This window comes from Balaenoptera musculus, chromosome 10 (genome assembly GCF_009873245.2).
Source record: "Balaenoptera musculus isolate JJ_BM4_2016_0621 chromosome 10, mBalMus1.pri.v3, whole genome shotgun sequence".
NCBI classification, from domain to species: Eukaryota; Metazoa; Chordata; class Mammalia; order Artiodactyla; family Balaenopteridae; genus Balaenoptera; species Balaenoptera musculus.
Window position 1 is genome coordinate 42,288,678 of NC_045794.1, and position 141,770 is coordinate 42,430,447.

Below are 141,770 nucleotides of genomic sequence, written 5' to 3' on the forward strand. Positions count from 1 at the left end.
ATTTGTTAAATAAACTAGGTTAACTGTCCTGTAGAGTTTTCCATTCTTTGGCTTTTGTGATTGCATCCTCTGATGTCATTCCACATGTTACTCTCTCCTCTATATTCCTGTAATCTGGAATCTTAAATCTGGAAGAATAATAAGTTTATTTTGTGTATTTAAACTTTTCCAGAAGTAGATGTAGTTGAAAGTGTATAAGATTGAGTATTACATATATATACATCCATAAATATATACATTTGCAGAGTGGTTGCATCATTTTGAGTTTCCAACAGCAGTGTATGAGTGTTCTGTTTGCTCCATACTGTTGCCTTGGTATCCTCAATTATTTTGATGTTAGCCATTCTAATAGTATGTGGTTTTATCTCTGTGGGCTTTTAAAATTTAATTTATTTAAACTTTAAAAAACCCTCACGTAAACAGTTCACCCATTTCTCCCACTCCCACCCCTTCCCCCGCCTCTGGCAACCATCAATCTGATCTCTGTATCTATGAGCTTAGTTTTTAAATTTTTGAAAATTTGCTTTTTAGATTCCACATATAAGAGAGATTTTGCAGTACTTGTCTTTCTCTGTCTGACTTATGTCACTTAACATAATGCCCTAGAGATCCATCCATGTTGTCACAAGTGGCAAGATTTCATTCTTTATACCCATATACAATATTTACATATTTTAAAAATGCCTAAATTGTGCACATTTGTCTATCAAAATAAATTTCAGGGCAAATCCCCAGCTACCTAATTGAAGATGTTTCTGTGCTTTGGGGGGAACAATTTGTGTGTATGAGTTTGCGTATGTGTGTGTATACTCTTTTCCTTCAGGTGTTTCAATTATTCTTGTGTTGAATCTACTTTGTCTTCTTTATCTATATATCCTCTTGATCCTCCTTTAACCCCTTGTTAACTCCCTCTATGACCCCCATTCTCTTTTCTCGATATTCTCCCATACGCCCTTTGTTGTGCATTCAGCACGTCTATTGTCCTTTGTACTGACATCAACTTGGCCTTCATTTCCCTGCTGGCTTTGTTTTTCTCTCTGCCTCATATCTGACTTCTGTAAGTAATGTTTTATCTTATTGTCTCATTATATGCTTTTTCTTCTCTAATTTTATAGAGGGTTTGTTTTATTTTGGCAATATTTTTAGTGACTTTGTTCTGATGAGTGATCATTATCTGCCTTTTGTTTTTCCTGTTCATTTCATTTTTGAATGTGTATCCTCTTTAGTGAGTCCTGGAACAGTTCCTTTCTGACTAGTGCTCATCTTTGAATGAGGTGAACTCCTTCTAGACCAGTCGTTTACAGAAAGTATTCTGGGGAGTGAGCTGGGGCCATATTCAGCTTAACAGGCTGTGCGAAAAATTCTCTTATTCCTTAAAAACCTTGCCCAACAAATCACTGCAGAGTGACTTAAGTTCACAGTCTCTCTGCTTTTTTTCCCTCTTATTAACAAAATGCTGCCAATAGGCCTTGTTTCTGATTTGTTATTCAATTCTACTTCCCAGTTTCTAGAAAGTTCATGACAAATGTGGTCCTGCCTCAGGTCCTACTCCCAGTTCTGACTGTTGCAAACAAGGGGTTCTTGGATTTGCACCTGAGGACCTGTCCTTCACATTGACCTAGTTGTGTTAAATGAGTCAACAGTGCCTGGCATGCAGTAAAACCTCAACATCAGGCTGCTCCTATAGCTTGTGTTCAGCTACTGTCTTGATGAAGATTTTCTTGTATACCAGGAGCTGAAAAAAAACAACAACCAAAAGCCAAAATAACAAACTGAGAACAACCAACTCTCCCTGTGACTGGATACTCCTTCACCACCTAGCGGGGCTTGCTCTGAACCTAGAGATCAGCCCAAGGTTAAGGCTTAAGACCTTCTCAAGACTTTTCTGGGCATGTGTCTTGTCTGGACCTAGGCACAGTTTTCTAAATTCTCTCATACACACAGCTGCTCCTGAATGTCCTCATTTCCCAGAGTCCCACTCCAGCTTAGCCTCTAGACCTTAGATGGTCAGAGGGTCTACTGCGTATCTTCTCCCGTAGTCTTTTGCCCCAGGCCTCTGTGGGTTTGTAGTCTGCCCTGCAGTTTTTACTAACTGTACCTGCTGCTTCTCTTGCCTGCATTTGGATTTATGTGGAACAAAGGTGAGAATCTTGTATCACTTCTTCAGGAATGCCCCAGATGTGTTTGAAGAGACTTGCACAGTAATTTGCAAATAATCTGCATCTGCTCTCTGGTTCAAGATGCATGTGCTGGGTGTGGAGAATGACCAAGAGGAGCAATTGGGTTTGAGAGGGGACTGGAGGATGGGAGAGGGGTGGGGGGAAAGTTCTAGAACAAGGCTGCTGCTTGCTCAAGACCACAACTACAGCAGGTATAGGGCAGGGCAAGTGCTAGGAAAATTGTCACAAAGCTTTTGCTATTGTTTTGAAGATGGATTTCCTTGACTGGGCATTTGCTTGTTTGTTGTAAAGTTTTGAGTGTTTTCCAGAGCTCCTACAAAGTTTGTTCAGACAGCTTCTGGTTGTTTTTTCAATGTTTCTTTCACAAAAGGAGAGCTTGGTGGTTTACAGTCTGCCATTTTGCTATCAGCACATGCACCATAAGATTTTAATAAGATAAATCCATGTGTACATATTATTTTGCAAACTGTTTATTATTCATTGCTATATTCTATATATTTTTCCTGGTCAGTATTTTCTTTCCACTATTCCTCACGGGTACATAATAATATAAATACTAAGTGGGCTTAGATTTTGGAACCCAATTGTCACATACCTGCTGTTGGGGAAGTTCTGGGCAAAGTGAGGAGGTACCAATGTGAGAGGCTGCCCACTTTGCTGGGGGAATGGTTATAGGTGAATACAGCAGGATACTGATACAAAAGGATCCAGATTCACCCTCTTTATATTATTGAATCCAAGAAACTTTTGCTTGTGTTGTAAGCGCCTGGGGGCAAGGGAGATAATGGTCACTCATGAGGAAATAGGGAATGGTGTGGACAAAAGTCAGCCCAAGTGAATGATGAGCCTTGCACCATATCCTGAGTTTTCGTTACCCATTCAGAGAAGTCACTGTAGCCAGGGCACACCAGAGAGATGAAGGACTCAGCTTCATCCATCTCCGCAAGAGTCTTAAGGTGTGAGAAGGTAGATATTTCCATTCTTGTTTTGCCTTCACACTTTAAGAAACCAGAATCTGAGTTTTGTGGTGGTTTGACCAGCTCTCCTGCCTTTAATTTACCCTGCTGGGAAGATGGGATTCACATCCATGTACATACTTCTTCCTGCATTTGTAGTATTTCTTCAAGATACATTTCTAGAAATAGAATTTCAGTTCAGCAGTATATACACTCTAATTACCCTTGATACACCTTGTCAGGCAAGTTTGTTGGTCATGAAGTTAACTCTAAGTAAAAATCAAACATCTTACGCCTTGTTAAATGTCATTTTGCTATGGTAGGCCAGAAATATCTTTCCCCTACTGGACATTGAGAGTTGATCCCTTGGGCATGGGTGGAATGATCTTAGAGAAGAAGGAAGAGAAACTCAACAATTACTTCTTGGTATGGGCAATTAAAAGAAGAGTATACAATATGGTGGACCATATTCTTCCCATCACATTTGCCAAACATTTAGATGAAATCTTATCCATGAAGGAAATCTGAGCATCCCGAAGCTAAGTAGCTGTTTGTCGAAGTTCTCTAAAGGAGGGGGGTGAAGCACATGGGGATTGGGAGTACGCTTCATTCCTGAAAAGGCCTTTGCCCGGTGAAAACCGCAAGAACCATTGGGAACAAAGCAAGGCAATATGAAACCACGCATTATAGTATAAATCTGCTTTATTTAGCAATCCAAGTGAGCAAAGAGCAGAGGAAGCATCACAGGGATAGAGACCCCCGTACATCATAGAACTAGTCACTTGTGCTTTCATGATCACTGCAAGGGAGGAACACAACACCTGTGAGATGGGACATACTGGGCCAGTGGAAAGCTAGGGGCATTGCCCTGTTCTGGAGTAGGACCCAGACAGTGACCTTCCGATGGTGAGCAATGGAAGCTCAGATGCGGCAGGTGTTGGCGGAGAGGACATGAGGGCACTCAGCAACTTCAGTTTGAGCTCAAGGAGTAAGAGAAGAAAGAAGCAGGAGAGAGGAAGCAACTGGAGGAAAGGGCAGTGAAGCTGGAGAGGGAGCCTGAGACACTGTGGGACCCCGAGCCCATGGCAGGTGTTCAATGCCTGTAGCCCTTCCTGCTGGAGGAGGAGGTGGTGGTGTATTTGATGGCGGAACTGCTGCCCCCGGAGGAGCTGAGGCCACCCCCTATGGCTCTGCCACTGCCGGAACTGAAGCCACCTCCGGAACTGAAGCCACCTCCAATGCCGTGACCACTGCTGTAGGAGTAGCCACTGCCTCCGCCCAGGCCTAAGCCGCCGCTGACACCGCCGGCACCGCCATAGCCACTGGAGACGGTGGACTGTACCACGGCTGGAGAGGCAAGGGGACAAGGCCATGACAAGACATGGTGAGCTCACTCTGCCACACAGAGTCCAGTCAGAAGAGCACAAGGGCAAGGGAGGGAGGCAAGTGAAGGTACTTACAGATGTTGACTTGTCCAACGCCTTCCCCATTCAGCCTAGGAGAGAGGAGACACAGCCATCATGAGACCTCAGAGCCAGAGCTGGACCAGCGTCGGAAGCTTGGGCGTGAGGAGAGCCCATGGGGAACGTGCCTTCTAAGTGCTTTTCTGGGAGTGGCATTATGGCCACGACTAGAGCGCCTTCCACTGGTGCTCACTGGCTGGACACCTTGGACATGGACCCAGATGTTTGAGGAGGTTGTGTGAGTTACTCACCTGCACTCCTCGCCTTCCAGCAGCTTCCTGTAGGTGGCGATCTCCACGTCCAGAGACAGCTTGACATTCATGAGCTCCTGGTAGTCCTTCACTAGCTGCGCCATATCCTGCTTGGCCTTCTGCAGGGCGTTCTCCAGCTCGGCCAGCTTGTTCTTGGCGTCCCTGAGGGCCAGCTCCCCACGCTGCTCAGCATCGGCGATGGCGGATTGCAGGTTGGCGCACTAGAGGGGAAGATGGGCAGATGAACCTGCAATCTGGACTCCTGAGGAGACGAAGCATGGTTCTTCTTTCCCAGTGAGGAAGAGCTCTAGAGCCCAGATTCCATGGAAAAGGACGTTTGATTCTTTTTGTCCAGTCTTTTTCCATTCTGCAAACCTGAACTAGTCTAGGAGCTCCCTATGCACTTCTGTGTTAACCACCCTAATGAGGATGGAGGTGGTGACTGCTGGAAGATACTACAGCAGACCCAAGACCAGGGGACATTGGAAGAAATGGACCCACTGGCTTCTTCTGAATGTGGACAGTTTGGGTAAGTTCATGTGGATGCACACGAACTCACACAGAACCACAGACACCCACAGTGAGGAGATGATTTCACTTGAAACTCTTGCGACCTTGCCTTCCTTCCACTTCACATGTTTGGAAAACCCTCATTTGTCCTGTGTCTTTTCTCAGCTTCTTTTTCACATCGAATCTGAGCATATTTGCAGCAATCTTCCTCACACTTTCTGGCCTGACTTTTTCTTTGCCAACTTGTGTCTTGCATTCCCAAGTCAATCATTCCTCTTATGGAATCTCATTTCAGTGCCTCAAGACTGTATCTTTGTACCGCTGACCAGTTGGGATTGGTCCTGTCAGGCAATTGTTTCCTGCTCTTGGGTTGGGATCCATCTCTCTAACTTGTGGGAACTCACTAAGGGAGGAAGTACATGTCCTCCCCTCCCTGCTGTTCCCTCAGTGCCCAGGAATTCCCTACATGGTGGTAGATGATCCCTGGTGGCCTAGGAAGGAAAGGATGCTTTTCTCCTCCATGGTCCCCACCATACCTGCTTCTTGACGTGGTCGATCTCAGATCTCAGCCTCTGGGTCATCCGGCTGATCTCAGTGATCTCCTGCTTGGTGTTGCGCAGGTCTTCCCCGTGTCTGCCCGCCGTCAACTGCAGCTCCTCGTACTGTAAACCAGAGGGAGAGAGGGTGGTGTCCATGGGCTTCACAGGACACTAATCAAGGTTTTCACAAATCGAAACGAATGGTTTGTCCACAAGGTGTTTTAAGAAAATTGGTGTTACAAGGTCATGGACACTGTACACCCATCACACACCATCCTTGGTAGGACCACTGACTGCCTGGTTCTCTTCAGGACCAGAACATCCTCTGTACTGTTTCTGAGAACCAGCATTGGGGTGAAGCTAAAGCAAAGATCCCTTGGACTTTATCTACGGTAGCTTTTGTCCTACATTTAGGTTCTTTGACTTACTAGACGTGGACATAAATACTGTAAAGATCTACTCTGTTGGTTCAGGGTACACGTCCATTGAGAGGACCCCCGCTGCCTAGATGGAGATTTCCCGAGTGAAGTCTCAGGAAGCCTTGCTGGTCTCCAGCGGGGAGGCACAGGGATTCTTCTTCAGCTCCCCCTCACTGCTCACCTTGCACTTGTACCAGCACTCAGCCTCTTCCCGGCTCCTGCAAGCGATCACCTCATATTGCGCTTTGACTTCAGCGATGATGCTGTCCAGGTCCAGGGTGCGGTTGTTGTCCATGGAGAGGACCACAGACGTGTCTGAGATGTGGGTTTGCATCTGAGCCAGTTCCTGCACAACAAGAGATCGTCAGATCCCCTTTTCCCATGACATTTACAGAGGCACCCAAGCCTAAGATTTTCCATCTTTTGCAAATCTCTTTAGAGTCAATAAAACAGAGTGTGGAAAGATGCTTACTGCTTCATAGAGGGCTCTGAGGAAGTTGATCTCATCTATGAGAGCGTCTGCCTTGGTTTCTAGTTCAACCTTATTCATGTAAGCAGTGTCCACATCCTGGGGAAGAAGCCAACAACTTGGGATCAGATGAGCCGAGCCCTCCTTCCCAGTCTGCTCCTCCTTTAATCTCCCCGATTATTCTTTTCTCAGAGTCCTCTCCTTCGGCAAAGAAACATGAACCCCTGATCTTACTCATCTCACCTTCTTCAGATTCACAAATTCATGCTCTGCTGACATGCGCCTGTTGATTTCATCTTCATATCTGGAATTAGAAAGGGTAAAGCCTAATTGAGTCAGTGGTGAAGGTTATACAGAAAAGACAGCCTGGGATCCCAACTTCCCGCAATGGATATATCCAAATGGAGCTTTCCTGCCAGTAAGCCTAAAAGATGAATTCTCTGGTCCCTCAGTTGTTTACATCTTTACTCTCCCCATCCACCTGTCTGGCCCTTTTGTTCTTCGGGGTTTGTGTTTAGGCAAGAATTGTGGTTTCATTTCCGTGGACATGTTTTACTAAGAACCATGCCCTCATTTGGACCTGGTCATCTAATAGACTTGAAGCGTGGGCTTCAGGAAACCGAGCCCTTTTCTCTCCTGTAACTCACTTCTTCTTGAAGTCCTCTACCGTGTCCTGCATCCCCCTGAACTCGGAGTCCAGGCGGCTTCTCTCCGTGACAAGGCTGTCCAGCTGTCTCCTGAGATTGTAGATGTACTGCTCGAACAAAGGCTCCAGGTCCTGCCTCACGGTGTTGGTGCCCTGCTCCTGCAGCAGGGTCCACTTGGTTTCCAGGACCTTGTTTTGCTGCTCCAGGAATCGGACCTGGAGGAAGACAAGATGGTTATTTGTGCAACAAAGGAAAGAAAGAAGGAAGGGAGGAAGGAAGGCAGGAAGAGAGGTGGGTTGACTGTGCCCAAGCAGATCTGGTGGTCCCCGTGGTGCTGGGCTACTCCAGAGCATGCACAGCGGCTCAGGCTGACAGTGCTGCGCCCCTGACTGTTTGCCGTCACACCACACAGATCTCACTGGCCAAGTTTCCCCAGGGAGCTATCAGACAGTCCCTCTTCTCCATTACGGAGCCTGTCAGTCAGTGACTTTCAACATTTCTTTTCTTCCTCTTGATAAGCACAATCACAAATGTACTTTAAAATAGTATTTCTCTCGTATATTGCACAGAGTTATTTTATAGAGTGTATCTCAGCTAAAGGGATGTCAAATGTTTAGAATCTAATGGTTAAATTCCAACCCTATTGATGATTGGATTTAATCTTCTTTCCCATCTAGTGCATGAGTCCCTCTAAAACAAGCTCCCTTAATGCTCATGATCTGGTTCTACAAGTTAAGTATTTCTATGCACATATACCTGTTTCTGAGTCTTTTTTTCCTGACATTTCCTTTGGGTTTTTACCTTTTTTCCTTCCCCGCCACCACCCCAACTAAGGCTCAAGTGCAGTTTCCACTGTAATTCCCTTTTTAATTTCTTAGACCCTTCAGAAGATTAAGCGAACTCATTCCATTCTCTCAGTTCCTTTCCTTTGCTTGAGGGTTATCAAGAGTGGAGAATGCTTCCCAGGCAGGAATGAAGACAGTTAAGGGATCAGCAGCTGTAAATGATTTTTATCACCTTCTGCCTGTGGTCCACATGGAGCCTATCCTGCATCCCAGTGGAGAGCTAGCCCGAGTCCCCTCCTCCCTCTCTGCCGAGGCTCCCCCTGGTAGGACATTGGTTGCGTCACTCCACTGGGGACTCTGAAATCCCAGTGGAGGGCAGGTGCTCCCGGCTCACCTTGTCGATGAAGGAGGCGAACCTGTTGTTGAGGGTCTTGATCTGTTCCCGCTCCTCAGTCTTGATTCGCTGGATGGTGGGGTCAATTTGCAGGTTGAGGGGAGTCAGGAGACTCTGGTTGATGGTGACCTCTTGGATGCCTCCAGGGGGACAGATGGGAAGCCAGGGCCCAAAATGCCAATACCAAAGCCAGGTCCACCACCGAGCCCAAAACCACCACTAGCTCCACTGCCAAAACCAAATCCACTCCCGCCTCCACCTCCAACGCTATAGCCGCCTCCAGCGCTGCCGCCATATCCACCACGGTAGACACAGCCAACCTCTCCGAGGGAGATCCTCTTGGAGCCCCCCACGCCATAGAGGCTGCGGCTGCCAAAGCCAGCTCCTCCACCCACTCCAGCGAGCCCACCACTGCCCCTGGTGTGGGACACGGGCACGCTGCTGAAGCCAGAGCGGCTGACCCCAGGGACTCTGGCTGAGCCAGCACTGAAGACACGGCGGCTGCTGCTTTGGCTCTTCACGGTGGATTTGGAAGTCATGGTTCCTGAAGTCGAAGAGGCTGAGGAGGGCGTGAGAGGTGGAGGGTAGAGCTGAGAGGAGCAGACTGGTGAGACGAGGTTGCCAGCAGTGGCTTATATATGGAGAAAATGGGCTGGGCTCAGTGCCGGAAGGTGAGCCTGCAGGTTGGGAAGGCTGGGCTTTACCAACAGTGAGATCACATGGGCTTTATTAGAAAAGTTATGAAATCTGAAGATCGCATTTGAGGTTTCCTTTAGTCAGGGAAAAGTTCTCCTGCCTTCCAGCTTTGAGTGCTCTCAGTACAATAAGACTAGTCTGAATTCACTTAGCTGGGAGTCAGTCACTGACTCACACAAAGGTTCTCCATGGTACGCTCGTGTATGAAATGCACTGAGGCTCCTCTCGCCTGGTGTTTCACCCACAAGGCAGAAATACTGGAGGTCAAAATAACCTATTGCTTATCCCTTACCTATGATTAGTAGCGTTTTCACTGATTGCAGAAGTTAAACATGACTTATTTTTGCTTTCATTACAAATTTCCCACAGCTAGATACGTAGATTTACAATATAATGGGCCTCTGTATATCTGTCACTGGATTTTATACAAATTATTAACTCATGGTCAGCCTTATTTCTTCTATACTCCCACCCAATTCCCTATCAATCTTAAAATATTCAAAAGCAAATCCCAGAGATCATATCATTTCTTTACTATATAATTCAACATTTATTTTGTAAATGAGGTACTCTTTTAACTACATAACCAAATACCATTTATATATCCTTAATATTTATGCATTCATTAACATTAAGGAGTGTCTCTTCAATCTTGAACTAAATCCGTTTGTGTTATTTATATTTTAAGTTTTGGTTGTCCAAATCAGGATCCTAATAAGTTCCATACATTTTGTATTTCGGTGATATGTCTTTAAAGTAATATGTCTGTAAAATCATTGACGTCATTAAATCCCCCTCCGCTTTTCCACTTGCAGTTTATTTGTGATAAAAAATAAAAAACAGGTTATTTGTCCTGTGCATTTGCATAGTCATGTTATCTTACTTAGCGTGATCTCGAGTCCTTTGTGTATCCTGTAAACTGACAGTTCAAACTAGAAGCTTAATAAGCTAGCTATTTAAACATTACAGATACAGATGTCATAGAATGCCTATTTATATACTGAATATTGATATTTACACACCTACTTATTAACTGAAAAATTAAACAAGTAATACATGGTTAAGGAAACAATTACATGCTCAAGATCATTCCCCACTCCTGTCTAGGAAGACAAAGCAGTGTTGCCACTTCCCTGTGTATCCTTCTAGTCACGTCACTTCGATATGTTTCTGTGTTTTTCCTGGGGCATGTGTGATGCATGCGAGCATATACATTGAATGTATACATACAGATATATATGAAACACACATATATATTCCCTTTTGCAGTTGCACTCACGCTGTATGTACTTTGCCTCCCATATCTATGTTTTCACGCGATTCTCATGCTATTTCCTACAGGCTGTTTTCTCCACCTTTACCTGTGGTCCATTGCTGTGCATCAGCAACGTCTTATGCTGCTTTCAGCTTGGCCTTCCTTTCTATTGTGGCTTTATCTTTCTTCTCTGCTCCTTTTCTGAGCTCTATCAACTAATATTATCATCTTTTATTTCTCACTCTACTGCCCCTTTGTTCTCTTATTTCACCGTGGTGTTTATTTCATTGCCTTTTCGGTAATAATCTTTGTCACTTTTTTCTGTTGAGTGTTTTCTAAGTGCCTCTTGTTTTTCTCTTTCAATGTAAAGTGTCCTTCGTGGGGCCTGGAATGGTTCCTTTCTAACGAGGGCTCATCTTTGAAAGAGGCGAGCTCCTTCTGGACCTGTCTTTTGCAGACAGTATTCTGGGAGGAGGGGCCAGGCTGCAACCAGGCTAACAGGAATTCTCATTATGGCACAGGCTGTGTGAATAATTCTTTTAATTTTAATTAGACGAAGCCAAGGAAGATGGCTGCGGCGTGGCTCGCAGTTCAGTCTCCGTCTTCTTTGCTTCCCCGACAACCTGTTGCCAATAGGCCTTGCCTCTGATCCCTTACTCAACCCTACCTTCACTGGGTCTTGAAACTTCATGGCAAATGGGTCCTCCCTGGAACACACACACCCACTTCTGACTGTTGCAAACCTGCGATTCTTGGATTTGCACCTGAGGATGTGTTCTTCACATTCACACAGTAGGAGTTACATGAGTCAGCAGTGCCTGGCAGTAGGAAAACCTCAGGGTTAACTTTGTGTGCTGTCCCTCTGTGGTCACCACATTGTTTAGTTTTGATTTGTTTGTTCTCAGGAGTGTTCTTCACTGGATTTTCTGAGATCTGCCCTGAGGGCATCTTCTCTCTCAGTTTCCCAACGACTGTGTTTGATTTCTTTCTTTCTGTGAGAAGAGTTTTCTATTTTCTTTTTTTTTTTTTTTTTGATTGAAGGACTTTACGATGTTTTCCTTTTGGGGGTTGAGGGTGGAGATTACTTTTACATTTCTTGTTCTCCTTGTTTCTTTTAAGATAATATCTGAGAAGGGGAAATGCCTCCCTTTCCTCCATTAGGCTACATTCAGAAGTCTCCCATTCATATATTTATATTTAAAATACATATAGCCTTTAAACTAGTAAGCAATAATTGAAATTCAAAATATTAATTTTCCTTTCTCGCGCTGCATGGAAACTATTGGCTTCAATGAAGACATCATTGTGCTCAGGGCCTCTCCCTTCCCTGAGCCATGATAAGAGTCACCTGAAAGTTTTCTACAAGCCATCGTATTTACCATCATCAGAAATTTAATCCCAAAATGTATTTGTGCTCTCCTCAGTGGAAGAACCTCCTTTATTGCTTAATCACAGTTTGCAGCATTGAAAGCCCAACAGATACAATGAAAGAGAATAGTATGTAAACCACCATGTACCAATCCCCCAGGTTAAACACTTATCCATATTTCTCAGCTTGTCTCATCGAATTCCACTACTTCTTATATTGAAATCTTCTACTTTAGTTGATGTATCTTCAAGGAGATTAAGACATGAAGTCATTTCACTTGTCAATATTTGCATGCATGTCTAAGTTCTTAAGAAGGACTTTTAAATCTAACTGTACAACAGTTTTATATCGATCATGAGCAACAGTCACTTCTTAATGAAACCTAATACTCATTTATGTTCATACTTCTCTGATTATCTCAAAGATGTCTTTTTATGCTGGTTTGCTTGAAGCAACATCCTAACTAGATTCACATATTGCATTGGACTGGTGGTTCTCTTAAGCTTCTTTCATTCTGTAATAGATTCCATTGTTTTCTTTTATATACCACTGATTTGTGGAGAAATTCTTTTTTTCTCTAGAACGGCTACATTCTGGATTTGGCTCATTGTTTCTGTTGGTGCCACGTAACTTCTAACGCCGGTTTTTCCTCGGTACTAGTTATATTAGAGTTGATTAGATTTAGTTCCCTTGTTTCAGGCAAGATTATGTCCCAGCTGGTGCTGTGTGCCCCGTATTGCATCAGATCATGAGGCATATAATACAAGTTGTTCAATTTAGTGATGTTAAGACTGATCCAGGTATATCCATAGTTCCAGCCTTAACCCTCCTTTAAAAAGTGTCCAATAAATTTGTCATCTAATATTTTAATATTCATTGATCAATTCTCCGATTGACTATTTCATGAGGGGATGCAAACTGGTTACTTATTAATTTAACATCCTGCCTCTGCATTTATCACCTGGCAGTCATCTGTAAGGAAGGCATTGTCATGGTTTCCTTTGTAGGTAACCTAATATGTATTTAATTGATACAGGAAAGGCAGAAGAAGTGCTTCTTTCTCTTTATTTTGCAATTTTAGGATAGTGGGTTGGGAGCCCAGCAATTTCCAAGTGTAATAAAGAAAGTTATTTTTTGTTTGTTTGTTTTTTGGGTTTTGTATAATTATAAATTCACAGTTCAAAAAATATATTTGATATGTTTGAGTCCATGGCAGGCATTAATCCTTTTGGTGCTGAAACTGTCCATTTTAGGCCAATGGGAGCTCCTCAGATTGGCTTCTGTGTCCTTTTGACAGAAACGCATTGGACTTTGCAAGCTTCCTTGTTGACGGGGACGAGATGTCTCAAGGCTACCTTGTACTTATCTTGCAACAGACATGGAATCAGCCATTTCTGGGAGTCGCTCTGGTACCTTTTATTGAGAAATGATATTCACAAGCTAAAATTTGCATGCTACGGGTGCTCATTGTTACTGGGTTACTCTTGCTTTGAAGACTTTTCAATGGATAGAGCTAAGAAAAATGTAAAAATATAATTGAAAAGTACTCAAATCAGAAGTTGATACTGATATTTCCAATTCAAATAGAATACAGGATGATTTTCTACCTGTATTTCTTTTACTCACTCTGAAAAGCTGAGCTCTGAATGACACATTACTTATTTGCTTTATCCTACAACAAACCTATGATAGTGTCAAACTAACAGTACCAATATTATTACGAAAAAGAGGGCTATTAAATGCCGTTTCTGATTTCTTTGTGGCTACACCCTGCAAGGGCTATGAAGAAACTCAGATTAGGCAAGAGGAATGGAGAGATAGAAACGCGGGATGAAGGAAAACCTTCCTAAGAATCCAGATAAATTCTAGCCTTGCAGTTTCAAACAGAAGCAGGACGGAAAGGTCTTCCATTACTACATTTGATGGAGAGGAGTTTCTTAAGGGAGGGAGGACAGATACAGATGGCAGTGGGGTTAAAGAAGGGGGTTCTATAGGTGCACGAGGAGGTTGGGGACAGTAAGAGTGTTGGGGAAAGTGGCACATCTGAGTGGACCGGCCTCCGAGACCTCAAGAGGATGGTTTTCCTCTGCCACTCACTTTCTAGTGCTAAAGGGACACCCCTGGAGTCCAGGAAGTAAGAGCATTGAGGAGAAGGCACTGCCCAGCAAAACTCATGGTTAAAGGAATCCAGCTGCTGTTCGAGAAGAACTCCTCAAGCCCTTTCTCCTCCCATCCTGGGATCTACTGTCAGCTTTTCTCAAGGCCAAGTACAATGAAGAGTTAGCTAGCAAGGGATTCTGTAGGGATGACTCTGGGAGCACGGAGCAGCGCAGAGAAGAGCAGCCTGCTCTCAGCACCTGTAGAAACGTTCCCTCCTCTGGCTCTTCTGCACCCCATGCCCCCACCGTGAGCTGGGATCCCATGCACTGGGCTGTACTGGCCATTCTAGCCCATGCAGCTAGAATCCACGTGCTATGGCTCACAAGTGATCATTCTGAATCACAGAGGATTCAGGTAAGGTGAACTTTGGATACAGCCTCTAACTGGAAAATGTTTTTCTATTGGAGGTTGTTATTTTTAAAATGTATTTCCTATATTTTCCAGGTACATGGACTCCATACAGGAGGAGGCAATTGGCTAGCCTCCTTAGGAGTCAAATCCAGTATCTAAGGACCGTCAGTACTGCCGAGTCCTTCCTTGACTCAAAAACACGTCTTTGCTCTTGCGAAAGAAATACGTTTCCTCTTATTCAGTCCTCAGTGGGCAAAGGAAATCAATCGGAATGGTTTAATCTCAGGGAGCTTAACCTAGAGACTGAATCTTTCCTTCCTTAGTACCAAAAAGGGTAACCGCGTTTAATCTCAGATGTCATACAATGAGGACATCGTGGGGAGCACACTTTCTCTTTTGAAATGACACATGTTCAACACCAAAAAATTTAGAAAGTACACAACGTAAAAGAAAGACAGTTTACTAGAGTTAACGCCAGCTTGAGATGATGAACTTTACTGTTGTAGCATTAGTTCTTCAGTGATTTCTCTGTATCTCTGGCCCTGCAACCATCTTTGTGTTCCTTTGTGATTCTGTCTCTTTCTCTCCCTTACTTGTTTCATAATTTTGTGTACAAAATTAGTTTAGTGAAAAATACAGATGTTACTTTGAGCCCCACGCTTTAAGTGTTTTTCGTAATAAACTTTTAATTTCAGAATAGTTGTAGATTTACAAAAAATTGTGAAGATAGTCCAAAGAGGTCGGTATACAATACACATTCATTCCCCCTATTATTAATACCTCACTTTAGTTATATTTCTCACAATGAAGGAAACAATATAAATATATTACTATTAACTAGTCTATACTTCATTTGGATTTCCTTACTTTTTGCCCAATATTCTTTTTTCTGTTCTAGGGTATCATCCATGGTACCACTTTCCATTTAGTCATTGTGTCTCCTTCTTGGCTAACACGGTTTGTCAGGTTTTCCTTGTCTTAATGACCTTGAAAGTTTTGGGGAACTCTGCCCAGGTGTTCTGCAGATGTCCACAACTGGGCTTTGGCTGATGTTGCCTCATGAATAGACTGGAGTTATGGTGTTTGGGAGGAAGACCACAGAGATGACGTGTGCCCTTCTCATCACATCGTATCCAGGGTACTTGCTATGAACCAGACTTACTACTGTCGGTGTTACCCTTGATCACCTGGCTGAGGAAGTGTTTGATTGATTTCTTGACGGTAAAGTTACTCTTTTCCCCCATTTTTAGACTGTGCTCTTTGCAAGGAAGTCATTGTGCACAGCCCACACTTAGGGGGGGGCAGTTCTTCACTCCTTCCTTGATTGGGGAGCACCTATGTAACTAAATGAAATTCTTCTGCCTAAGAGTTGTCAGTCATCCCTTATTAATCAATTTAGTCAATCCCTTATTCACGTCAGTGGGGACCATGAATAATTATTTCATAATTTGGGTTATAATCCAGTACATTATTTATTTGTCTATCTATTTATTTATGGCTCAAGTTGTTCCAATTTGTCTATCAGGAGCTCTTACAGGGTCTTTTTGATTATTTCTTTACTTCTTGGCACTGAAAGATGCTGCAGGATCATCTTATGTATATATTCCACCCCATTCCTAGACTCAGTCATTTCTCCTGGGTTCCTAACAAGGGAACTTTCATTCCTAATGGTATAAGGCAGAATTCTCCAGAGAAAAAACCTGGGATTAGGAACATGGACAGAACAGAGACTGGCAAAAGTGACTGGCCCTCAGGAAGATGTTGACAGACCAACCTTGCACTGTATCCTGAGTTTTCCATTACCCATTTGTAGAAGTCAAAGGAAGCCAGGGCACAGCTGAGAGAGGATGCAGGGCTATCCCTTTGGAGCAGCAAGGGCTCTACTTCTTTGAGGCTCTGTGAGAGGATTATGTGGTAAGGAAGAAGGCATTTCCATTCTTACTTTGCCTCCACACTTCAAAAAATCACCACCTGTGCTTTGTGTCTGAGTCCTTGGATCCTGAATTTGCCCAGTGTTTCCAATTTTTCCCTGTCGAAAGGATTACTGGGATTGACAACCATGAAGTACAACTTCCTGCATTTGTCCTATTTCCTCAGCACACATTGCTCGAAGCATAATTTCAGTTCAGAAGTATGTACATTTAAATTACTCCTGATACACGTTGCCAGGCAAGTTTCTTGCTCATGAGGCCTGTCTAAGGATAAATCAAATATCTTACTCTCTAGTCAATGTCCTTCTGATCTACTTGGACTGTAATATGATTCTCTGGGGAGTATGGGTGTCAACTGGGGCAGGAAGAGGTAGAGTGTTAGAGACCAAGTCGGAGAAACTAATCTGCTGGCACCTGGTCAGGGCAGTGAAAACAGACTTTACTATGATGATGAACCTGCTCCCTCCCGCTTCACTTGCCAAACTGTTCTCCGAGGACTCCTGAGCATCCGGATGCTAAGTGGCTGTTTGTTGAAGTTCTCTAAAGGAGGGGGGTGAAGCACATGGGGATTGGGAGTACGCTTCATTCCTGAAAAGGCCTTTGCCCAGTGAAAACCGCAAGAACCATTGGGAACAAAGCAAGGCAATATGAAACCACGCATTATAGTATAAATCTGCTTTATTTAGCAATCCAAGTGAGCAAAGAGCAGAGGAAGCATCACAGGGATAGAGACCCCCGTACATCATAGAACTAGTCACTTGTGCTTTCATGATCACTGCAAGGGAGGAACACAACACCTGTGAGATGGGACATACTGGGCCAGTGGAAAGCTAGGGGCATTGCCCTGTTCTGGAGTAGGACCCAGACAGTGACCTTCCGATGGTGAGCAATGGAAGCTCAGATGCGGCAGGTGTTGGCGGAGAGGACATGAGGGCACTCAGCAACTTCAGTTTGAGCTCAAGGAGTAAGAGAAGAAAGAAGCAGGAGAGAGGAAGCAACTGGAGGAAAGGGCAGTGAAGCTGGAGAGGGAGCCTGAGACACTGTGGGACCCCGAGCCCATGGCAGGTGTTCAATGCCTGTAGCCCTTCCTGCTGGAGGAGGAGGTGGTGGTGTATTTGATGGCGGAACTGCTGCCCCCGGAGGAGCTGAGGCCACCCCCTATGGCTCTGCCACTGCCGGAACTGAAGCCACCTCCGGAACTGAAGCCACCTCCAATGCCGTGACCACTGCTGTAGGAGTAGCCACTGCCTCCGCCCAGGCCTAAGCCGCCGCTGACACCGCCGGCACCGCCATAGCCACTGGAGACGGTGGACTGTACCACGGCTGGAGAGGCAAGGGGACAAGGCCATGACAAGACATGGTGAGCTCACTCTGCCACACAGAGTCCAGTCAGAAGAGCACAAGGGCAAGGGAGGGAGGCAAGTGAAGGTACTTACAGATGTTGACTTGTCCAACGCCTTCCCCATTCAGCCTAGGAGAGAGGAGACACAGCCATCATGAGACCTCAGAGCCAGAGCTGGACCAGCGTCGGAAGCTTGGGCGTGAGGAGAGCCCATGGGGAACGTGCCTTCTAAGTGCTTTTCTGGGAGTGGCATTATGGCCACGACTAGAGTGCCTTCCACTGGTGCTCACTGGCTGGACACCTTGGACATGGACCCAGATGTTTGAGGAGGTTGTGTGAGTTACTCACCTGCACTCCTCGCCTTCCAGCAGCTTCCTGTAGGTGGCGATCTCCACGTCCAGAGACAGCTTGACATTCATGAGCTCCTGGTAGTCCTTCACTAGCTGCGCCATATCCTGCTTGGCCTTCTGCAGGGCGTTCTCCAGCTCGGCCAGCTTGTTCTTGGCGTCCCTGAGGGCCAGCTCCCCACGCTGCTCAGCATCGGCGATGGCGGATTGCAGGTTGGCGCACTAGAGGGGAAGATGGGCAGATGAACCTGCAATCTGGACTCCTGAGGAGACGAAGCATGGTTCTTCTTTCCCAGTGAGGAAGAGCTCTAGAGCCCAGATTCCATGGAAAAGGACGTTTGATTCTTTTTGTCCAGTCTTTTTCCATTCTGCAAACCTGAACTAGTCTAGGAGCTCCCTATGCACTTCTGTGTTAACCACCCTAATGAGGATGGAGGTGGTGACTGCTGGAAGATACTACAGCAGACCCAAGACCAGGGGACATTGGAAGAAATGGACCCACTGGCTTCTTCTGAATGTGGACAGTTTGGGTAAGTTCATGTGGATGCACACGAACTCACACAGAACCACAGACACCCACAGTGAGGAGATGATTTCACTTGAAACTCTTGCGACCTTGCCTTCCTTCCACTTCACATGTTTGGAAAACCCTCATTTGTCCTGTGTCTTTTCTCAGCTTCTTTTTCACATCGAATCTGAGCATATTTGCAGCAATCTTCCTCACACTTTCTGGCCTGACTTTTTCTTTGCCAACTTGTGTCTTGCATTCCCAAGTCAATCATTCCTCTTATGGAATCTCATTTCAGTGCCTCAAGACTGTATCTTTGTACCGCTGACCAGTTGGGATTGGTCCTGTCAGGCAATTGTTTCCTGCTCTTGGGTTGGGATCCATCTCTCTAACTTGTGGGAACTCACTAAGGGAGGAAGTACATGTCCTCCCCTCCCTGCTGTTCCCTCAGTGCCCAGGAATTCCCTACATGGTGGTAGATGATCCCTGGTGGCCTAGGAAGGAAAGGATGCTTTTCTCCTCCATGGTCCCCACCATACCTGCTTCTTGACGTGGTCGATCTCAGATCTCAGCCTCTGGGTCATCCGGCTGATCTCAGTGATCTCCTGCTTGGTGTTGCGCAGGTCTTCCCCGTGTCTGCCCGCCGTCAACTGCAGCTCCTCGTACTGTAAACCAGAGGGAGAGAGGGTGGTGTCCATGGGCTTCACAGGACACTAATCAAGGTTTTCACAAATCGAAACGAATGGTTTGTCCACAAGGTGTTTTAAGAAAATTGGTGTTACAAGGTCATGGACACTGTACACCCATCACACACCATCCTTGGTAGGACCACTGACTGCCTGGTTCTCTTCAGGACCAGAACATCCTCTGTACTGTTTCTGAGAACCAGCATTGGGGTGAAGCTAAAGCAAAGATCCCTTGGACTTTATCTACGGTAGCTTTTGTCCTACATTTAGGTTCTTTGACTTACTAGACGTGGACATAAATACTGTAAAGATCTACTCTGTTGGTTCAGGGTACACGTCCATTGAGAGGACCCCCGCTGCCTAGATGGAGATTTCCCGAGTGAAGTCTCAGGAAGCCTTGCTGGTCTCCAGCGGGGAGGCACAGGGATTCTTCTTCAGCTCCCCCTCACTGCTCACCTTGCACTTGTACCAGCACTCAGCCTCTTCCCGGCTCCTGCAAGCGATCACCTCATATTGCGCTTTGACTTCAGCGATGATGCTGTCCAGGTCCAGGGTGCGGTTGTTGTCCATGGAGAGGACCACAGACGTGTCTGAGATGTGGGTTTGCATCTGAGCCAGTTCCTGCACAACAAGAGATCGTCAGATCCCCTTTTCCCATGACATTTACAGAGGCACCCAAGCCTAAGATTTTCCATCTTTTGCAAATCTCTTTAGAGTCAATAAAACAGAGTGTGGAAAGATGCTTACTGCTTCATAGAGGGCTCTGAGGAAGTTGATCTCATCTATGAGAGCGTCTGCCTTGGTTTCTAGTTCAACCTTATTCATGTAAGCAGTGTCCACATCCTGGGGAAGAAGCCAACAACTTGGGATCAGATGAGCCGAGCCCTCCTTCCCAGTCTGCTCCTCCTTTAATCTCCCCGATTATTCTTTTCTCAGAGTCCTCTCCTTCGGCAAAGAAACATGAACCCCTGATCTTACTCATCTCACCTTCTTCAGATTCACAAATTCATGCTCTGCTGACATGCGCCTGTTGATTTCATCTTCATATCTGGAATTAGAAAGGGTAAAGCCTAATTGAGTCAGTGGTGAAGGTTATACAGAAAAGACAGCCTGGGATCCCAACTTCCCGCAATGGATATATCCAAATGGAGCTTTCCTGCCAGTAAGCCTAAAAGATGAATTCTCTGGTCCCTCAGTTGTTTACATCTTTACTCTCCCCATCCACCTGTCTGGCCCTTTTGTTCTTCGGGGTTTGTGTTTAGGCAAGAATTGTGGTTTCATTTCCGTGGACATGTTTTACTAAGAACCATGCCCTCATTTGGACCTGGTCATCTAATAGACTTGAAGCGTGGGCTTCAGGAAACCGAGCCCTTTTCTCTCCTGTAACTCACTTCTTCTTGAAGTCCTCTACCGTGTCCTGCATCCCCCTGAACTCGGAGTCCAGGCGGCTTCTCTCCGTGACAAGGCTGTCCAGCTGTCTCCTGAGATTGTAGATGTACTGCTCGAACAAAGGCTCCAGGTCCTGCCTCACGGTGTTGGTGCCCTGCTCCTGCAGCAGGGTCCACTTGGTTTCCAGGACCTTGTTTTGCTGCTCCAGGAATCGGACCTGGAGGAAGACAAGATGGTTATTTGTGCAACAAAGGAAAGAAAGAAGGAAGGGAGGAAGGAAGGCAGGAAGAGAGGTGGGTTGACTGTGCCCAAGCAGATCTGGTGGTCCCCGTGGTGCTGGGCTACTCCAGAGCATGCACAGCGGCTCAGGCTGACAGTGCTGCGCCCCTGACTGTTTGCCGTCACACCACACAGATCTCACTGGCCAAGTTTCCCCAGGGAGCTATCAGACAGTCCCTCTTCTCCATTACGGAGCCTGTCAGTCAGTGACTTTCAACATTTCTTTTCTTCCTCTTGATAAGCACAATCACAAATGTACTTTAAAATAGTATTTCTCTCGTATATTGCACAGAGTTATTTTATAGAGTGTATCTCAGCTAAAGGGATGTCAAATGTTTAGAATCTAATGGTTAAATTCCAACCCTATTGATGATTGGATTTAATCTTCTTTCCCATCTAGTGCATGAGTCCCTCTAAAACAAGCTCCCTTAATGCTCATGATCTGGTTCTACAAGTTAAGTATTTCTATGCACATATACCTGTTTCTGAGTCTTTTTTTCCTGACATTTCCTTTGGGTTTTTACCTTTTTTCCTTCCCCGCCACCACCCCAACTAAGGCTCAAGTGCAGTTTCCACTGTAATTCCCTTTTTAATTTCTTAGACCCTTCAGAAGATTAAGCGAACTCATTCCATTCTCTCAGTTCCTTTCCTTTGCTTGAGGGTTATCAAGAGTGGAGAATGCTTCCCAGGCAGGAATGAAGACAGTTAAGGGATCAGCAGCTGTAAATGATTTTTATCACCTTCTGCCTGTGGTCCACATGGAGCCTATCCTGCATCCCAGTGGAGAGCTAGCCCGAGTCCCCTCCTCCCTCTCTGCCGAGGCTCCCCCTGGTAGGACATTGGTTGCGTCACTCCACTGGGGACTCTGAAATCCCAGTGGAGGGCAGGTGCTCCCGGCTCACCTTGTCGATGAAGGAGGCGAACCTGTTGTTGAGGGTCTTGATCTGTTCCCGCTCCTCAGTCTTGATTCGCTGGATGGTGGGGTCAATTTGCAGGTTGAGGGGAGTCAGGAGACTCTGGTTGATGGTGACCTCTTGGATGCCTCCAGGGGGACAGATGGGAAAGCCAGGGCCCAAAATGCCAATACCAAAGCCAGGTCCACCACCGAGCCCAAAACCACCACTAGCTCCACTGCCAAAACCAAATCCACTCCCGCCTCCACCTCCAACGCTATAGCCGCCTCCAGCGCTGCCGCCATATCCACCACGGTAGACACAGCCAACCTCTCCGAGGGAGATCCTCTTGGAGCCCCCCACGCCATAGAGGCTGCGGCTGCCAAAGCCAGCTCCTCCACCCACTCCAGCGAGCCCACCACTGCCCCTGGTGTGGGACACGGGCACGCTGCTGAAGCCAGAGCGGCTGACCCCAGGGACTCTGGCTGAGCCAGCACTGAAGACACGGCGGCTGCTGCTTTGGCTCTTCACGGTGGATTTGGAAGTCATGGTTCCTGAAGTCGAAGAGGCTGAGGAGGGCGTGAGAGGTGGAGGGTAGAGCTGAGAGGAGCAGACTGGTGAGACGAGGTTGCCAGCAGTGGCTTATATATGGAGAAAATGGGCTGGGCTCAGTGCCGGAAGGTGAGCCTGCAGGTTGGGAAGGCTGGGCTTTACCAACAGTGAGATCACATGGGCTTTATTAGAAAAGTTATGAAATCTGAAGATCGCATTTGAGGTTTCCTTTAGTCAGGGAAAAGTTCTCCTGCCTTCCAGCTTTGAGTGCTCTCAGTACAATAAGACTAGTCTGAATTCACTTAGCTGGGAGTCAGTCACTGACTCACACAAAGGTTCTCCATGGTACGCTCGTGTATGAAATGCACTGAGGCTCCTCTCGCCTGGTGTTTCACCCACAAGGCAGAAATACTGGAGGTCAAAATAACCTATTGCTTATCCCTTACCTATGATTAGTAGCGTTTTCACTGATTGCAGAAGTTAAACATGACTTATTTTTGCTTTCATTACAAATTTCCCACAGCTAGATACGTAGATTTACAATATAATGGGCCTCTGTATATCTGTCACTGGATTTTATACAAATTATTAACTCATGGTCAGCCTTATTTCTTCTATACTCCCACCCAATTCCCTATCAATCTTAAAATATTCAAAAGCAAATCCCAGAGATCATATCATTTCTTTACTATATAATTCAACATTTATTTTGTAAATGAGGTACTCTTTTAACTACATAACCAAATACCATTTATATATCCTTAATATTTATGCATTCATTAACATTAAGGAGTGTCTCTTCAATCTTGAACTAAATCCGTTTGTGTTATTTATATTTTAAGTTTTGGTTGTCCAAATCAGGATCCTAATAAGTTCCATACATTTTGTATTTCGGTGATATGTCTTTAAAGTAATATGTCTGTAAAATCATTGACGTCATTAAATCCCCCTCCGCTTTTCCACTTGCAGTTTATTTGTGATAAAAAATAAAAAACAGGTTATTTGTCCTGTGCATTTGCATAGTCATGTTATCTTACTTAGCGTGATCTCGAGTCCTTTGTGTATCCTGTAAACTGACAGTTCAAACTAGAAGCTTAATAAGCTAGCTATTTAAACATTACAGATACAGATGTCATAGAATGCCTATTTATATACTGAATATTGATATTTACACACCTACTTATTAACTGAAAAATTAAACAAGTAATACATGGTTAAGGAAACAATTACATGCTCAAGATCATTCCCCACTCCTGTCTAGGAAGACAAAGCAGTGTTGCCACTTCCCTGTGTATCCTTCTAGTCACGTCACTTCGATATGTTTCTGTGTTTTTCCTGGGGCATGTGTGATGCATGCGAGCATATACATTGAATGTATACATACAGATATATATGAAACACACATATATATTCCCTTTTGCAGTTGCACTCACGCTGTATGTACTTTGCCTCCCATATCTATGTTTTCACGCGATTCTCATGCTATTTCCTACAGGCTGTTTTCTCCACCTTTACCTGTGGTCCATTGCTGTGCATCAGCAACGTCTTATGCTGCTTTCAGCTTGGCCTTCCTTTCTATTGTGGCTTTATCTTTCTTCTCTGCTCCTTTTCTGAGCTCTATCAACTAATATTATCATCTTTTATTTCTCACTCTACTGCCCCTTTGTTCTCTTATTTCACCGTGGTGTTTATTTCATTGCCTTTTCGGTAATAATCTTTGTCACTTTTTTCTGTTGAGTGTTTTCTAAGTGCCTCTTGTTTTTCTCTTTCAATGTAAAGTGTCCTTCGTGGGGCCTGGAATGGTTCCTTTCTAACGAGGGCTCATCTTTGAAAGAGGCGAGCTCCTTCTGGACCTGTCTTTTGCAGACAGTATTCTGGGAGGAGGGGCCAGGCTGCAACCAGGCTAACAGGAATTCTCATTATGGCACAGGCTGTGTGAATAATTCTTTTAATTTTAATTAGACGAAGCCAAGGAAGATGGCTGCGGCGTGGCTCGCAGTTCAGTCTCCGTCTTCTTTGCTTCCCCGACAACCTGTTGCCAATAGGCCTTGCCTCTGATCCCTTACTCAACCCTACCTTCACTGGGTCTTGAAACTTCATGGCAAATGGGTCCTCCCTGGAACACACACACCCACTTCTGACTGTTGCAAACCTGCGATTCTTGGATTTGCACCTGAGGATGTGTTCTTCACATTCACACAGTAGGAGTTACATGAGTCAGCAGTGCCTGGCAGTAGGAAAACCTCAGGGTTAACTTTGTGTGCTGTCCCTCTGTGGTCACCACATTGTTTAGTTTTGATTTGTTTGTTCTCAGGAGTGTTCTTCACTGGATTTTCTGAGATCTGCCCTGAGGGCATCTTCTCTCTCAGTTTCCCAACGACTGTGTTTGATTTCTTTCTTTCTGTGAGAAGAGTTTTCTATTTTCTTTTTTTTTTTTTTTTTTGATTGAAGGACTTTACGATGTTTTCCTTTTGGGGGTTGAGGGTGGAGATTACTTTTACATTTCTTGTTCTCCTTGTTTCTTTTAAGATAATATCTGAGAAGGGGAAATGCCTCCCTTTCCTCCATTAGGCTACATTCAGAAGTCTCCCATTCATATATTTATATTTAAAATACATATAGCCTTTAAACTAGTAAGCAATAATTGAAATTCAAAATATTAATTTTCCTTTCTCGCGCTGCATGGAAACTATTGGCTTCAATGAAGACATCATTGTGCTCAGGGCCTCTCCCTTCCCTGAGCCATGATAAGAGTCACCTGAAAGTTTTCTACAAGCCATCGTATTTACCATCATCAGAAATTTAATCCCAAAATGTATTTGTGCTCTCCTCAGTGGAAGAACCTCCTTTATTGCTTAATCACAGTTTGCAGCATTGAAAGCCCAACAGATACAATGAAAGAGAATAGTATGTAAACCACCATGTACCAATCCCCCAGGTTAAACACTTATCCATATTTCTCAGCTTGTCTCATCGAATTCCACTACTTCTTATATTGAAATCTTCTACTTTAGTTGATGTATCTTCAAGGAGATTAAGACATGAAGTCATTTCACTTGTCAATATTTGCATGCATGTCTAAGTTCTTAAGAAGGACTTTTAAATCTAACTGTACAACAGTTTTATATCGATCATGAGCAACAGTCACTTCTTAATGAAACCTAATACTCATTTATGTTCATACTTCTCTGATTATCTCAAAGATGTCTTTTTATGCTGGTTTGCTTGAAGCAACATCCTAACTAGATTCACATATTGCATTGGACTGGTGGTTCTCTTAAGCTTCTTTCATTCTGTAATAGATTCCATTGTTTTCTTTTATATACCACTGATTTGTGGAGAAATTCTTTTTTTCTCTAGAACGGCTACATTCTGGATTTGGCTCATTGTTTCTGTTGGTGCCACGTAACTTCTAACGCCGGTTTTTCCTCGGTACTAGTTATATTAGAGTTGATTAGATTTAGTTCCCTTGTTTCAGGCAAGATTATGTCCCAGCTGGTGCTGTGTGCCCCGTATTGCATCAGATCATGAGGCATATAATACAAGTTGTTCAATTTAGTGATGTTAAGACTGATCCAGGTATATCCATAGTTCCAGCCTTAACCCTCCTTTAAAAAGTGTCCAATAAATTTGTCATCTAATATTTTAATATTCATTGATCAATTCTCCGATTGACTATTTCATGAGGGGATGCAAACTGGTTACTTATTAATTTAACATCCTGCCTCTGCATTTATCACCTGGCAGTCATCTGTAAGGAAGGCATTGTCATGGTTTCCTTTGTAGGTAACCTAATATGTATTTAATTGATACAGGAAAGGCAGAAGAAGTGCTTCTTTCTCTTTATTTTGCAATTTTAGGATAGTGGGTTGGGAGCCCAGCAATTTCCAAGTGTAATAAAGAAAGTTATTTTTTGTTTGTTTGTTTTTTGGGTTTTGTATAATTATAAATTCACAGTTCAAAAAATATATTTGATATGTTTGAGTCCATGGCAGGCATTAATCCTTTTGGTGCTGAAACTGTCCATTTTAGGCCAATGGGAGCTCCTCAGATTGGCTTCTGTGTCCTTTTGACAGAAACGCATTGGACTTTGCAAGCTTCCTTGTTGACGGGGACGAGATGTCTCAAGGCTACCTTGTACTTATCTTGCAACAGACATGGAATCAGCCATTTCTGGGAGTCGCTCTGGTACCTTTTATTGAGAAATGATATTCACAAGCTAAAATTTGCATGCTACGGGTGCTCATTGTTACTGGGTTACTCTTGCTTTGAAGACTTTTCAATGGATAGAGCTAAGAAAAATGTAAAAATATAATTGAAAAGTACTCAAATCAGAAGTTGATACTGATATTTCCAATTCAAATAGAATACAGGATGATTTTCTACCTGTATTTCTTTTACTCACTCTGAAAAGCTGAGCTCTGAATGACACATTACTTATTTGCTTTATCCTACAACAAACCTATGATAGTGTCAAACTAACAGTACCAATATTATTACGAAAAAGAGGGCTATTAAATGCCGTTTCTGATTTCTTTGTGGCTACACCCTGCAAGGGCTATGAAGAAACTCAGATTAGGCAAGAGGAATGGAGAGATAGAAACGCGGGATGAAGGAAAACCTTCCTAAGAATCCAGATAAATTCTAGCCTTGCAGTTTCAAACAGAAGCAGGACGGAAAGGTCTTCCATTACTACATTTGATGGAGAGGAGTTTCTTAAGGGAGGGAGGACAGATACAGATGGCAGTGGGGTTAAAGAAGGGGGTTCTATAGGTGCACGAGGAGGTTGGGGACAGTAAGAGTGTTGGGGAAAGTGGCACATCTGAGTGGACCGGCCTCCGAGACCTCAAGAGGATGGTTTTCCTCTGCCACTCACTTTCTAGTGCTAAAGGGACACCCCTGGAGTCCAGGAAGTAAGAGCATTGAGGAGAAGGCACTGCCCAGCAAAACTCATGGTTAAAGGAATCCAGCTGCTGTTCGAGAAGAACTCCTCAAGCCCTTTCTCCTCCCATCCTGGGATCTACTGTCAGCTTTTCTCAAGGCCAAGTACAATGAAGAGTTAGCTAGCAAGGGATTCTGTAGGGATGACTCTGGGAGCACGGAGCAGCGCAGAGAAGAGCAGCCTGCTCTCAGCACCTGTAGAAACGTTCCCTCCTCTGGCTCTTCTGCACCCCATGCCCCCACCGTGAGCTGGGATCCCATGCACTGGGCTGTACTGGCCATTCTAGCCCATGCAGCTAGAATCCACGTGCTATGGCTCACAAGTGATCATTCTGAATCACAGAGGATTCAGGTAAGGTGAACTTTGGATACAGCCTCTAACTGGAAAATGTTTTTCTATTGGAGGTTGTTATTTTTAAAATGTATTTCCTATATTTTCCAGGTACATGGACTCCATACAGGAGGAGGCAATTGGCTAGCCTCCTTAGGAGTCAAATCCAGTATCTAAGGACCGTCAGTACTGCCGAGTCCTTCCTTGACTCAAAAACACGTCTTTGCTCTTGCGAAAGAAATACGTTTCCTCTTATTCAGTCCTCAGTGGGCAAAGGAAATCAATCGGAATGGTTTAATCTCAGGGAGCTTAACCTAGAGACTGAATCTTTCCTTCCTTAGTACCAAAAAGGGTAACCGCGTTTAATCTCAGATGTCATACAATGAGGACATCGTGGGGAGCACACTTTCTCTTTTGAAATGACACATGTTCAACACCAAAAAATTTAGAAAGTACACAACGTAAAAGAAAGACAGTTTACTAGAGTTAACGCCAGCTTGAGATGATGAACTTTACTGTTGTAGCATTAGTTCTTCAGTGATTTCTCTGTATCTCTGGCCCTGCAACCATCTTTGTGTTCCTTTGTGATTCTGTCTCTTTCTCTCCCTTACTTGTTTCATAATTTTGTGTACAAAATTAGTTTAGTGAAAAATACAGATGTTACTTTGAGCCCCACGCTTTAAGTGTTTTTCGTAATAAACTTTTAATTTCAGAATAGTTGTAGATTTACAAAAAATTGTGAAGATAGTCCAAAGAGGTCGGTATACAATACACATTCATTCCCCCTATTATTAATACCTCACTTTAGTTATATTTCTCACAATGAAGGAAACAATATAAATATATTACTATTAACTAGTCTATACTTCATTTGGATTTCCTTACTTTTTGCCCAATATTCTTTTTTCTGTTCTAGGGTATCATCCATGGTACCACTTTCCATTTAGTCATTGTGTCTCCTTCTTGGCTAACACGGTTTGTCAGGTTTTCCTTGTCTTAATGACCTTGAAAGTTTTGGGGAACTCTGCCCAGGTGTTCTGCAGATGTCCACAACTGGGCTTTGGCTGATGTTGTCTCATGAATAGACTGGAGTTATGGTGTTTGGGAGGAAGACCACAGAGATGACGTGTGCCCTTCTCATCACATCGTATCCAGGGTACTTGCTATGAACCAGACTTACTACTGTCGGTGTTACCCTTGATCACCTGGCTGAGGAAGTGTTTGATTGATTTCTTGACGGTAAAGTTACTCTTTTCCCCCATTTTTAGACTGTGCTCTTTGCAAGGAAGTCATTGTGCACAGCCCACACTTAGGGGGGGGCAGTTCTTCACTCCTTCCTTGATTGGGGAGCACCTATGTAACTAAATGAAATTCTTCTGCCTAAGAGTTGTCAGTCATCCCTTATTAATCAATTTAGTCAATCCCTTATTCACGTCAGTGGGGACCATGAATAATTATTTCATAATTTGGGTTATAATCCAGTACATTATTTATTTGTCTATCTATTTATTTATGGCTCAAGTTGTTCCAATTTGTCTATCAGGAGCTCTTACAGGGTCTTTTTGATTATTTCTTTACTTCTTGGCACTGAAAGATGCTGCAGGATCATCTTATGTATATATTCCACCCCATTCCTAGACTCAGTCATTTCTCCTGGGTTCCTAACAAGGGAACTTTCATTCCTAATGGTATAAGGCAGAATTCTCCAGAGAAAAAACCTGGGATTAGGAACATGGACAGAACAGAGACTGGCAAAAGTGACTGGCCCTCAGGAAGATGTTGACAGACCAACCTTGCACTGTATCCTGAGTTTTCCATTACCCATTTGTAGAAGTCAAAGGAAGCCAGGGCACAGCTGAGAGAGGATGCAGGGCTATCCCTTTGGAGCAGCAAGGGCTCTACTTCTTTGAGGCTCTGTGAGAGGATTATGTGGTAAGGAAGAAGGCATTTCCATTCTTACTTTGCCTCCACACTTCAAAAAATCACCACCTGTGCTTTGTGTCTGAGTCCTTGGATCCTGAATTTGCCCAGTGTTTCCAATTTTTCCCTGTCGAAAGGATTACTGGGATTGACAACCATGAAGTACAACTTCCTGCATTTGTCCTATTTCCTCAGCACACATTGCTCGAAGCATAATTTCAGTTCAGAAGTATGTACATTTAAATTACTCCTGATACACGTTGCCAGGCAAGTTTCTTGCTCATGAGGCCTGTCTAAGGATAAATCAAATATCTTACTCTCTAGTCAATGTCCTTCTGATCTACTTGGACTGTAATATGATTCTCTGGGGAGTATGGGTGTCAACTGGGGCAGGAAGAGGTAGAGTGTTAGAGACCAAGTCGGAGAAACTAATCTGCTGGCACCTGGTCAGGGCAGTGAAAACAGACTTTACTATGATGATGAACCTGCTCCCTCCCGCTTCACTTGCCAAACTGTTCTCCGAGGACTCCTGAGCATCCGGATGCTAAGTGGCTGTTTGTCGAAGTTCTCTAAAGGAGGGGGGTGAAGCACATGGGGATTGGGAGTACGCTTCATTCCTGAAAAGGCCTTTGCCCGGTGAAAACCGCAAGAACCATTGGGAACAAAGCAAGGCAATATGAAACCACGCATTATAGTATAAATCTGCTTTATTTAGCAATCCAAGTGAGCAAAGAGCAGAGGAAGCATCACAGGGATAGAGACCCCCGTACATCATAGAACTAGTCACTTGTGCTTTCATGATCACTGCAAGGGAGGAACACAACACCTGTGAGATGGGACATACTGGGCCAGTGGAAAGCTAGGGGCATTGCCCTGTTCTGGAGTAGGACCCAGACAGTGACCTTCCGATGGTGAGCAATGGAAGCTCAGATGCGGCAGGTGTTGGCGGAGAGGACATGAGGGCACTCAGCAACTTCAGTTTGAGCTCAAGGAGTAAGAGAAGAAAGAAGCAGGAGAGAGGAAGCAACTGGAGGAAAGGGCAGTGAAGCTGGAGAGGGAGCCTGAGACACTGTGGGACCCCGAGCCCATGGCAGGTGTTCAATGCCTGTAGCCCTTCCTGCTGGAGGAGGAGGTGGTGGTGTATTTGATGGCGGAACTGCTGCCCCCGGAGGAGCTGAGGCCACCCCCTATGGCTCTGCCACTGCCGGAACTGAAGCCACCTCCGGAACTGAAGCCACCTCCAATGCCGTGACCACTGCTGTAGGAGTAGCCACTGCCTCCGCCCAGGCCTAAGCCGCCGCTGACACCGCCGGCACCGCCATAGCCACTGGAGACGGTGGACTGTACCACGGCTGGAGAGGCAAGGGGACAAGGCCATGACAAGACATGGTGAGCTCACTCTGCCACACAGAGTCCAGTCAGAAGAGCACAAGGGCAAGGGAGGGAGGCAAGTGAAGGTACTTACAGATGTTGACTTGTCCAACGCCTTCCCCATTCAGCCTAGGAGAGAGGAGACACAGCCATCATGAGACCTCAGAGCCAGAGCTGGACCAGCGTCGGAAGCTTGGGCGTGAGGAGAGCCCATGGGGAACGTGCCTTCTAAGTGCTTTTCTGGGAGTGGCATTATGGCCACGACTAGAGCGCCTTCCACTGGTGCTCACTGGCTGGACACCTTGGACATGGACCCAGATGTTTGAGGAGGTTGTGTGAGTTACTCACCTGCACTCCTCGCCTTCCAGCAGCTTCCTGTAGGTGGCGATCTCCACGTCCAGAGACAGCTTGACATTCATGAGCTCCTGGTAGTCCTTCACTAGCTGCGCCATATCCTGCTTGGCCTTCTGCAGGGCGTTCTCCAGCTCGGCCAGCTTGTTCTTGGCGTCCTTGAGGGCCATTTCCCCACGCTGCTCAGCATCGGCGATGGCGGATTGCAGGTTGGCGCACTAGAGGGGAAGATGGGCAGATGAACCTGCAATCTGGACTCCTGAGGAGACGAAGCATGGTTCTTCTTTCCCAGTGAGGAAGAGCTCTAGAGCCCAGATTCCATGGAAAAGGACGTTTGATTCTTTTTGTCCAGTCTTTTTCCATTCTGCAAACCTGAACTAGTCTAGGAGCTCCCTATGCACTTCTGTGTTAACCACCCTAATGAGGATGGAGGTGGTGACTGCTGGAAGATACTACAGCAGACCCAAGACCAGGGGACATTGGAAGAAATGGACCCACTGGCTTCTTCTGAATGTGGACAGTTTGGGTAAGTTCATGTGGATGCACACGAACTCACACAGAACCACAGACACCCACAGTGAGGAGATGATTTCACTTGAAACTCTTGCGACCTTGCCTTCCTTCCACTTCACATGTTTGGAAAACCCTCATTTGTCCTGTGTCTTTTCTCAGCTTCTTTTTCACATCGAATCTGAGCATATTTGCAGCAATCTTCCTCACACTTTCTGGCCTGACCTTTTCTTTGCCAACTTGTGTCTTGCATTCCCAAATCAATCATTCCTCTTATGGAATCTCATTTCAGTGCCTCAAGACTGTATCTTTGTACCGCTGACCAGTTGGGATTGGTCCTGTCAGGCAATTGTTTCCTGCTCTTGGGTTGGGATCCATCTCTCTAACTTGTGGGAACTCACTAAGGGAGGAAGTACATGTCCTCCCCTCCCTGCTGTTCCCTCAGTGCCCAGGAATTCCCTACATGGTGGTAGATGATCCCTGGTGGCCTAGGAAGGAAAGGATGCTTTTCTCCTCCATGGTCCCCACCATACCTGCTTCTTGACATGGTCGATCTCAGATCTCAGCCTCTGGATCATGCGGTTGATCTCAGTGATCTCCTGCTTGGTGTTGCGCAGGTCGTCCCCGTGTCTGCCCGCCGTCAACTGCAGCTCCTCGTACTGTAAACCAGAGGGAGAGAGGGTGGTGTCCATGGGCTTCACAGGACACTAATCAAGGTTTTCACAAATCGAAACGAATGGTTTGTCCACAAGGTGTTTTAAGAAAATTGGTGTTACAAGGTCATGGACACTGTACACCCATCACACACCATCCTTGGTAGGACCACTGACTGCCTGGTTCTCTTCAGGACCAGAACATCCTCTGTACTGTTTCTGAGAACCAGCATTGGGGTGAAGCTAAAGCAAAGATCCCTTGGTCTTTATCTATGGTAGCTTTTGTCCTACATTTAGGTTCTTTGACTTACTAGACGTGGACATAAATACTGTAAAGATCTACTCTGTTGGTTCAGGGTACACGTCCATTGAGAGGACCCCCGCTGCCTAGATGGAGATTTCCTGAGTGAAGTCTCGGGAAGCCTTGCTGGTCTCCAGCGGGGAGGTAGAGGGATTCTTCTCCAGCTTCCCCCTCACTGCTCACCTTGCACTTGTACCAGCACTCAGCCTCTTCCCGGCTCCTGCAAGCGATCACCTCATATTGCGCTTTGACTTCAGCGATGATGCTGTCCAGGTCCAGGGTGCGGTTGTTGTCCATGGAGAGGACCACAGACGTGTCTGAGATGTGGGTTTGCATCTGAGCTAGTTCCTGCACAACAAGAGATCGTCAGATCCCCTTTTCCCATGATGTTTACAGAGGTACCCAAGCCTAAGATTTTCCATTTTTGCAAATCTCTTTAGAGTCAATAAAACAGAGTGTGGAAAGATGCTTACTGCTTCATAGAGGGCTCTGAGGAAGTTGATCTCATCTATGAGAGCGTCTGCCTTGGTTTCTAGTTCAACCTTATTCATGTAAGCAGTGTCCACATCCTGGGGAAGAAGCCAACAACTTGGGATCAGATGAGCCAAGCCCTCCTTCCCAGTCTGCTGCTCCTTTAATCTCCCCGATTATTCTTTTCCCAGAGTCCTCTCCTTCGGCAAAGAAACATGAACCCCTGATCTTACTCATCTCACCTTCTTCAGATTCACAAATTCATTCTCTGCTGACATGCGCCTGTTGATTTCATCTTCATATCTGGAATTAGAAAGGGTAAAACCTAATTGAGTCAGTGGTGAAGGTTATACAGAAAAGACAGCCTGGGATCCCAACTTCCCACAATGGATATATCCAAATGGAGCTTTCCTGCCAGTAAGCCTAAAAGATGAATTCTCTGGTCCCTCAGTTGTTTACATCTTTACTCTCCCCATCCACCTGTCTGGCCCTTTTGTTCTTCGGGGTTTGTGTTTAGGCAAGAATTGTGGTTTCATTTCCGTGGACATGTTTTACTAAGAACCATGCCCTCATTTGGACCTGGTCATCTAATAGACTTGAAGCGTGGGCTTCAGGAAACTGAGCCCTTTTCTCTCCTGTAACTCACTTCTTCTTGAAGTCCTCTACCGTGTCCTGCATCCCCCTGAACTCGGAGTCCAGGCGGCTTCTCTCCCCAACAAGGCTGTCCAGCTGTCTCCTGAGATTGTTGATGTACTGCTCGAACAAAGGCTCCAGGTTGTGCCTCACAGTGTTGGTGCCCTGCTCCTGCAGCAGGGTCCACTTGGTTTCCAGGACCTTGTTTTGCTGCTCCAGGAATCGGACCTGGAGGAAGACAAGATGGTTATTTGTGCAACAAAGGAAAGAAGGAAGGAAGGAAGGAAGGAAGGAAGGCAGGAAGAGAGGTGGGTTGACTGTGCCCAAGCAGATCTGGTGGTCCCCGTGGTGCTGGGCTACTCCAGAGCATGCACAGCGGCTCAGGCTGACAGTGCTGCTCCCCTGACTGTTTGCCTTCACACCACACAGATCTCACTGGCCACGTTTCCCCAGGGAGCTATCAGACAGTCCCTCTTCTCCATTACGGAGCCTGTCAGTCAGTGACTTTCAACATTTCTTTTCTTCCTCTTGATAAGCACAATCACAAATGTACTTTAAAATAGTATTTCTCTCGTATATTGCACAGAGTTATTTTATAGAGTGTATCTCAGCTAAAGGGATGTCAAATGTTTAGAATCTAATGGTTAAATTCCAACCCTATTGATGATTGGATTTAATCTTCTTTCCCATCTAGTGCATGAGTCCCTCTAAAACAAGCTCCCTTAATGCTCATGATCTGGTTCTACAAGTTAAGTATTTTTATGCACATATACCTGTTTCTGAGTCTTTTATTCCTGACATTTCCTTTGGGTTTTTATCTTCTTTCCTTCCCCACTGCCCCCCTAACTAAGGCTCAAGTGCAGTTTCCACTGTAATTCCCTTTTTAATTTCTTAGACCCTTCAGAAGATTAAGCGAACTCATTCCATTCTCTCAGTTCCTTTCCTTTGCTTGAGGGTTATCAAGAGTGGAGAATGCTTCCCAGGCAAGAATGAAGACAGTTAAGGGATCAGCAGCTGTAAATGATTTTTATCACCTTCTACCTGTGGTCCACATGGAGCCTATCCTGCATCCCAGTGGAGAGCTAGCCCGAGTCCCCTCCTCCCTCTCTGCCGAGGCTCCCCCTGGTAGGACGTTGGTTGCGTCACTCCACTGGGGACTCTGAAATCCCAGTGGAGGGCAGGTGCTCCTGGCTCACCTTGTCGATGAAGGAGGCGAACCTGTTGTTGAGGGTCTTGATCTGTTCCCGCTCCTCAGTCTTGATTCGCTGGATGGTGGGGTCAATTTGCAGGTTGAGGGGAGTCAGGAGACTCTGGTTGATGGTGACCTCTTGGATGCCTCCAGGGGGACAGATGGGGAAGCCAGGGCCCAAAATGCCAATACCAAAGCCAGGTCCACCACCGAGCCCAAAACCACCACTAGCTCCACTGCCAGAACCAAATCCACTCCCAGCTCCACTTCCAGCGCCATAGCCGCCTCCAGCTCTGCCGCCATATCCACCACGGTAGACACAGCCGACCTCTCCGAGGGAGATCCTCTTGGAGCCCCCCACGCCATAGAGGCTGCGGCTGCCAAAGCCAGCTCCTCCACCCACTCCAGCGAGCCCACCACTGCCCCTGGTGTGGGACATGGGCACGCTGCTGAAGCCAGAGCGGCTGACCCCAGGGACTCTGGCTGAGCCGGCACTGAAGACACGGCGGCTGCTGCTTTGGCTCTTCACGGTGGATTTGGAAGTCATGGTTCCTGAAGTCGAAGAGGCTGAGGAGGGCGTGAGAGGTGGAGGGTAGAGTTGAGAGGAGCAGATTGGTGAGACGGAGGTTCCCAGCAGTGGCTTATATATGGAGAAAATGGGCTGGGCTCAGTGCCGGAAGGTGAGCCTGCAGGTTGGGAAGGCTGGGCTTTACAAATAGTGACATCACCCCCAGGCACTAGAAAGGTATGAAGTATGAATGTTGCTTCTTTGGCATCCTTTAGTCGTGGAGAAATTCTCCTGGCTTCTAGCCTTGACTTGATCACAACACAATAAGTCTGGATGTAAATTCACTGAAGTCATGAGTTAGTCATGTTCTCAAACAAAGGAGACAAGGAGTTGATCTGTGATAATTGTCCCCTTCTGCTTACTCAGACACTGTTCTGTGTGCCCCTTTCCCACACAGTTTTTCTCTTCCACCAGCACCACCCTTCCCATCAAGTTGGACTGCCTCTGAGAGCTAATAGGCATTTGCCCTGTGGCCTGAGCAAGAAGTGGCTTGTGGTGTTTTCCCGCCATGTTTGAACCTGTCCTTCTGGAGCTCCTGGCTGCTTTTCTGGTGGCCTGGCCTGGGAATGGGGGCTTCTTTGGGGACATGACCCTCCTTTGAAAGGCAAGAGGGACAAAGGAGCTGAGTTTTTACAGCATAAGAGCAACTCTATCCTATGTGGAATTGGCAGTTTCATGATAGGATAAGAGATCACCCAAGCCCACCCTGCCCAGAGATCTGGCTTCTTGTGATTTCTACCCATGCCTGCACCTCCCTCCCTAGTGTTTGTTTTCCCAATGAGCTGATGACCCTGTACATTTTTTTTTAACCAAATGAAATTCATAGACACCTTTTTCTCTGGTTTTTTGGAATGTTAACTTAGAGCTTAATTTACAGAAGCTAAAATGAGTAGGACAAAAATCATTAAGGGAATTCATTGCATTTTGATGCCCATAGATTCTGACATTTCTTAAGAATCAAGAATTATATATCTTAATGTGGTGTGCACAGAAAGTTGAGGGGCATATAGAAGCAGTGAATCATAAAAATGTGCCTTTATAAGTGTGATGATGTCACAAGTAAATTCCAAATTTATATTTCTAATCTCAGTGCTTGAAATCTCAAATCCCCAGACACATTCTTAGAGGGTGGGAAGGCTGTCAAGTGAGCATGGTGTTTGGTTTAGGGGGAAAGAGATTCATTTCTTAGTCCATACATTAAGTACTAAGAGGAATGTTGAGAGCAATTGTAGGCATGGTGATTTATGAGAATATCTGGTTAATTGACAACCAAGGGAGGAAAGACAAACTCCCATATTGAGATGAGCCTGAGAAAAGCTCTTGTGTTGATTTTATAAGCAATTCAATCTCTCCAGTGTTATGGAGGCACAGCATCCAGGAGAGCAGGGCATTCCCTACCCAAAGGAGTGCTAACTCAGCATCTGGCAGGAAAGAGATACCTTCTCAAGGCAATGGAAGCAGCTCCCCTTCCTCCACCCTGGTTGCACAATGCTCTACCAAGAAATGTGATTCCACCCAATTCTGAGAAAGAAGCTTTCCTTTCCATGGCATGGTGTTCTGAGCTACTCTCTTGGGATAGATTCTTTAGACTTGGCATGGATGAGGCCAGGAGGGGAGGAAGGGTTGGCAAGTCAGTTTGGAGCAACATGCATTTGTCCAATGTCCTGTGTCTATGTCAGTGTTCCATGTCTGTGTCTGCTTTCACATTGCAATGGCAGAGTTGAGTAATGGTTGCAACAGAAGAGTGTATGACTGGCAAAGCTTAAAAGATTTATTAGATGGCCCTTTAAAGAAAAATGTGCCAACCCCTGGTTAAGAGCAAGGGCTCTGGAGACAGAGTGCTCAGGCTCACAGGCTCCCGTGGTCTTTATGCAAATTACTCATTTTTAGAGCTGTAAACTGGGGGGATGAAAATAGTACCTATCCCACAGTGATGTGAGGATAACGTGAAATAATTCACGTAAAAGTCTTAGCACAGTGTCTGCGCATAAGTTCTCAATGAAGATGAGCTAATATCATCATTATAATGGAAGTATGAAGAAGCTTGGTGTGTTCAGGGACCCACAAGAAGCTTCAAGAACAGAACACAGGGACAGCCTGTACGTGTCTGGGAGGGGTGGGGAGAAAATGCAACCAGTGTTGCAGGTTTGTGCCACATTAGTAAGGCCAGAAGCCACAGGTAGAAATTTGTCCTTGCTCCTGGAGGCCATGCAGAGGCACGAGATCAGAAGTGTGATTTGCAAGCTTGCTGGCACTCAGAGCAGCAGGCAGGGAAGAGCTCTTCTCCAACAGCAGCTCCTTGCTCAAGGGGCTGGAAGGAAGCGGTGGTCAGAGGAAGGCAGCATCCGAGTCCTAGGAGGGAGCCTGGCAGCCTGCCCTCTCCCTCCTGTGGAGTCAGCTTCTCTGCTGTAACCCTCTTCCAGGTCCTTATCTGTCCTCTGGGCTGTGCACACGGGGACAGGCTTCTGTCAAACAGCACAGGTGATCAGATCAGGTCCTCTTTTAGTACTAATTGTATATCTTTTCCAGGGTGGGAGAAGACTCATCCTCCAATGAAATATATAATTCAATTGCAGCAGGAACCTCACATTCAACCATTTAGCCTATCAGAGGATGATTTAACTTCAACATATTATCCAGTGTGAAATTTGGCATGTGCACCAGATGGCATGAGCAATGTAAAGTATCATGTTTGTTTCATTTCCTGACACAAGTATTTCTCCTATTGGTAGATTTATAAGTCATTCATATATATATATATATATATATATATATATATATATACTTTTCCCCCCCCCCAAAAGTCCCCATCACCACCTGCCAGGGAATGATGTTCTAGGAACCAATTCCAGGGACCCTGACCCTGAGTCATGTCCACTGAGAGGGCTCATGAGAGATGATGAGGGCTCCTGAGAGAGTGGAGGGGGAGTCAGGGAGAAGGGACCCTGTAGCTGATCCATTTCTGCCCACTCTTTCCAAGTCCCACTACCCTTAAAAGGTCAAGGGCAAGTGGTTCATTTGCCCTTGATTTTCTCTATCTTTCTTTGTCTGGGTGTGGGAAGTGTGCCGTGTTCCCTAACCCATTTTTAGACTGCCTCCCTGGACTAAGCTGTACTTCTTCCCTCCTCTGGAATGCAGTACTCTGCCCTCTTCCCCTGTTTTAGCGCCCAGGAGAGGGTTGTGTTCATAGGCAGTGGGGACCCACTGGATGGTTAGAGAATTGACTTCTCAGATGAAATCTTCCCAGTGATCCTGAATCATGTCCCATGGTGGAGCACAGGGGAGTTATATTGTACCAGAGGAGAAAGGTGGGGAAGCCAGACCTTCATAATAAGATTAAAACAAAGAGTGATAATCCAGGCAACTATGTGAGAGAAACTGAAGCAAAGCTGCATGAGTAACTCCGGCAACAGCCAGCCTCCTCCTCAGCAGGCTGCTGAACCCAGCCTCTACTCTCTGCTGGGAGAGCCTCCATCCAGGCTGGTGTTGTCTCTCATGGCCATGGAATGAGGAAGGCCTTTGTTCTAGGGCCCAGGGATTAAACCATACTCCTTGCATTTTTCCCAGCATGGAGGAAGGCAGGAGGGATCCCCTGAAGGCTGAGCCCATGGAAAGTCTGCCTCAAGAGGATTTGCCTTGTCTTTCTGCCTCCCTGGATGGAGCTGGCAGATGAGAATGAGGAATAGACCATTGTCACATTCCGTCAAAAGCTTAAGACTAAGTGCCTAACCCTGCAAGCCCCAGAGCAGGCTGATGCTGTTCAGAGGGAATCCCACAGACCCAGTCTTGTCCCTGGGGAGCAGCCATTGAAAGAGAAACACATGCAACCACACATGTAAAGGATGGAGACAGTAGCACTGTCACCGACCAGGGTTCTTAACCTCCTTAATCAATAGAAATTGATCAGAGGTCAGACAAGAAATTCAGGCAAGGCTTTATTGGGACCCCTACTGCAGCAGCGGGGAGTGAGAACAAGTAACATGTTTCCTTGCTAGCTCAGGAGCGAGCTGGTTCCTTATATGGAGTGAGGGTAGGGGAATGTCCAGGGGTCGGGCTGGAGGGGTGGCTTAGGTGGTTTGCCCACCCCTTTGGTGGTGTTGTGTGCAGGGGGCATGCACAGTACCCTGCTTTTGCTCCCAGCTCTTCAGAAGTGGCAGTTGGGTTTGTTTGGTCTTTTTGTATCTTGTTGTCCATAATTTGCCCCAACGGCACATATACAGTTATTTTTAGTCCCTTATAAGTTTCTTTGTATTTTGTTGTTCAAGGAGATGTTTGTCCAGGTGCAAGCACTGCAGCAAAGGGTCCCAGGTCCCAGGTCCCAGCCTGTCTCAGCACCAAAAGTTGGAGTGGAAAGTGCAGCCTTCTATGATATACAGAGTGGTTCAGAAAGTATTGAAACTTTCAAAATTGTATTACTTAGTAACCATGCTGTATATAAACATGTAGTATGCACTAAACAGTAGAGCTTCCCTTGTATTTCTCAATTTTCACACACAGAGTCCACCCATTTTTGGCAGAGAGCACAGCGATGGGGTCGCATATCTGGATATGATACCTGTGTGGCTTTATTCACAGCTGCAGGTAGTTTCCGACAACTCCGTCTTCCAGCAGGATGCGGCTCTACCTTAAGTCGATCGTGGGGTCCAGAGGTCATGGAAAGAACACCTTCCACGGTGCTCAGTGAGATGCTTGGTTCAAAGTATTGACCTCTGGAACTACAGTCCCTAGTCCCCAGATGTCACTCCATGTGACTTCTAGGGGGTATAAGTCAAGAACCTCGTGTTTGTCCCACCTCTTCCTCATAGCCTGGAGGAGATGAAGGGAAACATTGTGGCTGCCATTTCAACTATCAAAAGTAATATTCAACAAAGGGTCTGGGATTAATTGATGCAATTATTAGCCTACAGAATTGAGGCGTGTCTTGTGCCTTGAGGGACAAAAATTGAGTGTTTGTACAGTTATAGAAAAAAAAAAAAACTCTGATTTTTCCCTTCAGCTGATTTTGGTACCTCTTCTTATAAAACCTAGTTACTGAGTAATACATTTTTGGAAATGTTCATTTCTTTTTGACTCGCCCTGTACATACTGGTATTGGGTAGGTAGGTGCACCTGAAAGTATAAGTCACTGATAAGTGCATCATTGGGCTGGGACTGAAGGCATAGATGGATGAAGGGGACAACCTTTGGCTTTCCTAATTGATGTGGAGAAACTAGTTGGAGGAGGAGGAGCAATTGGTATCTTGTGAGTGAGGCATTTTAATGCTCTGAAGCAAGAGTGATGCAGGAGGTGAGAAGTGTTTTAGAGAAGATGTGAGGATGGGGAGAAAACAAGCTGAACCCCAGGGCTAGTGTGGAGCATGCCTGGAATGAGCAGCCAAAAGAGCATGGGGAAGAGGACAAGGGGCCAGAGCCTCCCTCGTCATATGTCCTCAGTCCTCAGTAGGAACAGAGGTTGAAGAGAGCCAAGCCAGGGCTCCAGGGGAGACCAAGAAAGTGCCCAAGAAGAGTTACCAGTGGGCTGGTTTCTTTCTCTCTCCACTGCCTCCCTCACATCCTTGCCTCCCTTCTTATGTCTGCCTCCTCTTTGAGCTTCTTGTTTTCACCTCCTCACCTCTGCAGGGTCCACCTCTCTATACTGTGTCATTAAAAAAAAAAGTATAGTTGGGTGAAAATTCTCCAACATTTTAATAAGATACATGAAGTATCTGACTTAAATAACATGAGTGATTAGAAAAGATGCACCTTATGGGATGATGTCTTACTACATCTGCCTTCTGGTTAAATTCCCTTTATTTCAGTAAAGGGGAAATATTGGTTAATTATGAATGTACTGGGTAATTCTCCCCACCAATTCAGGATGATTTGGAGTAATTCCTACCCCCAAAAAATTCATCTCAAAACCATCTGAATGTCCTAGAGAGCAAACATGCCTCCAACTGTCTCCTCAGATTTCTTGGCATTCAATGGCTACTTCCATTTGTTAATCCTTTATAATCTTACTTTAAACCTAGGGCTGGAATTAGTAACAGATCACTGATACTCTGGCACAAGTCTGTGGAACTAACATTGCAAAGGAGACCTCAGGGTGGATCTGATACATTTAGCTTCCTTCCGATTTTCCTCTGCCCTTCCCTCAGCCACTTCCAGAAAATAGCTTGAATTTTTCCGATAGGCCCAGAAGAACATTCAAGATGGCTGGAAAAGTTTGGACCCTGTGGCAGAAACTGTTGATTTGGCTAATCTAGATTCCATTCCTGATTTACTTTTTTCTTTCCCGTTTCTACTTTAGAAACTTGAAACATGAAATATTCTTTCTCTTAAAACTTTTTGTGTTTATTGAGGTATAGTTTATATACAGTGAAATGCACAGACCTTAAGTGTGGTGTTCAATTAATTTTGACAAATTTGCTCACTTCTGTATCCACACAATATCAAGACATAGAACACTTCCATTCCTCCAGAAGATTCCTCTGTGCACTTTCCCTTTAAGCCCACTGCCTAAAGCAATCACTGTTTTGATTTTTCCACCTTGAATTAATTTATTTTAGAATTTTATATAAATGGAATCACACAGCATTTACTTACATATTTATAAATATATATGTATATATTTGTGTGTGTGTAGTTTTTTTCAGTCAGCAAAACGTTTTTGAGATTCATCCAGATGGTTGTGAATATTGGTAGTTCATTCTTTTTTATGGCTGAGTACTGTACCATTGTATGAATAAACCAGAGTTTCTTTACCCATTCTGACTCGTGGGTTCCTAAAATATTTCCATTTTGGGGTTACTTTCCATTAAACAATTATGAGCATACTTGTGAGTCTTTGTGTTGACATATGTTTCATTTTCCTTAAATAAGTACCTAAGAATGTAACTGCTGCATCAAGAGGAAATGTACAGCCAGCCCAGCCAGGCACATCTTATGTGTATATAACCAGAGCCATAGAAAATTCCATTCCTCTCTCTCTCTCTCTCTCTCACACACACATACACACACAGATGAGTAAACGTATATCAGTTTTCTAAAATGGTTGAATCATTTTTTAACATTAGACTTTAATTTTTAGAGCAGTTTTAGGTTCACAACAAAATTGAGCATGATGTACAGAGTTCCCATACACTCCCTGCCCCCTCACACACATAGCCTTCCCCACTATCAACATTCCACATCAGAGTGGTACAATTTCTACAGTCAGTGAATCTATACTGCTATAAACATCATGTACAGGTTTTTGGGGTTTTTTGTTTGTTTGGTTTTTATTTTATTTATTTTTTTATACAACAGGTTCTTATTAGTTATCCATTTTATACATATTAGTGTATATATGTCAATCTCAATCTCCCAATTCATCACACCGCCATCTCCCCCCCCCCCCGCCCCGCCACTTTCCCCCCTTGGTGTCCATAAGTTTGTTCCCTACCTCTGTGTCTCAGTTTCTGCCCTGAAAACCGGTTCATCTGTACCATTTTTCTAGGTTCCACATATATGCGTTAATATACGATATTTGTTCTTCTCTTTCTGACTTACTTCACTCTGTATGACAGTCTCTGGATTCATCCACGTCTCTACAAATGACCCAATTTCGTTTCTTTCTATGGCTGAGTAATATTCCATTGTATATATGTACCACATCTTCTTTATCCATTCGTCTGTCGATGGGCATTTAGGTTGCTTCCATGACCTAGCTATTGTAAATAGTGCTGCAATGAACATTGGGGTGCATGTGTCTTTTTGAATTATGGTTTTCTCTGGGTATATGCCCAGTAGTGGGATTGCTGGATCATATGGTAATTCTATTTTCAGTTTTTTAAGGAACTTCCATACTGTTCTCCATAGTGGCTTTGGCAATTTATGTTCCCACAAACAGTGAAAGAGGGTTCCCTTTTCTCCACACCCTCTCCAGCATTTGTTTTTTGTAGATTTTCTGATGATGCCCATTCTAACTGGTGTGAGGTGATACCTCATTGTAGTTTTGATTTTCATTTCTCTAATAATTAGTGATATTGAGCAGCTTTTCATGTGCTTCTTGGCCATCTGTATGTCTTCTTTGGAGAAATGTCTATTTAGGTCTTCTGCTCATTTTTGGATTGGGTTGTTTGTTTTTTTAACATTGAGCTGCATGAACCGTTTATATATTTGGGAGATTAATCCTTTGTCCACTGATTCATTTGCAAATATTTTCTCCCATTCTGAGGGTTGTCTTTTCATCTTGTTTGTAGTTTCCTTTGCTTTGCAAAAGATTTTAAGTTTCACTAGGTCCCATTTGTTTATTTTTGTCTCAATGCTATGAGATTAGAAATCAATTACAGGGAAAAAAACATTAAAAAACACAAACACATGGAGGCTAAACAGTACGTTACTAAATAACCAAGAGATCACTGAAGAAATCAAAGAGGAAATCAAAAAATACCTAGAGACAAATAAAAATGAAAACACGATGATCCAAAACCTATGGGATGCAGCAAAAGCCGTTCTAAGAGGGAAGTTTATAGCAAAACAAGCCTACCTCAAGAAACAAGAAAAATCTCAAATAAACAATCTAACCTTACACCTAAAGGAACTAGAGAAGGAAGAACAAACAAAACCCAAAGTTAGCAGAAGGAAAGGAATCATAAAGATCAGAGCAGAAATAAATGAAATAGAAACAAAGAAAACAACAGCAAAGATCAATAAAACTAAAAGCTGCTTCTTTGAGAAGACAAACAAAATTGTCTTTAGCCAGACTCATCAAGAAAACCAGGGAGAGGACTCAAATCAATAAAATTAGAAATGAAAAAGGAGAGATTACAACTGACACCACAGAAATACAAAGCATCCTAAGAGACTACTACAAGCAACTCTATGCCAATAAAATGGACAACCTGGAAGAAATGGACAAATTCTTAGAAAGGTATAGCCTTCCAAGACTGAACCAGGAAGAAACAGAAAATATGAGCAGACCAATCACAAGTAATGAAATTGAAACTGTGATTAAAAATCTTCCAACAAACAAAAGTCCAGGATCAGATGGCTTCACAGGTGAATTCTATCAAACATTTAGAGAAGAGCTAACACCCATCCTTCTCAAACTCTTCCAAAAAATTGCAGAGGAAGGAACACTCCCAAACTCGTTCTATGAGGCCACCATCACCCTGATACCAAAACCAGACAAAGATACTACAAAAAAAGAAAATTACAGACCAATATCACTGATGAATATATATGCAAAAATCCTCAACAAAATACTAGCAAACAGAATCCAACAACACATTAAAAGGATCATACACCATGATCAAGTGGGGTTTATCTCAGGGATGCAAGGATTCTTCATTATATGCAAAGCAATCAATGTGATACACCATATTAACAAATTGAAGAATAAAAACCATGTGATCATCTCAATAGATGCAGAAAAAGCTTTTGACAAAATTCAACACCCATTTATGATAAAAAAGCTCTCCAGAAAGTGGGCAAAGAGGGAACCTACCTCAACGTAATAAAGGCCACATATGACAAACCCACAGCAAACATCATTCTCAGTGGTGAAAAACTGAAAGCATTTCCTCTAAGATCAGGAACAAGACAAGGATGTCCACTCTCGCCACTATTATTCAACATAGTTTTGGAAATCCTAGCCACAGCAATCAGAGAAGAAAAAGAAATAAAAGGAATACAAATTGGAAAAGAAGAAGTAAAACTGTCACTGTTTGCAGATGACATGATACTATATATAGAGAATCCTAAAGATGCCACCAGAAAACTACTAGAGCTAATCAATGAATTTGGTAAAGTTACAGGATACAAAATTAATGTACAGAAATCTCTTGCATTCCTATACACTAATGATGAAAAATCTGAAAGAGAAATTAAGGAAACACTCCCATTACCATTGCAACAAAAAGAATAAAATACCTAGGAATAAACCTACCTAGGGAGACAAAAGACCTGTATGCAGAAAACTATAAGACACTGATGAAAGAAATTAAAGATGACACAAATAGATGGAGAGATATACCATGTTCTTGGATTGGAAGAATCAATATTGTGAAAATGACTATACTACCCAAAGCAATCTACAGATTCAATGCAATCCCTATCAAATTACCAATGGCATTTTTTACAGAACTAGAACAAAAAATCTTAAAATTTGTATGGAGACACAAAAGACCCCGAATAGCCAAAGCAGTCTTGAGGGAAAAAAATGGAGCTGGAGGGATCAGACTCCCTGACTTCAGACTATACTATAAAGCTACAGTAATCAAGACAACATGGTACTGGCACAAAAACAGAAATATAGATCAATGGAACAGGATAGAAAGCCCAGAGATAGACCCACACACCTATGGTCAACTAACCTATGACAAAGGAGGCAAGGATATACAATGGAGAAAAGACAGTCTCTTCAATAAGTGGTGCTGGGAAAACTGGACCGCTACATGTAAAAGAATGAAATTAGAATGCTCCCTAACACCATACACAAAAATAAACTCAAAATGGATTAGAGACCTAAATGTAAGACTGGACACTATAAAACTCTGAGAGGAAAACATAGGAAGAACACTCTTTGACATAAATCACAGCAAGATCTTTTTTGATCCACCTCCTAGAGTAATGGAAATAAAAACAAAAATAAACAAATGGGACCTAATGAAACTCGTGCACAGGTTTTTGTGTGGACATGAATTTCAACTCATTTGAACAAATACTAATGAGTACAATTGCTGGGGTGTATGGTAAGAGTATGCTTAGTTTTATAAGAAACGTCCAAACTGTCTCCTACATTGCTGTATCATTTTGCACTCCCACCAGCAATGAATGAGAGTTATTGTTGTTCTACATCCTTGTCAGCATTTGTTGTTCTCAGAGTTTTGGATTTTCACCATTCTAGTCAGTGTGTAGTGGTGTCTCATTGTTTTAACTTGCATTGCCCTAATGAAATATGATGTGGGCATTTTTTTCATACAATTATTTGCATTCTGTATATCTTCTTTGGTGAAGAATCTGTTAAGATCTTTAGCCTATTTTCTAATTAGGTTGTTAGTTTTCTTATTGTTGAGTTTTAAGAGCTCTTTATATTTCAGATAACAGTCTTTTTATTGGATATGTCTTTTGCGAATATTTTCTCCCAGTTTGTGGCTTGACTTACCATTTTTTGAGTGTCTTTTGCAAAGCAGAAGTTTTTAATTTTAATGAAGTCCAATTTATTACTTATGTCTTTCATGACTCATGCCCTTGGTGTTGTATCCAAGTCATTACCAGACCTAAGGTCATCTAGATTTTCTCCTATGTTATCTTCTAGGAGTTTTACGGTTTTGCATTTTACATGTAGGACTATGATGCGTTTTGAGTTAATTTTTGGGAAGGGTGTAATGTCTGTGTTTATATTAATTTATTGTATGTGGATGTCCTGTTGTGCTAGCACCATTTATTTAAAAAGATTATCTTTTCTCCATTGTATTGCCTTTGTTCCTTTGTCAAAGACCAGTTGGCTATTGTTGTGTGGGTCTACTTCTAGGCTTTCTATTCTGTTCCATTGACCTATTTGTCTATTCTTTCAACAGTACCATACTGTCTTGATTACCTTAACATAGTAAGTCTTGAGACTGTGTAGTGTCAATCCTCCAACTTTGTTGTCCTTCAATATTGTGTTGGTTATTCTGGTTCTTTTGCCTCCATATAAACTTTAGAAAGAGTTTGTTGATATCCACCAAATAACTTGCTATAATTTTGATTGGGATTGCATTGAATCTAAAGATTAAGTTGGGAAGAACTGACATCTTGACAATATTGAGTCCTTCTATCCATGAACATGGAATAGCCCTTTATTTATTTAGTTCTTTGATTTTGTTCATGAGAGTTTTAGTGTTTTCCTCATATAGATCTTCTACATATTTAGTTAGATTTATACCTACGTATTATATTTCATTTTGGGGGATACTAATGTAAATAGTGTTGGGTTTTTAATTTCAAATTCCACTTGTTCATTGCTGGTATAAGCAAAGCAATCAGCTTTTATATATTAACTGTGTATCCTAAAACCTTGCTGTAATTGCTTATTAGTTCTAGGAGTATTTTTTATCAATTCTTTTGGATTTTCTACATAAACAATCAAGTCATCTGTGAACAGATAGTCTCATTCTTTCTTCCGAATCTGTGCACCTTTATTTCCTTTTCCTGTCTTAATGCATTAACTGGGAATTCCAGTACAATGCTGAAATGGAGTGGTGAGAGGGAACATCTTTGCCCTGTTCCTGATCTTAGTGGGAAAACTTCTATTTTCTCACCACTGAATATGATGTTAGCTGTAGGTTGTTTGTAGATTTTTTTGTCAGGTTAAGGAAGTTCCCCTCTATTCCTAGCTTGCTGAGAGTTTTTATCATGAATGGTGTTGGATTCTGTCAAATACTTTTTCTGCATCTATTGATATAATCTTGTGATTTTTCTTCTATAGTCTGTTGATGTGATGGATTATATTAATTGATTTCTGGATGCTGAACCAGCTTCATATACCTGGAATAAATCCTACTTGATCACGATATATAATTCTTTTTATACATTGTCAGATTTGATTTGCTGATATTTTATTGAGAATTTTTGCATCTAAGTTCATGAGAGATATTGGTCTATAGTTTTCTTTTCCTGTAATGTCTTTGATTTTGGTATTAAGGCAATGCTGGCCTTGTAGAATGAGAAAATATTTTCTCTGATTCTATCTTCCAGAAAAACTTGTATAGAATTGGTACAATTTCTTCCTTAAGTTTTTCACCAGTGAAAAACTTTCTGAGTTTCATCAGACTCAGAAACCATCTGAGTCTGATGCTTTTTGTTTTGGAAGGTTATTAATTTTTGATTCAATTTTTAGATAGATATAGCCTTATTGAGATTGTCTGTTTCTTCTTGTGTGAATTTTGGCAGATTGCATCTTTCAAGAAATTGGTCCATTTCGTTCAGGTTATCAACTTTGTGGGCACAGAGTTGTTCATAGTATTCCTTTGTTATTTCTTTAATGTCCATGGGATCTATAGTGATGTCCACTCCTTGGTTTTGATATTAGTAATTTGTGTTTTTTCTCTTTTTTTTCTTAGTTAACTAGGCTAGAGGCTTATTGATCTTATTGATCATTTCAAAGAACAAGTTTTGGGTTTCATTAATTTTTTCTATAAATTTCTTTTTTTAACTTCATTGATTTCTGTTTATTATTTCTTTTCTTCTACTTACTTTGGATTTATTTTGTTCTTCTTTTTCTAGTTTCCAAAGGTGAACACTTGTATTATTGATTTTAGACTTTTCTTCTTTTCTAATATATGCGTTCAGTGCTATAAATTTCTTTCTAAACATTGCTTTTGCTGCATCCTACAAAATTTAGTTGTTATACTTTAATTTTCATTTAGTTCAAAATATTTTAAAATTTCTCCTGAGATTTCTTCTTTGACCCATGTGTTATTTAGAAGTTTGTTGTTTAGTCTCCTCATTTTTAAAAGATTTTTTTGGCTATCTTTCTGTTATTCATTTCTGATTTATTTCTGGTTTTGGTCTGGGAACATAGATTGTACAATTTCATTCTTTCTACCCTGATGAGTGTTCCATGTAAGCTTGAGAAGAATGTGTATTCTGCTATTTTTGGATGAAGTATTCTATAGATGTCAATTATATCCAGTTAATTCATGGTGCTGTTGAGTTCAACTATGTCCTTATTGAGTTTCTGTCTGCTAGATTTGCCTGTCACTAACAGAGAAGGGTTGAAGTTTACAATTATAATAGTAGCCATCTATTTCTCTGTACCATTCTATCACTTTTTGTGTGATGTATTTTGGTACTCTGTTATAGGTATGTACAAGTTAAAGATTGCTATATCTTCTTGGAGAATTGATCCCTTTATCATTAGGTAATGCCCCTCTTTATCCCTGATAATTTTCCTTGCTCTGAAGTCTACTCTTTCTGAAATTAATACAGCTACTCCAACTTTATTTCAGTTAGTGTTAACATGGTATATTTTTCTCCATCACTTTACTTTTAACCTATATATGTCTTTATATAAGTGGGTTTCTTGTAGACAACCTATAGCTGGGTCTTTTGTTTTGATCCATTCTGTTAATCTGTCTTTTAATTGGTGTACTTAGATCATTGTTGTGTAAAGTGATCATCAGTGTAGTTCAATCAATACCATTATTGTTACAGTTTTCTAGTCATTGCCCTTGCTCTTATTTTTGTTTTCCACTTTTTTTCTACCTTTGGTAGTTTTAATTGAGCATTTTATATGATTCCATTTTCTCTTTTTTCTTAACATATTAATTATACATCTTTTAAAAATTATTTTACTGGTTGCCCTAGAGTTTGCGATATACATTTATAACTAATCCCAGTCTGCTTTTAAATAACAACTGTACTACTTCATGAGTAGTGCAAGTTCCTTATATTAACCAAGCATTCCAAATTCTTTCCTTGTGTTGTCATTCATCTCATTTGCACATAAGCTATAAACATTGAATATATTGTTGCTGTTTTTATTTTGAACAGGTATTATCTGTTAGATCAACTCAGAATAAGAAAAATGAAAACTTTTGCTTTACCTTTACTTATTCTTTCTCTAATTCTCTTCCTTACTTTATGTATATTTGAATTTCTGACCCATATCATTTTCTTTCTTTATGAAGAATTTCTTTTAACATTTCTTGCAAGTCAAAACTACTGGCAAGAAATTTCCCCAATTTTCGTTTATCTGAGAAAGTCTTTATTTCTCTTTCACTTTTGAATGATAGTTTTGCAGAGTACAGAATTCTAGGTTGGTGTTTTGATTTCCTTTCAACATTTTAAATATTTCATTCCACTCTCATCCTGCTTGCATGGTTTCTGAGGAGAAATCAAAGGTATCCTCTGTAGGTAAGCTGTTTTTTCCTCAAACATTTTTTCAAGATTTTTTTTCTTTTTTATCTTTGATTTTTTTGCTGTTTGAATATGCCTAGGTGTCTTTTTGTTTGTTTGTTTTTTGTGGTTCTGTTTTGTCACTTATCCTGCTTGGTATTATCTGAACTTGGATCTGTAGTTTGGTGTCTGACAATAATTTGGAGAATTTTTCAGTCATTAATGCCTCCAATATTATTTCTGTTTCTGTCTTTTTTTCTCCTTCTTCTGGTATTCCCACTGCATGTGGGTTATACCTTTTGTAGTTATTCCGCAGTTCTTGGATATTCTGTTCTGGCTTTTTTTTTTTTTTTTTCTCTTTGCTTTTCAATTTTGGAAGTTTCTATTGACATATACTCAAGTTCAGATAATCTTTCTTCAGCCATGCCCCATCTAATGAGACTATCAAAGGCATTCATCACTTCTGTTATAGGGTTTTTGATCTCTAGTGTTTATTTTTATTCTTTCTTAGAATTTCTATCTCTCTGCTAACATTATCCATCTGTTCTTGCATTCTGTCTTTTTTCCCATTAGTGCCTTTAGCATATTAGTCATAGTTATTTTAAATTCCTGGTCTGATAATTCCAACATTCCTGCCATACCTGAGTCTGGTTCTTGTGCTTGCTTGTTGTGTCTCTTCAAACTTCTTTTTTTTTTTTCTTTTTCTTTTTTTTGCCTTTTAGTATGCCTTGTAAATTTTTGTTGAAAGCCAGCCATGATGTACTGGGTGAAAGAAACTGTGCTATTTAAATAGGCCTTTAGTGATGTGGTGGTAAGGTGTGGGAGGAAGAAAACATTCTATAGTCCCATGATTAGGTCCTGGTTTTTTTGAGCTTGTGTCCCTGGGCTGTGAACTCCACATGTGCTTCTCAGGGGTTTTTTTCACCCCTTAGGTGGGACAGGATGGCTAGAGGAGGCTGGAGTCAGGTATTCTCTTCCCCTAGGTTGATTAGGTTCTGACAAAACCACAGCAGTTTAGACTCTTACAATACAGCTGATCCTTGAACAATGCAGGGGTTAGGGGTACCAGGCCCCCACGCAGTTGAAAATTTGTGTGTAACTTTACAGTTGGCCCTCTGTATTTGCAGTTCTGCATCCATGGATTCAACCATCGATGGATCATGTAGTATTGTAGTATGTATTTTCCTGGGTTGTGGCTTGCTGTTTTGTTCTCTTTGTGTCTTATGGGCAGAAGTTTCTTTTTTAAGGGAAGCAGTTTTTTATGGTGTTTAAGATATTTTGCCTGTCCTCAGGTCATAATGATATATTCTATTTTCTTCTAAATACATTATTTTACCTTTCACATATAGAACTATAATACAGCTGAAACTGATATTTGTGAATGTTTTGAATTAGGACTCGATACATTTTTTCCCATATGGAGAGTTAACTGATCTTGCATCATTTATTGTGCAAAGCCATCCTTTCCCTATTGCACTTCAAGGGCCCCATTGTTGTAAATCTAGTGAGTCTACGTGTGGTTTGTTTCCAGTTTCTGTATATAGTTCCATTGGTCCATTTTTCAGTCATTTCCTCAATATCGCAATCTCTTAATTACTATATCTTTCTAATAATTCTCAGTATCTAGAACTATAAGAATTTTGTTCTTCTTTTTCAGGATTGTTTTGATTATTTTAGATCTTTTTCATTTCCATACAAATTTTAGAATAGGTTTATAAATTTTCATAAAATACCAAATGAAATTTGATTGAAATTGCTTTGAATCCATAGTTCAATTGGAGGAAATTGATATATTTACATTATTAAGTTTTCCAATCCATGAAGATAGTATATACATACCTGTTTATTAAGTTTCTTTAGTCATTTTCAATAAACTTTTGTAGTTTTCTGTGTACAAGTATTGCATATCTTTGACTACGTTTATTCCTAGATATCAGATTTCTTTTTTGATATCAGATATTTTTGATGCTACTGAAAATGGTATCTTTTAAATTTCATTTTCTAATTGTTTCTTGTAGATATATAGAAATACAATTAATTTTTATATTTATTTTCCAGTGACCATAATAAATTCACTTATTAGTTCTAATAGTTAGGAGACTCTCTTGATTTTCTACATACATAATCATGTCATATGTGAGTAACTGTGGTTTGCGTTCTTTCTTTCTAATCCTTAAGATATGTATTTCCTTCAGAAAATCTACAAACAACAAATGCTGGAGAGGGTATGGAGAAAAGGGAACCCTCTTGCACTGTTGGTGGGAAAGTAAATTGATACAGCCACTATGGAGAACAGTATGGAGGTTCCTTAAAAAACTAAAAATAGAATTACCATATGATCCAGCAATCCCACTACTGGGCATATACCCAGAGAAAACCATAATTCAAAAAGACACATGCACCCCAATGTTCATTGCAGCACTATTTACAATAGCTAGGTCATGGAAGCAACCTAAATGTCCATTGACAGATGAATGGATAAAGAAGATGTGGTACATATATACAATGGAATATTACTTAGCCCTAAAAAGGAACAAAATTGAGTCATTTGTTGAGACGTGGATGGATCTAGAGACTGTCATACAGAGTGAAGTAAGTCGGAAAGAGAAAAACAAATATCATATATTAACGCATGCATGTGGAACCTAGAAAAATGGTACAGGTGAACCGGTTTGCAGGGCAGAAGTTGAGACACAGATGTCGAGAACAAATGTATGGACACCAAGGGGGGAAAACCATGGTGGAGTGGGGATGGCGGTGTGCTGAATTGGGCGATTGGGATTGACATGTATACACTGATGTGTATAAAATTGATGACTAATAAGAACCTGCAGTATAAAAAAACAAACAAACAACAAAAAAACAACTAATACTAAACTTTCTTTAGGTTATTTGTATGGAAATATGTTAATATAAATGTTTCAGACATTACATGAAATTTCTAAAAATCTTATATGTTATGGTATAGTGTTATGTCATAATTCTAGTTATTACTTTAAAATGTATGTCTCAGAAATAACTAAATTTCCTTGTCAATTGCATTATTATGAACTTTCATCAAATCTTTAACCGTGGTCATTTTTAAGGCTTTTGTCATTTACAGACAGTTCTGGGTGTACTCTGATGCTTTTGCAAAAATGTTCCTATAAAAGGGTTTCATCTTCAAGGAATTCGTGGAAAAGACTCTGACAAGTACAAGTTTCTGGTAACTGACTATTCTGCTGAACTGAATGAATAAGCATTTTCAGAACTCTAATGGAAAACTGATGAATTCATAAAAGTGCTAACAAAAGATCAAGATGAAAAAAAATTAATTACATGGGACTGAGTGAACTGATGAGGATGTTTATAATTTTTGTGACTTTCTGTTTGAATTTAAAAAAAAATCCCACAAGGACTCAGAGGCAAAAAATATACAAATCAATTTTCACTGCAAAGTAAAGGAGCTGTTACAGTGGAGGATTACTGGACTGAATGTCAATATTATGACATAGTATGATTGTGTTTCGTGTTTGGTAATTGCAATCATTGTTGCTTTTGTTGTGGTCATCCATTTACAATGCTTGGTGTCAGTTTATTTATCTCTTGTAAAAATAAAATACAATGTGTGTGTGTGAAAAAAAAAAAAGATATTTATTTCTTTGTCTTGACTTGCACTGGCTAAAGCTCCAGTATAATGTTGAATAATTGTGGTGATATGGTTTTTCTTTTCTTTCTGATCTCAATGGAAAGTTTTGATCATTCACTATTAAGTATAATATTTCCTGTCTATTTGGAGGGAGAGGTGACCATTTGACTCCTCTCTTTTTATTCTGTAAATTTGCGTATTATGTGATTGAATTTTTTGAATGTTAAAGCACTCTTACTGGAATGATGCTTGACAGTTGACAGCTTCTAATCCCCACCCCTCTTCCTTCCCCAGCTAATAAGAAAGCCTGGGTGATCCCCGCCCTGTTCGTGACTAGTGGGAACTTCAAACCATGTGCAGGAATCCTTGGCCTGGCCCAACCCCTAAGCACCGTAATAAACCCACTCCAGTCTCTTTCAAGCCATATGTGGACCAGCATGGGAGGCCTGCCCTACTCTTTCCAGAAAGCTTTATTATGTGAATAATATCATTTTCATACCATGTTGGTGTGTGTGTGTGGAGTCATCAGTCTCAATAGTGGAACCACATTTTGAGTGAGGGTGTTCACAATAATTGGTTTTGTGAGCAGGATGTCTGGATGATGACTGCTACCACTGAGATCTTTCTTTTCTTGTTTTAGCTTGCAGCATGGCAATATGCACTTTGAGCCGCTGCTTTCTGCCTAGTGAGCTCTTTGAGCTGTGTTGCTACCTGCTGTCAAGCTTGCACTTGAGCTGTACTGCTTTGTGCTACATTTATTGAGTTCTACCAAGGCCTCTGTTATAGACTTAACTGATCTATGTCAGAAGTTTCAATCATTGTCATTTGGAGACAGTTATGGGATTGGAGCCCTCCTTAAAGTGTCATGTGCCTCGGCCCGGACCTATCTGTGTGTCTCATATTGAATTGTGTTTCTTGACTCCTCCAAAAACAATGACCGACACCAAGCTCAAGGGAATGACTGTTACCCTGTGAAGATTGGTGTGTGTCTTAAGCAGGTGTTGGCCCCCATTCTATGAAGTGCTCAGGGGAAAAACTACAACCTGTGCAATATATGGTCCTATCAGGTGATCACTCATTGGGAGGAAAAGCAGTCACTCTGTAGCGTACTGAGGCCACACTCTTAAAGGCAGATAGTGTATGAGAACCCTACAAAATGCTTTTCTGCTGCTGCTGCCTATGCCTCTGTTACCAAGAAAAGATCCTCTTCTTCAGGGTTATAGGGGAAGGCACATAGGGCACCCTTGTAGCACAACTAAGGAGTTAATTCAACTATTTCTGTGGGGGAGGCCTTAAACCCTGATGATACTGATTTGAGGCCTTCTGGAGGAACAAATTTATAGATATGAGCAGGGTAGCAAGAATTCCTCTCTCATAAGTAATTCTAGTAACCCTAGAAAAGAGAGGGGGCATGGGAGAGGGAGGGAGGGAGGAAGGAAGGGAGGAAGAAGAAATAGAGAGAGAGAACCAGAGTGAGGAAGCAAGAAAAGAAAGAAACCTGGAAACAGGGGGAGGAAACAAAAAAAACTTAAACACAATTCGATGTAATTGAAAATCCAAAATTTACTGAAAGAATTAGTACATAAAAAAAGATATAAAGGGGTGTGGATTGGCTTTGCACCTCTACTGCATAGGTTCTGAATTAACTTTAATGTCTGTTGAAATACACCAACTGGCAAATCTTCATGGCCTTAATCCATACTGGAGCTCATATTATACTGGGGATCTCACTAAATTTAAACAAGGTACCCCCCTGTAATCTTGAGGAAGTTATTGAACACAAAAGAGAGAACAAACAAGTATGCCTCACCTTAATTATCAGAACTACTGACTTGCCTAAATTTCACAAGATCATTGCCCACCCCCTCCCCCCCCCAGTATATCTCACAGTGGTCATGGACACTCTGATCCAATGAGTAACAAACCTAAAATTAAATTAAATCCTTGACACTAACAAATTGGCTTGTCACAATGGGACTCCATGGACCTTCCCCCAGTTAAAATTGTTAATATGTCCCAACGTAAATGAAAACAGGGCCTTCAAAGGTCAAACCCATTAAAGGGAATATATTTAGAGAATGGGGTGATTATGCCCACTGTTTCTCCATTCAACAACTCAATTTGACCTACTTTTAAACGTGGAAAGAATAAAGGTGCCTGGCAGTGGATTACCACAACCCTAATGCCATGGTCACTCCCGTTAAGGCTCACTACCCAATATTATTGAAATTGCTGACTCTGTTCAATCAGCAACTGGTAGATATTTTGCTCTTGTGGATTTGGTTAATTATGTTCTGTTCAGTGCCCATTGCAACAGTCTCTCCATCATAGTTTGCTTTCACCTCAGAAGGGGCACAATCCATCTCTACCCAGACGCTGGTGAAGTACCTCAACAGCCCTGCCATCACACACAGTTTTTGCAGGCAAGATTTTAAATACATCTGACTTTCCCCAGGAGCATAGGTATGATATTGCATTGCTAAATCCCCCTTCGAAAAGATTCATTAAACGTACCCATTCAGGACCAACAAAGACTCACAAAGAAGTTCAGAAAAAGAGGATGGGCCATTGTCCAACACATAGTGCAAGTTCCGGTCACCTCCATTAAATTCTTGAAATTATTTGCTAATCCGAGGGCTACTTCATGCCTGACGCTGTTAAGAAACTATAAGCTATTGACACTCTCAGCACCCACATTATTAGAACAGGCCCAATATCTTTTAGGCCTTTGTGGGGTTTCAAGGCAACATATTCCTTATTTACAAATTTGACTTAAGCGCATTATGTCGTTACTTGCAAGTTGGCCCACCTTCATTGGGGCCCCCCTCCAACAAACAGCTCTGTAATCTGTCGAAACAACGAACCCTCCCCTTTGTGCCCTCCAGAGACTCCTTCATTCTAGAGGATTCGGCATCGACTTCTCATGCCTCCTGGAGTCTCTGGACCGCCCACGAGGACCACTTCCCCTCCAAGGCCATTCTGTCTCCCTGTGAATCATGCAAGGAACAAATCACACCTGGACAGATGGACCCACAGGGGTTCTCTAGGTTGGTTGTTGATCTTGAAAAAACAATTCTTCCCAACAGCTTATATTATAAAAGCATTTTATTGAACACACTCTGGAGATAGACCAGATGGGATTGGGGTAGGGACTCTGTTTTGATGGTTTCAATACTGGAAAACATTGGATTCTTCTGTCACCGAGGACCAGGCTGTAGAGACCCAAAGGCTAATTGCAAGCAGAGCATAGAATCAGGACACAGCAGGCTAGAGACTGGGGGTTGGGCCTTTCAGGAACCAAAGAATGTGGGTCTGCGATAGACTTGGTCGACTAGACTCCAGAAAAAGAGAAAACTTGGCTTGGGCCACCACCTAGAAGAGGCTGTTGCCACGGCCGGCTTCTGCACTTGAGAGACAGTGACCTGCCGCAGGCTCTTAGCTCTTGAAGCTCTTCCGGGAGGACGAGGTGGTGGAGACAAACTTGACGTTGGAGCTGCTGCCCCCGCCACTGCCAAAGCCCAGGCTTCGGCCACTGCTCGCACTGAAGCCGGAGCCCCCCACACCGAGCCCACTGCCTAGGCCGACGCCCCCGCTGCTGCTAGAGTAGAAGCCGCCGCCGCCTCCACCAAGGCCGCTGCCAAGACCACTGCCAAGACCACTGCCGAGGCCGCCGCCAAAGCCGCCGCCAAAGCTGCCGCCACTGCCATAGGCAGAGGAGACGGTGTTCGTGACAAAAGCTGTGGAGAAAGGAGGGAGAACCTGGTGAGACCAGTCTGCCAGATTAGAGCCTAGGCATCTAATTTATTTGATCCTGCTGGTGTCGGCACTGTACTTGGCCCCTTTTACAGAGCAGCAGATGAGGCCCAGAAGAGCTAAGTCATTTAGTGAAGATCCCTAACAGAAAGCTGGTGAACACAGTAGGCAAGGGACAGTGCTAAGTCATCAGGGGATGGGGGTCAGGGCAAGGCAGGGGAACAGGGTCCAAGATAGGTAAGATACACGGCCTGCTCTTTAGGAGATAAGAAATGAACCCTGTTGCTTCTTGTCTCAACCTGCGTTCTTTCCCCTCCACCACCTGCTTCTCACTAAGTGTATTAAATAACCATTTTGGGGATGGGAGTGTCTGGTATCTAGAAATAGCAGGATTCTGAGTTGACACCAAGTACCCCATATTGTCATCATTGTGAATGTCTGTTCAAAGTTACTTACAGATGTTGACTGGTCCAACTCCTTCTCCACTCAGTCTGAAAGGGGAAAAATTGAAATAAGAGTTAAAAACTCCCCCCAAAGACAGCATTAGTCTGTATGGATAACTCCCATAGTCATGTTTAGAACTTGTTTTCTGAGCAAGGAGACTGCATGCCTGAAAAACTGCTTAAATTAGAGAAAGAGACAGTTCTCTGGAGGGACTTCCCAAGGAAGAGGTCTTGATCTAGAAACAGGTTATCAAAGGAAGCTTATAATTCACATTGTCCTCTACCCATTATATGGAAAAAGTGAGGGAGAGGCTGTGGGAACTGTGAATATGTAGGAAGCAGTTTTCGCCTTGTAGGAGCTTACGTCCTGTGAGAAGACTTGGCCTGGACAGAAATACTTCAGACAGGACGTAGGCGGTGGGCAGTGTCAGAAGACTGAAGAAAACCCAGTAGTTTGAGAATCCAAAGGCAGGTGAGTTTAACTCAGCTGGAGTAATCATGAAAGGCTTCCTGAAGGAAGAAGCACCTGAAGAATGGGGAAGACATTTGCTGGGTTGCTTGGTTGTTTGAAGGAGAGGCAGCATTCAAGAATACTGGTGGTGGGAATAGGGTCAGAAAGTGAGTTGAGGTCACATTGTGTAGGTCAGCTGTATGCCCAGGTGTCAGATTGGATTGGATTGGATCATCAGATTAATGATGGGTAATCATCATGCACAAGATAGTGGCCACCTGTGTGTGTGTTTGACACCCTACAGTGAAGAAGAAGCTCCACTTTATCAAATGTGAGGCCATCGTGGGCTCGTGATGTCGGCCGTGTCACCCACCTGCACTCCTCGCCCTCCAGCAGCTTCCTGTAGGTGGCGATCTCCACGTCCAGAGACAGCTTGGTGTTCATGAGCTCCTGGTAGTCCTTCAGTAGCCGCGCCATGTCCTGCTTGGCCTTCTGCAGGGCGTCCTCCAGCTCGGTCAGCTTGTTCCTGGCGTCCTTGAGCGCCAGCTCCCCACGCTGCTCAGCATCGGCGATGGCGTTCTGCAGGTTGGCGCACTAGAGGGGAAGGAAGGAAGGGTGGGGACCCTTCAGAGGCTGAGCTGGGCCTGCAGTGTCTCTTTCTGAGATTCCAGAGAGAAGCCAGCACATTTGTCCTGGTCATTGTGGATGGTGGAATATTGAAATGCTGGTACTTGCTCCAGCTCTGTGTGTGTGTATGTGTGTGTATACTTAGAAAACGTAAAACAAAACAAAATAGGTCTCCCTTTCAAAGTGGAGGCCCCTTCTCTGCCTTCTTTCCCTACCTGCTTCTTGACGTTGTCGATATCGGATCTCAGCCTCTGGATCATCCTGTTCATCTCGGAGATCTCATGCTTGGTGTTGCGGAGATCGTCGCCGTGCCGGCCTGCAGTCTGCTGCAGCTCCTCGTACTGATGCCACCAGAAAAGAGGAAAGAGTCCATTTATATGAGGATGGAAACACTTTCCCAGGTTCACAGGCGGGAGCTACCAAGAGGTGGCAAGTGGTGTAGTTACTGGGGGCCCGGGGCTGGTCTTCAATAATCTGCTCTTTTTGCCTTTGCTTTTCTAGAGACACTGGTGTGAAACTCAGTGAGATGTTCTCTAATGTTCCTGAATTTATGTGGCAGATGCATGCATGACTGTTCCCATAACTCCTCCCGGTAGGCCTCAGCCAGTCTCAGGAGCCACATCCTTAGCATTTGGTCATGGCCTGGAATCCTAGACATGTCCGTCCCTCGCTCAGGACACACTCGCACATTCGCCACAGCACCCACCTTGGTCTGGTACCAGGACTCGGCTTCCGTGCGGCTGCGGTTGGCGATCTCCTCGTACTGGGCCTTGACCTCGGCGATGATGCTGTCCAGGTCCAGGCAGCGGTTGTTGTCCATGGACAGGACCACGGACGTGTCTGAGATGTGCGTCTGTATCTGGGACAGCTCCTGCGGGGAGATTTCAAGTCAGTCATGGGAGTCCGTGTTATTTAATAGCAGGTCCATTCAAATCTTCTACTCATTGTGCTATGTTGACTTGAGAAAAATAAGAATAACCACCTATGTAAAAAACTTAGGTCAGTTAATAAATAATCCAGGGCTTCCCTGGTGGCACAGTGGTTGAGAGTCTGCCTGCCAATGCGGGGGACGCGGGTTCGAGGCCTGGTCTGGGAGGATCCCACATGCCGCGGAGCGGCTGGCCCCGTGAGCCACAACTACTGAGCCTGCGTGTCTGGAGCCTGTGCTCCACAACAGGAGAGGCCGCGGCGGTGAGAGGCCCGCACACCGTGATGAAGAGTGGCCCCCCCGCCACAGCTGGAGAAAGCCCTCGCACAGAAACGGGGACCCAACACAGCCATAAATAAATAAATAAATAAAATTTAATAAATAAATAAATAAATAAATAAATAATCCAAATCACTACTAATCTATTTTTTTTTAATTTAACAACTCTGAACATCAAGAAACCCCTACCGTGTAACCTCTCAGACTTGAATCTTCTTAGGTCATAACTTATTTTAAACAAAATTGAGTTATTTGTAGTGAGGTGGATGGACCTAGCGTCTGTCATACAGAGTGAAGTAAGTCAGAAAGAGAAAAACAAATACTGTATGCTAACACATATGTATGGAATCTAAAAAAAAAAAAAAAAAAAAAAAAACGTTCTGAAGAACCTAGGGACAGGACAGGAATAAAGACGCAGACGTAGAGAATGGACTTGAGGACACGGCGGGGGGGGGGGGGAGGGTAAGCTGGGAGGAAATGAGAGAGTGGCATGGACATATATACACTACCAAATGTAAAATAACTAGCTAGTGGGAGGCAGCCACATAGCACAGGGAGACCAGCTCGGTGCTTTGTGACCACCTAGAGGGGAGGGAGAGTGAAGGTGGGAGGGAGACCGCAAGAGGGATGGGATATGGGAATATATGTGTACGTATAGCTGATTCACTTTGTTATACAGCAGCAAGTAACTCAACAATGTAAAGCAATTATACTCCAATAAAGATGTTTAAAAGAAAGGAAAGAAAAAAAAAGAATCTAGTTGTGTGGTCTGCCATGCTGGGAGTAAACAAAGACGGGATGATACTCCAGAAAGGGGAGGTGGCTGGGAAAGGTATACCTGGGGCTCTAATAACTCATTCTAAATCTCGCTCTGCAAAATGATTACTGAAGCGGTCTTTTGCTTCAAATTTGACTTAAAAAAAAAAAAGAATTGGCTTTATTAAGTAATGTGAATAGTACTAAAGGGGTAGGAAAGACAAAAATGTGCCCATAGCTTAGGAACCACTGAAAGTCACTTAACCCTGGAGACCCTAATCCCTGGTGGTGTCCCCGTGGCCATCTCTCTGGGTCCCAAATAGGGGGCGTTTCTTACCGCCTCAAAGAACATCTTCAAGAAGTTGATCTCGTCCATCAGTGCATCGACCTTGGCCTCTAGCTCCACCTTGTTCATGTAGGCGGCGTCCACATCCTAGAGAAACAGGGATGGTTGGCACCGCACCCCATTTCCACCCTGACTTAAATGAACAACACCTTAAGTGAGCATAGCCACAGGCAACAGGTTCTCTGCTACCCACATACCTTCTTCAGCATCACAAACTCATTCTCGGCGGTGGTACGCTTGTTGATTTCATCTTCATACCTGGTGGTAAAAAGGATGAGATGTGCTTATCAAAGGATGAGGTCTGGGGTCTGTACTGCATAAAGTCAACTGTGAGCCTGCTTTCCCAGCAAAAGGGGCTTCTCACATCATATAGGCAGAGAGGGAGGGACACTGGGAGGGTGAGCCTTTGGGCAAGGTCCTTACCCATTAGGGTACTGTTTTCTCTACAATTGTCTAGCAGATAACTATTCTTTCATTGCTATAATTCAGTTGCTTCAAGAACATTCCTATAGAAAAGCTGTGCGGTTCCTCCCCAACTCCACATCTAGTCAATTTCTGTAATGCTTTTTTTTTTTTTCAGCTTTCATAGCCTTTGAAAAAAACCAAAAAATTAGCAACCCAGCTGCTGGTTCATAAGGACTAAAGAAATACTTTGAGCCACCAAACTAGGTTACATCATCAGTTCCTGCTTTGGGGGGAATCCATCAAAAAGCCAATGCTGTGTGCTTTGAGTATATTGGGGAGAAAAGCCCCATAAAGCAAGGATTACATGACTGTTTTTTCCACCAAGTGGTACCAAGGGTGCTGAGTTTGTTACTCTGGCTGGAGGCTAAGTGCCTCGCAGAGAGACTGAGCTTGCAGCTAGAACTTTCTAAACACCAACCTGGATTTTTTTCCAGTACTTTAGGCGTCCATGGAAGGTATATGATTTCACCCCTTGGGAAAGGCATAAGCAGTAGTCTGGTTATAAAGTACATCTGATGCCAAGACCCGCCCCTGTCTCCACTCCACCCCAACTCACTTGTTCTTGAAGTCCTCCACCAAGTCCTGCATGTTCCTCAGCTCTGAGTCCAGGCGACCTCTCTCCCCCAGGATACCATCCAGCTGTCTCCTGAGATTGTTGATGTACTGCTCAAACAGAGGCTCCAGGTTCTGCTTCACGGTCCTGGTGCCCTGCTCCTGCAGCAGGGTCCACTTGGTGTCCAGGACCTTGTTCTGCTGTTCCAGGAACCGCACCTGGAGGGGACAGAGTTCGAAGATGGACAAACTTGGATTTCATGTTTCAGTGATCAATTTCCCAGTTTTCCTCCCATCTCATTCTGTCCCCCTAAACCTTCCCATGATGGGCAGTGCTTGGACCTGGGCCCCAGAGGGCAGGTCCAGAGTGAAGCGTTTAAACTCACTCTTCTAGGGGAGACAGGACACTTCTCCAGGGCACAGATAGCAGTGGGCATGGCTGGGCAGAGAGTGGCCCGGTGCAGGGGTGGCTGCAAAAGCACTCAGGCTGCTGCCCAATGAACTCAGCCACCTTTCTGTGCAATCAGCCCTGTTACCTGGAGCACAGAATATACCTCTCTGCCCAACAGTAAGCAAGGATCCCTTGTGAGGTTATCTCTGAAGGGGAAGAATTAAGACCTTCTCTTCCAAGCTGCCAGTCTAATTAAGAAAGCAGGCCACAAATCCAGGACACAGAAACAAAGAGAAAAACATAACTGCAAACTATGAAGATATTTGCACAAAGTCAGGAAATTGCCCCTCTTTCCACTTTCTTTGACACTTATTCCACACTCATAGCGGTTTTTCACAAAGAATCATGTCTCACCTTGTCGATGAAGGAGGCGAACCTGTTGTTGAGGGTCTTGATCTGCTCCCGCTCCTCAGTCCTGACTCGCTGGATGGTGGGGTCGATTTGCAGGTTGAGGGGAGTCAGGAGACTCTGGTTGATGGTGACCTCTTGGATGCCTCCAGGGGGACAGACGGCCATGCCAGGGCCCCCATAGCCACCTCCAAAGCCAGATCCACCACCGAACCCAAAGCCACCACCAACTCCACCGCCAAAACCAAATCCACTCCCGGTTCCACCTCCAAAGCCATAGCTGCCTCCAGCACCGGTGGCACAAACTCGGTTCCTGAAGCCACCGCCGCTACTGCCGATGGAGATCCTCTTGGAGCCCCCCAGGTTGTAGAGGCTCCGGCTGCCATAGCCACCCGCACCGTAAGCACCCCCAGGGCCGACCCTGCCAAAGCCGCCACCTCCACCCCCGGACCGGGACACAGAGGTGAAACTGGTGCGGGAGACAGACGGGGTGATGGCAGAGGCGGTGCTGAAGCTACGGCCGCCCCCGCTCCGGAAGGACACGCTCGACTGGCGAGACATGATGGCTTGTTCCCGGTGGAGCGAGAGTAGTGGGCACTAGCGGTCACGAGGTGCTGGAGAGAAAGAACAGAGCAGGACAGGACGCAGGACGTGGCTCTGTTAGCCAGGAGCGGCAAGCCATCCTTTTATCCTCTAGACCTGGGTTGGGCGGGAGAGTTGTCGAGCTGTGAATGATTAAGTGGGCTGGGCATGCCTGAGGGGCAGCTGTGAGCTCACCGGCACACCTGCACAGCGGTGTGGGGTGCAACCACTTTCTTCCTGGCAGGCTCTGCTCAGGTAGGGATAAACTTGCCTTGCAGCCCAGATGTCTTGGCAGCAAACCTCTCTTCACCGTGGGAGCCCAGGGCTGTGAGTAGCCCAAAGAAGCAAGGGGGCATTTGGCCAATGTCCTGAAGGATCCTTCCAGGACCAGGGATGTTGTCAAGCATCCCAGCACGGTGTACACTGTCCGTGAACAGGAGGCTTGGGGGCAGAGCGAGTCCCCCACGGGCAGTGGTCTGCTTTGCTTACTCCCCTAATGACAGGTTGTTTCAGGGATTTCAGCCCTTGGAAAGCCGAGTGTGGCCTGATATCTCAGCTCTGTGCCAGAGGCGAAAATAGACGTCGGTCCGCTACTGCAAAATTTCCTTTCCTGGAAGAGGTACAGTTATCCCAGAGCCCACTGGGCAGATTCTCCTGCAAGGTTCAGGCCAGAAAGACTCCCCAAGCCCCAAGCTCCAGAAACAGAGTATGTGGGAGACCCCCAGCCTCCGGTCTATCCCACTTTGTTCTCTGCACGGGCAGACCCATCCCTCCACAACGCCTCCTAATTCAGCCTTTTCTGTGTCACTGAACTTTTCCCTTGCTCTTTGGCTTGGCCGGGACCCTATGAGGGCTAAGTAAACCCAGGTGTCCCATGCAATCAATAGTCCCCTGCCCCCGAGGTCCTGAGACTACGCCTGGCAGTCAAGTCCCTCTTCAGGGGGAGCTGCTCTGCTGTCTCCCCAGCACCCCAGGTGTGTTCCAGCAAGCCCTCAGTGATTCCACTAGGGAAGAAATGAGTCATCATATCTGTTGATACAGGCTGAAGGCCGCCACAAACACATACCTGCAGGAGCTTCTAGTCTCATTAGGAACATGTTGAGAGTTGGCCGGCCTGTTACACCAGTGAACCGCCCTGTTCCAAGCAGCGGGAATTGCTGGGCTTTCTCTGAGCTCCAGCCCGAACCCTCCTTCAGGGCCTGGAGAGTGGAAAAGGAATTCTAAATCTATGAATCGTCCTGCCAGAGAGACTAGAAGGGGCAGGTTTGGTCGACCAGACAGCTGGCCTAACAATCTGCTGAAGTTGTTTTAGAAAGCCGCCATGTCCCGCCTCTCAGGAAGACCCCTCTGCAAAGCTTGTCCGGATGGGCTGTGGTACCGGATGGAGGACAAGGGGTCTGGTTGGGTTTTACAAGTGTCTGTCTTAGATCATACCCCATCTTTTTGGCTGCAGACCTGAGTGGGCTCACATCTCTTCCTCCCCAGAAGAGAAGCAGGACTCTCAGGCAGTGCCTCGGCCTTTAAGAGCTGTGGGCCGGGCCGGGGGACACCCCTGGGCTGGGGCTGGAGGAAGAGGTAGGGTGAGGGTAAGTCTGAAGCCTCAAGGCTAAGGAGGTACGTTCTCAAGGGTAAAGGAGTGAGGACCCAGCCGTGGCTTAGGAATCTCTAGTCAGGGCCTGCAGCTGGCCACAAGGCAGCCCTGGCTGTGGAAAAATGACTCAGAGCCACTGGGGATCAGCCGAGAGGTGATTGCTCATCAGAGACTGTGATGAGAAAGCAGTGGATAGGTAAATCCAGACAGACAGGTCAATGGCCAGAGCTGGCCTTACAGGTCTTGGGCAATGAGGTTTGGTTGCCTCCCTCCCTGAAGGATTCCTGAGATACTCAAAGATGCAATTTACTGAGCTTGTCAATTTCACACTTTCTTGCCTCTCAGGGAACAGATGTGAGTGTCTTGGGGGCCCTGTCTCATATGGGTAGACTCTCAGCCCCTGACAGAACAGATCTGGGGACCCCTAGCACGAGTCCTCTCTCTCCACTGGAAGGTCACCGTCAGGGTATGTCCCCCCGCTGCCCACCCCCCCCCCCAACACACACACATCCTGGGTCTAGTCTCCACTGCCCTTGGGAAGCCCCACCCTCCTAAGACACCAGAACATGTGCTTCTCCCCATTCCTCCTCCTCCCAGGAAGAAGCAGGACTCCGTGTAACAGGAAGGCATTCTGGCCAGCCTGAGAATGGCTGGAGTGTGCCAAGCTCAGATTCAGATGCCAGGGACAAGTCACTGTGGCTGGGACTGTTTGGATGCCTCACTGGGGGAAAAGCCTCTCTCTCTGTGGGAGCTGCCCCCCAAGCAGGCAGGGCAGCCCCTTCCACAATGCCAGACCCGGATGGCTACAAATAGTGGCGACTCTCCCCTGGGGAACCAGGCCCCAGCACCACTACAGTGTGAGAGAGTCCCACCCCAGCCTGGAATTTCACCGTGGCAGGAAGAGAGAGATTACACAGAGCTTGCCGAGCTTTTCCACCAGGCATTCTCACAGAGAGAGTTACCAAGGCTTGGCAGGACATGTTAATTAGCTTCTCCGGGCATCATTTTCCTCATCAGCAAGAGGCGAGTGTAGGACTGAAGGAGCTGCAGTGGCTGTCCCTGCTGGTCTCCGTGTCAGAGGGGGCCAGGGGCAACTGCCTTGTCCTCCCTCATAAGGTGTGCGAACCTAGAGCATGGGCAGCATTTGTCCACAGGGACGCACCTCACAGACCAGGCAGGGAGTAGGATTGGTCCAGGTGACCGTGGGACAAGGATTAGGCAAATCCTGCGATCCCAGCCTAGAGCTCCCTCCACGGATCCCCCAGCGCTCTCTGTGTGCCTTTCATAGAAGACGATGGAATGGACATATTTAACGGGAGATGGTTTGGCACATGCCCTCTAGGTTTCCCCAGACAGCAGACTCCCCCAGGTTAGGGAGCACGCCTGGCTCGCCTTGCCGCACCCTCAGCCCAGCCGCGCACACTGATGGGGCTCAGCAAACAGTTTCGAATTGAACTGACAGAATAAGGTCATCTCCCTTCCCTAGGTCTTTGTGGGAGGCCCTCCCCAACCCCATGCCAAGTCCCAGGGTCCTGTCTACCTGCTGCTGTCCCTGGCTTCCCATCCAGAGAGCAGATCTCTTGTCCCCTTTAGCCTGGGCACCCTCTGAGGACACAGTTCATGACTCTTCATCCCTTGGACTTCCCTTCATTCCTCTCCCCCAGCCCTCAGCCCCAGCAGCCACATCCCGCTCCAGGAGAGAAAGAGAGCTGCAGTGTCCTTGTCTTTGCGGACCTTCTATCCCATGCTTGTTCAGCACAGACAGTGGGGAGCAATAGTTGAGGCATGAGTCACCTATTCATTGGATGATGGTTGGCTTCCTCATCTGGGAGCACGGAGCCAGATCCAGCAGAATGGGGAAGGACGGACGGAGCCCAGAGCCAGCCCTCGAAACTCCTCACAAAGCCCTAGCCTCAGGGAGGAATTGAGGGAAGAATTCTCCTGCCTCCACCCAAAGCCAGAGGGAACTCTGGGTCCCAGCTTTGATCTCAGATTCTGGATTCTCGGAACTGCAGGGGCAGAGAGGAGTCGGGCCCCTTTGCGGACAGGAGAGCAGGATCCACCACCCCTCCTTCATGTGGCCACATCTGGCAGAGGTACTTGTCGATGCAAGTACCACCCTGCCTCTCTAGGACTCTCACGTCTGAGAAGAGGCCTGGGTAGAAATGCACATGTCCACAAGTAAAGGAACCACTCTTTCTTGGCTTTGGAGGGGTGCCTTGCTGCCATTATTTGGGTCATGGTGACAAGGGGGCCTTTGGAGTTGACTTCTTTTGTGCAAGGGCTTCACACAAATTGTGGGTCCCAGCAGAGGTACAAAAGCCAGTCCCCCCCGCCCCCGCTCCCAGGCCATGTCTTGGTCCTAATCCAGCCCTTGAATTGCTGGGATCCCAGACACAAAGCCCAGCTTTCAACGCAGCTTCCCCCACTGGTGCTGGGAGACGCAGCAGGAAAGGGGTCTGGGCTCATTGGAGGAGGCCGTGGGAGCTGGAATGGTAATTTCAAGCTGGCTGGGGTTGGCTGGAAGGGTGAGGCCAACATGTAGGGGGCTGTGGGGAGCAGCCTTGGCCCCCACCCCTCAGACTGAGCTGGCGATTGGCACTGGTGGGGCGAGAACCACAGAGCAGACCTCTCAGCCTCCCTCCAACAGGTCCCTGCAAGTCTGGGGAGTGTTCTTCCCTCATCGGAAGGGTATTTTGCCAAAGGCATAGCAAAGTCTTTGAAAGTCTCCCTCGGTTGATTGAAACTATGGACTGGATATCAACAAATACTTTAGTCAGAGGGACTAAAAAAAGGGACATGCAGCAAAAACCTCTGTGCTTTGCTTTCTCATGGAGGGTGGTTTTATTTTTCTTTTAATAAACACTCATATAGGACTTATCATATACCAGACCCTGTCCTACAAACTCCGCATCTGTGAATCTAAAATTGCAAAGAAAGGCTTTTACCATTTTCTTGGCCTTTCCTTTTTTCCCACGTGGGTGTGGGCAGGCCTGGTACTCCAGAAATTCGCAGACTTTCTCTACAATGGAGAGGCAGGGACATGATTCATTTATACCAGGCTTCTATCCTTATAGGGTCAGAGGCATGCCGGGAAAGTTTTTTACATCCCTAACCTCCCCCATGGTTTCGTTTTGTTTTTTCCTTCCTGCTCCTTTCTCTACCCCCAGCATACTAGTGACTTCTCATCCAGGGATGAGAAGATGAAGGTAGAGACGGGAGCTGCCCTCCTGGAGTATGTGTCTGGTGTACCACTTCCTCATCCTGAGGAGGTAGGGCAAGGCGCGGGGACCGAGGCTTGTTACCATCTCCCAGGTGGCGAGGTCCAATCACTGGGGCATGATTCAGTGTAGACAGTGATGATACGATAGGGAAGGAAAGAAAGAGACGACAGTGCAGAGGCTGGAGATGTTATCCCTCCCAGGGCTGGTTTCTGAAACACACCTGGAGTTTGGACAGCCCCAGAGGCAAATGGTCGCCTTCCCAGCCCAGCTACACCCTCTGCACGTGCTCTCAGCTCCTGCACATCCCCCAGGTACACAGACCGCTGGCCTCACCCACTGTCCACGGGGACCACCAGGCACTGTCCAGGGCTCGTGGAGCCAGGTTAGCTTTTCCAAGAGAGACACAGCTTCAAAGGCACCTGAGAAAAGAAAGAGCACAGGAACACGTGTACCAATCATCTGATCACTTCTTCATCCAGCACGTGTGTTTTGAGCAGTTGTGGGGTGCCATGCACTGGGCCGCAGTCGGGGTACAGCCATGAACAAGACAGGCCCGGGGGGAGATGCAGGGTCTGAGGACAGGCCTGGGTCCTGCTAGGCCCAGGATGGTTTACCCACACCACTCTCCTGGTGGCAGGGGGTGGCCATGCCAAGGCGGGCTTAGGGAATCCTGCCTGACTTGGTTTCAGGAAAACTCAGCTCCCACAGGCCATTCCAGGCAAGTCTTGGTCATACTTGCTTATGTGAATCTTCTGACTCTGATTCCTACCCTTACTCTCCCCCTGCCCGTCCATGCCCAGGTGTCCACCAGAAACCCATTCCCAGAGGAGGAAGCTGAGTTCAGAGAGGGAAGACCTAACCCCAAATCCCCCAGTGAGCTGCTGTCAGAGCCAGGACCAAGCCAGGGCCCGTCCCACGTGCTGCCATTGCCCTGCACTGCCTCGCCTGCACCCCAGCAAGAGCCCACGCATGTCTCACTCGAGGCTGCGTGTCTCAGCCCCCTTCGGAGAACCACCTCCCCAGGCCAGTGTGGAAGGAGGCCTGCGTGTATGAGGCCACTTATGGGTGATGCAAATTTACTGCTTCCCACCTCACCTCCATCCAGAGCCCTGACAGCTTCTGACGCTGACCCGGTCTTTCCCGGGCGAGACCAGCCCCAGGGCGAGACCAGCCTCAGCCAAAGTCAACACCAGGGCCCTTCCCCAGGGCCCTTGCCTGTGCCAGGCCTCCAGGTCCCAGAGGCTGTGGTGCTGACCAAAGATAGGAAGAGGAATGGTTGATGGAAACCACTTTCTGCCCTGCCCCTCTCCCCACCTCCTACTCCCACCGAGTGAGAATTCACACCTCACTCCGTTTGCCAGGGTTCAGAGCCCCGCAGTGCTCTCTGCTGGCTCTAGTCAAATCGTATCCTCTGAAACATTTCCAAGGGCTCCCCATTCCACTCACCCATCCTTGGGTTCCCATGGCTGTTCAGCCTCAACTCTGCTCCCCAGCCAGGGGGATCCATCCACACCCACACCCCAGGGCCTACCTGCTCCCCTGCTTTCATGCTAGGAGGAACAGCCAGCTGAGTGCTGGCTCCGTCTCTGTGTCTCTGTGTCTCTCTATCTCTCTCTCTCTGTCCTGACTTCCCACAAACATGAAGCAAAGACCCAGATGTTTTCTCAGACAGTCTCTTCCAAATGGGGGAGACATGTTTGATGATTGCTAGATGGGGTGCCTCTCTGAAACTCTGAACTTTCCATGATCCCAAAACAGCTCAATATACGGGTTGGGTCAGTGCCCAGGATGTGCTCTGTGGCATGATAAAAGGCCATAACAACAGCCACACTTATAGAGCACTGACTGTGTGCCAGGCATGGCTCTGGATGTATCAATTCATTTAATCCTTACAACCCCAGGAGATGGGCCTATTATTCATTATCCCTATTTTACAGATGAGAAAACTGAGGCTCAGAGAGAGATTAAGTAGATGGTCAGTGGCAGAGCCTAGATAGGAATCCAGGTAAGTGTGGCTCCAAGAACCCTTGTCTTCACCATTGTGGATACTCAAGTTGTTGGCCCGTGACCCTGACTTGACCCCGAAGAGGAGGCCTTTAGCTGCAGCTCTGGTCTCCAGCCAACCTGTGAGGGCAGCAAACACACAGGGCCTTAGATGCCACTCGGCAGTCAGTGTTCTCAGCGTCTTCCAGCAACCCTCAGGGAGAAGAAGCTCTAGCCTTGGGTGGAGATAGGGGAATGGATCCCTAGAGAGACCCTTCCCATCTCTGAACTGTCAGAACCTGTGGTGAAGCAGCTGGGGCCCTGGGGCAAGGTTCCAGTGAATTGGGGTCACTCGATACAATGTTCCTGGCAGTGAAGCTTGGCCTACTGCTGCTCCTCTGCCCGCTTCCCTAGCACCGGACACAAAGCAAAGGTTCAGGTGCCTTTGGGGTAGTCTCTTCCAAAGGTCCAGACATGTCTAACAACCTCATGTGTGGACTGGTGCCTTGGTTCAACCTTCAGCTTTTTCTTCTATGTCTTGTCTCTACCAGCCTCCAAGGTCCCTATGGCCAAGACTCCCAGACCGGGCCCCACAGAACTTTGCTCTGAATGAGCAGAGGCCACGAACAGGAGAGGATGAAATGGGATGACCCAGCCTGATGTTCCTTTGCCATTTGTAATCCTTTGGGATGGGCCGAGCTAGCCAGTGGCCTCACAGGGATTACACCAACTCCTTGCGTGAGGCTGCCCCACTCAGAAAAGAAATGAACCCCATTTCATTCAGATAGGTGGCCTCACTTCTTTGGGTGACACTGGGCCTGATTTCTTCTAGCCCCTCTTTGAAATGAATGACCATTGGAGGCTTGCTCTGTGCCTGACACTGAGCTAAGACTTAACATACATTGTCGTATTTGCTACTCGTGTCACCGATAGGCAATAAAGCATCATTATCCCCATTTTCTGAACCTCAGAAAGGAAATGTGTCTTATCTAAGGTCACACAGCTAATAAGTGTCACACCTGAGAGTTGACCCCAGGTCTGGCTGGTCCTAGAGCCCATGTTCTTAACCAGCACACGAGTGGTGGTGCCCAGGGGACCTTGAGGAGCCCAGCACGCCCCTGACCTCCATGAGCAGCCCGTACACCAAAGTCTCTTCAAATAAACATACCACCTAAATGAAAAAAGTGTGCTCCCGGGCAGACTAGCTCTGAGACCAAGCCTGCCATACAGTTGTCTCTCTCTAACTAGATCACAGCTCCTCAACTCCAAGCCCAACCCGTAAGAAAATTCTGGAGGCACCATTAGGGCCATCAACACCACAATGCCCCAGCAAGACGGAACTTCCCAACTGTCTGAATCCACAGGCCTGAGTGTTCTCCACTGATCCATCGCTTCCCAGGCAGGGTATAAGCCAAGGAGTGAACAAAAGCTCCTTTCACGTTGACCCTCCCCCTGTCCCCACCATGCCCCGCTTCCCTCCTCAGCAGCCCAGGAGTCCCAACCGGTTCCAGAGTCTGCCCGAAAGACTTGTCCCACCCATTGGTCTCCTCACCCTCCAGGCCCCCCCCTGGAAGGGGCAGCCTCACCATTCAGAGCTGGGGAGACACTCAGCACCTCTCCAGGCCTCACAGCCAGAATGTCATGACCTATCCAGCCTCTTGGACAGCCTCCAGCTGACCTGGGCATCCCCAAGGGCTGGGCCCCCTCACTCTGGCGCCAGCTATGGCCTCCTGCAGGTTGGCACACTGCCCTCAGCAGAGAACAGTAACACGTTATGGTCTGCAAGCCCTCAGACAGAACGTGGCTCCATTGTTCTGAGACTGGAAAATGATCTCATGATAACCCTGTGAATGTCGGTTAGCCCCAGTCTCTCTGTGAAGCGCGGTCCTCTTTTGCTCAAGAACATAAAATAGCTTCTTACTGGCCTTAAACTCACCTCCACATTCCTCTGGGTCCCCCTACCTCACCATCCCTCCTACCATCTATGGTAGGCAGGACAATGGCACCCAAAGGTGTCCACGCCCTAATCCCCAGAACCTGTGAGTATGGTATTCTACATGGAAAAGGGAAATTAAGGTGCAGAAGGAATTAAGGTTGTTAGTCAGCTGACCTTAAAATTGGGACACTCTCCTAGATTATCTAGGTGGGTCCAATGTAATCCCAAAGGCCCTTAAATGTGGAGGAAGGAGGCAGGAGAGGGAGGAGGTCAGAGTGATGTCAAGTGAGAACTTGACTACCATTGCCAACTCTGAAGAAGGGTGGAGAGGGGCTGTGAGCCAAGGAATGTGGGTGGCCTCTGGAAGGTGGAAAAGGCAAGGGAACAGATTCTCCTCTAGAGCCTCCAGAAGACATGTAGCCCTGCCGACACCCTGATTTTAGCCCAGTGACACTCATTTCAGACTCTGATCTCTAGAACTATGAGATAATAAATTTGTGGTTTTGGTAATTTGTTACAGTAGCAACAGAAAATAAAGACACCGTGCTCTCCAGATTCTGCTTTGACCAAGGAAATCCAGCCTGCATCCTCCACATCCGGGTTACCCTCCCCCGACTTCAAGATGTCTTCCTTGCCTTCTCCACGCAGCCCTGCCTGCCCCTCCGTCTCCCAGAATTCTGCTCCTCACAGTCTCCTCCAAAATCTGCCCACTGCCCAGGCTCACCTGTCACCTCATTTACTCATCCATCCCACAAGCTGTACCACCAGGAGCTGGACTAGGTCTACGGGACAACGGCGAATAGGCCACACTCACCATCTGCTGGGGGTCCTCTGCCTGGATGCATGTTTTTCTGCCCCAGGATCTGTATGCATTTTGTCCACTGATCTCAGCTTGGAGTTCAGTATGGATTGGGTCCCTAAGCCCACCTTCCTCAGTATTGACCTTCCCTCCGACATGTCCACATCCCCTTGCCCGGGGCTCAGCAGGGGCAGTGCCTGGTGAGGACTGACGGGCGTAGGAGCTCACCCGCTGGCTGAGGGCAGGGAGAACTCGGGCTGGAACAGGCCCAGTCTTTGCTTCCTATTTGATGAGAGCGAGCCGTCAAGCCATACCTGCTCCACCCTGGGACCTGGCCTCTTGGAGTGAGCACAGGCTGCTTGGTGGAGATCACCCCGCCTTGCCAGGCTCTGTCCTGTCTTTTTAAGAGGATTGGTCCCTCGGCAGCTCAGTGGCTCACTTCCTGGCCAGTTAACTTTGCCTGTTGCTGCCTTTGTCTACCTTGGGTTCTCCCCCCATCACCTGCCAGCTCCTGGTCTTCATGCTGGTGAGGCCAAGAAAGGGAAGATGGCAGTTCATAGGGAAAGAGTCTCTGCCAGCTGGTAAAAAATGTGTCTGCCCCAGAAGATGACACCATGATCACTGTCGTCCTGAGGACGTTGGCCTGATGGACAGATGCTGACATTTCCCAGTGTTCCAGCTCCTTGAGAGGGAGGCTGTGGACACTAGCCCCACCCTTTCCCCAGACAGTCCCCAGAGGGCTTTCTTCAAATGGCATGGACTCTGTCCATCTGCCCAAAGCCTCACAGCCTTCCTGGTTGGCGAGGACAGAGAGCACCTTTGTGATAGAATTAGGTCTAGTCCTGGAGGAGAACCAGGGTGTGCCCGATAGGTCTATCTCATAACGACCTCAGCTGGGAGCACAAGCTAAAATAGCTCTGGGCTACTCGAGAATTGTGCCCTCCCCTTGACATACACCCTCGTGAGGATTCCCACGGCCTGTGTCCCCCACCATGTCCCTGCAGATAACTGAGCAGCTGGGCTACGGCTCCTCCATGGCCGGGGGCAGCCCCAATGGCAGTGGAAGGAGGAAAGTAGGTGTTGTCTTGGGTTTGCTCCCTGAAGAAACTGATGCAGCACGCATATCCCAACACCCAAACATTGGTTTCATGGTACCAAATTGATACCATGAGTCAGCTGGGCAGGCACCTCCAAAGGCCTCCAGTAGCATCAGCTACCTGCCTTGCTCTGGTACCCAATTCCAGCTGGGCCTCAGGCTGGGTGGCATGTTGGCCACATTCTTCAAGCTGACACTCTCAGATCGAGGCTGTGGTTGTTTTCCATGGACAGGAATCCTGACATGTCTGATGCAGGGTCTGCATCCAAAACTCTCCTGAGGGCTGAGGGAGGGAGCCCCTTCTATCAGGTTTCAGAGTGTCTCTCTCCCTGTTCTCCTTCCTCTGCTCCCAGCAGTCAGAATTGGCCTTTAACTGGCCTATCAAGCATCTCCCCTCAGGCTCCAGGAAGAAAGCAGAAGTAGACCCTCCCCTCTGTTTCCTGGCTACCTTTGTCCATTCTCCGGCCATATAGCCAGGTCTTGCTCTCTGCTCCTGGGCCTCAACTCTCGCCAAGCCAGAGCCCCCTCGGGGGCACTTAGGAGAGATGGGGGCCGGGGTGATAACCTGGGCTGCTTTACATTCTCAGAACATCCAGCTGTGAACCTGGGCCAACAGGTACACCTGACCCAGAGTCATGGAGGTGGAGAGTCCATTTCTGTAATTATACCACTGAGTGTCTGGAAACCACAAATGAGCACTTAGAAAGGCAAATTACAGTCCTTAGAGGGCGAGAGGGTGAGTGTAGCAAGCAGCAGCTTCTGACCAGGCAGTCAAAACAACCGGGGCTGTGGACAGTTTGGCCCAGGTGTGTTTCAGGGAAGAGGGAGGCGGCTGAGGCTCCTGAGCCCATCCCCACCTGAGACAGGTAGAGAGATGCTGAGACGCACTCCCCCTGGCCTCAGGGAGAAATTCCTGAAAAGCTGCTCACCTCGAGGCATCTGCCACCTCCCCAGGGCACCGGGTTCACGACCATGACCACACTGGCCACCCTCTAAGGGTGGCCTGATCACGTGGTCATTAGGAGCCTTGCATGGACTTGACCATGTCTGGTGGTCCAGCCCAGTCCACAGTGCTTGCTGCAGCCTTACCCTTTACCCTCCCAGACCCGTACCATTGGTTCCACACAGAGTCCCCAACTGCTCCGTAACACCTCTCCCAATACTCCGTCCTGGAGACGGAGCCAGGGCCTGGAGCAGACACAAGATGAGGACAGTGAATTTCCTGTCACCCCTCTCCAGCACACTGTACCCCATCAGGGCAGGAGAGAGTGCAGGGGCCACTTCTGGCTGGTGACCCTAACCACATTTCATAGTCTCTCCAGCCCTAAGTTTCTTTATTTATATAAAATAGGGATGCTAATGGAGTTGTTGATGAGGATTGAATAAGGAAATATCCTTCAAGAGCCTAGCTCATCATCTGGCACACGGGAAACCCTCAAGAGACAATAGCTATTGTCATTATTCTTACCTTCAGATGTTCTCTCTGTACTTATTTCTCATCTCCTTGATGGGCTCAGCACCACCCCCTGGCCTGCTTCATCCTCTTGGCCTTTGACACCCAGAGCTTGACCTAGGCGCTTAGTTCTACTCCAGTCAGTGTCCCAAGTGTAAGTCCTACGTCCCAGAGCACCTTATACTTGGGCACGAAGGGCTCCTGCCCTGGACCCCACTTTAGCGGGCCCTGCTGTGGCCCCTCCCAGCCGCCCTCTCCCCACAAAGCAAGGAGTGTGCAGGGCCACAGGGACGAGTTCATCTGAAGCCACACTCCCCTTCTAGACCAGCTTAAGTAACTAAGACCTCAGAATTCCCTGCCTTGTACCCCCAAGCCCACATCCAGGCCTGTGCAGGCTTCCTCCCAGGGCCTTCCTCAGAGCACAGACTGCCTTGCTGATGGGCATTCCTCCAGGCTGCTTGTGGGTTGTAGCTGGAGTTTGGAGATGTAGGCTAGGGTTTACATGGGGTCCTTGCAGGGAGGACAGAGCCAGGGCTAGGAAGGGAAAGGGGCGGGCTGTAGGCAGGAGCTGGGAGTGCTCTCTGCTGCCAAAATTCTGACCTGGAACTCGGAGCAGTCCAAGAATACTCCATTTGAACCTGGCCTGCCAGCCTGTTGGGGACCCAAAGCCTGGACGTCTCAGTAGGGTTGAGACCATCTCTGCCAGCTCCTGGGCCACCAGGCTGGAGACATTTTGGAAATCAAGTCTTTGACTCAGTGTGTGGAGGGGATGGGGGTTACCTGGGTGCCTGGGGGGTGCCTGGGGCTCTCAAGAGATCTCCAGATGGCAGATGTTGCTGACTGTATTCAGCTTGATCCTTCAAGGTCCCTGGACTAAGGATTGGGACACAGAGGGAAGCTGCTGGGGGTCTCCCCCAACAACAGCAGATGCAAAGCCGAGGTGTCCAAATACCTGGGCCCTCTCTCAGAGGCTAATATAAGCTAATTATTTCTTTTTCATCTTATCTCTTTGTCTTCTAACTCTCCAGTCCACCAAACGGTCTCCATTTCCTGACCTCTCAATGGGATGTGGGAAAAGAGCGTGTGTTCTGGGGTCAGGCAGATCTGGGTTTGAACCCCAGCTTTGCCCCCTTGCTAGCTCTGTGAGCTTGGGTAGGTTCCTTAACATCTCTGGGCCTTGATTTCCTCATCTATAAGATGACAATGAGGTTGTAATGAGAGTTACACCTAGGAAAGCATTAGGAAAGATGTTTTCACTGTTTTTTCTTAGGCATTTTATAGTATTCTCCCCATTTTCCATGCCGTTTTCTGAAGATGCCTTTTTGAGAATCCTGGACCCAAGCATCTTTACACAGAGCGAAAGAATTTAGGTTTGTTTTCATCAATGATTATCCTACACTCAAACATGTGGAAATAAGTAGCTAAGCGGGATAATTATATAAATATGTGAGTTTGGACATGCATGCGTTAATTATGTATATCTTTATGTATATCGAGTCACTTGGATCTGATTTTCCCACCGGGTAGCTGTGTGACCTTGAACAAGTTAGTTAACCTCTCTAAGCCTCAGTTTCCACATCTAGTAGCTCTCTGGATAAACTCTAAGAACACTTCCACCCCTAAAACTCTGGTACTTACCCTCTTTGCTCTTCCTTCCTTATTCTGCAGTCACACGGGGGCACTCATCTCCTTCCCAAAGTGTCCTTTCTGTTCCTGCCCCTCTACTTTTGCCCTCACTGTTTCTGACGCCTAGGATTCCCTTATTCTACATCTCTATGCATTGAGAACAGCATTTGTCAAGGCTAGCTCAAGTGCCACTTCATCCAGGAAGCCACCAACCCCAACTCATCCTGTGAGAAGACACACCTTGAAAGCTGGAAGGGAACCTGGCCATTCACTCAGCCCAACCCTCTGATTTAACAGACAAGGAAACTGACAGCAAAATGAGGCAGTGACCTAGAGACAGAGTCAAACGTCCTTTTACCTCTTCACCTCTGGGTCCACAACCCTCAGGGCCACCCTTATAACTTGTACTTATTATTGCTTCTATAGGTCTCTGTGCCTCCCTAAGATCACAAGGCCTCTGAGGGCCAGAATCATACTGTATTCATTCTATTCCCCACTTCCAGTCTTGCCCTGCACCAGCTCTCCATATATATATATGGCATTAGCTCACATGAATTGAGAGGCTGAGAAGTACCAAGACCTACAGTTGCCAAGCTGGAGACCCAGCTGAGCCAGTGGTGTAGTACCAGTCTGTGTTTGAAGGTCTAAGAACTAGGAAAACTAACAATGTAAATTCCAGTCCTAGGGAGAAGACCAATGTCCCAGCTCACATATTCAAGTTGGCAAATTTGCTTCTTACTCAGCACTTTGCTTCTGTTTGGGCCTTCGGCTGATTGGATGAGGCCCACCCACAGTGGGAAGAGCAAACTGTTTCACTCAACCTACAAAAGGTTCAAACGTAAATCTCATCTAGAAGCATCCCCACAGACACACCTGGAATAATGTTTGACCAAATGTATGGGCACTTTATGGCCCAGACAAGCTGACACATAAAAATAACCAATAAATGTCTATTTAGTTTAACAGAGGAAAATCCCATTTTGATCCCTGCCCAAAACCCATATGTCTCATTTGAAAGCTCCTTTTGTTCCGATCTCTGACTAGCGTTGTTCCGGACCCAGTTCTGCTGGCTTACAATAGCTAATTGATAAATTTTCAAGAATTTTGTGAGCTGGTTTTTAAACATAGCCATGATTCAAATTAAATTATATCAACTTACAATTAATTAAATCAAAAGCAAAGGTAAGAAATGCTTAAAACTGATAACTTCCTAACTATTTTACTGTTCTCTAAGCTCTTGAGGTTATTTACATCTATGGAATCTGTAGGGTGGAAATACTATACAATGATGGGCCCTTGCACATTTCTGCAACTCTGAGATCAGTGACATCGTGTTGGTAGCTTGAAACCACCACTGTGGGAGCATCTATACCAAAGGAATCACCAAACACTGCAAATCAGAGCTTAATTTACTGTTTTTCTTTTTTTTCTCTTTTTGTATTTTTTTAATTGAGATATAAGTGACATATAACATTATATTAGTTTTAGGTGTACAATAAAATGATTATATATACACATACATATATGTGTAAACATGTGTGTACACATACATGTGTATACATATATATGTATATATGTATATATTTTATTGTTTTGTTGATTGTCTAGAGCTACACTGTCTATCACGGTTGCCACTAGCCCCATGTGGCTATTAAGCACTTGAAATGTGGGCGGTCCAAATTTAGACATGCTATAAATGTAAAATACACATTGGAATTTGAAGATTTAGTATGAAAAAAAGCATGTAAAATATATCATTAATCATTCTTATATTGGTTACATGTTGAAATGATAATATTTTGTATATACTGGGTTAAGTATAATACACTATTAGAATGAATTTCAGCTGGTTTTTTTTTTTAGTGTGGCTACTAGAAAATTTTAAATTATATGTCCGGCTTACATTATACTTCTGTTGGACAGCTCTGGTCTAGATTTAATGAAGTGATGGTGAAAATGTTATGCAGATTAAACTTAAAAGTGTGTCCTGTCTGTAGCCATTGGACAGCAAAAAAAAAAAAAGTGACCAAGTAATCTTCCAGGATTCAAAAACTGTTACCTGATTCGGCCATGAAGTCACTCACATCATTGAGGAACAAGGGAAGCTCTAACAACCATCTTCATTGTTTCACTCTCATCTTAATCATTAGCATGAAAATATGAACTAACGTTCCTGTCAGAGTTATACTTGTTTGTCAGTTGTAACCACAGGCTGGTGATGGATGTAAGAACTTAACAAAAATCAATTGAAAGCATTTTGTGAGAATCAGTAGGCTATTACAAAGTTTATAATAAAGAGTATTGAATATTTTATTATTATTTATAACTTGTGTGTTACACACATTATATATCAGTAAAAGGTAAAATTATGTGTGTATATATATGTGTGTATACATATGTACATGTATGCGTGTGTGTATGTGTATTTACATATACATACTTTTTTCAAAGAGCTGATTAAGCTTTAACCAGCACACCACTGTCTCTGACCCTCTTGCACCCAGGCCCTGCCCTCTGTGGTACTGACTGTCCCTCTCTAACCTTCACTTTCCAAATCTGCAGGCTTCAGCGATGTGACTGGCAGCCCCTCTACCGCCCTTCCCCAGGCCCTCCTCCCCCTCCCCCGCCCAGCTTTGTTCCACTCAGGACGTCTTTTTTTTTCAGCCTATTCTCCTCTTACCCATCCTGGCTCACACCCCAGTTTCCAGACACCAGCCCTGAATAGTCAATCACGGTGCCATGGAGATTCCGTTCCCAGGCTTGGTGCTTAGCCCGAGCCCTGCCTGCCCACTCTTGCCCTGAGACTCTGTCAGCTGGAAGTCAGCTTTGGCAGTGACTCCTGGCACACCTGGCCCTCGGGGATGAAAGGTGGCCGTTCCCAGCCCCGTCAGACAGGTCCGCAGCGAGGCAGAGGGGTGACTGAGCGGCAGAGAGGGGCATGGTGCAGGGGAGTGGCGTTCAGAGCTCTTGAGACGCGACTCTGCAGGTGTCTTCCCACCATCATCAAAAACAGCGAGTTCTGTCCTGAACACCACACAAGAAGACATTGCACCTCCCAGGCTCTGCCCACCGGGGACCCTGGAGGAAAAGACACCTCCACCACCGAGACTACTAATAAATAGGCAGGGAGTCCTTGGGGGCAAAGTAGCAATCTTGTTTAAAGTGAACAACAAGCTGAGCAACATATACGCGTCAGGAGCCAAGGCAGAGTTTTAGGAGGAGATTCCAGGGGTTTGGTTTAGGGAAAAGTCCAGGGGCAAAAGCTCCATTCTGGTAGGGAGAGACTGAGAAGGAAGCCATGGGCTCTGAAGAACTGGGCTAGTTCCCTGGCGGAGGCAGTTTCAGAAACATGGGCTCAAATACATCAGTCTGGGGGACAAGCCAAAGATGAAGGAGATAAGCACTCTTGCTGCTGGGAAATCAACTCAGGATCGGAGTCCCAGTTAACCTCTAAAAATTACCTGTGTTTCCTAGCTATCATTGTCCCTAATAATAGTAATAAGAAGAAGAATAATAAAACTAACATTTATTGTGGGCCTGGTATTTTATGTCTCAACCACAACAATGCCAGGAGGTGGTTATTATCATTCCCATTTTTGCAGAAGAGGAAGCAGACACAGGGAATAAGGCACTTGCTGTGAGGCGCAGCCCTGCAGGGTGGAGTCTGGGACCAGTGCCCGTGCCCCTCCCTGGCCAAAGGCCTCCCCTCTGCGGGATCACCACGGTTATCGCTCCTTTCATTCCCGTAGCTCATTTCTCTACAGGCTTCCCCTTTATTGTTCCTTTTGATGATTTTCTCAATGGCGTGTATTTGACAGAGTGCTTTTATCCTCATTGTTTGGATGAGGGCCTAAGATAGGAAAAGGTCGCACAATAAACGCTGAGACAGAGCCCACACTCGAAGCAGTTTTTATTGGTCTGGAGCTAAGGGAGTGCCAGACAGTAAGTTTCTCAGGTGGCTAACAATTTAAACCTTGAGGATTGAACTTATTCTGAGAGCGTGTCCTTCCTACTGTTACATGGTCCTTTTCTTTTATGAAAGGTTAAAGGCAGTAGATGGTACAATAAGAGGCTGGCAGCCCTAGCATCTGATTTGAAATCCAGCTGGATCGTGGACTCTGGGCATGGCACTCTCTCACCACACACCTCTTCCGGGCAGGGGGAAATTAATCCAGTGCACTTAGGCTGCTGAGAAAATACGAAGGATCCCCAACCTCCATCATCCCTGACTGTGGAGGAAAGGGTATCAGAAGAAACGCTGGGCCTGGGCTGAGCTGCCAGCTGAGGACGTGCAGAGGGAACACCCCAGTATTTCTGGCTTCAGAGGGTGCGGTGTCCCCACCAACCCTCCTTTTCAAACCTGCCTCATCCTGCATGGGGCCCCTTGCCCTGACGCTCCATTTGCTGACTTGAAGTTGGTGGGGGGGCAGGGGAAGTCAAACAGGAATCTTCCCACCATGCATCCATCCCTCAGGCAGTCAAAGCCATGATTCATCCACCTTTTATTTGCTTCGAGGATTTTCTATGGCAACCTAGAGGTCCCTCTTTCCTGATTTGGCTGGATGCCAGGACTATCTATGAGCTATTCAGACAAAGAAAAGAATCAGGACCAAGTGAGGGGAGCTAGTTCCTAGAGGATAAATATATTTTCTATTGCTTGTAATGGAAATAATCCTTGGATCATCTACGCTTCTGAGTTATCTGCTCTGTGGCTTAGTCTTCATTTTTGGATGGCTTTTTTTCTCCCTCTTCCACCAGCATTGGCAGTGGCCAGTGACTGCATTCAGTCTAGAATGGGGGAACAGAAAGAGCTAAGGCAGAGAAAGGGTTGACACTTAGACTTGAAAATATCTTGTCTCCTCGAGCTGGCATTGATAAGCCCACAGTTGATGAGATTTGGGCCAGTGGGGTTAGGCTACAGGACCCGAGAATCTCCAGCCCTGAGAAGCAGCAGGTGAGTGAGCCAGACGAGAAACAGTCTTCATTGCCGGGCAAGGTAATGCACGCAGGGTAGGGAACCAGGTCCTGGGTGGCAGGATGGGTGGCGGTCAGACAGGAAGCAGAACTTTTCTAAGGTCAGCTTGTGAGACATGAAGACTCCAGAGTCTCCTCAGAAGACGCTCAAGAAAAATGGATATGCCTCTGTCGGGGGTGGTGGCAGAGGTGGCGGCCGTCTCCAGCTGGCTGGACTGGCTACCACACTGATGTCTAGACAAAGGACAGTGCCCAGAAGAGCTGACTTGCATGGCCGGGGCTGTCTCCTTCATGTATCTCCAGATTCTTCTTGCTGATCTAGGGTTTCATTTTGATGCTTCAGGTCCCAGAGCCCAGCCAGCCTCTCGGGATAAACGGCCTGCCCCAGTCTGCTTCAGCCCCATTCCCTCCAAAAGCCCCCTCCACCCGCCTCCACTTGGCCCACCTCCACCACCTCCTCACAGCCTCCCTCCTTATCTGCCCCTGCTCCTACTCCAGGGGCAACACCACCCCACTGCCCTGGCCGCCTCTGGCATGGGAGATCAGGACTTCAAGAGGAGCTTGATCAAGGTGCTGCCTTGACAACGCCCACCATTGAGGGGATGAGCTTCTGTGACTGACCAGTGACAGTGTGGCCACAGTCTCTGCAGGAAGCCTGCAGTATGTGAAACTGAGATGGCTTACACGGCAGTCAGGAGGTGGAAAGGGAACCCAGCCCGGTGCCTAGGACTCAGAGACGTCAGGCTTCAAATGACGGAATATGATGAAAGTTCCAACAAAGAGCGGACAGGGAGCCCGTGGGATGTCAGTGTAGGGTGGGAACGAACACACAGCAGCTGGGTGACAGTTTCCTCACCAGGAGGCAAGGTGGCGATGTGGAAAGAGAGTGGGCTTTGGAGAGACAGAGCTCATAGAATCCTGGCTCCAGGTACTGGTTCTGTGGCCCTGAGTTTAGCGTGTCTGTCTTAGGAACAACACCTGCCTCAGAGAGGTGCCCAGCCAGGGGAGATTCTGATCCAGTAGTAGGGGCTCTGTAAACATTAGTTTCCAATCCCTCCCCTCAGACCCCCACCTGGTACTCTGGGCTAAGGTATAGGAGAGGGTCTAAGGGATGAGAGTTCTCAGGTGGAGAAAAGAAGCTGGGCAGGGGTCAGTGTCAGGAGGCTTCAGCCCCTCGGCAAGACCCCTGGGTGCAGCGTGGAACCCCTTTTCCTCTCCTTGCCCTCCAGAGTTGTTCAGAGGGTGCCAACATCCACATGTACAGCCTGACTCCGAGCAGCCCCTGATAGTTCCCCAGCTGGGCCACTGCTAAGGCTGGCCTTCCTGCTGCAGGGGCCTCCAGTGGGGTGTCCCAAAGGCCCGCTCCCGTCAGGAGCCACGATGGCAGCCCGGAGTCAGGGCCTGCGGAGAGGTTGGGGGGGGCGGTACGTAGTCCACCAGCTTGTGCTGAGTGCAAATGGCGTGCCAGGCACAGGAGTACAAAGGAGTACGATTCCGTCCCCGTCACTGGTTTTGGGGGAGGTGATGAGTAAGGTGGGTAGGGGAGCAGAGACGTCTCAGAAAGCAAGGGCCACTTGCCAAGTACCAAAGGCCTTCACTATCGGCATTTGAGGAAAGGAACACATGAAGACTCCTCTCTTTCCTCTTCTCCCATAGTCATGGCCAACCACAGCCTCTATACCCCTGGGATGCCATCCTAGCCCTGCCCTTGCCCCTCAGCCCCACTCCAGGCTCCCTCTTGCACAAACTACCCTGTCCAGTGGAGCTGTCCAGCTGTTTCTAGGGCTGTCTTAGACCAGTCTCCAGCCTAAGAGCTGCCCTAGCAACTCCGTCACACCTGGTGATTGACCTTCTGACATTCCAGTTCCTCTCTGCAGCCTCAGGTATTGCGTGAGAGGTGTCAGGCGAGCCCTGTCACCCCCTTCCCACTGTGGAAGCCCATTTAAAGTGTCCTGGGCCCTGGACCTGGCCTTTTAGTCAGGGAGGGACACAGCTCTGTGCCCCATAGTGTTCTGTGTCTCCCACTCTAGAGTCAGTCTCTACAACCGCGTCTCATACTTGAGTCATTTGCACCAGTTTTTCCTCCACCTGCATTCTTCCTGAGTGGCTCTTCCTGCCTGTAGGACCAGACGCTTCCTGGTGCAGAGACTATAACTTTGCTTTCTCTTTCTCCTGCATCCATGGCACAGAGCATCCCTTCAGTGTGAGGAAGACAGCAAAGTGGGACAGATCTGGGCGCAGGACTTGAGGCCCATCACAATGCTCTTACAGCCCTGGGATCAGCTCCCTTCCTGCCCCTCGCCCTCTGCTTGTGTCCACACCCCGCAACACACCGTCACTCAGCACAGGGCCATGCCTTTTACTTGACCCAAAAGGCTAGGCTATTAGATATGAGCTTTTTCAGCTTCCCATCCCCATGTCCCCTTCAGAGCTCATCCTGCCTTCTCTAATCCCTTGATACCATCTCTACTCCCTTATTCCAAGGCCTTGCTGCATTGGCTGGAATTTGTTTTTGTTTTGTTTGTGTGTTTGTTGACATCTCAAAATCTACTTTATTTTTCTTGTTGATTTACTACGTTGTGTTAGTTTCTGCTGTACAAAATCAGCTGGAATTTGAACCACTCTCTCCACCGATCACATTCCCAGAGACTATAGATATGCACCATGTGCTCCTTACCCTCTACCTCATACTGCCCCATCTGTCTCTCTCCCTTCATGGTCAAGTTGACGCTGACCCACCCCACTCCCACTTCTATAGGCCTTCTGCCCAACTCTCACCTGAGCCACTTAAGCAAGGTCTCCTCCCATCCCCATCACTAGACCCAAAGCTGTCTTTTCGTTCTTTCCCTTTCCTGGCCTTTCTGCAATATTTGCCCCTCTTCATCCTTTTCTTCTTCAAGAATTTTTCCTTTCTTGATTCCTGAATGCCCTCTCCTGTTCTCCGCCTATCTCTCCTCCTCAGTCTCCTTTGCTGGATCTTCCCCCTTTGCCCCAGGGCTCTGTTCTAGACCCCCTAATTATCTCTCTGCCCCCAAATTCTGATGCTTCCAAATCTGAATCCCAGGCCTGACCCCTTTTTAATTCAATCACTTACTGGACATCTCCATTTGACTGTACAACTCAGCTTCTCCAAGCCTGAACTCCACATCTTCCTTTCAGAACCTAATCTTCTTCTTATATTCCCTTTCCCTGTAAATGGTGTTACTTCCCAGTCACCTAAGCTAGAAACCTCAATGTCTCCCTAGACTGTTATCCATCCCCTACCCACAGTCACTACGGTGGGCAGACTCCAAGGTGGCCCCTGTTGATTCTTCCCCTCTCTCCTCTCCCTGAGAAGAGTCCCAGCCCCTCGGGAAAACGCCCAACTGCCCAGATGGGCTTGTCCCACCGTACAGAAACTTAACAAAGTTCCAAGGATGAAACCAAAAGGAAAAGAAAGCCCAAATCTGAAAACACTACTCTAGATACAAATGCCCTTCATCCCTTTACTCTGGGCTTGGCTCTCTCCATGAAATCTCCTGCTGGGACTTAGTAGCCACGTTGGGGCAGGAACAGTTCAGTTATTAGGGAATTTAAAGCTCTCAGGTTGGAAGTGATATCCAAGGATGAACAGCATCACCTACACCTGCAAGCTCGGTAGAAATGCAGACTCTTAGGCCCCAGCTGGGCCTACTGAAGCATCAGGTGCATTTCAGCAAGGTCCCCAGGAGACTGATATGCAAAAGAAAGTCTGACAAGCATTGGTCTAGTCAAACTGTCCATCCAATTCTTAAGTCCCCTACAAAACCGATCAAGAGTTGTTGAGTCTGTCCTTGAACATCTCCAATAATGGTGAACACCCTATGTCTCAAAGCAGCCCATTCCCTCTTGAGTACGGTTCATAACAGTCCTCACTGCATGATTCCCCCACGTCGTTCTTGTCCTTGGCTTCCCCACTCCCCATCCCTTAGTGTCACTTTATCGTGGCTCCAGGGACTCAAGACCTATAGCAAGCACCCCAGGAATTCACCCCAAGCCCAAATCTATAGGAACCCACTCCGAAGGTCAAGGGAGATCTTATTTCTGTGAATCTCCCTGCCCAATTTTTATTAACCTTCCTGCCTGATGTCATTTAAGCCTGGGTTTCAGCACTACAGACCTTTACCCTGGAGCTCTCAGAAGACAGAGGGAGCCCAGCCAGAGAGGACTGCAGGGCCCCCTGGTCTTCCAGGGCCTGGGCCTCCCTCCCATGCCCCCCCCACCCCCGACCGTATTCTCCTACTGGGATGATGCAGCCAGGTCCAGGAGCTGCTTGTTGCCCGTGGACAGGAACGTGGATGTGTCTGAGGCCCAGGCCTGTTGGTCCCCTCCTGCAAGGCGGTGGGGAGCTCAGCTCCAGGCCAGCAGGCCAGCTCTCATGACACAGTAGCATGAGGAACTCCCTGACTTAGGGCACACTTCATACTCCGAGTGCACGTGACCAGGTCTTTACCCTGTGGGTTCCCACACCAGATGGATTTGGGGATCCAGCAGGACTTGTTATGACAGGTAGGAACCCTTCAGGAACAATGAATTTGGAGTCAGTGGCCTGGGCCAGGCTCCATCTCTTACCCCTTCTGAGGTTCAGTTTTGGGGTGTGTAAGTGGGAAATGGACATGAAATGTGATCCTGGGGGTGGGGGAGATGGAAACAGCTCAGTAGCTGAGGAAAACCAGGCCATGTTAACTCCAAGGGCACCTTTAGCCCCATGTCAACTGGCTCAGTTGCAACTCTGACCCCCAGGGCCAGCCCCGATGGGACCCCCCTGGGAAGCAGGTCTCCTCACAGCCCTTCCGTCTGAGCCTCCATCTCCACTGAAGGCCCCTCCACATGGGCCTCATCCTTATTGCAGTGAACCCACACCTCTTTTCCTTGCCTTGCATGTCTCCAGAGACCCTGTTCCTTCCCTCTGCTCCTCCTGGGCTTCAGGGAGCAGAGACTTGAGTGGGGAAGAGCCGACTGGCTACACGTGATGTACTTCCTGCTTCCCCAGACAGCCTCTGCCCTGCCTCCCCCTTGGCTGCCCACTCCCAAGGCTCCCTGAGCTGCCGCAGACCCACCTGCACTCCTCCACCCACGGACGCCACTGAAGGCTGTAAAGTGCTCACACCTCTATGACTGTCCAGCATCCCCTCTGCTCCCGAGGCTACCCGGGTCCCTAACCCGCCAACCTCCAGGGCACGCCCCCCTCACCCATGTTGGAGATCAATGCCATCCTGCCATGGATGTGCTGGAAAGAACACCGGGCTTTGGGGTCTGAGCCTGGCTCTGCCCCTGACAAGGTCACCTAGGTGACCTTAGACGAGGCCCCTGCCACTCCCTGTGTCTCAGTTCACCGGTGAAATAAATAGAGAGCTTCCTGCTATGTAGCACAGAAGAGCCACCACATCAGGACCGTGGGAGGAGTCAGGGCAGCACCGAGCCCTCTTCCACACTGACCCTGAGGTTGACCTCCTCCTGGAACCTGCCAGGAGGGGGGAGCAGGCACGTGGCAGCACTGCCAAGGACAAACTCCTGTCCAGACTCATGCACTGGAGCCGAAGCCCTGCCCCCACTCTCCCCTCAGCCCCCTAAAATTAGGCAGGCAAGGGACAGGGTACCTTCGGGGTCTTCTCCAGCCCAGGGTGGTTGTTGATAGACAGGGGATCTGAGCCTCAAATTTTTTTCTGTAAAATGACAACAGAAGCATTCCCTCACTCTCAGTGCTGTTCAGACAGTGGGTATGAAAGTACTTGGTAAACTGTGAAGCCACAGGTGGGCACCAATGAGAGACGGCATCGTGTGCTGTGACTCACTCCACCTGCGGCCATGGCAGGCATTACTAATCAATGACACCCTTCTTCCCTTCTGGATGGTTAAGGCCACACCCTAAGCCTACAGTTCTCAGCTATGGCCACTCCCTTGAACCACTTCACTAACTTTCAAAAGATACCAGTGAAACTTGGGCCCCATCCCAGTAGCCTGACTTAATTGGTTTAGAATAGAGGCTCAGACATCAGCATTTTTTAAAAGTTCCCAGGTTATTTTTCAGCCCATATTGCTCTTGGCAACCACAATCCAATGACCACGTAGACTCATGTAACACAGTGGCTACCCTGCTTGTTACTCATTGTCCTTAGTCCCGTCCCCAGAGCCCTCTCTTGTTTCCCAAACTGTCCACCAAGTCCTGTCTGGTCTGTAATGCACATCCAGCCCAGCCCTCTCACCCTCAGACCTACCAAGCTAACTCAGGTCCCGAGCGTGGGCCTCAGTGTGGGGCTCCTGACTGCCTCCTGCAGGAAGCTCCACTCAGTCTCCAGCGCCTTGATCTGCTGCTCTAAACAACAGACCCAGAACCCAGAACCACCTTCCCACCCAGGAGACCCCTGGGAGCCCTGAGGCAGAAAGGGATGTGGGAGAGTTCCTCACTCCATCCCGACCACCGCCCCCCCCAAATCTGGGTGATAAAATGGCAGCATCTAGAGAAGCAGCCTCCATCCCCATATTTGTGAATCTAGCATTTCTTCTAAGCCTCTCAACTGGGAAGTTCTTTCTGCTATCCCACCTCAGTCCTTACTGCTGCAAAGGGAACAGGGTGGCAGGGGCAGCAGGTGTGTGCGGATCCTTTGCTGAGGAAATGGCAGGGTCTCCAGCCAGTTCTGGAAACACACACACACACACACACACACACACACACACTGGCCTCACCTTGTCAACCAGGGAAGCAAAACTTGCTTCTGAGTCTTGATCTGCTTGCCCTCCTCCACCCACACCTGCTGAATGGTGGTGTTGACTTCCTGGTTGAGGGCAGCTGATGGTCGCCTCCTGGAGGGGGGCAGGGGCTCAAGCCTGGCCCTGCGGCCTTGCCCTAAGCCCCAGCCACTACTCTCAAGTTCAATCCGTCAGCCCAGCCCATCCTTCCCATCCTCCAGTCCCTCTACCTCCGTCTCTGGAAGCCCTTCGGACTCCCAAAGACTTCCTGGCTGAGTTTTGCTGGCTCCTGCTGGTCACAGGGGAATCTGTCCATCTGTCCTCCTTCCAGCCCTCCTCACCACAGGGCAGGACTGGCCACCCCAACAGTAGTTCCAGGGTGGACAGGCGTCTGGAGAGGTACCAACTGCATAGTCACTAAATTTCACAATCTGCCCCACCCCCATCTCACTCCCCCTCAGTCCAGGCTCAGGTGCTCAGAACTCTCGTTCCCGATCTTAGATTTTCTAACAGAGGGGCCAGCATGTGTGGTTCCCGGAAGGCCAGGACTGTGAGAGTGGGGGACAGGCTGAACAAAGGCAGACACCTGTCCACCAAGCCCCTACCTTCCCTCTGGGAAAGATCCAGCTCTCAGGAAGAGGCCAGGACCCCGGTCAGGAGCAGGACCGTTTCTGCCAGTGGACACAGATGACACTTTTGTTGAAAACCACAAACCAAGCTGCACACACCCCCGCTCTCTGCTTTCCTTTCTTCTCCCCACGCCTTCTCCTGCCCTCTCCCCAGACTCTTCTCCGCGCTTCACCACTCTGCAGCCGCAGAAGTGCTTCCGGCCCCTCTGCCGTGTGTGGTCTGAGAATGTCTTCTTTTTCTGCTCTACAGAGAAGATTAACCTGGAAATACAGGCTGCACAGGCGATGCACGGTGGTGTGGTGTGTCCGTGTGGGTGTGTGGTGTCTGCTCACGTAAGTATCTGGACTGAGGTCCATGTGCACACCTTAACTACTCAAGAGGCCAAGGCATCAGATCATGCTGTTTATTGAGGATGCAGCGGGAGGGCCTTTAAGAAGAAAGGAGAAACGAACAGGCCTCCTCTTCCCTGCTTGTGGGTGCAGGAGAACGAAGAAAGAGACCCTGAGTTGTACTTGGTCCACTCAGAATGAGTCATGAGCCAGCCAGGGAGGGGCGGGGATGGCCTCGCTTGGTCGTTTGTCTTTCAGCCCTCCTTTTCCTGAACACAGAGCCGCTCCTACCATAGGCAGTTAGTAGGAGCTGGGACAAAGGCCCCAGTGTGAGAGGGAGGCCTCAGTCTGAGACCCACGGGGCCAGAAAGAGTAATTAGCGACTGAGCCAGAGGCTGTGCAGGGGATGGAAGACTGGGAGCTGGTGGCATGGCTTGGGGACCACAGCCAAGGAGGCGAGCCCCAAGCGTGTGCGGGGAGGAATTTCACCAGGCTTAGTCGTCCACAACTGTCCAGGTTCAGGATGACACAGGTGGGTGGCCAAGGCCAGCACTGGAGGTACAAAAGCAGGGCCAGCAGGGTGGGAGTGGGGCTGAGAGCAGGCTAGGGAGAGCGCATGTGGGAGCCAGGAGTCAGGAGACCTTGGTTCAGATCACAGCTCCACCACTTACCGCAGTGCCACCCTCTTAACCTCTCTGAACCCCAGTTTCCTCATCTGTAACAACAGGTAACGCTTGCGTCACAGAGTCTTTGTGAGGATTCAGTGTGATAAAATGACAGGAGATGCTGCTGTTGTTAATGTACATGAGAATCTTGTCTCCCCACCTACTAGAACTGAGACTGCAGCCTACGTTCCCAGGAGCAGCTCCGAGTAAGGCCTTAATAGATACCCACAGAAGGAACTTGAAGGGGTGCTCTCTGAGCCCACTTCTCCTCAATCACTAAATCAACAAATGTTTATTAAGCAGCTACTCTGTGCCAGGCACTGTACTAGACGCTGGGAAAACAATGGGAGCAAAGCAGCCAGCTCTCTGCCTCCCTCTGGTCCAGTGGAAGAAGGGACATGCAGGTGTCTGGCAATGACAGAAGCCTGACAAGTACGGGGGAGACACAAGTGCCAGGAGAGCACATTGATCAGGGCAGGAGGGGCAGAGGGATGTGGTCCTAGCCCACCCTGGCGGGTGAGAGAAGTCTTCCTAGGGGAGGGGGCTTCAAAGCAGGGGTCCTTGGGGCGAGTTGCAGATGAGATGCCCCAGGGACACCTGTTCTAAGGGTTTGACACAGTGACCTCTTTGGTCCCTTTCCTCTGCTGGGCAGAGATGTGGGAGGCTGACACTCTCGGCCCACTCATTCCCCTCCAGCTGTGCCTGTCCATCCCACGCAAAGGCAACCAGCCACCTCACCTGCTTCTTCACATTCTCAATCTCTGAGCGCATCCTCTGGATGAGCCGGGTGAGCTCTGAGATCTCATTCTTGGTGTTTTTGAGGTAGTCCCCATGCTGGCCAGCTGCCAGCTGCTGTTCCTGGAACTGGGGACCCAAAGAGGCGGAGCCATGCATGGGGGTGATGAGTGGGTCGTGGGAGTACATGGCGGCTTGAGGTTGGTGATGCTATGGGGGCAGGCCATGCTGGACACTTAACTCGATATTCTGGCCCGGCCCTCATGCCTACTGGGGTCACCCTCCCCAGCCCGGCCTCAGCCCAGCTTACCTTGGTCTGGTACAGTGCCTCGGCCTCGGCCTTGCTCTTCCGGGCGATCTCCTCGTACTGGGCGTGGACCTCATCAATGATGTTGTCCAGGTTCAGGTCGCGGTTGTTATCCATGGACAGAATGACAGACACGTCGCTGATGCGGGACCGGATCTGAGCGATCTCCTGAAGGGGAAGCAGTGATGGTCTCAGGACTTGACTGATGGAGGCCAACAACCTCCCTCCCAAGGTAAGCAAATCCTGGTGATGCCAATTTAGAGGCTCCAAACCAAGGCTGTTGCTCTCTGGGCAAAGCGAGTTCCCTCCAGGCCCCAGACAGAGCCCTGCTGCTATGGAGATAAGGCCAGGACCATTTCCTTCCCACCCAGAGAGGAGATGGGGAGCCCCTGAGGGCTGAAATGGAGATGAGTGGTTGAGAGCTGGGGCCTGGGTGCCCCTCCCGGCCCCAGAATAGAGTTTTACCTGCTGGCAGCCCTCGGAGGGGTGGAATGAAGAGACGGACTTACGGCTTCGTAGAGACACTTGAAGAACTTGATCTCCTGGCCCATGGAGTCCATCTTGGTCTGAAGCTCCACCTTATTGGCATAAGCTGCATCCACGTCCTGGAAGATAGCCCAGCCGTCCCCAGGTCACTGCCAGTGCCGCCCAGAAGGCAACACACACCCCAGCCTGGGTCCCCTGCGCAGGGAAATAGCCACCTCTTCTCTTTGGGAGGTTCACGGGAAAGAGGAGGGAGGAGCAAAAGGCCCAGCCCTACCCCATCCTGAGAATGGGCTCCCGTGGCAGTAGGGATGGGGCGCCCCTCTAAGGAAGGGAACCCATCGAGGCTGCTGTCAGTCATCACTGTGACATCCGAGCCAGGCCCGCAACTGCAGGGAGAGCCCCTGTGTGTCATCCTCCGCTGTTCTTCACCATGGACAAACCCCGATCCCATTAAACACTCAAGAATGCCATCATCCTCTCTGCCGTTCTAGTCCCTTCTCTGGATACCCTTGCATCGTGGTTTTCCCCTGCCTTCCCCTCACTATTTCTGAATCAGTTCACTTTCTTTGAAAGCAGAGCACACCAGCAGGCTCAGCTCCTCCGGGTCCCAGGCCAGCCCCAGATCCAAGACCTGCCTACCCCTCACCTTTTTGAGCAGCACAAACTCATTCTCTGCCACTGTCCGCCTGTTGATTTCTTCCTCATACCTGCAGGAATGCCAGGGCTCTGTCGGTGAATATGTCTCACTGAGAACCTTCGTTTGCCCAGGGAAAGGCCCTGAGCGAGGACACAGATGCTGAGGGGCTGCAGAGTCCAGGACCAGTAGGGCCAGCCAGGCAAAGAAGGCTTCCTGGAGGAGGAGATGTGGTCACCGATTTTGGAAGAAGGAGATTATTGAAGATCCAGCTTCAAAAATGAGGAAGGAGCGCGGGGCATGAATGTCCTGTAGGAAATCTCACATCTGTCCTAGGTGCCAGGCTGGAGGAGCAGGGGGCAAGTTTCCGTTTTCTTGGGGGTGATTCTGCTTGCTGTGACAAGGAACACTGCCTCCCCCCACCTCCAGAAATGTTAAGCTGGGGTAGCTGCCCACTCCTGCTTGACGAGCTCAAAAGGGACAGGGACAGTCATGTAGCTACAGGGGGTCCTCTCCCAGCTCAGCTCTTCTTGTAGTCCTCCACCACACCCCGCTGGCTCCTCAGGTCCAAGTCCAGCCTCACCGGGTCCCCGGAAAGCGTCTCCAGCTGCTTGCGCAGGTTGCTGGTGCAGCCCTTGAGGATGGGCTCCAGGTTGTTCTTAACAGCTGTTCGGGTCCAGCTGCTGCAGCAGCTCCCACTTGGTCTCCAGCACCTGGTTCTGTTGCTCCAAGAACCGCACCTGGAACCCAACGCCCAGAAGTGTTGAACCACCACGAAAACAGTCACACCCGTCACTCCCAGGGAGCTTTGCAAAGCGCTCCCCTGCATTTTCTCCTTTACCCCTCACAACATCTGCATGAGGTGGGTGTGTCGTTAACCCTATTTTGTGTAAAGGAAACTGAGGCATAGAGAAGTTGGGCTTCTTTCCAAGGTGCAATAGTTTAATAAGTGGCGGAGCCCAGAACTGAACCCAGGTATGTGTCCCCCATAACCCATGCATCGGATCACTCTGAACCCACTGTGGCCAAACCAGCCCAGGGCAGGGGTGAGCTTGAAAGTACTGGAGCAGAGTCAGGCTGGGTTCATCTTTGAAAAGGCTGACCACTCTAAAGAAGGCAGTCTGCTCTCCATTTTCTAACATCTCAAGCTCAGCAAGGCTCAACGGACCAAGAACTTCTGGGTGCTCTATATTCCTGCATCAGCCTCCAACCGCATCTCTGCTCCTGCCTCTTCCTTCTCCCCTAGTCCTTCGGCTCAGGACCATCTTCCCTAGAGCAAGCATGGCTTATGCAGCAAGACGGACAGACGGAGCTCCCCACGCCACTGTGTCCTCACTGGGCCGGGAAACTGACCTGAGCTGGTGGGTCTGCATACACCGCTCTTGTTTGGTTTGGGGCTTTTTTTTTTAATGTGACTTCCCTTAATCGTACATGAGCACAGCTACTGTTTAAACAAGGTTGTGTCCCTTAAAGTCAGAAACACAGGACATTAGAAAACTGTCTGGTATTCAGTGTTGAGATGGGATTGGTCACCAAACAGCTTGCGTCCAGCAGATCTTCCAGCATTTGGTTTGGTTTAACCAGTCCTGACTTTTTCATGTCTATTCATAAGACTAAGCATTGACCAAAGAGAAAACCCTACACCCAGGACACCACAATACGCATCTGGACTCCACATCTGGATGACCGATAGGATGCACCCATCTTCTCTGGCTGCCCTGGGTTTGGGATTGTACTCCTCTAGAGACTAAAATTATTTAGGAACCCTCCAGGCTTTTGAGCCTGTTTCCCCCTCACCCCAGGCAGACCACCTTTTTCACAGAGGTGACTGTCTTCATGTTTGTCTTTCTTTCCGTGTCTCCAGACTTTACTCCTTAATGAGGTTTGACCAGCCCAGCCGAAAGTCAGTCCACTCCCATCCCCCCAGACCTCAAACTTCAGAACACTTTGATCTCCTAGAGGTGGAAAGGCTTAGAGGTAAGAAGCCACAGAGAAGGTGCCAGCCGCTGGAGAGAGCAGAGGCAGCAGGGAATCCTCTGAGCCAGGGTCCAGAGCTGTGGGGAGGCGAGGCTTTGATGTCCACTGACCATCACAACATAGGATTTGTCCTGGGCTGACTTGTCCTTGGTGCCTCACTGTCACGTGGCCAGCATAGCCCTCCAGTCTCCAGTACTAGGTCTGGAGGCAGGAGGCTGAGCATCCAATCTTACCTTCCCTCCCCGGAGATGACCTTGGGCATGGCATTACCTCCATGCTTTTGCCGACCCACAAAATGGGAGCAATCGTTTCTTATCTATGGAAAGTCAGGGCCTATCTGGACTGGATGATCCCTTGAGGCCTCTTCCAGACCTTTGCTTCTTCTCCTTCTCAACACCCCTACCCTAGCTCTCGGAGATAGAAATGACAGTAACAATAACCTCCATTTGGGGAGTACTTAGTATGTGTCAGCCATCGTGCCAACATCTTCACATGCGTTTTCTTTCATGAATCCGACAATGACCCCAAGAGGTAGGTTAGTATCTCCATTGTAGAGATGAGGAAACAGAGGCATAGACAGGATGAATGACTCTCCACATGTCCACGTAGCTGGCTATGTGGCTGGCTTAGCCACACGAAGTCACACAGCTGGTAAGTGATGGGGCCAGGGTGGAAGCCAGGTCTGACTTCAGAACACTGTGGAGACCTCTTCCCCACCACACTATTCTGCTTCTCAAGAGAGTCCTTAGCCCACCAAAACTAATGCCCATGGCCAAGCCGCCTGTGAATGACCACACACCGATGCTCCCAATCCACCTGTCAAATGCCTAGCGGAGAAATCAGCTTGCAATTGATGGGAGGAGGACAGCCTCCCTGACCACTCAGGGGCAGACTCCCTCTCACTGGCTTTCCCTGTGCACAGCCTGCATGGGCCCAGGCTTAGCAATAGCACCAAGCTGGCCCTCAGGAGTAAGAAGCAAGGGTCTGTCTTCTCTTTGGAGCTCCTGCCAGTAACCCTGACAAGCCTCTGCCAGTAGAGATTGACCCACCTCTGTCTTCTCTCGGGAAAGACTACCCAGGAAGCCTTAATTAAGTTACTCTGAGGTTAGAAAATATCCAACTTGTCCGCAGTAAGTGCCTTCTCATTTCTAACCTCAATCCCTCCTGCTGCAACAAAAGCTCATGTTCCAAGAAGAAAAGAGAAGTGCTGTTCACAGGTCCCCCAGTTCCTAGCAGACCCACCTTGTCAATGAAGGAGGCAAACTTGTCATTCAGAGCCTTGGTCTGCTCCCACTCCTGGGCACGCACTTTCTGAATCTCAGGGTCTAGCTCCACATTGAGGGGGGCCAGGAGGCTCTCATTGACGGTGACCTGGTGAATGCCTCCAGGCGGGCACACGGGTCCGAGGGCCACACTGCCAAACATGCTGCCGGCAAAGTCTCTGGTCCGGCCCCAGCCAAACCTATAACCTCCACTCTTCCCACTGCTCCTGACCATGTTGAAGGAGATGCTCCGGAAGCCGCCCAGACTGTACAGGCCCTGGCTTCCGAAACCCCCGCTGAGCCCTTTGCCCCCTGCCCGGTAGGAGGACGAGCTGCCCCCCGAGAGCACAGCTGAGCAGCCGCTGAAGCCCCCCTTGGTGGCAGCTCCCGACTTGCAGGTGAATTGGCGGCTCATGCTTCCGATGGAGACGGAGCTCAGACACAGGAGGGACGGAGGCAAACTCCCACACAGCTCTGCAGGTTGAAGCGAGGACTGGCAGGTGCCCTTCTTTATATGCATTTGGCACTGGGGCTCATGGCTGGCCAGTCGAGAGCTTAATTCGTGGGTTTGGCTTGCCTGGGAGCAAGAAGTCATTTTCTCTGTGCTGAGCTAGAGATCAAGCCTTCCCACCTCTGAAACAACATGAAACAATCAAATTGCTGGGTTGCAAGCTTTGCTCATGTAATTTGGGTCTTATCTAATTAACCTGCTGTTATAGGGTAATTTCCCCCAGGCCCCAGCCTCTTCAGGGGGATGTTGCTGGCTCTTCACCATCCCTATCCTGATGAATCTTCTCTCGGTTGTGGGCTTCCTCTTGGGGACCCAGTGGGAACAGATGGACTGCCCTGGACACAGCAGGCTGCAGCGTAGAGTGTCTGGGGGCTTCAACCATAGCTGAGTCCTCTTCTTTTCTGGAAAGGGGCCATTCATTGAGCTGTTTACCCCTCCCCCAGAGCCCCTGAGACACACCCCACTGATTGTCCTCTTCTAACCCACAGAGGACAGCAGCTCTCTCTGTGGGGTATTAGGGGTGCTCTCCCTAGCATGGGGACATGAGCAGCCCAGGCCAGAGCCAACCCTGGACACAGGGGGCCCTTGTGCTTCTGTAAGTTCTCCAAGAAATGCGATTGCCACATTCTCCTCTCTCAAACTCCCAAAATAAGGCAGGTTAGAGGCTTGTGCAAGGGGTGTCTAGCCCTTCAAGCACTGGACAGAATGAAGAAGGAAAGAGGAAGATGGAGTTGGGCAGGTGGCTGAGAAATTCCCGGAGTCAATTGGGAGGAAGGAGAAAGGCTCGTCCAGGGCCTGCAGGTTTCAGGGGAAGCCTCCTGAGTGGTCCATTTCATCATGTCTGTCTTTCCTCCGAGGTGTATTTGCTCATAAGACTAGGAGCAACTTGAGGTCAGCAACCATCTGTTTAGAATGTAAATGAGAAGCTGTTGTCAAGGTGAGACTGGACTCCTACTGCCTCCCTCCAGACCCAGGCAAGCCAAGAGCGCAGGCCGGCTGGAGCCCTCCCTGGGGAGTGCAGGCCTGGCCAAGAGAGGTGGCCACGTGAGCATGGTGCGTCCCGCTCCAAACAGTCCTGTGATCCCTGCCCCAGACTCTGCCTGCCGCCCCCTCCCTCCTGGGTCACTGGCTTCCACAGTGGACCCCAGTCCTCCCCCATGATTGCCACTGCTGCTGTGGCCCCAGCTCTGCCCATGACTGGCTCTGGCCCCTGGAGATTTCTGTTGCCCAAAGATCCCTGCTGGGGGCCCGTGGGTGGGCTGTGACTCTCGGCTGGGTGTGGCCACGGGAGGGAGGAGAATCTGGGGCCCGGCTGGTGTGGGGCTCGCTGTCACTTTGTTTAGGGGGTTAACTTGGAATCCCTTCCCCCCCGCCCCGGCCCCTGATCTCCTCCCCAGCCTCCCCCTGCCCTCTTGTCTGCATGGTTCACCAGAACTTCTCTTTCCCTCCCTTCTCTCTTCCTACCTCCTGTCTCCATCCCGCCTCATCCCTCTTCTCCATCTTCCATCCATCCTTCCCTCTCTCCCTCTTGCGCTGCTGCTCGCCCCTCCCGGCCTCTCCGCAGAGGCCTTCCTGGGCCAGCAGAGCCTGACTCTCCCATCTCCCTCAGCCCTTGGCATGTTCTTGGCATGAGCTGGAAGGACAGAGAATCTGTGGGAAGTTTCCACGAGCTTCCTCTGGAGGCTGCACCACACGTCATCTCAGCTTCCTTCGTCAGGAGAGTTGAAGTTTCCCAGATCAGGTGCCTGCTGGTGCGCTCCTCCGTCCCTCCCCTTCTCCCTCAGCAAATCTCTATTGCGCACTTGCTGTGTGCCAGGCATTGTGCCCAGGAGCTCTGGTACAGCACTAAAGGCCAGTCTCAGCTCTTGGAATCCAGTCCTCACATGAGGGTGGTCCCCTTGAAGGTTTTGCTCGCTGTGTGTTTCTCTGACGCGCAGGACGGCTCCCCAGCCCAGCCTTCAAAGTCCCTGCAGCTGCCGACCTGCCCCCTGCCCCATCTAGCAACCTCCTTCCTGGCTGCTTTTTGCTCTCCTGCACCCTGGACTTCTCTGTCCATTGACACCTGGGTGGAGGCTGCCATGTTCCCTAGGGCCAGGGGTCTGGGCAAGGGTTCCATGGCCCCCGGTCGACTCCTCTCTCCGTTCCTTCCCGCAGGGCCTAGGACCAGCCTCTGGACATCCCTTCCCAGGTGTGAGAGGACTGACAGCTGCTGGAGCAGCAACCACACGGCAGGGATGGTGCATCTTCTGGGAGCCTCTGCACCTGCATCCACCTCGAATGGCGCCAGGTAGGAGCAGCCCAGGCTCCGGGAGCTGGCTCCCAAGGTCTGAATTCCACGCCACCACCCAGCGCTGCTTAACCCCTCGAAGCCTCAACTTCCCAGCTCTAAATGGGATCATAACTCTTCATGGTGTAGTTGTGATGATTACATGTGTTAATTCACGTAAAGCCTTGGCAAGTGCCTGGTATATTTCAATGTCCAGTACACGTTAATCAATGACCAAAAGTAGAGCATGAAGGAGAATTTAGGAATCGGCCTGTCTTCTCCTCTCCTCCTCTCTCTCCTTCCTCTCCTCCTTCCTCTCCTCCTTTCTCTCCTCTGGATCAGCACATTCCCATACGGTGTCATCTGCTCTTGGGGGACAAGGAAGGGCTGGTGTTCCCAGTGGTCCCAGGCTCAGGGAATCTCTCCGCACAGAACATCTCTGATAATGGAAAATTCACCATTAGAAATAATAATAGCCACTGTCTAATAAGTGCTTGCTAAGTACAAGACTTGATAGGAAGCACTTTTCAAACATTAAGTATATTGATATTGATCCCTTTATCAGACACTCACTGAGCACCTACCAAGTACTGAGGGAGGTGACACAAAGTATCCTACCCTCAGAGAACCTAGCTTCTGGATCCCTCCAAACATAGGTATCCCTGGGAAAAGCATCTCATCAAGCTATTAACAAGTCATGAACACCTTAGCATAAATTAGTTAATTAGATACTGGACATTAGGAATGAAACACCCAATGTTTTGATGAGGATGATGATAGAAGATGAAGGGTGGGTCCAGGTGGGGCTCCTAGGGTGCTTACTGGTGTTTTTGCTGGAGGGAAAAAAGGGAAGAACAGGGCCGCAGTTCACCAAGTTACAAAGGCCCTGCCCCAGCCTTAACTGAGATCTGGGGAGACTTAGAGGCAGGAGGAGACAGAGCCCCCTGCTTTGGGAGACTTCTCGAGCTGGTGAGGGAGAGAGGATGTGATCTACCACGTCCCCCGTCCCAGCTTAATCTTCCCCTCATGCCCATTGCAGTATCGGGTATTGCCCAGTTTTCTGGGTGGAAATTAAATTCTGAGCGATGCTTGGCCCGGCATGGATATCTCTGGGCTGCAGTTTTGCTCACCTGTGAATTGGTGGGAGGCAGTGTGTCAGATCAGAGAACCAAACCCCCAAGTTACCAGGAACATCTAGCTTGAACATTCAAGGAAAATTTACATTGCTTGTTAAATAAATTACATTTTTATGGCTCTTGGCTCTACAGCCAAAATGTTTTATTCAATTTACACAAATAATTTGTAGCTTTCTTTGTATTTTTTTTCTACATCTGTGACAATGATCAATTTGGCACCTTTGTGTAATTCCATGGCCTCAGACAGGACCCATTGGCTCCCCACCCTCAGCATTCTGGGGTTCTATAAGCTTCCAGAGAAGGCCTCAAAGACAGAAAGGCAAGAAAATCTAGTACAATCAAAGAGGGTATTTGCTGGGTGAGAGGAAAGGGGAATGCACAGAGGAGAGGCAAGACCTGGGGACAGTGAATCCACAAGGGCTGCCTGGAGGAGGAGGGGGTTTGGATTCCAGTCTTTTAAGGTAAAAAGGCTTGGGTAGACTGTCAGTGAGGAGTGGTAAAAGCAACCCAGGCTGGCAGGAGGAAGGGCATTCGTGAGGGAAATACCCTCCAGGCTGGAGTGATTATGAGTGAAAGGTGGAGGGAACCCCAGATCCCAAGCTGTGCATGTGACGGGGCAAGTGATAGGGAGCCATTGAGGGTTCTTGAGCCAGACAGAGCCTGAGCAATACATGTTTGAGGAAGCACAATCTAGCTGTTGTGTGAGTAGGAGCGAGGGTGGGGAGTGAGGCTAGAGGCACTGAGAAAGGGGCAAGTGGTTCTCTGAGCAAATAATTGCCTCCAAAATCAGGGAGAATGAGCTAGGCTATATGGATGACATCAGCTCCGGTCCTGCCAGCCCTCCTCAGCAGATGGACCCAGGAAATGAGCATGTTTTCTGTGAATCCCCCCACAGGTCCCCGTCCTCATCCCCCTACATCCTCCTATAGTTTCGGGCAGGCAGGGCACTCAGCCCCAAGCTAGCTGGATGGAGCACAGTCCCTGGGGGGCTTGGCCACAATCAGAGCCACACACCTGGGGGCAGGACAGCTGTTCAGCAGGTTTGCAGCTGGCAAGGCTGAAGGTGAGCTCACCCGAGAGGAGCTGGGATATAAAGGCCGAGGAGGACTGTCCTGCCAGACACTCAGCTCTGCTCCCGTCCTGCTGTTTGGCTGCCAGAGAGGTGCCTTCCAGGGCAGCCCCGTCCCCCTCGCTTCCTCCTTGCTCAGCTCCGTGGCCGGAACCATCTCCTTTGAGTTTTGCTGGCCATCTCCTACCTCCAGCCCCACCCCAAGCCTCTGGCGAAGTGTGTGGACTCAGGACTCTGAGGACCCAGGTCTTGGTCCTGCCATGTGACCACGGGCAGGTCTCCCAACTTCCTAAGCCTATGTTTCCACATCTCTAAAAAGGGGGGTGCTAATACCTGCTCCACCTACTCCCAGAGGTGGATGGGAGGCACCTTGTAAATAATAATGATGATGGTAATGATAATAGCTAACACACAGTGTGAGCTCTGCTGGGCGCTGCTCTAAGCACTACACATATATTATTAACTCATTTAATGCTCACAGCGGCCCTGTGAGGCAGGTGCTGTTGTTATCCCCATTTTACAGATGAAGATACTGAGGCACAAGTTAAGTAACTTACTGGTGGTTGCACAGCTAGTGAGTAGCTGAGCCAGGATTTGAGCCAGGGTTCAGCCCAGGCAGCCTGGCTACCATCTGTGCTCGTAGCCTCTACACTGTCCTGGCTTTCTCATGTGCAAATGTCCAGTGCAGGTGCCTGCACGGTGTGAAAAACTGAGCTCACCAGCACTCACTGTTCCCGCACTCTTCTTCCTGTCCCAGACTCTCTAGGCAGCGGAACTGACCCCCACCCCGCTCCCCTTCTCAGCCTGCTTTACTCTTTTGAAGACAATTGTCATTTCAGGACTTGGGTAGGTGTGCTTATGAGACGATTGCATGTTTCTCACATGCATCATACTTTTCCCTGATGACATGCTCTGGGCTGTTCTTCCAGCCTCCTGCCCACCAGGACAGGCTTGTCCTATCCTTTAAGACAAACCAAGACACCCCTCCTCTAAGAAACCTCCCCCAAGCCCTCCCTGGGTCAGCTGCACCTTTCTGCACACAACCCTCTTGCCCAGGTGCTGTGTGCATCTCTCCAGCCTAACAGTTCCCTCTGAGGCCAGGCGATGCTCTCTGCTCCTTGGACCCAGGCTCGGGTTCATGATAGGAATTGTGAGCACTGCTCACCAGCTGAAAGACGTTCTCCCATATGTGTCAGAGGCCACGTGGGGGTCCACATCTACAGGCGGGTGGTCGTGAACACGAACTTAAGCAGAGTGGTGCCCAGGGACTGGCATGGCTGTCTCGGTTGTCTGTGGCTGACAACTACTTTGATGAGTTGGCGCCTGATTATACCAGTTGTTAAGTATTTTGAGTATCTTCCGTAGACTTGAGTCTGTGAGCCAATGAGCACGTGTCTATGCGTGTGTACCCCGGTTTCTGTTGACAGCCCACCCGACAATGGGCCCCATAGTAGACTAGCTATCGCTTTCAGCTCTCCATGTCTCCATTCCTCTCTGTTAGTGGCACACAGTTGAGATCAGATTGTCCTGTTTTTATTATATTCTTTTTTAATAATGGGGAATGTGGTGACTCCCAGCTGGAAACCAATTGAGGGGATCAAATTCATTCATTCATTCAACATCCCTGAGACCATGAAAGCAAGAAAGAATATCCCTTCCCACGGGTAAGAGGGTGGACCAGGTGACTTCTCAAGGTCAGAGCACCCGCTGTTTTTTTTTTTTTATTTTTATTTATTTATATTTATTTTTGGCTGTGTTGGGCCTTCGTTTCTGTGCGAGGGCTTTCTCTAGTTGCGGCAAGCGGGGGCCACTCTTCATCGCGGTGCGCAGGCCTCTCACTATCGCGGCCTCTCTTGTTGCGGAGCACAGGCTCCAGACGCGCAGGCGCAGTAATTGTGGCTCACGGGCCCAGTTGCTCCGCGGCATGTGGGATCTTCCCAGACCAGGGCTCGAACCCGTGTCCCCTGCATCGGCAGGCAGATTCTCAACCACTGCGCCGCCAGGGAAGCCCAGAGCATCCGTTTTTTTTTTTGTTTTTTTTTTTAATATTTTATTTATTTATTTATTTATGGCTGTGTTGGGTCTTCGTTTCTGTGTGAGGGCTTTCTCCAGTTGCGGCAAGTGGGGGCCGTTCTTCATCGCGGTGCGCGGGCCTCTCACTATCGCAGCCTCTCTTGTTGCGGAGCACAGGCTGCAGACGCGCAGGCTCAGTAGCTGTGGCTCACGGGCTTAGTCGCTACGCGGCATGTGGGATCTTCCCAGACCAGGGCGCGAACCCGTGTCCCCTGCATTGGCAGGCAGATTCTCAACCACTGCGCCACCAGGGAAGCCCAGAGCATCCGTTTTAATGGGACTTTCTCAACCAATGAACGTGGATGAATCAGTTAAAGCCTCACACTACACCAGGCTTGGAAGCAAGCTTGGGGCGTTTGCAAAGATCAGAAAATGGGAAGGTCAGAGGCAGAAGGAAAGGCACAGGGAGGAGAGGCAGGAAACAGTGGAGGAGGTTCCAGGAGACAGGGCACAGACATTGTGACTGCCATCCTCTTTTGCATCAGTGACTTATTCTGCAATAACTGAGCAAGCATTCAGGGCCAGGCATTTGCCACATACCAGAGACAGATGAAGACAGAGGTCCCCCAACCCCCAGGCTTGCCCTCTGCCAATCGAATGGAGGGAAAGTTATCTCCATCTTTCTACTGGGCGCCACTGCTCGCCCTATCTGTATTCCAGGTTGCTATCTGACATATGGTGAGAAAGGCTGGGAGCCAACTCCAGGCACACAGTTTCTCTGGCCTCTTCTCTGCTACTCCCCCACAATTTTATTTTTTATTTAAGTTAGATTCACATACCATAAAAATAACCATTTTAAAGTGAAAATTCAGTGGCATTTAGTACATTCACAAAGTTGTGCAACCACCACCTCTATCTAGTTCCAAATATTTTTATCACCCCAAAAAGAAACCCAGTACCCACTAGCGGGCCCTACTCATCCCCCCTACCCCAATCCCTGCAATCACCAAACCTCTGTGATTTACCTATTCTAGACATTTCATATGAATGGAATCATACAATATGTGACCTTAGGGGTCTGGCTTCTTTCACTTAGCAGAATGTTTTCAAAGTTTATCCACACTGTAGCATGTACTTCCTTCCTTTTTATGGCTGAATAATATTCCATTGTAAAGTATATACCACAATTTTTTCATCCATTCAGACATTGATGGGCATTAGGGCTGTGTCTTAGTCCTTTCAGGCTACTATTAACAAATACCATTCTGGCAGCTTATAAACAATAGCAATTTCTCTCTCAGGGTTCTGGAGGCTGAGAAGTCCAATGTGAAGGCACCAGCATGGTCGAATTCTGGAGAGGACCATTTTCCTGATTCATAACCAGTGCCTTCTTGCTCTGTCCTCACATGGTGCAAAGGGCCAGGGAGCTCTGTGGGGTCTCGTTTATTAAAACACTAATCCTATTCATGAGGGTCCACCCTCATAACGTAAGCGCCTCCCAACGGCCCCACCTCCTAATACCATCACCTTTGGGGGTTAGGATTTTAACACATGAATCTTGGGGAGACACACACGCAGACCATAGCAGACTATTTCCACCTTTGGCTATTGTGAACAGTGCTGCTATGACCATGCACATACACATATTTGCTTAAGCACCTGTTTTCAATTCTTTTGGATGTAGACCTAGGAATGGAATTGCTCGATCGTATGACATTTCTATGTTTAACTTTTCGAGGAAGTGTCCAAATGTTTTCCACAGTGGCTGAACAATTTTACATCCCCTCCAGCAACGTAAAAATGTTCCAATTTCTCCACACCTCTGCCAACACTTTTTATTTTCCATTATTTTTTATTATAGCCATCCTAGTGTGTGTGATGTGGTACCAATTTGTGGTTTGGATTTGCATTTCCCTGATGACTAATAATGTTGAGCATCTTTTCATGTGCTTGTTGGCCATTTGTATATCTTCTTTGAAGAAAGGTCCATTAAATTCCTTTGCTCATTTTTAAATTGGGTTGTCTTTTTGTTATTGAGTTGTAGGAGTTCTTTATATGTTTTGGGTGCTAGACCCTAATCAGATACATGATTTGCAAATATTTTCTCTCATTCTGTAAGCTGTCTTCTCATTTTCTTGGTAACGTCCTTTGATGTATAGAAATTTTTAATTTTAATGAAGTCCAATTTCTCTATGTTCTCTTTGGTTGCCTGTGCTTTCGGTGCCATATCTAAGAATATACTCCCAAATCCGATCCCCTACATTTTGTTTTAAGAGTTTTATGGTTTTAGCTCTTATATTTAAGTTGTTAATCCATTTTGAGTTAATTTTGTATATGGTGTGAAATAGGGGTCCAACTTCACTCTTTTGCATTGTAGGAATCGAATTGTCCCAGCACTATCTGTTGAAGATATTGTTTTCCTCCACTGGGTGGTCTTGGTACTCTTGTCAAAATGGCCATAGATGTGTGGATTTTACCCCCCAAATCTGTCTGTTGGAGCCAAGGGAGAGGCTCACATGGCAGGATGGACCCTGCGTGGGTAGCAGGTTGTGGGAGGCATTTCCTGCAATTCACAGTATCAAGAATCTGTGTTTTAGTAGGACCTCACGGGGTCATTTTTGCCTCATGGGGTCATTATCATGGTCCCAATGAGATTGTCTCCTGTGTGTATAGCCTCTGGGGACCAGAATCGTATACTTCCGTGGTCTCCCAGTGCAGGGTTTTGCACTTTTCCATTAAAACACCCTACATTCTGTTTATCCTAAATCCCTCCTATTGGCATCTCCTTAGAAGAGCCAAGTGAAGCCCTCAGCTGGAAAGAGGCGGGTGGGGGAGGGGTGGGAGTGTCCTCACCGCATCATACAGACATTTGAGGAACTTGATATCTTTGTCCAGAGAGTCCTCTTTGGCCTGGAGCTCCACCTTGACCTTGTAGGCTGCATCTGCATCCTGCTGAGAGGCACCCAGAGCCATTGGTCAATACAACCCTCATCCCATCTGCTGTCCTGTCCCTGCCCCAGAAACCATTTGATTTCCTATTTTTGCCCACAAAGGGAAACATGTTGATGAATAAAATCCCTCAATATTGCTTTTCTCTCCTATTCACTGCATCTTTGGAAATAGGGAAAGAAGAAGGGGTCTGCTCTTCCTCTGTTACACCTGGAGAAAACAAAGCCCAGACAGGTAGAGTGAGTTTCCTCAAGTCACACAGGAAGGCTGAGCTGGACCAGAGTTTCCCAATTTCCAGACCAGATTTTCTCCTGTCTGCCTCTGTCCATTTCCTGGGTGTGTGTCTTCTCCTTCTTGCTAGAGGCCAGAATACGACTCCATCTCCATTCAGGCACCAGTCCCTCCCCAGGAGGCCAGGGCTGGAGTCCTGAGCAGGGTTGTTTAGGATGGGGATTCGAGGGAAACCAGAGTCCGTAGGCTCTTCTCTCCCTCACCTTCTTGAGCACCACAAACTCGTTCTCAGCTGCCGTGCGCCGATTAATCTCCATCTCATACCTGTGCGCAAGGAGAGAAGATAGCAGAGGTCTCAGTCCTCTCGGCCAAGTGATCTACTCTTCCCACTGGCCAGGCAAGTGCTGGGGATGCAGAGTCCCCGCAGGATCTCCCGGAAGTGAGCACTGCAGGGGCTGGTGGTGGCAGTACCGTGTCCCTGAGTTGCCTCATTTTCATTCCACTCTCTGGATCCTAGGAAAATATCCAGGTTCCCCAAACCAGTCACTGAACCAATCAGTGGATCAATGAGCAAAGGAACTTCTTCCCATCAACCAGGTAGGAAGTTCTCATCAAACAAGGGGGGGTCCTTCCCCCACAGTCAGAGGAGAGGTGTGAGCCCCTGACCCTGGGTGCTTGTTCCCTCCCCTCCTAAAAAGTGGCACAGAGATTGGGTGAGCCCAGGAACCTTTAAGAACATGACCCATGACCTTGGCTGGGCCCACTCACCTCTTCTTGTAGTCCTCCACCAGGTCCCGCATGCCCTTCAGCTCCAAGTCCAGCCTCACCCGGTCCCCGGACAGCGTCTCCAGCTGCTTGCGCAGGTTGCTGGTGCAGCCCTCGAGGATGGCCTCCAGGCTGTTCTTGCAGTTGTTCGGGTCCAGCTGCTGCAGCAGCCCCCACTTGGTCCCCAGCACCTGGTTCTGCTGCTCCAGGATCCGCACCTGGAATCACACGGATGCTACTGTGTCCTGTGGAGAACTCCATTGACCGTCCCCCTCCCCGGTTATATAGATTTTCCTAAAGTCACTTGGCTCCAGTCCTGACTCTCCACTCATGGAATTCCATGCAAACAAGACCCTTTACAAGTGCTCCTTCCATAGCCTTTTGAATAAAACCAATCATCACTGAAAACCCACTGAAGAAGGAGATTCCACAGGGCTCTTCTGTTGCCTGACCCAGCCCGCAGGAGGTGCTCTTCCTCTGTCTCAGCTAAGGGTTTGTTCTACACCATGAGCCTTTCCCCCTGATTAGTGCTGATTCTATCAGCCATTCATCTGCCTTAAAGAGCCGGAGATGCATCCAGCTGTTCTCCAGATTCCCATCACTTCTTTCTCAAGGTAGGGCTACCCTTCACCCAATTTCCCACCCTTCTCTGTAAAATCCCCGAAGAAAGCAGCACATTCATTTATTCCTTCGTGCCACCTAGCTCACAGGTCTGTTCTTCTCCCTGCTATGATCACACCGCCCTTCCTGAGGTCCAGCAGCAACCTTTCTATCCACAATGCCCCGTGCACTCCCAGGCAGCATGGAATCACTCACATCTCACTGGACTGTTTTATCCTCCTGGGAGACCCACCTTGTCGATCAAGGAGGCAAACTTGTTCAGCGCCTTGATCTCCTCCCACTCCTGGGCACACACCTTCTGGATCTCGGGGTCCATCTCCACATTGAGGGGGGCCAGGAGGCTCTTGTTGACAGTGACCTGGTGATGCTCCCAGGTGGGCACATGGATGGGCACATGGGCCCCAGGGCCACACTGCCAAACATGCTGCCGGCAAAAACCACTGGCCCGGCCCCCTCCATACCCAGAGCTAAGCCCAAAACTGTAACCTCCAGTCCGAACGCTGTTACCAGCCACATTGAGGGAAATACACCTATTCCCTCCGAGAATGTAGAGGCTTCAGCTGCCGAAGCCAGCCCCAGCTCCTTTGCCAGCTGCACGGTAAGAAGCCACACTGGGGGCTTCCCTGGTGGCGCAGTGGTTGGGAGTCTGCCTGCCAATGCAGGGGATGCGGGTTCGAGCCCTGGTCTGGGAGGATCCCACGTGCCGCGGAGCGGCTGGGCCCGTGAGCCACAACTACTGAGCCTGCGCGTCTGGAGCCTGTGCTCCGCAACGAGAGAGGCCACGATAGTGAGAGGCCCGCGCACCGCGATGAAGAGTGGCCCCCGCTTGCCACAACTAGAGAAAGCCCTCGCACAGAAACGAAGACCCAACACAGCCATAAATAAATAAATAAATAAATAAATAAATAAATAAATAAATAAATAAATAAACCCAAAAGTTAAAAAAATAAATAAATAAGAAGCCACACTGCCCGCAGCCTTCCTCAGCCCCACTGCCGAGTGCCCACTGAAGCCACCCTTGTCACCACCAGACTTGATGTTCAGTTGCCGGCTCACGGTGGCAAAGATGGAGTTGGCAGAGCTGGAGAAATGCAGTCACGAACAGATAGAGAACACTCGATGGGGCACCCGGAGCACGGCTTCCTTTCTTCCTGTCCATCCCTGGACACCAGAAAAGGGCGTCTCTCCTCTATCTCCTCTCCTCCTGCTGAAGGGCCTGGGGCTGTGGACAGTTTGGGGAACAGACATCTCCAAGCCCTTTGCAGCAACAAAGCAGTTCTGATAGCGAGTGGAATATGCTGTCCTTGCAGACTCGAGGGGTCTAATCGGGCGTTTATCTGTGCTCATAATTAGGGACGTGGAGAGTGATCCCCTTCAGAGATCTTCTAGCTTTATTTTTCCAGGGCTGCCTCTTTCTTGCTTATCTATCAGTAAAGCGCAGGGGAAATGGCCGGGTTTGTCCAGAGAGGGCTCCTCGCAAAACCCCAGGCTTCCTCCCCAGAGAACCCATCTCCCTGTTACCCGGTCTTGTTGAGGAGCTGGGGTGTAGGTCTAGTCCTGCGCTGGGGGCTGGGCAATTGAGAGTCAATTGATGGTGAGGATGGTGATGGCCATGGTGGTGGTGGTTATAACATAGAAGAAAAAGGAAGAGGCAGAGGGGAATTTCCTCGTAACAGTGTTGTGAGCGTGACCAAGCACAGCTACCCTCCCAGGCGATTTAATTGCAGGGAATTGCCTTTGCTACACAGTAGGATCTCTGACAGTCCCAATCTTCACCGTGCTGGCTACTCTCTAATTAGTCACCACACTCCACACCCCAGTCTTTGAGTTCACTGGACTAATGTGTGTCCCAAGGCTTGAAGAGATTGGTTCATTCAATAAGTAGAAAATTGAGTGCTACTATGTGAATTGCTCTATGCTAGACATCGAACGAGAAACATCTAAGACCCTCTCCTTCTTTCCAAGAGATTGAAATTGAACAGGAGACAAAATATAAGCACGTGAAAGTTGTTTTGCTGTTGTTATTGCTATAGTTTAATTCCATATGTTTAAATGAGTGACTCAGACAAGGCATTATTGAAATTCTGCTTTTTTAAAAAAAATCAGAATAAAATACATTGGGCTTTCTGGGGCAGGGGTTGGGAATGGGAAGGTGGGCCAGACTGGACAGATGCAACAGTGCATCCCAGAGGCAGTGAGTAGCCCAGGAGGGCTGCAGGGGAAGGTTTGACTTGGGAAGCAGAGGTTGATGGGAGAAAGATGACAGAGCAGGCCAAGACACTTCCCTTCTCCCTGAAAACAGTGTGGAATCATGTAAGGGTCCTCGGGGGAAGAAACTTCACAGAGCCTGTGCTTCCGATTGACAAACAGGCTCTGGGTTGCAGAAGGAGATCCATCGGGGAGACTGGTAGCCCAGGGAGCCTTGAGGGAGCTGAGCCCATGTGCACCATAATCTCCCACCATCTTGGTTAAAGCTACTCCTGGAGGGTAAGAGCCCTGCTCTGCAGAGCACACCACATTGGAGGGGAATAGAAGGCAGTGCCACCAATAGTCCCAAATGGACCTTATCGAAGTCATGGCTGCTTGGTTTGAGAATGGATACCAAAGGTCTTTTTTCTCTAGTCCATTGGCCTTTTGACTATTCCTGGACACAGTCAAGGAAGTCAGCATTCTGTAGAAGGTAATTAATGAAAGAAAAAGAAGCTTGAAGCTTGAAGGATTCTTGAAGGAAGCTTGAAGGGTAATAAGACTTGGGGGCAAACCACAGCACCTTAGAATGGAAAGGACACGAAACTGAGTTCTCTGCTTTCCCTTTGAAAATGAGCTCAGGGCCAAAAGTGAGTTGTTGTCCTGACAGGTGGTTGGCAGCAGTCCTTTGGTCCCTCGGTGTCAACAGTTGGGCTCGGGTGGTGTTGACTAGTTGCCCCTAGGTTAACACGGCGTAGGCGCCGGGACGATGCTCCTGGGATGCCCAGTGATATTTCGCAGGGCTCAAGTCAGCCTCCTGGTCCACGTGTTGAGAGCAAGCTCCCCTCTCAATTGTTTAAGTGGTCCCTTCATAGCCCAGCAGTGGTGGGGTAGCAAGGCAGGTAGAAAATCGAGTGTTTGGCCTTGACACAGGATCTACCCCCGGGGAACAGTTATAAAGTGGCCTGGGACTGGCAGGATTTCAAGGGGCTGACCTTGACTTTTGGCTGATTTCCTCCTGAAGTTCCCACGGGCAAACTATCTCCCAACAAGCCTCACCCCGGTATTTACAGCGAGGCAGCACGCCACTTACAAAGAGGCAGCATAGGGTGCTGAACAGTCACAGAACTAGTCAAAATCATTAAATCCCCAGTTCTTCTCTGGACAAGTTGTTCAAAAAAAAAAAAAGAAAATGAGCTCAGTGCACAAACAGAATCCTCTCAGCCTGTCTGAACCAGTTTGAAAGGAGCTTGTTTTTCCATTCTCGTCCAAAGTTAGCTAACTCAAGCAAGAGAGTTCTTCTGCTTTTCTCCCTCTCTCCCCACGCCCCCTCCCAACACCCTTCACATTCCTGACATGAAATTCCCTGTGTCCTAGGGTATCAAGTCCAACAGCAGATGGGACTGAAAGCTTGGGTCGAGCTCACAGTTGCAATCTGGGCCCTAGACACAGGGCTGGGGACACGGTGGATGGGACAGGATGTTCTGAGACTGAAGCAGAAAGTTCTGTGATTGCAAAAAGGGAAAGGGGCAATGCTGGGCACAAAAGACGAAGGCAAGCACCCCAAGCAAGATGACTGAAGCAGCTAAAGACTATTTTGTAGGGTGGCCAACTATCCCGGATTGCCTGGGACTGAGGGGTTTTCCAAGTAAGACATGGGACTTTCCATGCCACAACCTGGACAGTTCTGGAAAATCTGGACAGTTGATCACTTTATCATCACCCACCATATCACAGAGTAGAGAGTACCAAATTCTCTAGTAGTTTATGGGGGTCACTGAAGTTATAACTCTCCAAGTCTGTGAAACTTACATGCGCAGGCAGTTCACTGGCCTTTCTCCATCCTTACTGGTCCTTCGTCCCCTGCACCCAACACACACTTGTCAACATGAATTCCCTAGATTATTAAGAAAACAGGTAGCTGGGTGGCATCAATTTAAATTCAATTCCACTCTCATTTATTCAAGTCCTGTTATAAGACACTGTATTGAGTGAAAACCCAGACAGGCAGTCAGCGTGGGCAAAATTCCCACTTCTTGGTGACCATTAGGGTAGAAGACATTGTGCAGTAAGCTTCTGTTTATTAAAACTTAGCAGAGGATGTTCAGTGACCTGAAACCTGGCGGCAGCTTCCTTATCACAGCTGGTCTCATAGAACTTTCTACCGTCTCTCCACAAACCCTATCTCTGAGTCTCAGACCTTCCCCACATCCTCTCCTCAGCACCAGCATCTCCTTCCTTCCCTCTGCTGCAGTCCAGCTCAGGAGACAAATGTCAGAGCAGTTTAGCCAAGTGGCTGCAGGGACCTTAAGGCGCCTTTGTGCCAGTTCTTCTTCTGTGCAGATGCAGCCCTTCACCGGAGTGCACAGCTGGATTTCAGCCCCCACTCACCCCCTCGCCGGGCCCTAGTGCCGGGCACAGCCCGCACAGCCCTCAGGACAGCCCTGGTGCCTGCCCGAATCTCGAGGATAGGCTGGTGTTATACAGGTGAGTGGGAGCCTCTGGCCAGAATTCTCCCTGCTCCCAGGGGGAGGGTCATCAGGGTCTCCTGGCTTCCCCCACCCCCATCCCCGTGCTGTCACCTACTTCTCCAGGCCTGCGCTCTGACTTCCAGTCCCCTGGGTCTTTTCCTCTCTGAGCTCCTGAAAGAAAGTGATGGACCCCCGCCACCCGCCTCTGCCCACTCTGGGCTCCGTCCACTAGGAACTCTGCCCGGCGCCGCTGCCCTCTGGCTTGGGGATCTGCAGACTAGTTTTCAATGTACGCAGCCTGAGTATCCTTAGCCTTCAACACCTCGTGGATATGCCTCACTAAACTCCTCATTCTTGATTCTTTCTCTCTCCTCCTACTCTGGCTCCTAAGGCTTTCACGGCTGGATAGACCCCCAGCCCTGCAGTGGAGATCAAGCACGCTTTAGTTCTCTTTCTCTCCTTTTTTTAGAAAGAAAAGCGCTCTGGACTCTTTAAAACTCCACCCCACCCCCTGCCTAGTCATCCCCAAAGCTTTCCTCAGCTCAAATGCACAGAGGTATGTGGAGACAAGAGCCGTCTTGCTCTGGGAAGGACACATTGGCTTTCATTTGCTCTTTTCAAAATACCACCAGCCCCCATGCTTCTATTATTCCATCCATCTCCTCACCTCAGACCACCCCGCTAACCCCAGCCCCTTCTGGAAGAAGTTTGCATTGTATTTTCTGACCCCCAAGCCCCTTTGTTGCATGACTCTTCTTTTGAAAGAGAACAGGGAGGCCGGGGGCAATGCCTTAATCTTTTGATGGTGGCTGTGAAGTCTGATGCTTGATCTGCCTCTTCCTTTGCCCATTTCCAAAACAAACAAGCGGGCTTTGTGAGGCAGGCTGTAATTAAGCCAGTCATCCTACTGACAAGTCCTCAAACGGGACAGAACAGCCCATCCATGTCGCATCCAATAGGGAGAAGCCGGAGTGGTGGGCTGGGGACACCTGCCTCAGGTGTGAGGGGAATAGCCATCCCCCCTTCCCTGTGTCCATGTTATAACTGAGCCTGCGGGGTCCTAGGGACAGGAGTTAGGAGAGGGACAGGAGAAGGGGAGGAACACCCAGCAGGGCAGTAGCACCAAGGGACCTGGATGACCACAGGCAAAGTAGGAACCGGGAGGCAAAAAATCTAAAAGTAGGAAGTCCAGAAAGAAGTATAAGAAATAAGGAATGGGTGTTTTAGGAAAAGGGAGATTTTCTAGCTCCCTGGGCAGTGGGGAGGAAGGGGTTGGTCCTAAGGGGAGGAGCCCAAGCATAGAGAGGGAGGAGAATGAGCCCGGAGGCTGGAGACAGGGGCTTGGCCTGCGCCCCCAGTGGATACATGACAGGCATTTCCATCCAGCCCCAGCCGGGGTGGAAGGGATGAGTTACCTGCTGGCCACAGGGAACCTCTTCACCGCTGGGCAGAGGGACCTAAGCTCCACCCTCCAGGATGCAAGCCTGCCACGGACTTAGGGGCTCAGGCAGGTGGGGCTGAGGTGACACTCAACACTGGCACCTGAGGCTGGGGTCAGCCTGTGAGCTCCTCCATCTGGAGCTGAGACCACAGCCGAGCCCCTTCAGAGAGTTCCGTCCACTCCCCTTTGTAGAGAAGGAGGCCTCGAGATCAAGCCCCCATCTCCCCGGTGTCTTGGGCCACACCCATTGAAGCAAGTGGGACGTTATGTCTGGGCTACAAGGTGTGACACGCAGTTGTGGGTTCAGGAAGCTGGTTGTGAAAAGAGCCTGCAAATCAGAGAGTGAAGGAGAGCGACGGCTGCCAGGATGCAAGTGGTCTGCAATGTGAGCCAGGGAACACGGAGGGCCGGGGCACATTGGCTCCCAGTTAAGGGAAAGGGAAAAGAGGGGCAGCGTGGAGCAAGGGTGGGGATGCATGTCATAACAGAGAGCCAAGGAAAGGGCTGCGAGGGACCAGCAGCCATGGGTCAGAACCTTCTGGAAATGGACGTGGGCCAGGAGGGCAGAGGAGAAAGGGGGAAGAGCTGCCGGCCTGGGATTGGAATCCAGCTGGAAGTGATCCTGACGGTCATGCCTTGGGTGTAGACAAGGAGTGATCACTGGTTGAGGGCCTACTGAGTACATTTTAATTCATTTCATCCTCATACCAATCCTACAAAGTCAATACTCTTATTATTTTTCCCATTTTACACATGAAGAAACAGAGGAGCCGGGAGACTGAGTTGCCCAAGTGGCAATGATAAGTGGCAAAAGAAACAAACTCTCGACTGGCTGACTGCAAAGTGTGTGTCCTCACAGACACACTCCAGCCTGGAGCCACCGAGCTATGGTTCTTTCAGGTCCGCTGAGTGGGGAGCAGCTTTAATCTAGAACTTGGTGCTGCATCTGGAGTTCCAGCCAGAAGGCTCTGGACTCCCTTAGAGCCCTCCTGGGGATGGATGGATTGGAAGTTAAGAAGGAGGGATTCAGGTGATGAGCCTCGAAGAGGGACCGAATATACAAGGGCGTGTGGTGTGGAAGTGCACCAAGCAGGGAGGGAGGGCCAGGGCGGTGGAAATTGGTCTGCAGGAGAGGAGAGACCCTCAGCGTCTCTCTGATCTGTGCAGCACTTGCCGAATGTGAGTCTAAGGGCTGAGGGATGGTGCCATAAGCAGAGGGTTAGTCCTACAAGTGGCGGTCGTCCTGAGATGGCAGGAGTGTTGGAGGACCTGGGAGGGAAATAGAGGCAGCTGGCAAAGGGCAGCTCAAACCTCAGAGCAGCTGCCAGATGAGACCTAAAACATCTTAAGACACTCCCGGTCTCCAACAAGTCATGTCCCCTTCACCTCCTACAGGAAGCCTTCCCAGGCTGTCTGTGTTCAGCTCTGATCCCTTCCTTCCTCTGTAGCCCCTTGGCTGTGTCTCACCAGTGCCTCCATGCCCGGATCATCTACTGCACTGGGGCGGGGGTAGGGTGTCGTATTGACATCTCAGAGGGTCCCCCTTGCAGCCAGGGCAGGAGGTTTGCTACCATGCAGGTGAGGCTAGAGGACAGTATTGCTGAGGGACGGGGACTCTCACTCCAGGACTTCCTGACCAGCACCAAGATTTTCAGGTGCCTGTCAAGGAAGAGCTGTCTGAAGGTCCTGAAAGAGGTTCGGGCTGCGGCAACGCCAGCACTACCACAGTTCCTACCCCCCAATCCTGTGAGAGGAGAGATGGGACAGGAGAGGGAGGGGAGACAGAAGCCAGGGCCTGGGCAACAGGGAGGCTGGGCCAGCCTGGTCACGCCAGGGAGCGAAACAGCATCTCCTCCAGCTGGCAGCTCCACGGTGGGCACAGAGCCTGTCCAAGATCATCCCACACCCTCTCCGTTTTAGGGAAGAATCTTTCCTCCAGAGGCACAGGGCTGGAAGGTGCAGTACCCGGGGCTGATGGCAGAGGGCAGTGTATGCACAAAATACTGGCACCGAGGAGTTACTCTTCCTGCTTGCAAATTAGCAGTTGGTGACTGAACGGGACCGTTTGTCAGTGAAGAGACCCAGTGTTCGCCCTGGCCCTGCATTTAACCCACCTGAGCCAGGTCTCCGGGCACAGTTCTGCTGTGGATTGACTGCTCATGAACCAGTGCACAGCTGGCAAACACAAAAGGCCCAAAGAACATGCATTAATAGTAATTATTATAATAACAACTAACATCTATTGGCTGCAAACTATATTCCAGGCACTGTATTACTTTCATTATCCCTTTTCATATTCTCAACTCTTCTCTACAGTGAGAACTTTGACAGGTAACGAGGCATCGTGCCTGGAAGCATGGACTCCGGGATTGGACTGAGGGTCAACTCCCAACTCTGCCATTTACTAACTGTGTGACTTTGGGTGGGTTATTTTACCCTTCTGAGTCTCAACATCTTCACGAGTGAGATCTGCATTATTAGAATCGCACCTTATAACAACTATACCTATCAGGTTGTTGGGAGAATTCATCGTTGCCAGACATAAAGTGCTGAGAGAAGTACCTGGCATATAGGAAGCACTCAGTAAAGGCCAGCTTGTATCGACCCTATTTCGTAAGGGCAGGATCTTGCACCCACTCACAACTAGCCATTAGAAGAGCCAGGATTTGAAGCCAGACATATGACGCTCAGCCAGGACACTAGACCTATGACAGCATGCGCCTGACACAGTCCTGGCTTATGCCTGCTGTCTGCAGATCCAACTTAGCATGTGTCCAGAATAAAGGTGTCTCAGTTTGGTTGATAAATTCTATAAACCGCATACACATGGATGCAGGTAAAGCACAAATTTATTAACACAAATGTGTTTCATCACTTGCATGCCAAATCATCAGGACACATGTGTGTTCCATGAGCTCTTTCTCCCCAGTGAGGGTCGGTGAGACTGAGCCATGCATATCTGTGGCAAATGTTACATTGAGTGCCAACCGTGAGCCAGAATGAGGGCCCCGGAACAGAACACGGGAATGTGAGGGGTGGGGGGGAGGACACAGACATGTGCGCAGCTAACGTGCCACCAGGAAAATAAAGCAACAACTGTAATACGGGTTCGGGAACAGTGCTGTGGATGTGCAGGGCTCCGGTCTCCAACCCGCTGCTCACCAGCGCTGTGAACACGGGCAGAGCACTTAGACATCCAGGCCTCCATTTGCTGGCCTCTATAGTGGGGGTACCAGGGGAGTTGCTGCCACCAGCCCTAATGTTCCTTCTCATTTAATGCTTGATGACTTGATGGAGTCTACCTGGAGGGACCAGAAAACGCATGTCCATGGGAGGTGGGGTTTCAGCCGAGCCACGAAGGGTGAGTGGGCTTTCAAGAAGTGGGTCATGGGCATCGAGATTGGAAGTCATATTTGCCATGGTCCTGGGATGTGAAGACTGGGGAATGACAGGGAGGAGAAGGGGTCACGGGCACCCTGAAAGTCACCCTCGAATGGCATTCATCCTTGGAAGGTGGCCTCGCCCTGGAGGACTCTGCCCTTCCTCACCTTGCTCAAGGCGACTGTGCGAACTGCTTCTGAGAGAACACTGACGGAAACACACATGTGCTTCAAAGGGCACCCTTCTTATTCCACTTAATTTTTCTTCACAGCGGTCATCACTGCCTGACAGTGTATCCTGCGTTTGTTCGTTGCTGATTTTTGTTCTCCCGACCAAACTGCGAGCTCTCTGAGGACAGGCTCTGTGCACCCGTTTGCTGACTCCACTATTCCCAGCGCCTGACAGTGCCGGGCTCACCGAAGCTCTGTGTAGTGAGCGGACACTGTAGATACAGATGCATCCATAAGCAGGGGGGCGTGCTGGCCTCAAATGTGAGGGTGGAAAAGAATCGGCTGCAAGAAGAGGAAAGCAGGGCTGGGGGTGGGTTGGCAGGAGAGTGAGGAGGAAAGAAGGAGTGACTCTCCGGCAACAAGAGGCAGTTGGGGGGGACACTGTGGGAGCTTTTGAGAAGTGCAGCAGGAAGCCGGGCTGAAGCTCGAACGCCTGACAGTCTGGGGGCGATTTGGTTCCTTGATCACAGAGGCCTGAGCCTCTTTATAATGGCTGGGGGGTGGTGACTGTGCCCATCTGGCAGGGCCATTGTGTGGAACAGGTGCCCCAGTGCACGGGAAGCCCCAAGCCCGCCCAGAGACGCATCAGTAACAAATCTCTGCTGTTTATAAGGAGCACCTCTCACCCAAAGCCTACCTGGCCAGGACCAGACGGCAAAGATCCGTGTCAGGGCAGGGACCCAGAAGGAAGAAAGAGCTGGACCAAGAAACACTGTTCAGGGCAACTCAGATGTCGACATCCCAGGCAACATATTCAACACTCAGAATCAAATGATATCAATCGTTTATTGTGGGGAAAGCAGAGACCTGGACACAATCCCAATCAGAGGACAATGAGAGCCCCTTGGCTGTGAAGGCCCAGAAAGGCAGGGGGACAGATGGGCTTTCCCCTGGTCGCAGGGAAACATCCTGGGTATGTGTGTTATCTCTGCATTTGGGGCAGTGACCCAGTGAAAGGTGACCAAGGAGAAGGTCACCGAGAGAGCCCATGGCTGGACTTCCTGCATCAGAGCATTGCCCTGCTGAGGACAACAGGGAGGGGGGATGGGACTTCACTTGCCCTTCATCTCAAGGCCTTTTTGGTTGCACATCTGCTGCCTGAGGTTTCTGGCAGGGGGATCCTTGAACTCACTGCCACAGCTGCCTTTGGTTTTTTGTTTTTGTTTTTTTTAAAGGATTGAACAAATGTTTAACCAAAGAAAATATATGGGTGACAAATAAGCACATAAAAAGATGTTCATCATCATTAGCCATCAGCGAAATGGAAATTAAAGCCACAAGATACCATTATACAAGCTGTTAGAATGGCTAAAATAAAAATATCAAATGCTGCTGAGGATGCAGAGAGACTGGAAATCCCATACATGACTGTTAGGAATGCAAAAGAGTATAGACAATCTGAAAATAATTTCTGCCTTTGGTTTTGACATCCACCGCCGAGGGTTTGCAGCTGCAACTGCTCGAGGTGCCAAAGCCCACGCTGAAGCCAGCCCCTCCTGCCCCAGAGCTGGTGTTGCTGATGACGGCTGCAACGGGCAAGAGAAGACCCAGCCCGGTGAGCCTCCTGGGGCATCCTGACCACTCCCTTAGTTCTCTCCACTAGGGTGGCTTCATGTGGAGACCCATTCTCCACTGTGTAGTTTTAGTTTACTAAGAGATTTTCATCAGCGCTGATCATCTTTCATGTACTTGGCCCCATGAGTTTGACCTTTTCCTAATTAGTCTGCATCATCTATCAATATCAGACTATAAGCACAAGTAATCCCTATCAGTGAATTTCTCTCTGGGTAGGACCAGATGAAGAAAGGCACTTCAAGGAGGCCTTCTGAGGCTGCTGCTAAAGAAAGGGGCTGCTGGAAGTATCCCACAATAGAACCCTGCACCCTCTCTAGCTTTTAAATCTAGAGGAGGTTATTTCTGCTTTTTTAATCATTCAGCCTTTCAGGCTCCCCTCAATCCTTATTTCAATCTAGGGCCTTTAGTATGGACTGGCCTCAAAGAAATGGAATGTAGCCATTAAGCATCATTCTTACAGTAGACTTTGGGATTATATGCTGTTGGATATCATTTAATCTCTCTACGGATAATGCATTTGTATTTCATGATATTATTTTTCTCCTGGTTACTAAAGCCAGCTCCCTTTTTGTGCCCCTAAGTCTCCCCTGAACCCACTCTGTTATTCTGTTATTCTGAATTTTCTTTGGTGTCATGGAAGTAGAGGGACTTAGACTTCTGGTAGGTGACCAAAGGCAGAACCAGGTCCTGCAGATACTTACCGATGCTCACGGAATTTGGATATTCACCAGACATCCTGAAGAGGGAGAAAAAAGCAGATAAACCCTCCATAAACCATCTATCCTTTGACCCAAGGAGTCACCTCTCTGAATCAGCCTCTCCTCTCAGACATGCCACCTTCCACCCCATCCCAGCCTCCTTTCTTCCCAAACACCCTAGTGGGACCTCTCAAAAACAGAGAACTAAAATGCAAAATCTGCTGCAAGGAGTAAGCTCTCCATCAAAGTGGCTTTGGGATTATCTGATGTGTGGGATAATTGTGCCCCCGCTTCTGGCCAGTTATGTCATTGGTCTTAGACAAGTAAGAGGAGTGAGCTCACATCCTCACTGGGCCTCAGGCTTTGCCAGAGCAACCTTGAGCCTAGATGACTCTTGGAGACCATCTTGTCCCCTCCCCCCACCTTAAGAATGCATCATGAAGGGCCAGGGATGCTCTCTTTCTCAATTTCTCTAATCCTCCCCTATCACCTCTTTGGGGTGTTTACAATCCAGTCCTTCTTGCTGTCTAACTCTGGTCTGTCCAGAGTCTACTGCACCATGTCAAGACCATTCTTTTTAGAGTTTCACCTCAGTAGGGCCTGAACAAAACCAAACTGTTTGCCTTCAACCTTCTAACTAAAGCACAGAGATAATGCTCCAGACAAAAGATATCCACCCCTCACCTGCACTCCTCGCCCTCCAGCAGCTGGCAGTAGGTGGCAATCTCCACGTCCAGGGCCAGCTTTGTGCTCATCCAGGGCCAGCTCCTGGTACTCTCGCAGCATCCGGGCCAGCTCCTGCTTGGACTGGAGCAGGGCGGCCTCCAGCTCATCCAGCTTGGCCTGGGCGTCCTTCAGGGCCCAGTCACCCCACTGCTCAGCGTTGGCAATGGCCATCTCCAGGTTGGAGCACCGAGGGGCAAATGGATTTAATGCTTTGGGTCAGAGCGCAGCTCTGAGATCCTGCTCAGAAGACCTCCCCTCATTTGGTCCTGACTGATAGTAAATGCTTTGAGATCCTCCTGGTTTCCCCATCTTTGGACATCATCAGAGGCGAATCTGTCCTTCCCCCCAACTCCAGGCACAGTTCACTCCAGCTCATGCCATGGCATGTGAAGGTGGAGTGTCCTTACCTTGGGAGAGAGGAGGGGAAGGGCACTGAGAAGGTGGCCACCTGCGCACATGGTCCCACCCTCTCTCTCCTGGTCTGTAACACTGGCTGTAAGATTCTAATGCCAACCCTGTAAAGTCTCTCGGTCACTGGCCTTAATTCTGCCCCACAGTGTAAAGGTTGTCTTGGGAGATACCGTAAATTATGAAAAAATTGGGGACCAATTAAGTTCCTATTAATAAAATGTCTATCCAATAAACCTACCCCACTGAGAATCTGGCCTCCAAAATTCCACAGAGAATCATGCTACCAGGCGACAGCCTTAAATGACACTTTTGCATAACTAACAGGTTTTAGATGTTCACAAACATTCACTGTTAGGTGTTACTTGCAGAAGCAAACTGCAGATGGGGCTCAGCGCTGCATCCACGTGAAAGCTGGGCAGAGGGAGGGTGATCCTTGAGCCTTTAGTCTTGGGTGTGTGTTCCGGTCACTGGGCTAAGGCTTTGGTGGGATCTAAGTATCTGGCTTCTTTTTCTGGTGTGTCCCCTTCTTCTGGAGTCAAATTTGCTTCACCCCAAGGAGAACAGCTGGCCCTGAGGCCAGATGGAATTTTTGACTGTTATCCAGCTGGCACCACCCTCCTCTGCCAGGCAGGCCCCCAACCGTGCAAGCACCCACAGTGTTTTGGGTGAGTGATTCACAGCCTCAGTAGAAACACCTAGGACCCAGCTGCCTAACCAGGGAAAAGCATCCGCCATCCTTGGGTCTGTGGAGACCTAATTATTTAGGGGGATGGTAATAAACGTAAGACTAGAATTTGACCAAACTGTCCTCTGTTCTTTTTCACTGACTGAGATCCTGTAGGTGGACCTAGGGGACTCCAGAAGCTTGGGTCTTGTGAATGCAGCGTGAGTTGAGAAGAGGACCTGAAATTTTGGTTCCTTTGAAACAATTAGCACCTGGATTCTGGAGCCACTGAATGCAGAGTCTGCATGTGAAACTGTGGGCTTCTTTGGTGGAGAAGCCAAAAGGGCAGGAAAGCAGGAGCCCTTAAGAGGAGCCGCCCTGGGGACCAAGCATTGAGGTGACCCCGCCAGCTCCCTGAGGAGGACATCTCCCCTGACCTCCAAAGCACGGTGGCCTTTTCATCACAAAAAGTCACTTTCTGGTAATAAGTTCACCCAACCGTGAACATGGAGGATTTAATCAGATAAATATTGTAATTGGGTACTGAAGGTAGCTTCAAACAACTTGTGTTTTTCGTTCTTTTATGCAGAACATGATTAAGTAAAAACACCATAAGTTCTTAATTAATCCATCTTTTTTCTTTCCACCGCCATGAGCCTACTGCACCGAGGAGGGTGTGTGTGTGTGTGTGTGTGTGTGAGAGCGTACGTGCACGTGCAGGGCAGGGGAGGACAAGGAGATGGGGGACTTGACCTGCCCAGGAAGCTAAGACCTTAAATCCTTGCACCAACCTTCACAAACTCTGGGAAACTCGTGGCGTGGGTTTGCTTGCTTTGGAATCACAAGCGTGGCCCCGTGGAGCGCTCTTATGGGCAGCACTCAGTGTAGTGTGCCCACAGCACAACCACAGGGAAGGGCAAACACAGAGCAGAGCCCTGGGCCACGTCTAGTGTGGGAGGGTCTTCCTTCCCCACTCTTTTCTAAAATCCACTGCTGACTCTCCTTCCTCCAGCACGGATTCATCATGTGAAATTTCCAAACCCTCTCACCCACTGCATCGGGTCTAAACTCCATTGCCCAACTTTGAAGACCACCCATAAGCCGCCCCTTCCTACCCGGGGGTGTCCTGCTCTCTGCCACCCACCCATCATGGACCTTCCGCTCAGGGAGGGCACCTCTTATCCCAGCACACAGGTCACGCATATGCCCACCTCACATCCACTGCTCCTGCGGGCTCCTTCACCGGACCCCTTCCCTCTCCCTTCTGCCTCCCATCCCAGTGTAATCCCACCTCCTGCAGGAAGCCTCACTCGGGTCCTCATTCAGCCAGAGCCCCTTGGGAGCCCTACAGCACTTAGGCAGCGTGATGCCCAGCGAGGGATGCTTCATCCTTCCATATGGATTCTGACTGTTCTCTCCCGAAAGAGGGACCTTGTTTTACCCTTTTTTCACAATTGGTCTCGTACCGATTGCACCAAACCAAAATTGGTCTCAAACCAATAGGTGCTGTTAGCTGACTCCTTTCATAGAACCCACCTGCTTCTCTACGTTCCCTATCTCCAATCGGATTCTCTGGATCCATCGGTTGAGATGGGAGATCTCAGCCTTGGTGAGTTTGAGGTCATCCCCATGCTGGTCCGCTGTGACCTGCAGCTCCTGGATCTGAGGTTGGGGGACGAGAGACGAGGAGCACAGGACAGTTGAGAATTCAGCCCTTAAGGGTGTTCGGGAATGGGGAGGGGAACCACGTACCGTTCTCATTATCCAAGCGGTGCAGGCACAAGAGAAGGAGGGAAGCGGGGAAAGGGAGGGGGAGAAAGACAACCCTTTCCTTCTGGATAGGAAGGCCCGGCCCCAGTTCAACAGGATCCTCGGATACTCAAACATGAGAGACATGATGGAATTTAAATTCCCTGTCCTCATTTTGACAAAGTTGGAAACAGAAGAAAAGCTGAAGTAGTGGATTATGCACAGAAATGGTGTCAGAATCTCATTGAGGTTGTGGCTAGTGTGGCCTCAGCTCTCAGCAAGGGCCATGGCAGGGGAAGGGCTAAACCATATCCCCAACACCTGCCAAGACTGTGGTTGATCTCTCTGGACCACAGGAAGGCATTTCCAAAAAGCCCAACTCCAAGATTAAGGAAGCCTCTGCCCAGCCCCAATACACGCGCATGCACACACACACAAGCACACACACACACACATACACGCATGCATGCATGATGACAGGGGGGCAGCTGTGGTCACTGGGCCACGGCACACCTGGCACTCAGCTCAGCTTGGTCTGGTACAGCGCCTCGGCCTCGCCCTTGCTCTCCAGGGCGATGAGCTCGTCCTGGGCGCAGACCTGGGTGATGATGCTGTCCGTGTCCAGGTCCCGGTTGCTGTCTATGGACAGGATGACGGACACGTCACTGATGTGGGACTGGACCTGAGGGATCTCCTGGAGGACACTTAGGGGAGGGGAGTTAGTTAAAGGCTTCCCATGAGGGGGGCCCTTCTCTTGATCCTCCCTGGTAAATCCCCCGCTGCCCCTTCCTGCCCCTCCTCGGCATTTGAGCTCGGCCTTCAGCGGAGTCCTGCAGTGCCAGTGCCTGTGGGCATGAGATGAACGCGTGGAGCTTTCAGCGCCAGCGTGGGACTGCCCGTTCTATCATACACGCAGGACTGCTCCCACCCTATTCCATTCTCCGCACCAAGGGCCACCCTTCACCCGTGGAATCAGTCTGAACTCCTTACATGGCACTCAGTGTCCTCTAAGGACTCATGGACGACCCCCCTTCTCTGGGCCCCTCATGCGTTAGCACAGCTTGGGCCTCCGGATCGTCCCTCGTTCTGCTCTTTCAGGCTGAAGCATCGTGCCCTTCCCGGCGCCCGAGGAAATCTTGCTCATCTTTCTCCAGGAACCTTCACCGACAGCTCAGGCAGAATTCACCCTTTCCTCCTCTGCTCTCCCAAAGCTCACGTACATGCTTTTTCCCTGCCAGACTGTGGATTCCTGGAGGACAGGAATCGCTTCTCCTCCATCATGGTCTCCTCAAAGCCTACCTCACTGCTCAGCACATAGTAGGGCCTCAGCAAATGTCAGCTGCACTGAGTCCAAAGGCCTTTCTGCCAACCTTTGGTCCATGAAACCATCCAGGCCAAGGGCCAGAGCCACTCGTAAGAGGAGCAGACCACACGAAAGAGGTCAGCAGGGTCCTTACCCCTTCATAGAGGCACTTGAAGGACTTGATATCATCTGTCAAGGAGTCCACCTTGGCCTGGAGCTCGACCTTGTTCATGCAGGCAGCGTTCACACCCTGGGGAACACAGAGAGGGGCCAGCTGCCTCCCCTTACCCTCCCTCTTGCCACAAGGAGCCCCAGGTTCCCTGCTCTCTCCCCTCACCCCATGCTTCACAGGGAGGCCCAGTCCCTGAGAGCAAACCAACCAATGTGCAGGGCCACGGCTGCACCTGGGTTTAAAGCTGGCAGGTTCTGGGAGCAGCACACATCCCAGGCAAGGGACTTGGAGAGAAGAGCGGGAAATTAGAATCCCAGCTGCCTCTGTACTAGAGACTAAGTGACCCAAAAGGGCCCTTTCCTCAGCCTGTAAACATCACTGTGCCAGGTGCTCAGGGAGCCCCTAGGCTTCTTCCAGCCCTCCCTGCCCTCCTTACCTTCTTGAGCACCACAAACTCATTCTCAGCAGCTGGGCGTCTGTTAATCTCCACCTCGTACCTGCGTGGGGCAAGAGAAAGGAGACAGCATCACCATTGGGATAGGTCCATTCTGCAAATGCTCACTGAGCAGTTAGCTATCACCTCTGTGCCAGAAGCTGCAGGGCATTGGTCCACAACCTGGGCTTCATGTACCCCCAGGGCACGTAGAGCCTTCCTAAAGGGGATATGACAAGAACAGGTTTAAAGGAATCGATGTCCAGCTCCTTCTTTCACAGGCAGGCTACTCTAAAATGTATCTGCCGGGGAGTGCACCTGTGATGGAGGCGGAGGCGTCGGGCAGGTTCCGCTGTCCCACCTCCCTTGTGACAACAGAAAGACACCGTCCCCGCTCTGCCAGCTGGCACCTTAGTACATGCCTTAGCCCCGTGCAAAACCTCCCAGGAACCAAACGAAACACTATCCCCACCTTTGTGCTGTATATTATGCCTGTTTCTTATACAAGTGAAGCAAGGTCTTGGAAATAGGGTGTTTGGATGGGAATGGGATATTCTTAATACACATATTGTAGCTTGGAAGGGTAAGAATATTGATCATTTCACTTAAAGACCTCACTATTCCATCCCTTACTATTATCGAAGAACATATTACATGCCCCTCACCCCCAGGGCTTGAATATAGATTATAAATTTATAAGGGGTAGGTGGGGAAGGTTTGTGGGGCTGGGGTCTCACTTGCCCTCCTCCCCCTCCCCTTGTCCCCTATCCCTGGAGCCATTTGTTAAAAAAGAATAATAAAAGAATTTTTAAAAAAGAACATATTCCAGGACATTTGTGACTGCAAACAAAATAGAGCATTGGAGAGAAATAATTTATGCTAGAAAATGGCTTTTTTTTCATATACTTTAACATGAGCAGTTCTTTTCCACTTTTTACTCCTTCCTAAGGCATGTCACTGGATGCCAAGAAAAATAAAAAGCTTTGTTGGATGGCTGAAGAAGTACAGGTTAGTGAAATGGGTTATTTAAAACATTTAAACAGTGGAACATTTTCTGAGACTGCCAGATTTTTCTAGTTACACTGGGTAAAACACAGAAACTAGTCTATATGATTTATCTCAGATTCTATGGGTGTTATTCAAAAGATAATTGAAAACTTCTTTCTATCAAATTATGCTATGAAATAATTGTTTCTATTACAATCAGTTTCATCTCATATTATCTTACATTATCACATCATATTCATCTTATTAACAGAAATAATAGTATATGCTGATTGTAGACCAGTTAGCTTTTAGCAGTTTATATCTTTCTGTTTCATAAAATACATAGAAAAAGTTTGATCATAATGGCTATCAAAATTAATGACATTCATACATTATAAATAACTTTTCATTATTGACTCCTAGAAACCAAACACCAGCATTCAATACACACATACAACATTTACAAAGAAAACAATGTATTTTATATTACTACTGACTTTATAAATAACTTATAATTTTAAAAATACATTACCATGCATAATTAAAAGTTAAACCATGACAAGTTACACATTGATTTATCCTGTTTTAGAACATAAATAGATGTTTTAATTATGTTAAATCTATATCACTTTAATCTTCAATGTTTTCAATAACCTACTGTACAAGATGTCATCCTTAGTTTATTGCTGAGTGGATTTTAAAACAGTCCCCAAAGTGCATGTTTATACTTCTATTTGAATTTAGATATGAAGCCAGACTTTTTCTGATAAAGCAACTCTTATTTCTCTGGTTTGACAATGAAAGCTAGCTTTTCCAATTAAGCTAGATGGTAGATGTTTTCTATAAATTGAATGAGCTAAAGTTTTGGAAATTGTGTTTGAGTATGTGCACATATGTAAAAAGTGGGAGCTCTCTGGAGGTGTTCTTTAAGCCTGTCCCCACAATCTGTGTGCTTTCAGAAGTCCGGGACCACATCACCTCCTTCCTCAGGGTCTCCATACTGGGCTCAGGCCAGAGTCCCGCTTTGGGGGACTTCAGAATAGAGATGGACAGGCAGATCGAATGTGGACCAAGAAAAAGAGCTCAGTTCTGACCGTCTCCAGCCCATTATGGAAGAAATCGTCTATCCCTAGAAATCCCGGCACCTGGAAGTAAACCACCAAAATATCAGGTTACACTGAGCCTAGATGCATCGCTCTCTCCTCACTGGCTCACCTTGGAGGGAGAAACAACCTTTGGTTCCAAGCACACCCTCAATTGTTCTCTTTAATGGTGGGACTCAGCAGCATGGAGATGCCTCATCATGAAAAAAAAAACTTTTAGAAACTCATTTTTGCTTAGCTTTAAGATTGGTTCTGGGATTGGAAGGATGTCTCATGTCCTGGGAACTCCCATGGAAAACCACACTCAGGAAGACCTACAAAGCTATTTGGGCTGTCCATCTGGTTTTGAGACAATTCTCTTCCCCCCCATTCCTTCATTTCCAATGTTAAAAATTGAGCACACCATTTCCTAGGCAACTTGGAGCGCCATTTTGGGTAGATCTTTTCTCTTCCTAAGTCTCATCCTGTCTGGATCTCTCTCCCTCCCTAATGGGAAAGGAAGTAGCAATGGTATCAGCAAAGCATCCAAGAAGGCAAAAATGCTGGCTCCAAATCACAACCTCATCTGTAATCAAGACCCTCCGGTGGTGTTTCTCTGCCTCTCCGCTCACCTCTTTTTGTAGTCCTCCACCAAATCCTGCACGTTCCTCAGCCCCAAGTCCAGACTCAGCCGGTCCCCAGACAGCGTCTCCAGCTGCTTGCACAGGTTGCTGGTGCAGCCCTCGAGGATGGGCTCCAGGCTGTTCTTGCAGTTGTTCGGGTCCAGCTGCTGCAGGAGCTCCCACTTGGTCCCCAGCACCTGGTTCTGCTGCTCCAGGATCCGCACCTGGAACCCAAAGGTGGTCATAGCCCCCCCCCCCCAATGCTCTTGCCTCTCAAGAGTGGGGACAGGGCCCCAGAAATCAGATGTCATCATCCTGGAGTGGGGATCAGGAAAGAGCAAGGTTCATCAGAGAGTAGATTCAGCCAGGAGTACATGCCCATCTTGTCTGTAAGACAAGGAATAAGATCCAGCCTTAAACGAAATCAGGAAGGGGGCGTAAACAATGCTATCATCTGCCACCATGACTTACCATGGTTTGAGGCAGCTTCTTTTGCTATAAATGCTGGTGTTTTTGGAGTGAAGGGAAATGAGAAGCAGGGAGAAACAGTGACTGGGGAATGGCACTGGAAAGTCACTCTGGTGGTTCGCATGTTCTTTCTTTTGTGCAGCCTAAATTGCTCTCAGTTTGTTTCTTTGGTTTTCGAAGCAGATTACCACATCTTTACAAGTTTCCTTCATACTTGACAGAAGATTTCACTTTTTTGTACTAAATAACTTCAGGCCATCTGCTACTCACCAGCATTCCTCTTCTCACCAATCTCCTTAGCTGTTTCTTCCACTCCTGCCCTCTCTCCTCCAACTACCTCACTCCTGTTACTGAACACAGTGGTGAGGGACACAGGCTACTGTTGTCTGTCTATTAACCTGGGCACATTTCTTAGCCTCCCTCTATCTTAGTTCTTCATCTGCAAGGCAGAATGATCATCGAATCATGAATGGTGCGTTGATAAATAAGAACCACTTGGGACAACACCAGGCACTGAGGAACGTCAGCTGTTATTAGTATTATGTCCCCTGTTTCTCATGGTCTAGACCTTTCCAGACGGAGACAAAAGAAGCCCATTCTTTGTCTGCTCCCATTCACTGGGGTCACTGCCTATGAATCTCCAGAGCCATCTTCCGTGTTGCCCCAATTTCTGGGCACACACACACCTGCACAATGCGCACACATAATTTGGCATGCCCTCCTTCCAAATCTTCTCCCCTCAGCCCCACCCTTCAATGCTCTGGCCCTTTCCTCTCACCTCTAGAAACCTTCCTGGCTTACACCTTTATCCCACTTCCTACCTTCCAAGTCTTTCCCATCCACCAAGCATCCTATCCCGGGACACCCCCTGTCCTGGAATTGCGTCTCTGTCTCTCCGTCTGATATTGAGAGCCCTCAGAGGGCCCATTCCACACATCTCCTGTCCCTGACACACCCCCTCCCTTCCCAGGGTCTTTTCCTGCAAAGTAAGAATGAAGCTCCCCTTTACGGGGTGTGTGCGCCAGGCCCAGTTCTAAGCACCATAGAAACATCTGATTCATCCTCATTACAACCCTATGGGGTTAAAGCTACTCTTGTGCCCATTTTACAGAGAGGAAAGGGAAGCTCAGTGAGGATAACTAACTCGCCCAAGTTTCCACGCCAGTGGCAGTGGCAGAGTACATTGGTCACCAAGGCAGGGACAGGCAGACCAGGACCCACCTTGTCGATGAAGGAGGTGAACTTGTTCAGCACCTTGATCTGCTCCCGCTCCTGGGCGCGCACCTTCTGGATGTCGAGGTCCAGCTCCACGTTGAGGGGGGCCAGGAGGCTCTTACTGACGGCGACCTGAGGGATGCCGCCGGGCGGGCACACGGACAGACACGCGGGCCCCAGCCCGGCGCTGCCGAAGACGGTGCCCACGAAGCCGCCCAGGCGGCCGCCGCCGGTGACCGAGCAGGGACCCAGCACGGAGCCCGCCCGACCGCGGTGCCCAGGGCCAGGCGCCGGCCGCCCCCGGGGTTGAAGAGGCCCCTGCTGCCGAAGGCGGCCGCGCCCTTGACGCCGGCTCGGAACGAGGCGGAGCTGCTGACCCGGCCCGGAATGACGGCCGCTGAAGGCCAGGCGCTCCCTGCCGGGGTAGAGGTGCAGCTGGCGGCTCATGGCTGGGAGGTCGAGGTCACAGGCTGCTGGGCGGCGCGGGAGACGGGAGACGGCGCAGAGCAGCCGGGCTTTCCTTCCCCGCCCAGCCCCTGAATAGCCGGAGCGCGGGCCTCCAGGGTCCGCTTAATTTGTAGGTGGGAACATCTTTTAGGCCACATGGGGCCTCTTGGTTCTCCATTTAGGAAATTACCATCTCCTCTCTGAGATTTTTGTCTCTTCCTCCCTGAACTCCCCATGAATCCCCTATAAAATGGCCCAGAACCCTGCATTTGCTTTGCTTGCCTCCTGCATTATAGTAATTTGGCTACTTTATCTCCCCTTGCTGCCCTGCAGTCACTGGGGCTATCACTGCCAAGATCTCCAGTGGAAGCTTTCAGTAGGTCTGGCCTCTCTGGGTAGGGGAGGGGGCGTGGTAAGAGGGAGCAGATGTCCAGGCTGGTTCTGCTTCAGAAGGACATGAACAGGGTCAAGAATATTCCAGAGAATCATCCTTAGCCTGTCCCCTGCTGCTTGCCCAGGCCTCTGGATGAAGCTGGCTCTGGCCTGCACTGGAAGTTTCAAGGGCAGAAATTTCTGGTCCATTTGCAGGGACTTCTCAGTCTGGGAGACCAGACACAGTAACAGATAACGCCAGTGAGAGCTCTGGTCACAAGTGCTGGCAGGTGATTTTGGGCCACAGCTAAAAGCTTTCTCAAGAAAAGCATTTCTAGAACAAGAGTTGGGGAGCTACTAGCTAGGATAGTGGGAAGAAGGTGGCCTGGGGAGATGGCACAGGAAAGATTTAGGAAGATTGTCTTTCCTGAGGTTTTTGGGTTGTTTTTGTTGCTGTTGTTTTGTTTTGGGGGGTTTTTGGTTTGTTTGGGTTTTATGTTTTGTCCTGTTTTGTTTTTTTAATAGCAGAAGAGGATCATTTGTCCAATCAAGGAACCTGTGGTCAGGACGTTTGCTGCCCTGGAGTCTGATTCTGGATCAAAATGTGACGGACTATCAGCAACAGGTCAAGAAAGGCCAAGGAAGACTCTTCCTTTCTGAAATGAAGAACTCGATTTTAGAACCTGATTCCACATAAGCTCAGGGGCATCTTTCTTCGATCTAACCCAGTTTCCTTTTCTCCAACTTAAGTTGCCTTCAATTCTTCTCTTCCCTTAGAAACAGGCCCTTCCTGCTCCTCTGGCATCCAGATGGGGTTCTATTTCATCACTCTTATATCTCAGCCTGTTTGAGTCCTGGGACTCTGTCCCATTCCTCCATCAGATTGACAGGTCGCTCTGGATTAACCCTTCCCTCTCTGCTCCCCCCTGGGGCTCAGCCTAGGCCTTGGTACCAGGGACATTCAGGACAAATGTGAAACACACTGGAGCTCAAGATGAGGCTCATGCTGTGCCTTCTGTCCTTCCGTGGAGCCTGGACTTCCCTTGGGACCCTAATGGGCTGGCCACATGGTGCCTGGGGGTAAATGACTGACACAGCCTCCACTGAACCAATCACAGAGCATAAGAACAGCCAAGGTGTTTACCTCACAGGGAACAAGGCTGTGGAGACATCTGTGAGATGGAGATGGTGCCAGCCACAGATGAATACATAGAGGAGTCTGGGGTGTCCTGGTGGGGGGAAGAGAGTGGGCTCTCTGTGCTGCCTAAGAGGAGACGCTATAGTCCATTCTCTCTGGAGAGGGGAGGGCCAGTGTCAGTGTAGCTGGGTGACCAGCAGGCCCTTCGAGAAACTCAAGATTGTGCTTTACATTATTTCATGAGATTTCTCCCTCTGCCTCACGATTTTAGCCAGTTTTTTTTTTTTTTTTTTCCCCTATAAGCCCAAAAAAGAGTTTATTAGTTCTGGCCACTGAGAATAGAAAAGTTAGAGAAGGATTTAAATTGAAACAGGAGAAACTTACATAGAACTGTCTTTCAAAGGGAAGCTTTTTTTTTTTTTTTTTTTAAGATTTGGAGTTTTCCATACTCTAGTCCTTTTTTTTTTTTTTTTTTAATTTATTTTTGGCTGTGTTGGGTCTTCAGTTGCTGTGCGCCGGCTTTCTCTAGTTGTGGTGAGCGGGGGCTACTCTTTGTTGTGGTGCGCGGGCTTCTCATTGCGGTGGCTTCCCTTGTTGAGGAGCACGGGCTCTAGGCGCGCGGGCATCAGTAGTTGTGGCTTGCGGGCTCTAGAGCACAGGCTCAGTAGTTGTGGCGCATGGGCTTAGTTGCTCCGCGGCGTGTGGGATCTTCCCGGACGAGGGATCGAACCCGTGTCCCCTGCCTTGGCAGGCGGATTCTTAACCACTGCGCCACCAGGGAAGCCCCGGGCTCTGCCTTTTAAGGGCACAATCAGGAGCATATGATTTCTGCTCACATTCCATTGTCCAGAGCTGTTTCATGGCCACAGTTATTTGCAAAGGAGGCTTGGAAATGTCGTCTTTAGGTGGGTGGCCATGTGCTCATCCACAATATCTGTTTCTGTAGAAGAAGAGGAGAAAAGATATGGGGGGACAAGCAACAGGCTTGGGCGCACTCTGTCTGCTAGACAAGCACTCTCGTCCCTATAACACTCCACTGCTTAAACTGCACAATGGAGTCCAAATCTTTTTGGGACTGAGTGGGCTCTCAGGACCTGGAAGTTTTCGGCATTAAAACCAGGAATATCCCAGGAAAACAGAACAAGTCAATCAATCTACCCAGAAAGCCTCTCATCTCAGGATCTGGCCTCACCCACGTCTCCCACCACTTCTCCCTCCAAGTTCCACCAGACCTCACTTCCTTGAAAAAGCCCAAATAGCCAAGCTCTTGTCAACCTCCTTTTCATTTATCAGCCTGTATTTATTGACCTCCGACTGCGTGCTTGGCTCCAGTCACAGGGGATACAGTACCTCTATGTATAACACTCCCCTCCCCCTGGCTAACTCATCTTTAGCTTTCAGCTTCCAGGGCTCAACATCAAAGAGGTCTCCCCATGCTCCTAGTTTGGCACCTTGCTCCTGACATGCACTTCCCCGAGACTGCACTTACTTCACTATACTCCGATCACATGGTCGCTTGCCCACTTTCCCAGTAGACAAAGGTCTTGGCCACCTTTTTGTACCGATGTCAGGAAGAGTGCCTAGGACTTCCCTGGTGGCACAGTGGTTCAGAATCCACCTGCCAGTGCAAGGGACACGGGTTCGAGCCCTAGCCCCGGAAGATCCCACATGCCTTGGAGCAACTAAGCCCATGGGCCACAACTACTGAGCCTGTGCTCTAGAGCCCAGGAGCCACAACTACTGAAGCCCGTGCGCCTAGAGCCCATGCTCCACAACAAGAGAAGCCACCGCGATGAGAAGCCCGTGCACGGCAATGAAGACCCAATGCAGCCAAAACAATAAAGAAAAAATAAAAATGTTAAAAAAAAAAAAGAAGAAGGCCTGGAGTAAGATTAGAGATATAGTATGAGCATAGCTGTATGTATATATATATATATATTTTTTAAACTTACTAAAGTTACTTTAGAAAAATATGTTCCAAATATTATATATATAATGATATTTATGTAATTGTTGATTTTTAAATTTTTCATCTTTCTATTTTTCCACGTTTGAAATAATGAGCAGGTATTACTTTTATAATAGAAGCAACCAAGCCCTGTAAGGCACCAAACTCCTCTGCAGGGAAGTGAAGCAGCCCTTCCTTTAGAAAACACTCAGGCAGATCAAGGACCCTGATCCTTTCTTTCCATCACTCTGTAACCATGAGGGCAGCTGCCTGAGGGCATATTCTGGACTTGGGCTCCTCTCACTACTTTTCACCCAGGCCAGGGCAATGCAGGTTATCACACTGCCTAGTGGTCCCATCTTGAACCCTTACTCCTCCTCCTTCCCCTGAAGCTACAGGCCTTGCAGGAGTCACTCCACATACCTCCACACACGTGCACTGGCAGGGCTCAGTCACCTCTCTTAGTTGGTCTCCTTCTCTGGACTCAGGCCAAGAAGCCGAGATATCTCCCCCACCCAATAATCCTGTACCCTCCCTGCTCAGGCAAGCCTCAGTTGCAGGCCCCACCCACTACATGAACACCCCTAATCTGATCACTGAGAGTGGAAATGATGTGGGATGCAAGATCAGAGCCTTGATTTTTCATTCCAGCTCCAATACTTCTTAGTTTTATGGCCGTGGGTTTTTCAATCTCAATTTGGTTACCTGTCAAATGGGGTGATAATGACACCTTCCCTTGCTACTTAACCAAGGAGCCTCCATCTTTTCCTAGTAGCAATCTCATTTAATCCTCACAACAGCACTATGTGGTAGATATTCTTATTATCTTCATTTTTTAGAAATGGAAACTAAGATGCAAAAGATTAAGTACTTTGCCCAAATGATCCAACTAGTTAAGTAGGATCCAACTAGTTAAGGCAGGATTTGAACCAAGGCTGACTAATTCCAGACTCAATGCATAAATGTTTAATTGAATCAGATATTGAATCCTTAAATACTGAGGAGACTTGGATTGGAAGCCCTGTTGGGAGGTGGTGAATTTTGAGCAGGCTTTGGAGGAAGAAGGGAGCAGAGACAGAGGGTGGTCTTTACAGAGACACTGGGGGACCTCACTAGACCAGCCTGGCTCCACTAGACATGAGGGTTGGGAAAGAGAGGGTCTGAGGTGGGTCACAGAAAACTAAAAGGGTAAGAGTGAGACAAAGGTAAGAGGCCAGGTCAGGCTGAAGAGATTAACTATGACAAAATGACAAGAAGAGAGACTGTGGGTTCCCAGGAAGAGGCAGAACATGACTGTGCAACCCTCTCTATTTTTTTCTCTTCCTTCTTAGGCTTTCACTCAACAGAAAATATTTGTGACCATTAGGTAGACAAAGATTTCTTAGGACACCAAAAGCCCAAAATATTTTAAAATATTGATCAATTAGAATTCATCAACATTAAAAACTTTTGCTCTTTGTAAGATGTCATTAAAAAAAGTAAAGATAAGCCACACACTGGGAGAAAATATTCACAAGGCATATATTTGACAAAGGACTGTTATCCAAAATACATAAAGAACTCCTGCAATTCAAGAATAGGTCAAGCTGCCCAATAAAAATCTGCACAAGATCTGAACAGACCCTTCCCAAAAGATGTACAAATGGCCAATACTCACAAGAAAAGATGTTGACCATCACTAGCCATCAGAGAAATGTTACTAAAATGACAATGAGATAGCAAAAACAGCCATTAGAATGACAAAGACTGACAATTCCCATTGTTGGAGAGAAGGTGGAGCAACCAAAACTCTCATACATTGTTGGTTGAAATGAAAAGCCATACAGTCACTTTGCCTAGGAGTGGATGTTCTAGGTCCTCTGATAAGTGTATACTGAACTTCATAACAACATGCCAAATTGTTTTCAAAAGTATCTGTACAATATGCATTTCCAACAGCGATGTGTGAGTTCCAGTTGCTCCACATCCTCTCCAGCACTTGATATTGTTTGTTTGCTTGCTTGCTTCTAATAGTTGAAGTGGTATCTCGCTGCTGTGCCTTCAATTTGCATTTCCCTAACGACTTATGCTGTTGAGCATCTTTTCATGTGCTTATTTACCATCTCTGTCTCTTCTCTGAAGAAGTGTTTTCAAATCTTTTGCCCATTTTCATTAATTTGGTTTTTTTCCTTATTACTGAGTTTTGAGAATTCTTTATATATTCTAGCTACAAGTTGTTTATCAGATATGTGTTTTGCAAATATTTTCTCCCAGACCGTGGCTTCTTTTTTTAAAAATTCTTTTTACAGTGTCTTTCACAGAAAAGTTTTTAATCTTGATGAAGTTTAATTTTTTAAACTTCATTTGCTCTTACAGCTCATGATCTTGGTGTTGTAGCTAAGAAATCTTTGCCTAACCCAAGGTCACAAAGAATTCTTTCATGGTTTGTTTGGTTTTTTTTAAGAATGTTTATAGTCTATTTCTGACTCTCTACTCTGTGTCATCGATCTACATGTCTATACTTTACCCACCACCACACTGTATGGGTTACTACAAAAAGTCTTGAAATCAAGTAGTCTGAGTCCTCCCACATTTTTTTTTCAAAAAAATTTTTTGGTTACTTCAAGTACCTTGCATTTCTGTGTACCTTTTCAATAATCTCATCAATTTCTACCAAAAAAAATTCTTACTGTGATATTGATTGGGATTTCATCAAACATATAGATTAATTTGGGAAGAATTAACATCCTAACAATACAGTCGTCCCTCTGTATCCACAGAGGATTGCTTCCAGGTCAGCAGGGGATACCAAAATCTGAGGATGCTCAAGTTCCTTACAGTAAGCCCTCTGTGCCTTCAGGTTCCACATTTGTGGATTCAACAAACCACAAATGTGGAAGCTGAGGATATGGAGGGCCAATTATATGAGTCTTCCAATCCATGAACATGGTGTATCTCTCCATCTGTTTAGGTCTTCTTTGATTTTTTTCATCACTATTTTTTAGTTTTGAGCATACAGATGATGCATACATTTTTTACCTGTATATCTAAAGTACGTTATGCTTTCTTGGTGCTACTGTAAATGATACAGCCTTATTAATTTCAGTTTCCAATTGTTCATATGTGATGTGTAGACAATCACATCACACATGAATAAAGTCAGTTTTATTTCCTCCTTTCAATCTGTATGTTTTTATTTCTTTTCCCTGCATTATTACACTGTTTAAGAATTCTAGTATGATGCCAAATAAGAGTAGTAACAACAGATATCCTTGCCTGTTTCCAGTCTTAAGGGAAAAGCATTAAGGTTTTCACCATTAAGTATGTTAGCTGTAGGTTTTTGTAGATGTTCTTAATCAGGCTAGGTAGTTCCCTTTAGCCCTAGTTTGTTGAGAGTTTTTTAATCATGAATGGATGTTGAATTTTGTCCAAAAAAATTTTTTTTTATCTATTGAGATGACTATATTTTTTTTCATCTACAATATGCCAATATGGTGAATACAATCATTGATTCAGTGAATGTTAAACCAGCCTTTCATTTCTGGATAAATCTCACCTAGTCATGATGTATTATCCTTTTTATAATTTTTGGATTCAGTATGCTTGCATTTTGTTTAGAATTTTTGAATCTATATTCATGAAGGATTTTGTCTTTGTTTTCTTTTCTCATAATATCTTTGTCTGGTTTTGGTATCAGGGTAATGCTGGCCTCATAAAACAAGATGCAAAATATCCCTTCCTCTCCTATCTTCTGGAAAAGTTTATATAAAATTGTTTTTATTTCTTAATTAATCCCACATATCCTTCAGTGCAGGGATGTAAAATCATCTCATCCATGAAGCCTTCCCCAGTCCCACAGTACTGTTTATAACTCTGGTAAATGGTGGTAGTAGTAGTAGTAGTAGTAGTAGTAGTAGCAGCAGCAGCAGTAGTAATAAAAATAAGTGGCCAACAGTACTGCATGCTTATGATGGCACGGGTCCTATATAATAAACATTCATCATTTATTATCATATATAACATTTCCAGAAACCCTGTGAAGGAAGTATTATCACTACTTCTTTACAAATGAGTAAATCAAGGCTCAGAATTGCTAAATAACTTGTCCAAGGTCACGCATTCTTCCATCTGATCATCAGTTTTTTTATTGTGTGCCCACCAAATTTTAAGGTGCCAAAAACTGAACCCACAGCAGAGTCTGCTCCCTTTGCCTCCCTGGGTGATTTTTAAAGCAGAGTCCCTGCATCACCAACACCAGAATCACCCAGAAGCTTGTGCATTTTTCCAGGCTCCACTCCAATCTTCTTTAGTGAAAACTCGGGGCAGAGGGGGATATTGGAACCAGGAATGTGCATTTTGAATGAGCTCCCCAGGTGATTTTAATACATCACCTCTACTCCCAGAGTAGCTCTTTTTTTTTTTTTTTTTTTTCAGAGTAGCTCTTAATTACATGTTGCCTTGTCTTAGTAGCTATTTGTAAATTTCTCATCCACTCCCTAATTGGACTGTAAGCTCCCTGCAAGATGCAGTCTTTTGTAAGTGTCGGCACCCCAAAATAGCCAAGTGCAGTACCTAACCCACAGTCACTGTGCAACAGACAATCACTGAACTAAAATGAAATAAGATGAAAGCAACACAGAGCTTCAGGTGCTCACACCCATCCACACACGGTGCCTCTAATCCTCTTTCCTGACAGTGTCCCAAATCCCCCATTAGGTCGGGAGGCTTCACAAACGAGCCTAGCCAACCTAGCAGCACAGACAGGGCTCTTTTTATCAGAGCTGGAGGGATATGTAGAGATGATCTCATTCCATCTCCTTACTGGGTGCAGAAATCGAGCCTTGAGAGGAGAAATGACTAGTCCAGTGTCCAACAATTACCCCTAAGATGAGATCAGCACTGAAATTTCCCAACTCCTGTGCAAGGCCTTCCCCACATCACAGCAAGTAGAAGAAGCACAAGTGTTCCATTCAAGAGGGACTCCTGGAGGAGGCAAGCTGTCTAATGACCCTCCTTTGAGTGGACAGGGAAGAAAGAGTGTGGTAAAGGGGAGGAAAGAGGATTGTAAGACAGCTCAGAGCTGCAGACAGCCTGGTCTGGGAGCTCAGGGGCCTCGGCTGATTCACCTGGTGGAGAAGGAGCCTCAAATCAGAGCTCCTGTCAGAAAGGGAGGGGAGTCTGCGGGAAAATGCCTAAGAAAAGGGGCTTTTCTGGGAAACAGAATTTTCCACATATCCCCCTATTGACCTCCTGGCAATAGCACAGTCCCCAGGTCTGGCAAATACTTTCTGAGAACACCGCATGCATCCCTTGACTCCAGAGCTAGCACCTCCTGGTCTCTGCTCTTAAAGACTTCCAGAAGAAAACACCTTTGGCTTCTCCAGGCCACACTGCCTCAGGGTGGCCTGTTCCTCCTCCAGGAAGCCCCCCTTTTATCATTTCCAAAGCTCTCCATTCTCTGGTGTCTTAAGTCAGATAGCAATGAGTAATAGCTCCTGGCTACCCACTTCTGCCAAGGCTTGACATTAAACACACATCACATGCTATGAAATGCAAATGAGGTTTATTGTGCAGACACCAAGTCCACAGCACTTCAGATGCAGAGCCAGCAAGAGGGTTATATACACAGAAACATGTTTCCCTGGGGGTTCTGCCAGGGGAAAGGCACAGGCTTAGACATGGGGTCCTCAACAGAATACCCTTTGGGAAAAGGACCACCAAAAGGGCAATGCAAGAAGGGGCAGGGAATGGGGGCGTGGCTGGAAGCACAAACCTAGACAATGCACACTCTTCCCCAGGGGACAGAGGGTGTCACTGACTCCAGCTAATTGGTTTGGAGAGAAAATATTTCAAAAACTGTATGTGGTCATTGGCTGAATGGATAAAGAAGATGTGGCACCTATATACAATGGAATATTACTCAGCCATAAAAAGAAACGAAATTGAGTTTTTTGTACTGAGGTGGATGGACCTAGAGTCTGTCATACAGAGTGAAGTAAGTCAGAAAGAGAAAAGCAAATACCATATGCTAACACATATATATGGAATCTAAAAAAAAAAATGGTTCTGAAGAACCTAGGGACAGGACAGGAATAAAGACGCAGACATAGAGAATGAACTTGAGGACATTGGGAGGGGGAAAGGTAAGCTGGGACGAAGTGAGAGAGTGGCATGGACATATATACACTACCAAATGTAAAATAGATAGTGGGAAGCAGCTGCATAACACAGGGAGATCAGCTCGGGGCTTTGCGACCACCTAGAGGGGTGGGATAGGGAGGGTGGGAGGGAGACGCAAGAGGGAGGAGATATGAGGATATATGTATATGTATAGCTGATTCACTTTGTTATACAGCAGAAACTAACACCCCATTGTAAAGCAATTATACTCCAATAATGATGTTAAAAAAAAAAAAAAAGAGGTTGGTAGGAGAACTTTGTCTCTAGAAATTGTGTACGAAGAGTGGTCCTCCTAAGAGAAAACCCCTCCAGCAATACTGGGAATCACATCCATGGGTGGGGTGGGAGGGGGGCTCAAGATTTTGGGCTCATTAAGAGCTTCTAAAGCCAGGTGAAGCTTTTCCTCTCCTCTCCTGAGTAATGAGCCCCCCTTATCTCTGGACAGTTCCCAGACTGCCCGGACAGGACTCTCCACCCCTGGGTATGGGGCTTTACCCCATCACCTCATGCCTGCCCAGTTCAGCAAAGCCCCAGCCCCACCCAGACAATCAAATGAAGGGATTCTACATCCTAGGGCTCTTGCCAAGGATTTAGAATTAAGATTAGGATTAGGATTAGAATTAGGATTTTGCAGCTGTTGTCCATGGACAGGATAACATTGGTGTCAGTGACATTCTGTTGCAGCTGGGACAGATCCTGCAACACAGGGCAGGTCTGGCCACGGAGTCCCTGCCCACAGCCAAAGGCAGTGAGGAGGGATTCCCTTCCCCGGTGTCAGGGAAATACAGACTCTCAGACTAAGCATGGCCTGGGTGGGATTTAAAGCGATATCACCACTATTCCTAGGCTTCTGCCAGGTTGTGCTGAGAATTATGGGAAGGGGTCTGCATTTCTGAGCCTCCTAATTAATAGCCTTCACCATATATGCAGTTTTGATAAGTGCCCCCAGAAAGAAGCCAGTCGACGGCAAATGCCTTAAATTGTACTTCCTTTTGCAGGAGTCATGTGTGTGCACTTGGGCAGGGAAGGGGGAAGCGTGTTATATTTTGAAGTGTATTGGACACGTAGGGATGGAAACAGGGTGGGTCTCTTCCTAAGGGGAGCTGGAGTGCGGAGAAGTTGTCCTGGTGGAGCTTTACTTCCTATGACATCAGAGGAGAAAGTTCCTCTCCTCCAAGACCTACACCATAGAAGCTCTCAGTGGCCTGGACAACAGCAAGTTGAAGTCAGCCATCCATAAACCCCACCCACAACATCTTTTCCCCAATGGGGAAGGACTTCCTTTGAGGGGAAGGGTAGGAAGCAAGGGTCCATCCAGGAGCAGTCTCCTTACTGCGTCAAAGAGGATTTTCGTGAACCCCAGGTCCTGTCTCAGCTTGGCCTGCAGCTCCAGCTTGTTCATGTAGGCACGGTCCACATCCTGCAGGGAAGATCAGGGCCTCTGGTGAAGCTCACTCCACCGCGCCCGCACCTTGCAGCGCTCTGTGTATGGGCCCTGCCCTGCCCTCTCTCTGCCGCTCCTCCACCCAGACCCTGTTAGCTGCTCTCCAAAATCCCAGGCACCTCAGATGATCCACGCCACCACAGGACCTCATTCGGCGTGGAGTCCACAGTGCACCTCTGCTGGGGGCCCCACGCCCATGTCACTGCTCACACTCGCCCAAGACCATCAGAGCTCTGATGGGACCAAGCTTTGTCAACCATTCTCCCCTTCCTGCTTGAGACATTGTATGTTTCCACCAAAGAGCATAATGGCCTCTGTGGCTTTTAGCAATCCTCAACTCTCGCATCCTATCTATCCATCCCACCTCTCCTGGATTTTACACCAAAGCCTCTACAGGAACCAGGCTG

At 47.6% G+C, this 141,770-nt stretch overlaps 6 protein-coding genes across 8 annotated transcripts; all 6 read right to left on the reverse strand.

Annotated features, from left to right (window-relative positions):
* Window positions 1–3,820: 3,820 nt before the first annotated feature.
* Window positions 3,821–9,220, reverse strand: LOC118902145 (keratin, type II cytoskeletal 6A-like). Its single transcript, XM_036866158.1, is given in 10 exon segments — window positions 3,821–4,483; window positions 4,597–4,631; window positions 4,851–5,071; window positions 5,897–6,022; window positions 6,500–6,664; window positions 6,791–6,886; window positions 7,031–7,091; window positions 7,435–7,649; window positions 8,614–8,771; window positions 8,774–9,220. Coding segments are annotated over 10 exon segments (1,710 nt in total). The 5' UTR covers window positions 9,153–9,220; the 3' UTR covers window positions 3,821–4,229.
* Window positions 9,221–17,035: 7,815 nt separating this feature from the next.
* On the reverse strand, window positions 17,036–35,659 carry LOC118901526 (keratin, type II cytoskeletal 6A-like). 3 transcript variants are annotated; one of them, XM_036864704.1, is made up of 10 exons: window positions 35,050–35,659; window positions 33,867–34,081; window positions 33,463–33,523; window positions 33,223–33,318; window positions 32,933–33,097; window positions 32,329–32,454; window positions 31,283–31,503; window positions 31,029–31,063; window positions 30,869–30,915; window positions 17,036–17,687 (listed from the first exon to the last, which is right to left on the reverse strand). In XM_036864704.1, the coding sequence occupies exons 1-10, from the start codon at window positions 35,587–35,589 to the stop codon at window positions 17,445–17,447; spliced, it is 1,749 nt and encodes a 582-aa protein (XP_036720599.1). In that variant the 5' UTR covers window positions 35,590–35,659; the 3' UTR covers window positions 17,036–17,444. The 3 variants fall into 3 exon arrangements, with proteins under 3 accessions (XP_036720599.1, XP_036720598.1, XP_036720597.1); XM_036864703.1 differs by lacking the exons at window positions 30,869–30,915; window positions 31,029–31,063; window positions 31,283–31,503; ... (4 more) ...; window positions 33,867–34,081; window positions 35,050–35,659 and adding exons at window positions 17,812–17,846; window positions 18,066–18,286; window positions 19,112–19,237; ... (3 more) ...; window positions 20,650–20,864; window positions 21,829–22,433 and having other exon boundaries at window positions 17,036–17,698; XM_036864702.1 differs by lacking the exon at window positions 17,036–17,687 and having other exon boundaries at window positions 30,253–30,915; window positions 35,050–35,658.
* A 21,510-nt stretch (window positions 35,660–57,169) lies between these two features.
* Window positions 57,170–64,195, reverse strand: LOC118901867 (keratin, type II cytoskeletal 5). The gene is made up of 9 exons (XM_036865581.1): window positions 63,488–64,195; window positions 62,687–62,901; window positions 61,863–61,923; window positions 61,657–61,752; window positions 60,063–60,227; window positions 59,572–59,697; window positions 59,103–59,323; window positions 58,292–58,326; window positions 57,170–57,819 (listed from the first exon to the last, which is right to left on the reverse strand). The coding sequence occupies exons 1-9, from the start codon at window positions 64,040–64,042 to the stop codon at window positions 57,518–57,520; spliced, it is 1,776 nt and encodes a 591-aa protein (XP_036721476.1). The 5' UTR covers window positions 64,043–64,195; the 3' UTR covers window positions 57,170–57,517.
* A 23,974-nt stretch (window positions 64,196–88,169) lies between these two features.
* LOC118902771 (keratin, type II cytoskeletal 71-like) lies at window positions 88,170–96,893 on the reverse strand. Its single transcript, XM_036867448.1, is given in 10 exon segments — window positions 88,170–88,227; window positions 89,451–89,567; window positions 90,975–91,015; window positions 91,816–91,941; window positions 92,123–92,287; window positions 92,629–92,724; window positions 93,252–93,315; window positions 93,767–93,903; window positions 93,905–93,979; window positions 96,459–96,893. Coding segments are annotated over 10 exon segments (1,314 nt in total).
* A 3,180-nt stretch (window positions 96,894–100,073) lies between these two features.
* Window positions 100,074–116,668, reverse strand: LOC118902772 (keratin, type II cytoskeletal 74-like). Its single transcript, XM_036867450.1, is given in 10 exon segments — window positions 100,074–100,088; window positions 106,327–106,422; window positions 106,917–106,977; window positions 107,422–107,636; window positions 108,272–108,405; window positions 108,408–108,474; window positions 108,476–108,636; window positions 108,993–109,120; window positions 116,253–116,313; window positions 116,644–116,668. Coding segments are annotated over 10 exon segments (963 nt in total).
* A 2,144-nt stretch (window positions 116,669–118,812) lies between these two features.
* LOC118902564 (keratin, type II cytoskeletal 72-like) lies at window positions 118,813–130,302 on the reverse strand. Its single transcript, XM_036867050.1, is given in 14 exon segments — window positions 118,813–118,854; window positions 118,856–118,893; window positions 119,165–119,275; window positions 120,026–120,060; window positions 120,707–120,777; window positions 120,779–120,957; window positions 123,356–123,485; window positions 124,093–124,266; window positions 125,030–125,125; window positions 125,484–125,544; window positions 128,182–128,396; window positions 129,862–130,127; window positions 130,130–130,248; window positions 130,250–130,302. Coding segments are annotated over 14 exon segments (1,590 nt in total).
* Between the last annotated feature and the right edge of the window lie 11,468 nt (window positions 130,303–141,770).

Excerpts from the sequence above, each read along its gene's own strand:
- LOC118901526 (XM_036864704.1), bottom strand. The coding sequence starts at position 35,589 with ATGACTTCCAAATCCACCGTGAAGAGCCAAAGCAGCAGCCGCCGTGTC. Across the intron at positions 33,098-33,222 it reads TCAGAGCCCTCTATGAAGCA|GAACTAGCTCAGATGCAAAC; the intron begins GTAAGCATCTTT and ends CTTGTTGTGCAG. Across the intron at positions 31,504-32,328 it reads TCGACCATGTCAAGAAGCAG|TGCGCCAACCTGCAATCCGC; the intron begins GTATGGTGGGGA and ends CTTCCCCTCTAG.
- LOC118901867 (XM_036865581.1), bottom strand. The coding sequence starts at position 64,042 with ATGTCTCGCCAGTCGAGCGTGTCCTTCCGGAGCGGGGGCGGCCGTAGC. Across the intron at positions 62,902-63,487 it reads TCGCCTCCTTCATCGACAAG|GTGCGGTTCCTGGAACAGCA; the intron begins GTGAGACATGAT and ends TGTCCCCTCCAG. Across the intron at positions 61,924-62,686 it reads GTGGAGGACTTCAAGAACAA|GTATGAAGATGAAATCAACA; the intron begins GTGAGTTGGGGT and ends TTTTACCACCAG.